Raw genomic sequence first — 144,179 nt, 5'->3', positions numbered from 1 at the left:
GAATTTTGCTGAGGTACGCTAGCTAGAAAGTCAGATCAATTTCTTGGGGGAACAACCCTTGGCATACTTGAATATAGTGCAAAAGGAAAAGAATGAAGCTGATGTGATTTCTTGAACCTAAATAGAACCTCGATAATATACTAACGAGACCCGTACTCAAAGTTAGAAATTCACGTTTGTGATGGATCATCTTGAATAAGAGAAAACGAATAAAAGGACCTTGACCCGAGGTGCTTGGAAGTTTAAATAACAAAAGTTATTTATGAACCCGACACACTTAAAACTTGAACAAATACCCAAACCTTGGTATAAGAAAGGTTGGTGTCGCCATACTCAAAAAAGGGATGAGAAGGGCAGTGATAAGACAAGCGAACACCACAAAACCATAGTTTAGATAAGTTCAAATAAGTTCAATGAAGAACCGAGAGATAAACTTTCACAATATGTTTTGTATAAAAAGTTGATTACCCTCTACAATGACATGAAAGAACTATTTATAGTCCTAGGCACACTAAAGGGCACATATGACGATTAATGGCATACATGTATGTGTTGTTAAAGTATGCCCAAAGACCAATCATGAGATGATAGTAATAACATACTTGTTTTACCTTGTTTATTAATATAAGGCATTTTCATTATTATTTTAGTTTCTTTTATATGTATATAAATAAACTATTTTATAATAATGTCCTGAGAATAATATGATTATTCTTAAAAGGTCCTTAGTCGAGTATTGTTGTGGGCTTGGACAATAATAATGCATTAAAACTAACATGTAGTTGATTGATGACAAAGTGTTGTCATTGACATAGGGATATCAAAATCAATACATGAGTATATGTTAGAGAACGACATATTGGATTGACCCACTATGAGTATGTTTCTTAGATTATTATATAATAGTCACAACATAATGATAACTAGTATATGATCCTTAGACATAAGATCATCATTGTCCCAACATAGTGAGTCATATATTTTGATATAGTCAAACATCTACTGTAACACCCCTAGCCCGTATCCGACGCTAGGATGGGGTTCGTGGTGCTACCTGACTTAAACTGAACTAACTAAACAAAATTGGGTCGTGAAATCTCAAATAATTTAAAACTTTTCTTTTCACAAACAATCTGCCCCTAACATGGGCTTACAAGCCCAAAATGTTCATCCGGGGTGGTTCAGAACCTAATCGAGTACTCATGAAAAACTTAGAAAAGTTTCATGCAACAAAGCTCCATACGCCCGTGTAGGTATAGAGTACACGATCGTGTGCTAGGGACATGCCCATGTCCCGAACCCGTGTCTGCAAACCTGGGCATTCTGCCAAAACCACACGGCCCAAGCACACACCCGTGCCCTATAACCGTGTCATTCACACGGCCAAAACACATGGCCGTGTCTCTTGCCCATGTACTACTAGCATGCATATTGACTTTATGACACGGCATGGACACACGCCCGTGTAGCCTACCTGTGTGCTAAAATGACTTTAAAAAAATTTAAGTTCAGGGGACGCACGGCCATAACACACGCCCATGGGTGTGAACCGTGTGTCACACAAGGCCTAGACACATGCCCGTGTGTCTTACCCATGTGGACAAACTAGGCTATTTCCCAAGCCCTTTTGTCACCCATTTTACACAACCTACACAAGATCATTTCAATATATAAATCTCATCGCAATGGACACTAATTCATCCATAGAAAGAACATTATACGCATTCATCAAAATGAATAATAGCCATTATTCCAGGCTTGATTACAAAATGAAGGGCCTTTGACTTAAGCCAAAATACATGAATCATTCTCTTAATACAACATCCTAGTCTAGCCCTATACATGCCAATTTCAAAAATATAAATCAAACTATACCAAGTATTGCGGTTGATAGTGTGATCGATATCTCTGACTTTAAGGGATCCTTAAGCTAGCTTGATAACGCTAAAAGAAGAGGGAAAGGAAAGAGGGTAAGCATAAAGCTTAGTAAGTTGCATATAAATAAATATACAACAACAATCTCACCATTAGTCATCATACTTATAGTTCAAATGTAAACATAATTTAACTTACTCATTATCATCTACTCGATTCACATTCTCTAATTTAAGCTCGTTACTCATGCTTACCATATAAATACCTATACCACTCACAACATGATTATTCTTTCTTTATCAAAATTGATCTATAACTCTCTTCATTGAAACTTTTGGAATACTACTAGATATTCTATGAACTATCAACATGGGATATATTGCGAATGCCATGTCCCAGACATGGTCTTACACAGGCTCTCATATACGCGTGCTGATGCATGTCCCAGACATGTCTTACACTAGCACAACTCTTAGCCGATACGTGTCCCAGACACGTCTTACACTGGCTATCTCGGTCGAGGCTGATGCATGTCCCAGATATGTCTTACACTGGCACTCATCTCTGTGCTGATGCCATGTCCTAGACATGGTCTTACACTGGCTATCATAGTATGGCTGATGCATGTCCCAAACATGTCTTACACTAGCCCTCGTCTAGATACTGATGCCATGTCCCAGACATGGTCTTACACCGGCTCTCATAATGTGGCCGAGGCATGTCCCAGACATGTCTTACACTGGCGCACAAACCACCTAATGCCTTGGCATGAATACCCAGTTCGTATCCTAATGTTTCAACAGGATATTTCTATTATCTCAATTAATGCTAGACATTTTCAATTCATAACTTGACGACTCATACAATATCAATTCAATGGTGATATGAATACAAGTATTAACAATGCAGTTGTATCATTTACATACAACTTACCTCGGTTTACAAAAAAAGTACTTGGCTATTCGGTTTAGTAGGTTTGCCTGGCCTTCCCCCGATCTAGGTTCGGATTCAGTAAATCTTGATCTATAATAGCAATATACACTCATTTAGTCACTAATTACAATTAGGCAATTATAAATTCACATCTTTGGTAAAATGACCATTTTGCCCCTAGACTTTGACAAAATGACCATTTTGCCCCTATGCTCGAAAATCGATTTTCATCAAATTTATTTGTATCTTAGGCCTAACTGAACTATTTTTACTCTTATAGTAACTTCAAATTCTCACTATTTCACATGCTTACTAACTATTTTACAACTTATGCAAAATAGTCCCTTTAAGTATTTTCCATGAAAACTCCTTCACCAAAGTTGTTCATGACACAACTAGGAATCATGTTCTTCTATAAAAACTCAATAAACATCACAAATACATCAATGTAAAAACCCTAAACTCTTGACCATTTTGCAAGATATCACCCTCATTTGAAAGCTCATGCTTCAAGGGTCTCTCAAAAATGCAAAAATCATCAACAAAGGGTGTAGGGATCACTTACTTGTGTGGGCTTTTAGTTGCTGAAAATTTTCAGCCTTCAAAACTCCATTTTTGCTGATATTTTAGGTGGAGAAAAGAGATGGAGAAGAAAGAAATGATAGCTAGCTTTTAGGCATTATTTTATCACCAATTCATAACATCATCCACCTAATACTTTGACTATTTACTTAAAATCATTCACATGGCCGACCAACACTAATAAAAAGGGTGAAATTGCCATTTAAAAGCCCTAAATTTAAGTTATTTAGCTATTTAACTCATTTAGGTACTAAAATGTAACTTTTGCCTTTTATGCAATTTAGTCATTTTTCGAAATTGGGCTAGAAAACATTAAAATTAGCTCACCAAATTTTTCATGCACTAATAAAATCTTACTATAAACTCATAAAAATAATAAGATAATTTTTTTCTAACTTCATATTTGTGGTCCCGAGACCACTTTTCCAACTAGGCCCTAAATCGGGCTGATAGATCTACTGTAACAAGTTGTACTATAAAGATTGATGTTGGGTATGCTACAATCTATGTAGTGGGATATGACTGATCAAGATAGGATTTGTCCCTTCTACATAATGGGAGCAATATCTTAGGTCACTTAATGAAGTGAGACTAGAAAAGCATGGTCATGCTCAAATAAGTTAATATGAGATATTACACTTATTAATTCAGGTATCAAGAAACATGAGATTGGACTTTGCAAGTGTGACTATTCCATGACTTGTGTCCAATTGAGATATAAAGGATAAAAGGATATAATAAATGAAAATTTATCACAGAAAGGTTACGACTTCTTGTAACTTGGGTAGCAATGATGTATTCTTAGATGCCACTCATTGCTTGTAACGTTAGAAGTGTTCTAGTATTACTATCAATGTTACAAGAGCCTACAAGGTCACACCCTATGGTTGCAATGGACAGAATCTAAACACAATTGGTATTAAATTTAACTGTCACGAGAATTATATTAATTATTGAATTAATTTAATTTGAGTTAAATAATAAACACAATGTATGTTCAAATTCGATGTACAAGAATAGAGAACATAGTTAAAATAAATGTATGAATTTGATTCATATAAAATAAAGTATTATCATAATTAATTTTGGTCAAACATAAAATATATATAGAAATTAATATATTTTATAGGATATTACACTGTAATATTTTCATATATATTCTAGCATCAAAAAGAGGATTCCATTTTTTAGGGGATATTAAATAAAAGTAATCATAGAAAAACCCTAGGGTGTAGAAGAGTGTTAACCAACATTAACCACAAAAAGAAAAAGAATCTAGGTTTAGTAGCCACATTTTCTTTTTACAAAAACTCTCTGAAACATTCAGTGAGATTTTTTGTTCGTACGTTCGCAATAGGGTGAACTGTGTAGAAGCCAGGATGATTCTATTATGGCTTTGGATCGACAACATGCAAAATGGATTAAAATAGCAGTGGTTCCTTCCTATTTTTCAAAGTATGAAAGGTATATTTTTCAAACCTTTTCTTCCTGATTAGTTCCTCGTGCATGGATTCCTGGTTTGGATCACTAGAATATTTTTTCCAATGCGCCACGGGTCGTCCCGTTGATCTAACATGTGTGTCGAATAATGTATAAGGAAATACATGAATGGTTGAGTCCAAATTATTACCAAATGGTCACATTCATCATCCTTGGACATTCATGAAATCTTGGGTGCTTGAAGAGACAATTTGTCCCCCTTTTGAAGTGCACGAATGGGCAGATTTATTCCTCTTGAGTAGATACATTAATGATCACATTTAATGCTACCACTTATAATGTAAAATTCCTCCCCTTGTCGTACATGCATGTATAGGTGAATTGTATGGTTCATTAATCTTGTAATTATGGCCCTTGCATGTGGATGAAAGTTAGAATGAATATCCAAATGCATCTCCCTTGTTGGCATGAATAATGGAAATTCATTATGTTACATTTATGGTGCTTCATTCCCCTTGGACATGCATGCATTTGTAGGATCTTTGAATGTTGATAGTGCATGAATCAGGTGGAATGTGAAGGGAACCATGGTACTTGAATGGCCAGCCTAATATACTTAAAAATAGTATAAATAGAATGCCATAAGCTCATTTTCAAGACAAACAATGACAACTAAAAACACCTACTCAAGTGACACATAAGATAATGATAAGACATTCTAAAATAAGTAGACATGTAGACACAACTTAAGACATAGACATTCAAAATGAAATTCACACTCTAAAACAAGACATACAAAAGATAAACATTGAGACCAACAATGAAAAAGAGAACTATACTCCAAATATCTCATAACTTCACAGATGAATTCTTAGATAAAAGAAATTAAATGCGCAAGCTGTGGAAATAAAACAAGTTAAAATGCACAAATGGGCTTCAAACGTCCACATGCAAGATGTTGCATGGACTTGAACATTTTCATCTTGCATTTAGGCTCCTCAAGCTTGGCATAATCTCGAGACCTTCTAGACAAATCACATGATGTGACCAGAATCACGTCAGAAGCCCTAGAATAACAGAAGGTGAGATCCAACCATATTCTACATGCCCAAGTTGCTTTGGGGCCTTTTGATGAGAGCCAAGTGAACTTCAGCTGCATGTAACAGCTCACTAATGTCTATTTAGGCTTCAATGTGATGAATCATTCTGGTGCTGAGTTGGAAGAATTCCAAAAAAAAGTGGAAGGAATCTGACAACCTCTTCTTCCTTTCAAAACCCGAGCCAACCACTCCGGCTCCGATAAAGGAAGCCAATGATGAAAGGGAGGAAAATGTAAAGGAGTCTATTGATCCACCAGCTAGGGAAAATGCTTAATTATTTTTTATTAGTACTTTTCTTCTCTTTAATAAAATTTTCTTATATTTAGATTTAGTCTTTATTTTCACTGCACCTTTCTTTCAATTGTTCCCAGCATGTTTACTGCTACAAAATAATTGTCCGCCAATCATGTAATTAATCACACATCACAATATGACATCCTTATTTGAAATCTAAGGGACTAAACCAAGCCTAATACATCTTGCATATAGGGACTACTCTTCGATTTTTTATGTCCAGAGGATCGACTAAATCGAAGCTTTGACACCACTAAACTTGTTACACCTTATACCCGACCCGATCACCAGGTGCGGGTACCAAGTGCCACAATTAACCTGAATATCTTAAAGAAATTTCTACCATAGCTTACGTACTGATTTGGATAATACTAAATTATACATCTATCACGATTATTAAATTTTAACTCAGTAGCAAGAGTAACAAATTTCAACTTTAAAGCCGGATTGAATGTTATACCATACGATACTAAATTCTTACAATCATTCCTCCTAATTAACCATGAATAAATATTTACATATTGTAACTCAATACTCTACTACAATTACACTTAGTTAATCCCTGAGGCATGGCCTTTGAAGGTGCCCTTCTATATGCTTGAATAGCTACCCCACCTTTAACGTGAACCTAGTGGTATCTGGCTTTAGCCTCCATGTGACCTTTAAATCAAACATTGTCCTTGCATATAAGGCAATACCATCATAAGTTTAGATGAACTTAGTGAGATTTTGTACAGCAGAAATCAAGATCTTCAAATTTTGGGTAAACAAAAATGATAGTACATAATGAAAACTTCCTAGTTGTCTTAGGAGATTCCATAAGTCTATCTGGTGTTGTCGACACCCATACTTTATCTATAAGAACTGTTGGCAGATACATAGATTGGGTTAGTCGTAGGTGTACTTCCCCCAAATGTTACTTTTTTTTGGGACTTGACCTTATCCATCCTTAGTCCAGACTTCTCTTGTACCCTTCTTGATACCCATGACTTACCACTAATACCCATATCTGTAGACACGTATTGGGGACTACTATTGGCAGCTTAGTCAAGATTTCGCCACATCTGTGAATCATTACCTTAATCCTTATTCCCCAATATGTACCTAAAAGCTTTTTGTAAAGGATAATTATGCCCAACTCCATTTTCGTGCCATGATTAGTGTAAGTGGACAATTATGGCCATCCATTATATGTTTAAACATGTTTATAATAAAAGGTATTTTGGTAAATTAGAAATTAAGTTATAATTTAATAAAACAAGACCAAATTCATTTCATTCATCTTTGTTATCAATCGAAAATAGAAAAGAAAATAAGGGCTTGAAGCTTTCATGGTTTTAGCACACTCTTAGCTTGATTAAGGTACGATTTTAGCTCGATTTTTTATGATTTCTTATGTTTTTATGATCGTTGCTTTGTATTTTAGCTAGCCCGTACCTTAGATTTTGAAACTGTTAAAGATTTAACATATTGCCATTATTGAATACTTGAGTAATTTGATGGTTGATGTTGGATTTTGATTAATTGTTAATAGTTAAACTAGTTTTGTAAAGTGATTTTTGACAAAAAAGTCAAAAAGGGATTAATTTGTAAAAATGTAAAATTAGGTGGTTAAAAGTGTGAAATAATGAAAGATATGGGCTGCTAGGAGTGCTTATAAAATTCGGCTAGACATGGGTTGGTACTAAATTACATGAATTTGCAATTTTATGTGATAAGGATTAAATTGTAAATAATGTAAAAGTATAAGGGCAAATGTGTAAATTTTCCAAAATATGAATTATGGACTAAATTGAATAGGTTGAATGCTGAATGTATTGAATTTGATAATATATAGATCAAGATAAGCCAAGATCGAGTTTAGATTGGGGAAAAAGGAAGATTGACGAATAGTCGATAATTTTTATCCGAGCGATACGAGGTAAGTTCATATAATTAGAATCAAACTTTTAAATACTTGTATTTATTTGAAATGTATGTATATAATTGAGAAATTGATATAACTGGATCATGAGTCCTAATTGATATAGACTTATGGTTACCAAGCCCTGTTTGAACCATATGAATTCGTAGGATACGAGTGGCATGTCACTAAGGTTACCGTTTTGGTCAAGCTCCTGCATTTGTTGTGGACTCACCACAGCTTGTATGAGCTTACTGATATACCAGCTCGTAAGAGCTTACTGTTCTCAACTCGTATGAGATTACTGATTCAGCTTGTCAAAGCTTACTGTTTCAGCTCAATAGAGCTTATTGTCCACCAGCTCAGGAGGAGCTTACTGATCATGGCTCAAAAGAGCGAAAATGATAATGAATCGACGGAATACTTATGTATATTACCCGAGTATCCTTTGAAGTTCTAATGGGTTCAACAGGCATAAATACTGTTTATATTGATGAATACTATTATTGAGTCAATTATTGTTTATATGATTGAGAGTGAAATATTGAATATGATGTCCATGATATATGAATTTGGTATGATAAATATATATTGAGATAATGGATGATTTCATGTATTTATATGACTAACCTATTGATGAATACTTGTGTTAGGCATTTGGAAATTGTAATGAGTTTACCTTATTTATTTATCTTGACTTGGTACAAATCGTAAGTTTAATTCTGAATTATACGAGCTTGCTAAGCTATAAAGCTTAGTCTATTTCTATTTCTATGTTTTATAGAGGTTCGTTAGTTTTCTCATTTCGAAGAAGTCAGAGTTTCACATCACACTATCCAATTGTCATTGGTACTTTTGAACTTATGGATAATTGTAAATATGGCATGTATAGGCTAGTTTTAAAGATGAGAAATATGGTTACTTGAGATTATGATTTTGGTATATTTTGTGTAAAGGTTAAGCCATGTGATTTGGCTAATCTTGATAGTATGTTTTAGTATGTTTTGTCAAATGTTTGATGGAATGGAAAATATGCAAATGTGTCGCATTCTTTGAAAGATATATGAATGGAAGATGTATGATATTAGTTAAGCATTTGAATGGTAGGAAGAAATGGCATTATACGTGTATGAATTGTTATGGAATGGCTATCTATTGAGTTGTAAAAAAGTTATCATTTATGCTTGTGTATGCTGGTGAAAATAGGGTGGCAAAATGGCTTTGTAAATAGCCTATTTTTGTCCACACGGGCAGGGACACGGGCATGTGTCTCAACTGTCTGTGACACATGGTCTGGTTACACGGCCATGTGTCCCCTGGTGTTTAAACAGAATTGAAGTCAGTATGCTCCACATGGCCTCACACACGGGTGTGTGACTGGTCGTGTGATACAAATCAGTATACCCCCTAAATGGCACACGACCTAGCATACGGGCGTGTGACTTGGCTGTGTTGATAAGTCAGTATACTACAGTTTTCACACGACCTGACACACGGGCGTGTCTTTGGCCGTGTGATACAAGTCAGTATGTATGCCCTGTTTCCACGTGGTCTATGACACGGGCGTGTCTACTAGCTATGTGAGGCACACGGTCTATTCACACGGGCATGTGACCCTTGAAATGTAAAAATTTTTCTAAGTTTCCAAAATTTTCATATGTTATCGGTTTAGTCTCGAACCACTTCTAAAGCAAGCTTAAGGCCTCGTAGGCCTTGATTAGGGACAATATGATTGTATTGAATGATATTTGTGTATGAATGTATGATATTTGGATATTAAATGATTTGTATTGATCTGTAATACCTCGTAACCCTACTCTGGTGACGGATACGAGTTAGGGGTGTTACAAGAAGTGTCTAATTGCTATGAAATTTTAAATTGAAGGTCCTTAAATGGTAATTAGACCATTATACTTTACGTTGGACAAAAATGAACATGGTTAGATAAAATTTCAAAGTTTTAAGTGAAGGGCATTTTGGTTATTTGGTAAATAAAGACAAAAATAACTAATAAAAAGATATCATCTTTTCTAATTTCATCCCTCATGGTCGAATGTCTCTAAAGAAACCATAGCTAGGGTTTGCCAAGCTCTCAAGCTTGATTGTAAGTCCGTCTTTGTCCCGTTTTTTATGATTTTTATGTTTTTTTGAATTTTGTAGCTTGATTTAGCTATTTCAAGGACTAATTCGAAAGAAAATCAAAGTCTAAAATTTTACCCATGTAGAATATTTGTGTATTTTGATTTCTAATGGTAGAAAAAGTATGTTTGATGTTAGATAAACAGAATTTACCAAGTGATTTTTGATGAAAATGTCAAATAGGGACTTATTTGTAAAAATGGTAAAATGTGTGTAAAAATATGAATAAATGAAAATTGTGGGCTGTTATAAGTACTATTAATATTTAGCTAGGCTTGGGTAATGAAGAAATCGAATGAAAATCATTTTACGAGCCTAGGGAATAAAATGTAAAAAGTTGAAAAGTTAGGGGAAAAATGTAATTTTTGCCATAAGGTGTTTTTGGGATTAAATTGAATAATGTGATAATTGAATAACTTAAATTTGATATTATATATCAAGAAAGATGAGGTTTTGACCTAGACCGGGAAAAGAACAAAGTGATGGACTAAATCGAACAATTAACCATTTTGTACTGAGGTAAGTTCGTATGTTAAAAATAAGCTTTAGAATAATTGTATTTAAATGCTTTAATATTGCATGAATTGTATGTTTGATTTTGTGAATGAGTATAATCCTACGAACGAGTTCAATGACAAATCGTCAAGCAGAAATCACGTCTGAATCTTAAGAATAGGATAGGATACAAGTGAGATGTCACTAGGGTCATTATGTGATATATGATTATGTGATTCAGGTGCTGGTCTTGTGCTTCTTACCGGTGGCTTAGTATACCAGCATATGTTGCGTATACTTGACAGCTTGTGTGAGCAGCACCGTGTAGCTACGTCTTGACTGATAGCTTGTGTTAGCAGGCTCATCGATAGCTCGAGAGTGAGCGATTATGTGATATGAGACTTAGGCTTTGGCTATATATGTCGCACTTAGTGTGCAAAATTTCCCGAGTATCTGACATTATTATTCCGAGTGGTTCACAGGTATGTCAAAGATGAGAATATGTGTAAATTCATTTCGAGATGGCTTAGGTATGTACATAAAGCTCATGCTTATTAGAAGTGTGAAATGATGAATATGAGGTAAGTTTTGTGATGGAATAGATTATGATCATGAAAATATGGTAGGTTTACATTTAATTATGTTATATTATTTGAATGTTATGTGCATGGTAAGGTTGCTTATTTCTTGCATACAAGCTTACTAAGCTATATAGCTTACTCTGTTTATTTTCTATGTTATAGTGTCGCCAAGCTAGCTCGGATCAGAGATCGTCGGAGATTCGCCTCACATTATCAAAACTGTTATTTTGGGTATTTGATGATCTTAGCAATTTGAAAGTATGGCATGTATAGGGACTTGGTCATTTTGTTATATGTGTCATTTGATTTGGCCAAATGTATTGGCTTATATTTGTTTAAGTTGATTTGGTATTTAGCCATGTAATTGGCTCATTTTGGCTAAAATGGTTGTAAGCCCATTTATATATATATGTGCCAATGTCTTTAGTGTTATGATCATGGTATGCTTAATGAATGTGAAATGTTTGGAAATGTGATTTATGGCATGAATGTGTAATGTTGGAAATGTGACCTATTGATGAGATGGTGAATTTGTGTAAAATTAGGTAACTTGAAAGTAGTTAAATGAAGCCTAATGAATGTGAAATTGGCATGATTGAGTTAGGGAGAAATGAATGTTATGAGCATGATTCATGTTGATATTACTTTGGCATTTGTTGGTCATAATTGTGTATGTTTTTGGTTGCCTAAATATATTGTGTTTTGTGCCATTGAATTGGTGTAAGTGTTTGTGCAAATAAGGGTGGCAAATGGTTTGGTAAATAGCCTTTATTTTGTCCACATTGGTAGACACACGGGCGTGTGTCGAGGCCGTATGTGACACACGGTCTGCCCCATGGGCGTGTGTTCTGGCCGTGTGTCCCCTGCACCTTAATTTTGTAACACCTTGATTTTGGAACTAGAAGTAATGGGCCTTGAGTTTGGGATCAGTTAGAAGGCCGCTTGAATAAAAGAAAGGTGTTTAAATATTTTATAATTGTTAAATTATTTAGGAAGGGTTGGTAGTGTGGAAAAAGTCCTGGGTTCGATCCAGGGCTTTAGCAAAATTTTTCATTTTCTTCTAAAGAACCCTGAGTATTATGTGGAAGGCTTCTTAATAAGGCTTGGTAAAATCTAGCACAATAGAGCATGTGGCCTAGTGGCAAAAGGCGTGGGTGGAAAGTAGGAGGTCTAGGGTTCAAGTCCTGGCCTTGGCAAAATTTTTTTATTGCGCATAAGATTAGTAGGGAAGCTAGCGTTTAGGCTTTATAAGTATGTTAGGTGGGAATTTGACACAAAGATGCGCTTGGCCCAGTGGCATGGTGGCGTTAGGAGTAAGGAGAGGTGTTGGGTTCAAGTCGCAACATGAGCAAAAGTTGTGGGTTTTTTTTAGACAACTTGGAGGTCGGCAGAAAGAGTTTATAATTAATTGGGGAGGAGAAATGACACAAAAGAGCTTGTGGCTTGGTGGCAAGGGACGTATAGCACAACCAAGAGATCAGGGGTTTGAATCTGAATGGTAGCAAATATTTTTAGGATAACCAGGTTGCAAGTTAATAGGCCTTAAAAATAGTTAGGGATGGAATATGGCACAAGAGCGCCTGTGGTGCAGTGGTGTGAAGCATGCTATGGTTATGAGAGGGAGTAGGTTCGAATCCCTGGCCTGGCAAAGTTTAAATTTTTATTCTTTAAGAAAACTGAGGCTTAGGCATATAAGCCTTATAATTAATTGTGACCAAATGGTAGCCTAAGAAAGGATGCGGTGCAGTGGCCAGCAGCGTGTGGGGAGGTAAAGTAACCTTGAGGTCTGGCGTTTGAGTAGAGGCATGTGCAAAGGGAGAATTTAATTTTGCTACTCAAGTGCTGTACAGTGGAAGCAATTTGAATGCAATTGAAATTGGAATTTTTGGCTAAAATCAAGGGGATTAGGATGAGGACTAAGTGTAGATATGATGGTGATAAAATTGGAGAATTTGAAGGGAAATTATCTTGACGAGTTTAAGTCAATCGAGGAGTGTAGGTGTATTTTTATTTATTTATTTATTTTTAGTATAAATATATGTGTCGTATGGGCGAGTAAGGGCATTTGTTGTTTTTGTGTGCTTCATTCGCATATCACCTCATCTTTTCTTTAAGCCAAACTCTTGATCTTTTCTTCCCTATTTTAATCGAATCAACCTCTTCCCTCTTCAACTTAGCTGACTGTTTCTTTTCATTTAAAAGCCGATTCATACACTTTGGGGGTTTGATTTCTTGTTGGCAAGCAATCTCGCAATCGGCAAGTGAATTAGATCTTCTTCGACTTTTGTTAAATATTTCTAAGTTCTTTCGTTTCTATACTCTTAAAAGTCGATTCTTCTTTATTCTTTCCAAAACTTTCGTTAACCTACGATTTCTCCATTTATTTCTCTTTTTCCCTCTCATTTAAAAGTGTGATCGCTGATGGAAAAATGGGGTTCTAGCAAAGAGGTTAGGATAGAGGCTCCCAAGTTTAAGCGACGTAAGGTGTCAGCCGTTACAGACCTTTCGCCTGGATGCAAAAGGGGGACTACGTCAGATTTTGAGTTACATAGGTAGATTGCAGTCGATCAATCTAGTCAAGGCAAGTATATATGGTTCTTCGGTAAGTAGTGGATTTATTTTGAATTAATGGAATGTGACTAATGGAATATAACGTTGAATATAGGTTCGGGCGATTATGAATACTTAGTACTCCAGGTGATAAGGTGTGTACTTCTACCCTATGATAACTTGATATAAAGCCGAAGGTGTGTACACACACTGCACACACAAGTAGATCGGCAGAAGCCAAAATGTCGAAAAGTCGAAATGCTGAAAAGCTGAAAGTTTGACTACGGTAGTCTTACGAGTGTGTGAACACTCGTGAGATGAAAACTGATAGGTTGTCTGAGGCCCCATGAGCAATTCCATGGGCTTGGGCTGTGAATTGGCCAACCAGGCCAAAATAGGCTTAATGGGCCTGATAGGCTGTTGGGCCCATAATAGCCAAAAATTGATAATTGATGCTATGTGATGAAAAATCGTATGTGAGCATGACTATAATGTGATTTGGGCCTGATAGGCCATATAAATATGATTTGGGCCTAATGGGTCATATAAATGTGATTGGGCCTAATGGGCCATAACAAGTATGTGAACTTGACTGGGCTTTGTAAGGGGTTTTGGGCCTGGTATATGATGACTACATAAAACTTAATTAATTGCGACCGTGGACTAGTCATAAGGTTAAGGTGTGGCAATGGTTATATGCATGTTTAGGTTGGATCTAGCGAGACCTTGGTACTTAAGCAGTCTTAATGACTCACCTCTTCTTCTCTTGAATCCTACTTGGTGCATAGTATTCGTTCATCTTAGCTCACGAGATTTGTTAACGGGCCAAGGTAAGTGAAAACCGTAATAAAAGGAAAAATTACCAAAATGCCCCTAAGGGCAAAAATGACCGAAATACCCCTAGGTGTTGAATGTAAGTTTTATGGATGTGACATGCATACATATGATATTCTGCTTAGGTTGCATATGGGTTGGCAATTATGGAACGAAGGAAGTATATGAGGATAGCGTGGTTGCTTGACAATCGAGGATCCACCGACGGCTTTTAAACCCAATGTGTAAATAAAGGTAGTTCCGCAACCGAGCTACTATGGATGTGTATCGATTGGGTGGGTCGATATTTATATCCCCACATGATGTGTCGAGGGACAGAGCTGGTGTATAGTCGATGGATTACTTGGATGGGATTGCACTGCATTGCATTTCATGTATGATATTGTTGTGATATTATTGCGATGTGGGCTTCGGCCCAACCGAGGCTAATTTGGGCTAAGGCCTAAAGACCACTGTTATTGAATTGGGCTCTAGCCCAAAATAACTAATGATTGCTTTTTACTCGTTGAGGGTTGTACACACTGAGTTTTCGAAACTCACCCCCCTCTTTCTAAACTTTTAAGGTGATCCCAAGTAGGCGGTTCGACAGATGGAGGGACTCGGAGGTGGCCAACTAGCATAAAAAGTTTAGACTTAGTCTTTATGTAATTTTTAATATATTGACTTTAAATTATTTCTATTTGATTTGGGTTGTAACAAGGTCTTTCCTCTGGCAAATATTTCAAATTAGGATTATTATCATTTTTTTATGCTTTATAATTATTAGAAGTAGAACGTGGTTTCCTAAACCATTACTGTTTTTAAATACTACGTTTCCGCAACTCCATTTTTAAATGACGAGTTTTCATAAAATCATATGTTCTAAATAAAGCTTCCGCAACTGAAAAGAGATTTTACAAATTAATTAAGGTTTTTTCATTTTAAGGAAGTGTTTCCAATGAAAACAAGGTTTTCGCTAAAACACTTCAATATGACGTGCCAGATTCGGCCATAACGTCTGGGTCGGGTTTGGGTTGTTACAAATTTTGAGAAACAGAATGCTTAGAATTGAGCACACAGCAAAGACACGGGCATGTGTCTCAGCCGTGTGGACGGCACAGCTTCGAACACGGGCGTGTGCCCTGGCTGTGTGAAGTCTGAACTTATTTTGTGAAAATTAATTTTCCACAGGCCTAGCACACAGGCGTGTAACTTGGCCGTGTGATCTCAATTTGTTCATACGTTACAAGTCAGAGAGTTACATGGGTCGGGACATAAGCATGTGTGACCACACGGCCAGCCTACACGAGCGTGTCCCATATCCACACGGGCGTGTGACCCCTGTATAATGGAAGATATTCTATGTTGAATAAAAATTTCTAAAGTTCTTAGTTTAGTCCCGAACCACTTCCAAAGCACGTTTTAAGCCTCGTAGGCTTGTATTAGGGACCTTATGATCATTTGAAAATAGTGTTAATTTGGACGCAAATTTATGACTCGGGATTGTATGATTGCTTGTGATGTGAATCAGGTAATGCATCGTACCCCGTTTCAGCGTCGAATACGAGTAAAGGGTGTTACAAATTTGGCCAAATGTATTGGCTTATATTTGTTTAAGGTAATTTGGTATTTAGCCAAGTAATTGGCTTATTTTGGCTAAAATGGTTGTAAGCCTATTTATAAAAGTATTTGTGTCAATGCCTTTTGTTTATGTGTTTTGTAATAGTTCAATGTGTTTTGTAATAGTTCACTATATACTTATCTACAACTATATAGCTTTGTTGTTAAATGATTGAGTTTGGTTCATTGGTATGCTAGAAGATCTATATGATGAATGCATATTAATGGTAGTCATATTGAAGCTTGAAGAATGTGAGTTTGGTATGATTTGGTTTAGTAAAATATAATGTTGTAATTATGTTAGGTATTGAAATGACATGTTTTAGCCTTGATTGTGGATGTTTTGGTTGTCTAAGTATGCTATGAATTATGCCATTTGTTTTTGTGTATGTGTGTACAATGAGAGTGGCAAATTGGCTTGGTAGATAGCCTTTATTTTTGTCTACACGGGTAGACACACGGGTGTGTGTCTAGACCGTGTGTGATACAAACCTGCCCCATGGGCATGTGTTTCGGCCATGTGTACCCTGCACCTTAATTTTGAGAAATAGAATGCTCAAAATTGAGCACACGGGCGTGTGTCTCAACCGTGTGAGGGACACGGCCCCGGACATGGGGCGTATGTCCTGGCCGTGTGAAGTCTGCACCTATTTTATGAAAATTAATTAATCACATAGCCTAGCACACGGGTGTGTGGCTTGGCCGTGTGACTTCAATTTGTTCATGTATTGCAAAACAGAAAGTTACACACAAGTTAGGGACATAGGCGTGTGTGACCACACAACTTGCCCACACGGGCGTGTTCCAAACCACACGGGCGTGTGACCCCTGTACATGACAAAAATTTCCTATGTTCTCGGTTTATTTTTGAACCACTTCCAAAGCATGATTTGGGTCTCGTAGGCTCGTATTAGGGACTTTATGACTAAAAGCAAATGGTTTTAAATTTGGTTGAAATTAATGACTCAAAATTGTATAATTGTTTGTGATGTATGTCCGGTAATGCCTCGTAACCCTGTTTTAGCATCTAATACGAGTGAGAGGTGTTACATTTAATGGTATCAGAGCTACGGTTTAGTCGATTCTCAGACTAATGTAGCATGTGTGAGAGTCTAGCTATACATGCCATATATATAATTGGTGATAGTGTGATGACTCCTGACAATTTAAATTGTATTTTCATATAGTAAATGGATCCCGACCGAGATGTAGCTGATGATGTTGAAAGTGATGCGCCGACTCCCGCCCAAGGGACAGGGCCATCTGAAAGTAGACCAGTAATAGTTAGTCAGGGAGGAGAGGTGACCGCGTGATTCGTAACAAGTAATAAATATTTATAATGAAGATCAAACCTAGACTAACTATTATCATGACAAAAAGGCAAGCGTACTTATCGAACAGTAGTATAGTAATAGCAAGACCGGGATATTGTACCCAAGGGAACCAAAAGTACTAGTAATAACTATCTTTTTATTATCTAGCCTAAGAATAAAAGGGTTTGTTTATTAAACTAATTATCTGAACTTAATTAACTAATTTAATTAAAGCGAAGAGAAAAAGACTTGAAGAGAAGCAATTAATATAGACGACACCCAAGGAGGAATCTACCTAGATTTCACTTGTTATCTGACTCTGAATCGGACGATTTATTCACTTAACTTGTTCCGTAGAGATCTCGAAGTTTAGTTATTATCCATATTCAAGACTAATAACATCTAATTCCTCGATTGAATAACTAAGACTCTTCTCCAATTAACACTCTAGGGTTATATTAACTAGATCTATGTATCCCCTTATTAGGTTTCACCCTAATCTGGCAAAATCTCGTAACCCTATTTCTAGGCGTTCAATCAACTTCGCTTAATTATGTCAAATCTACTCTTAGGCAGGGTCTATTCCTCCTCTGTATAAGCACATCAAATTATGAATTAATACCCGACATATTAACTCAAGCATTAAGAACACATAATTAAGAACAAATCAAGTATTTATCATACAATTCAGATAATAATAACAAGATCCATCATAAGTTTTATCTCCCTTAGGTATCTAAGGGGTTTAATTCATAATAAAATAAGAGTACATCTCAAAAGTATGAAAACAGCAAAACATGAAGAAAACTCTAAAACCCCTGAAGGAATTCTGAGAGAGATCTTCAGTATTGGAGTAGCTCCGGCTTTTGAGATGGATCGTCTGGCTTCCTTCAAGTAATTCCCAGCGTGTGGCTCTGTGTTCTAGAAAAGTTCTGGAGAACGAGCCCTCTTTCTAGGTCATACTTAGGGTGTTTATATAGGCTTTTGATTGGCTTTCTTCCCCCCTAAGTATCCTTTTTCCGTGTAAAATACAACTCCTTGAAAAAGGGACACGCTTGTGTGCCACAACCGTGTGACGTGGTTGCCAGGCCATGTGAGTCGTGTAAACTTTGGTCGACACCCTCCAAAGGCACGGGCGTGTGAGCTGCCCGTGTGGCAAGGCTTAGGCTGTGTGGTCTTCTCAATTTGGTCCGTTTTGTCCCATTTTTAGTTCATTTTTGGCTCATTTTGACTCTTGGTGCTCTCCTGGGCACAAAACATGAAATAATTGGATTAAGAGCACCAAAATCCACAAATCTAGTAGTAAACATCCATAAATTTTCTAAGTATTTGGGGTAAAAACATGTATCATTTGGCTTTTATCAAGAGGCTAGGGAAGCCTTCTTCCAAAGGATGAATGGGTGGTTTGCCAATTTTGTTTGAACAAATCTGGCTGCTCAACATCCTCCGCCCCAACCTAAGCCCCAATTGGTTCTTGTAGCTCCTCAAAGTATGGAATTGTTAAGACTAAACAAGCCTCCAGTTGATAAGATTAGAAAACAAGGGGATGAAGAATTTAGAGCTAATGTTGACGATAATCTCGAGAGAGCGGAGTTTTGGCTTGAGAACTCTATCAGGGTATTTGATGAGCTTTCTTGCACACTGAATGAGTGCTTGAAATGTGTTGTATCACTTCTGAGGGACTCGACATATCAGTGGTGGAATACTCTTGTATCAGTGGTGCTGAGAGAAAGAGTTACCTGGGAATTCTTTCAGGATGAGTTCAGAAAAACATATATCAGTTAACGGTTTATTGATTAGAAATGTAAAAAGTTTTTAGAGCTGAAACAAGGTTGTATGTCTGTGACTGAATATGAGCGACGTTAGGTTCAGTAAGTATGCTCAAGAATGTGTTTCCACTGAGGCTATCATGTGTAAAAGATTCGAAGATGGGTTGAATGAGGATATCAAACTGTTAGTTAGGATTTTAGAGTTGAAAGAATTTGTTGTGCTAGTCGACCAAGCATGTAAGACCCCTCACCCGGGCACGATGCCGACACCGGGCACGATGCATTACCATTCAAAAATCACATATATACGTACAAGTCAGATTATACGAGCCCGTTAAAACTTAAAACTTTTTCAAACTTTGTCTAAAACTTCTTATCATGGGCCTACAAGGCCCAAAACACCTTTTAGAAGCCACTTGGGACCAACTCGGGTCCCTTAACCAGCACTAGGAAAATGACCTTTGAAATAGGGCACACACCCATGTGGACGGGCAAAACGCCCATATGGAACTTGAACATGGTCGTGCTGATGGCCCGTGTGGCAGACACAGCCTAAGCACCTAGGGACACGCCCGTGTCCTATACCCGTGTAGATTTATTTTTCAATTTGAACCTAGCACACGCCCGTGTCCCTCACACGGCCTTGACATGCCCATGTCTCAGCCCGTGTTCAAAAACCTTAACATTTTTTCTGATGTCAGCACTCCTTAAGGGTCACACGGCCAAGGCACATGCCGGTGTGCTAGGCCATGCCCTTCACACGGCGAGACACACGGTCGTGTCTCTACTCGTGTGTTTACTACCATGCATACTGACTTGCAATTTTTATGTGCAGAGGACACACGGCCGGACAACACGCCCGTGGGGTTGGCCGTGTGTGACACACGCCCGTGTGTTTACCCGTGTAGACAATATGAGGCTATCTACCAAGCCTTTTGCCACCCTGAAACACAATCTAATGCCAACCAACATATCAAAATCTAACTTAATATGATTTCTCAACCAACCAACCATAGCTAATGCTTATATACATTTCATATACTCAAACATGCCAACAATTTCACATTCATGAAAGACTATCTTGCATTCATATAATAACTTTCAATATTAACCATTTTTCATGGCCTTATATAAAATGAATCAGATGCTAAAGTAAGCCATCACATTTGGCCAGTTACCAATGACACAAAACTTAAAAGTCTAAGTTCCTATACATGCCATATTCAAAATAAAAAATCTAATTATACAGAGTGCTTCAGCTGATAGTGTGATCAATGCCTCCGACGTCTGTTGCTCCTCGAGCTAGTTAGGTGGCACTATAAGAAAATGGAAAAAAGAAGGAGTAAGCATAAAGCTTAGTAAGTTGCATGCAATTAAATATAATTCGAATAGGTACCTGTACCACTAACAACATGGTTATACTTTTCTCGTTTAAATTAAACTAAAATTCTCACCGTTGAACCATTTGGAGTGCTATCGGATATTCATTAAGCCTCAAACATAGGGCATGATGCCGATGCCATGTCCCAGACATGGTCTTACACTGGCTCACACGTCAAGTCAATGCCATGTCCCAGAAATGATATTACAATGACTCTCACATATTCATGCAGATGCCATGTCTCGGACTTGGTCTCACACTGACACATCTTGTAGCCGATGCAAGTCCTAGACATGTCTTACACTGGCTTACATCTCGAGGTCGATGCATGTCCCATACATGTCTTACACTAGATCTTGTCTCAATGCAGATGCCATGTCCCAGACATGGTCTTTCACTGGCTCTCATAATGTGGCCGATGCATATCCCAGACATGTCTTACACTAGCGCACAAATGACCTAAATGTCATGGCATGAATATCTGATTTATTCCTAAGGTTCACCCAGGAGTTCTATTATCTCAATTATCATAACATATTTTCATTACCACAATTAAGCAATTTATGCTATAAAATTTCATGCACAATTGATAACAATGTAATTGCATTATTTACACACAACTTACCTCGAATTACAAAATGTAGACGACTAGTTCGGCATAGTCCACTTGCTTTGCTTTTCCCGGTCTAGGCCCAGATTTTGTAATTCTTGATCTATAATGATAAAATTCACAAATTTAATCATTTTATTAATCTAGGTACTCAACAATTTAAAAATTAGGCAAAATGACCATTTTGCTCCTAGACTTTTACAAAATGACCATTTTACCCCTAGGTACAAAAATCTATTTTTATCGAATTTCGTCATATCTTAAGCCTAGTTGAACCCTTTTTACTCTTATAGCAACTGAAAATTTCCATTATTTCTCACATATATCATATAATTTTCAACTTATGCAAAATGGTCCCTAGTTAGGGTTTCCATGAAAACTACTTCACCAAAGTTGTTTCTTACACAACCATAACTCATATTCTTCCATAAAATTTTAGTTAACAACACATATGCTTTCATGGAAAAACCCTAGACTCTCAACCATTTTGCAAAATAGTCCCCTTATTAGAAAGCTTATGTTACAAGGGGTCCAAAAATACAAAAATCATCAAGAATAACCTTTTAAATGACTTACTTGCAAGAGATACCAATGGCTGATATTTTGAACTCTCTAAATCCCCTTTTTGATGCTGAAAATTAGTGAAGAAGAAGAAATAAAAAGACGAAGCCTTTTGTTTTATTTTAATATTCTTACTAGTCAAAATAGGTCACCAAAACCTCACCTAATTTTGACTTCCTTGTCTCACGGCCAGCCAAGCACTTTTCTAGGGTCTATTTGCCCTTTAAAGACCACCAATTTATGATACATGGTAATTTAACACCCTTATCTATCAAATTAAGACTTTTGCACTTTATGCAATTTAGTCCTTTTTTGCAATTAGCTCTCAAACGCTAAAATTTCTTCACCAAATTTTATATGCACTAATATAAACATGCTATAACACCAAAATAATAATAAAATACTTTCTCTAACTTTAGATTGGTGGTATCAAAACCACTATTTTGATTAAGCCCAAAATCGGGTTGTTACAATTCTCCCCCCTTAGGGATTTTTGTCCCCGAAAATCTTACCGATGAATAAGTTTGGGTATTGGTCTCTCATAGTCTCCTTAGGTTCCCAGGTGGCTCCCTCGACTCCATGTCAATGGCACAAAACTTTCACGAGTGCTATACTTTTATTCCTCAGTTGTTTGACCTCCCGAGCCAAAATTTTAACTGGCTCCTCACCATAAGTCATATCCGACTGAATCTCAACCTCAGTTGGCGTGATCACATGCGAAGGATCTGACCTATATCGACGTTACATGGACACATGAAACACGTCGTGAATCTTTTCCAACTCTGAGGGCAAAGCCAATCTGTAGGAAACAGGCCTTGCTCTCTCGGTAATCTCATAAGGTCCTATGAAATGAAGACTCAACTTGCCTTTTCATCGAATCTGAGGACCTTCCTCCATGGAGATACCTTCAAAAACACCTTATCATCAACTTGAAACTCGATCTCCTTTGGTTTCAAATCCACGTAAGATTTCTGTCTTTCCGAAGCGGCCTTTAAACACTCACGGACTACTCTTGTTTTCTCTTCAATCTCTTTATCTAAGTCAACCCCGTGTATCTGATTCTCTCTCAGCTCGTTCCAATACAAGGGTTTTCGACACTTATGCCCATACAAAGCCTCATAAGGTGCCATTTTCAAACTCGACTGATAACTATTGTTGTAAGCAAATTCAACCAGCGGTAAATATTTTTCCCAACTTCCTTGAAACTTGAGAACACAACACCGCAACAGATCTTCTACAATCTGAATTACTCTCTCCAACTATCCGTCGGTTTGCAGGTGGAAAGCTATGCTAAAGTTCAACTTTGTTCCCAAAGCCTCTTGTAATTTCTTCCAAAACCTCGAGGTAAACCTAAGGTCTATCTGAAATAATCGACAAGGGCACTCTATGAAGTCTCACAATTTTGGAAATGTACAAGTTGGCTTAGCTTATCGAGTGAGAAGTCTGTATGTATCGGGATAAAGTGAGCCAACTTCATCAGTCAATCAACCACAATCCACACAGTATCTTTCTTCCTCGGGGTTACCGATAAACCCGTCACAAAGTCCATAGTAATCTGATCCCACTTCCACTTCCAGACCATGATAGGCTAAAGTAAACCTGAAGGTACTTGGTGTTCAGCTTTCACTTGTTGACAAATTAGACACTTAGAAACGAACCCTGAAATGTCTCTTTTCATTCCCGACCACCAGTACATTTTCTTCAAGTCATTGTATATTTTTACACTACCCGGGTGATACAAACAACCACTATGTGCCTCTCTTAAAATCTTCTGAATGAGCTCATTATCCTTAGGCACACAAATTCTATCTCGGTATATCATACAACCATCATTACCAATTCAAAATTCTGATTCATTTCCCGCCTCACACTGAGCCATCTTAGCTAGCAAGTCTTTATCACCTTTCTGAGCCTCACAAATATCTTAAAGGAACGTAGGTCTAGCCCTGATCTCATTGAGAATCGAGCCATCATCAATTCAGTTAACTGAGTATTCATAGCCCTCAAGGCAAACAATGATTTCCTACTTAAAGCATCGGTGACTACATTCACCTTCCCCGGGTGGTAGTCAATCACTAATTTGTAATCCTTTATCAACTCTAGCCACCTTCGTTGCCGTAGATTCAACTCCTTCTAAATCATCAAATACTTGAGACTTTTATGGTCGGTGAACACTCAACATCTCTTGCCATACAAATGGTATCTCCAAATTTTCAATGAGAATACGATGGCAGCCAACTCTAAATCGTGTGTCAGGTAATTCTTCTCGTGTGGCTTTAGTTATCTTGAGGCATAGGCTATTACCTTGCCTTCTTGCATGAGCACACACCCTAACCTATTCAAGGATGCATCACTATACACCATAAACTCTTTTCCTAGTTTCGGTTGCACTAAGACTGGGGCCTCTGTCAACAAAACCTTTAGTTTCTCGAAACTCTATTGGCACTTATCATTCCATTCGAACTTGACCTCTTTTTGTAACAGTCTAGTCATTGAAGTAGCTATCGTCGAGAATCCTTTAACAAATCATCTGTAGTACCCAGCTAAGCCCAGAAAGCTTCGAACCTCTGTCACATTCCTTGGCAGTTTCCACTCAATAATAGTCGAGATCTTACTCGGGTCAACTCTGATCTATCACCCGACACAATATGTCCTAAGAATTTGCCCTCTCGTAGCCAAAATTCGCTCTTACTAAACTTGGAGTATAATTGCTTATCTCTCAAGGTTTGTAGAACCTTCTCAAATGCTCCGCGTGCTCGCTCTCATCACGCGAATAAATCAATATGTCGTTGATAAAAATGACGACGAACTTATCCAAATATGGTCTAAAAATACGGTTCATTAAGTCCATAAATACCGCAGGAGCATTCGTTAAACCAAAAGGCATGACGAGGAACTCATAATGGTTGTACCTCATCCGAAAAGCATTTTTTGGTACGTCTTGCTCCTTAACCCTTACCTAGTAGTAGCCAGACCTTAAGTCAATCTTAGAAAACACAATGGCTCCCTTCAACTGATCGAACAAATCATCGATCCTTGGCAAGGGATACTTGTTGTTCATAGTCACCTTGTTGAGTTGTCTGTAGTCTATAAATAACCTCATTGACCCGTCCTTCTTCTTCATAAAAAGTACTGGAGCACCCTATAGTGAATAGCTCAGTCTTGCAAAACCTTTATCTGTTAACTCTTGTAATTGAGTCTTCAATTCCTTTAACTTCATTGGAGCCATTCTATACAGAGCAATCGAGATAGGTGCCGTACCAGGGACTAACTGAATACCAAACTCAACTTCTCTGATTGGAGGCAACCCGAGAAACTCTTCTAGAAATACATCCGGGTACTCGCATACCACAGGAACTGTCTCAATTTTCACTTCAAACTCTTTGGTGTTCAACAAAAATGCTAGGTAGGACTCATACCCTTTTCTCAAATATTTCTCGGTAGTCAAAGACAAGATTAGTACTGATGAGTTATCTAGTTCACCTAATTCAACCCGAATAATATCCCCATTCTCACATTTCATTTCAATGAACTTGCTACCATAATTCACAATCACATTATGAGCAGTCAACCAATCTATGCTAAGAATTAGATCAAATTCATCAAACGGTAGTAGCATAGGTTAGCCAGAAAACAATAACCTCTAATCATTAAAGGACAATCTCTACATACTTTATCAACTATCACATGTCTTCCTAATGGGTTTGACAATTTAATCACAAATTTGGTAGACTCAATAGAAATATTCATACTGAGTACTAATTTCATGCAAACATAAGAATGGGTAGACCCCGGATCAATTATAGCAACAATAAAAGTATCGTGAAGAGAAAAAGTACCAGTAATCACATCGGTGAAGATGCCTCTTCGCAAGCACGAATGGAATAAGTCCTTGCAGGCACTCAGCCCTCGGACCTCACAGCTGAATCTCTAGGAGCACCTCTACTACTAGTCCCACTACCTGGGTTCTTCTGTGGTCTACCCTTCGAAGGAGCACTATTCGCCCTCATATCTTGCTTTTTCTCTTTGTCATCAAATTCAAGACAGTTTTGGATGAAGTGGTCTAGTGATCCAAATTTGAAGCAACTCCTCTCATTCCCTCGACACTCACTGAAATGTCGCCTACCACATTGTGGACACTCTGGCCTATTTGGCCGAGCACTACCAACACTCGCGATAGAAGTGGTTTGGGATTTGGATGTCACGTGCTGCTTATTCTTGCTCTTATTTGAGAACCCCACTGAAGTATTCGATCAGGTAGTGAACTCCCTCGATCTCTTGGATGAGGTTTGATGTGATTTCCCCATCTATCTTTTCTTTGAGTCTTAGGACTCAATATCAACTTTCCTCTTCTCTTTGGCCAATTCCTCGGCTTTACATGCTCTCTCCATGAGCACTACGAATTCCGTCAATTTTAAGATTCCAACTAATAATCGGATGTCTTCTTTCAATCCATCCTCAAATCTCTTGCACATGATGGCTTCGATAGATACACACTCCCTAGCGTACTTACTAATCCTCACAAACTCACACTCATACTCTATTACAGTCATTCGGCCTTGCTTCAATTCTAGAAATTCCTTCCTCTTCTGGTCTATAAATCTCTGGCTAATGTACTTCTTCTGGAACTCTTCCTGGAAGAATTCCCAAGTTATCCTCTCTCTCGATACAACGAACACGAGAGTATTCCACCATTGGTAGGTCGAGTCTCATAGGAGTGACACTGCACACTTCACGCATTCTTCAGACATACACAATAGCTCTTCAAATACCCTAATGGTATTTTCCAACCAAAACTCTGCTCTCTCTGGGTCGTCATCAGTATTAGCCCGAAATTCTCCAGCCCCTTGCTTTCGAATCTTGCCTACAGGAGGTTTCTCTCTCCTAGCTATATCTACTTCTTGAGGAGCTACAGGGGCATATTGAAGAATCAGAGGAGGTGGGGGAGGTGGAGTGTTTGGATTTGCACGAACAAACTTCGTATACCAAGCATCCATCATACGGAGGTAGGCTTCACTAGCCCCTCCACCCTAGCCCATTGTCACGGGCTCGCTTTCGACAGGCGCGGTCCCTTCAGCAGGAGCCGGCGCATTACTCTCCATATCAACCGCCGTAGCTACGTCAAGATCCATTTACTTTATGAAAACATAATTTGTAACCGTCAGGAGTCATCACACTATCATACACAACTATGGCATGTATAGCTAGACTCGTACTCACGCTATGTTAGTCCTAGAACTGACTAAACCATAGCTCTGATACCACTAAATGTAACACCCCTGACCCGAGTTCGACGTCGACATCGAATACAAGGCATTATCGTTCACAAATCACATATATACATACAAGTCGAATTATACGAGCCCGTTAAAACTTAAAACTTTTTCAAACTTTGTCTAAAACTTTTTATCATGGGCCTACAAGGCCCAAAACACCTCTTGGAAGCCACTCAGGACAACGCGGGTCCTCTAACCAACATTGGGAAAATGACCTTTGAAACAGGGCACACGCCCGTGTGGAACTTGAACATGGTCGTGCTGATGGCCCGTGTGGCATACACAGTCTAAGCACCTAAGGACACGCCCGTGTCTTATACCCGTGTAGATTTATCTCTCAATTCGAACCTATAGGGGATTTCACACGGCCTGGCACACGCCCGTGTCCCTCACACGGCCTCGACACGCCCGTGTCTCAGCCCGTGTTTGAAAACCTTGACATTTTGTTTTTGACGTCAGCAATCCTTAAGGGTCACACGGCCAAGGCACACATCCGTGTGCTAGGCCATGTCCTTCACACGACTGAGACACATGGCCGTGTCTCCGCCCGTGTGTTTACTACCATGCATACTGACTAGCAATTTTTACGTGCAGGGGACACACGGCCGGATAACATGCCCATGGGGCTAGCTGTGTGTCACACACGTCCTAGACACATGCCCATGTGTCTACCCGTGTGGACAATATGAGGCTATCTACCAAGCCTTTTGCCACCCTGAAACACAATCTAATACCAACCAACATATCAAAATCTAACTTAATATGATTTCTCAACCAAACAACCATAGCTAATGCTTATATACATTTCATATACTCAAACATGCCAGCAATTTCACATTCATGAAAGATTATCTTGCATTCATATAATAACTTTCACTATTAGCAATTTTTCATGGCCTTATACAAAATGAATCAAACGCTAAAGTAAGCCTTCACATTTGGCCAGTTAACAATGACACAAAACTCAAAAGTCTAAGTTCCTATACATGCTATATTCTAAATAATAAATCTCATTATGCCGAGTGCTTTAGCTGATAGTGTGATCGATGCCTCCGATGTCTATTGATCCTCAAGCTAGTTAGGCAGCACTATAAGAAAATGGAAAAGAGAAAGAGTAAGCATAAATCTTAGTAAGTTGCATGCAATTAAATATAACAACAACTTTACCACTTGTCAACATGCTCATAATACAAAAGTAGGCATAAGCACAACTTACTCATCACTATCCAATATAATTCACATAGCATATATCAAGCTCACATATTGTAACACCCCTAATCCGTAACCGTTGTCGGAATAGATTAAGAGGCATTACCGAACTTATAACTCAGTTTAAAACAATCATATATCAAATACCATCTCATTTCAATAATATAAGTCATTCATACTCAATATGAATTTAAAACGAGCATACAAAGTCTAAATCATGCATTCGGGACCAAATTGATAACATATGAAAGTTTCAAAACTTAGAAAAATTTTCAACTTTTCAAAGGTCACACGCCCGTGTGAACAGGCCGTGTGCCTAACACGCATTGACACGCCCGTGTGTCTAAGCCGTAGTGAAACAGAGCATACATACTGACTTGTCCACACGGTCTTAAGACACGTCCATGTGCTAGGCCGTGTGAAAATTAGGGAGGCTAATGACTTGGCCACACGGCCGACCACACACCTGTGTGCCAGCCCATGTGACACACACAACCAATATACATGCCCGTGTGTCTAGGCCGTGTCAAAACTGGAGGGTATACTGACTTTAATTCGTTGGGTACCCCAGAGGACACACGATCGTGTAACGTGACCTTGTGTCACAAAAGGCTGAGACACACACCCGTTCTCTGCCTGTGTGGACAAAAATAGGCTATTTGAATAGCCAACTTGCCACCCCAATTGGGTCAAACCTACAAGCACCAAACTAAGTATATTTGCACAACATTTATAACTAATTCATAACCAAAACATAAGCCATACATTCCCAACTCATTTCATCAACCAAATCATGACAAATCTAAACTAAAATTATACCAAAACATATGTTTCAATACATCATTCAATCTCATACTCAAATCTTACCAAAACTTATCAACATTGACCATTTCTTTTGGTCATTCAAGACATACCATATAATTCATAATGCCTCACATATCATATAATATTTCCAACCATAAGTCTAAACACAAGCAAGCCATATCACACGGCTAAATATATACATCACAAAACATAATCCAAACACTAGCATATACATGCCATACTACAATATATACATTTCAAAAGTACCAAAACAAGGTTCGATAGTGTGGTGACAATCCTCGATGATCCTCGAGCTCACAGTAGCTTCGATATCTATAAAATAATGAAAACATACACAAAGTAAGCTTTCAAAACCTTAGTAAGCTTGTACTAAATATAACCAATATTTTATATAATACAAAACATCATCATCTAATAGACACTTAGTAGTTCTCAAATCATTTATCAATTCTATTCCATCACAAATTAATATGTTCATACCAACTTATCAAACTTTATACACACAGTATCATCTACCACATAGATTTCATACATACCTGAACTTTCCCGCATTTATTTATTTTCACTCTTACCTCCCATTCGAATACATTAACTCTTTCCGAAGTCTTTTCACGCTTTAAGAATTCGCACACTTAGTGCTTTAATGATTAGCCGAAGCTAAAATGATCCCGCACACTTAGTGCCGTCTCAAATAGCTGAAGCTACCTCAGTATCGCATACTTAGTGCCTCATATAGCCAAAGCTATTCCATTTCGCACACTTAGTGCAATTTATAACCGCAACTATTTCAAATCACACACTTAGTGTCGAATACCTTCGATTTATCCAATTACACAAACCATAATAAAACATATATATAATTCATGCATCTTCAAAGCATTAAAAGATGACTATAATATCATTTATTCCGTAGAACTTACCTCGTATTCGAAATTGTCGAGTTGAATCTTAACTCAATTATCTTCGACTTTTCTCGGCCTAAATCCGAATTCCTCTTTTCTTGATCTATAAGTATTCAAAATTAACCCTTTTATTCACCAACTCATTCAATTCAATCCACAAACATATATTTAGGGAATTTTGCAAACTAGCCCTCACATTTTCACATTTGGACACTTTAGTCCTTAATTCACAAAATCATAAAATACATATAATTTGCATATACTCATGCTTGGCCGAATTCTCCTAGTACTCATACTAGTCCACACATTTCATTTATTTCACATTTTAGTCCTTCAATTTACAAATTTCACAATTTAGCCCATTTTACTCAAAATCACGAAAAATTCAAAGACAAAATATATCAATCCAACATATATCTTTTATTTCTCAACAAATAACATCTCAAAACTCACAATTTCATCAATGGAACAATTCAAAATCATAATCAAATTTAGAAATTGAGGCATGGGATTAGTAAAACACAAAGCAGCTATCATAAAAACATAGAAATTATCAAAAACCAAACAAAATCCAAACCTGAATTAAGGAAATTAATGGTCGAATGAAATGAAGCTTAAAACCATTTCTTCTCTTCTATTTTATATAGAAAAAGATGAATAAAATGGCCACATTTTGATTTGTTTTGAGTAATATTAACATATTAATTAATTTCCCATTTTACCCTTATTTTATAACATAATTAAACCATTACCAAATGTCCATTTATGTCCATTAATCTTGTCAATGGGCTAATAACCACATAAGGGCCCTTGCTTTATAAAGCCATTACAAAGAGATACCTTTACAATATAGGAAGCTACTTTTGCATTTTATGCGATTAGGTCCTTTTTATCTAATTGAGCACACAAACAAATAAAATTTCATACGAAACTTTCACACATGCGAATTCACATACCATAAGCATGGAAAAATAATATTTAAAATATTTTTCTAACTCAGATTTGTGGTCTCGAAACCACCTTTTCGACTAGAGTCTAAATCGAACTGTTACACATATCATACATTTCGAATAGGTACCTGTACCACTCACAACATGGTTATACTTTTCTAGTTTAACTTAAATTGAAATTCTCACCGTTGAACCATTCGGAGTGCTATCAAATATTCATTAAGCCTCAAACATAGGGTATGATGCCGATCCCATGTCCCAGACATAGTCTTACACTGGCTCACATGTCAAGTCGATTCCATGTCCCAGACATGGTCTTACACTGGCTCTCACATATTCGTCCCGATGCCATGTCCCAGACATGGTCTCACACTGACACATCTTGTAGCCGATGCATGTTCTAGACATGTCTTACACTGGCTTACATCTCGAGGCCGATGCATGTCCCATACATGTCTTACACTGGCTCTCGTCTCAATGCCGATGCCATGTCCCAAACATGGTCTTACACTGGCTCTCATAATATGGCTGATGCATGTCCCAGACATGTCTTACACTAGCGCACAAATAACCCAAATGTCATGGCATGAATATCCGATTTGTTCCTAAGGTTCGCCTGGGAGTTCTATTATCTCAATTATCATCACGTATTTTCATTACCATAATTAAGCAATTTATGCTATAAAATTTCATGCACAATCGATAACAATGTAGTTGCATTATTTACACATAACTTACCTCGAATTACAAAATGTAGACGACTAGTTCGGCTTAGTCCACTTACTTTACTTTTCCCCGGTCTAAGCCCGGATTTGTAATTCTTGATCTATAATGATAAAAATTCACAAATTTAATCATTTTATTAATCAAGGTACTCAAAAATTTAAAAATTAGGAAAAATGACTATTTTGCCCCTAGAATTTTAAAAATGACCATTTTACCCTTAGGTCTGAAAATCGATATTTATCGAATTTCATCATATCTTAAGCCTAGTCACCCTGTTTACTCTTATTAAAACCTAAAATTTCCATTATTTCTCACATATATCATCTAATTTTCAACTTATGCAAAATGGTCCCTAGTTAGGGTTTCCACGAAAACTACTTTACAAAAGTTGTTTATTACACAACCATAACTCATATTCTTCCATAAAATTTTAGTTAAAAACACATATGCTTTCATGGAAAAACCCTAGACTCTCAATCATTTTGCAAAATAGTCCCCTTATTAGAAAGCTTATGTTATAAGGGGTCCAAAAATACAAAAATAATCAAGAATAACCTTTTAAATGACTTACTTGCAAAAGATACTAATGGATGCTATTTTGAAATATCTAAACCCCATTTTTGATGCTGAAAATCAGTGAAGAAGAAGAAATAAAAAGATGAAGCCTTTTGTTTTATTTTAATATTATTACTAGTCAAAATAGGTCACCAAAACCTCACCTAATTTTGACTTCCTTGTCTCATGGACATCCAAGCACTATTCTAGGGTATATTTTCCCTTTAAATACCCCCAATTTATGATACATGGCAATTTAACACCCTTAGCTATCAAATTAAGACTTCTGTACATTATGCGATTTAGTCCTTTTTCGCAATTAGGCTTCCAAACGCTAAAATTTCTTCACCAAATTTTTCATGAACTAACATAAACATGCTATAAATCCAAAATAATAATATAATACTTTCTCTGACTTCAAATTAGTGGTCTCAAAACCACAATTCTGACTAAGCCCAAAATCAGGCTGTTATAGAGCTTGCAAAGCTGAAGAGTTGAGCAAAGAAAAGAGAAAAGCTGAGTTTGAGACTAGAGATTCAAGAAAAAGACCGCTAAATAAGTCATTTCAATCTTGGTCAAAGAAATTGAGGATTTGTATACTCATTTGAATGTTTTAGCTGGGTATCCCAATAGAGATCTTTGGAAGCCATATTTGGGTTCTATGGCCCAAACTACGTCAATAGCGAGCGTTGGTAATGCTAGGTCTAATAGGCCTGAATGTCAACACTGTGGTAGACGACATCCCAGTGAATGCAGAATGAATAACTGGGCTTGCTTTAAATGTGGCTCCCTAAATCACTTTATTCAAGATTTCCTTGAGATGGCTGAGAAAGATAATTTTTAAAATACAAGACTGAGCAACACTGCCACTAGAGGGAGGCCACCGAGAAATACAAAAAATAGGAACAGTAGAAAAGGTGTAACTAAAGATTTAACTGCGAGATCAGAGGTTAGAGCACCTTCTAGAACCTACGCTATTAAGAATTTTCCTGTTGAGTCTACTAAATATGTGATTAGAGTGTCGAACCCCTTAGGAAAATATGTTTTAGTGGTTTGCAAGAGTTGTCCTTTAATGATTCGGGGTCACTATTTTCGAGCTGACTTAATGCTTGTACAGTTTGATGAGTTCAATGTAATTCTTGGAATGGATTGGTTAACTCTACATGATGTCGTAGTGATTTGTAGACGAAAGATTATTGAATTGAAATGTCAAGATAATGAAATTCTTCGGATTGAATCGGATGAGTCGGGTGAGTTGCTTATTGTGATTTCGTCGATGTCGGCTTAGAGGTATGTAAGAAAAGGGTGTGAAGCTTATTTTATGTATGTACTAAATAAGAAAGTGTCTGAATTGAAGATTGAATCTATGTCAGTAGTTTGTGAATACCTGGATTGTTTCCAGAAGAGTTGATTGGGTTGCCACCGATCAGAGAAGTCGAGTTTGCTATTGATTTAGTACCGGGGACTTCACCGATATTGATAGCTTCGTATAGAATGGCTCTAACCGAACTAAAAGAATTGAAATCTTAGTTGCAAGAGTTGACAGACAAGGGTTTTGCGAGACCAAGTTTTTCACCTTGGGGTGCACTAGTGTTATTCGTTAAGAAGAAAGACGAATCCATGAGACTTTGTATTGATTATAGTCAGCTTAACAAGGTTACGATAAAGAATGAGTATCCCTTACTGAGAATTGATGATTTGTTTGATCAGTTGAAAGGGGCAACAATGTTCTCGAAGATAAACTTGAGATCAGGCTATTACCAGTCGAGAGTTAAAGATTCAAATGTGCTAAAGACCGCATTCAGAACAAGGTACGGGCATTATGAATTCCTTGTTATGCCGTTTGGATTAACAAATGCTCCTGCAGTTTTTATAGACTTGATGAATAGAATCTTCCGACCATATTTAGATAAGTTTGTGGTTGTATTTATTGATGACATCCTGATTTATTCTCGAGATGAGTCTGAGCATGCTGAACATTTAAGAATTGTATTGTAGACCTTGAGAAATAAGAAATTGTTTGCTAAATTTAGCAAAAGTGAGTTTTGGCTCCATTAAGTTGGATTTTTGGGACACATTATTTTAGCGGAAGGTATAAGATTTCGGTATTTTTTGATTGGAACCACCGAGAAATTTATCCGAAGTTAGAAGCTTTTTGGGTTTGGTTGGTTATTATCGACGTTTTGTTAAGGGATTTTTTATGACTGCTGTAACATCCCGATTTTGGGCCTAGTCTGAACAGTGGTTTCAGGACCACAAATCCAATGAGAAAAATTTTATTTTTATCATATTTTTATGGTCTACAATTTCACAGAATGATTTTGTGAAAATTTCTTTCAAAAATTTTGACGTTTGGGGCACTCAATTTGGTCAAAAGGACTAAATTATAAAAAGTGAAAAAGTTGAGTTCCACATGTTAGAAGCGTCCAATTGTTATGATTTTTTAAATTGGAGGTCTTTAAATTGTAATTAGACCATTGGTTAATTGTTGGACAAAAATAGACATGAAATGGGTGTAATAAAATATTTTTAAGTTAGGGGCATTTTGGTAATCTAATTATTAAAAGAATTAAAAAGGGGAAATAAGCCAAAATTGGCTATCATCTTCTCCATCCAGCGAAACTAGCATGGAAACCATGGCTAGGGTTTGGTTCAAGCTTCCAAGCTCATTTGTAAGTGATCTCAAGCCCCGTTTTTAATGTTCTTTACATTTTTAAAGTCCCGGTAACATGATCTACTAATTTCTACCATTATTTTGAGCTAGGGTTTATGTTTAAAAATTTACCCATGAGTGACATGCTTGTATTTTGATGTCTAATGGTAAAAAATAAGTGTTGGGTGTTAAATAAACAACTTTTACTAAGCGACTTTCGACGAAAACGTCCAAAAGAACCGTTTTGTAAAAGTTGTAAAAATGGTATAAAAGGGTGTTATGATGAAAATTGTAGTTTTCTATAGTTATGAAAATGGTTCGGCTAGGCCTATAGATTGGGAAAATTGAATAAAAATCACTTTATGAGCTTAAGGGAAAAAGTGTAATTTTGATAAAATTTAGGGGCAAAAATGTAATTTTCTCAAAATATGATTTTGGGCCAATATGAATAATGTGAGTCCTAAACAGGCTATATTTTAAATGATAGATCAAAGAAATTGAGATTCAGGCTTAAATCGGGAAAATACAAGTTTTGGACTAAAATGTTAATTTTGTCGTTTCCGTATTCGAGGTAAGTTCGCGTGATTTAATAAGTATATTATTCATGTTATTATTGTTATACATGAAATATATCTTGCTATGATTGTATTGAATTTGACGTTAAAGGACATTTGATGGAAATTGACATTTTAAATGAAATGAATAAGTTTGTATGAAAACTAGGTGATATGTTATTTTTATTGTATGGAATAATGCCTAAATAAACATGAAAATGTGTTGAATTGAATGTAAATTGCATCATCATTTATGCATATTGATATACTTGATGAAAAGAGAAAATTTCTGATTGAATAAAAAGGGATATTCGATGGATAAATCACTGTTTACATGACATGAGATCTTGCATTTGTTGCAGAAAAGGATTTAGCCCAGATGGGTAATCCGTTAATCTCAATATAGAAAGGATCTAGCCCGAACGAGTGCTCCTTAAGTGATCGAGCCTCCCGAAGAATATGGGTGCATTAAGGATTTAGCCTGGACGAGTAATCCGATTAAGGACTGAATTTAGCCTAGACTGGTGATTCAGATCCGAGCTTATGAGAGTGTATGTCATTGTAAAGGATTTAGCCTGGATTGGTAATCCCGACAACACTCTGTGAGTTATGATACGGGGGATTTAGCCTGGACTGTTAATCCCGTCGTAATGAGTGAGGTTCGCGAGAGTGAGTACTTGAAATGATCACTTGCATGACTTGACAATAAATGTGATATCCATCAAGATTTCGAGTAATTCAACGGGAATTAATATGAGAAATGGAATGGAAATACTTGAAATGATAAACTCATCTATGCTTAAATGATACTAGTATGATGTATATGATTGTCATGTTTGGATGAGTGGTTGTGCTAAGAGATAGCATAGGTACGTACTCAAAACCAATGAGCATGTGTTTTCCATGTGAAACGAAATGGACTTGTGATAAGAGTGCAAATGAATGAGTGATATTTATGAGAATAATTTCTATGACAAATTTGTGATGGTTATCATTATGTTGCACTAAGATAGATTAGTACAATAGCAGCGGTCTGACTTTGCAAATCCAACAAAAATAGTGGAAATTGAGTTAGAGGCTTAGTAAAATTTGAAATTAAAGCTTATCGAACCTAGTTTCAGATAGAGGAAACGATGTAAGCAAAGGAATCTCATATGATGAGATATTCAATTTTTTTTGAAATAGGGTTAGAGTGATCTCGGACTTCCATATCTTAACTTTGGAAAATCATTAAGAATTGTAAAAAAATGATTATGGGTTATAATTTATATGCTTAAAATCCTTAATGAGTCTATTTTCAAGATAAATAAAAGGAAGTGCCATCCAAGTCTCGTACTATGAGATAATTAATTCATAGTGAAGAGAGGTCGGAACTACCAGATAGAAAAATAGGGGTAACTTTAAGGAATAAACTGTACTTATTGGCCAGACCAAAAATTCTAAAAATTTTATGGTAAGAAGATATATGAGTCTAGTTTCATGGAAAATTAATGTTTCTCAATTCAGAGTCCCATAGCTCAGGATACGAATAATTTAGTGACCGTGACTAAGGAAAATAGCTTGACTGGACTTTGAATAAATAGAAAGAAATTAAAAATAGCATGTTATCACATAGCTTATTATTTTTCATGTGAGCTTACTAAGCGTAAAGCTTACTCCCTCATTTCCATTTCCTTAGTGTTTTCAGTCAGCTTGGGGTTAGAGATCGTCGGAGGCAGCATCACACTATCGAGACATCATCTTTGGAATATTAATATATATATGCTAGGGATTCCAAGTGAGTGGCATTTATAGGGACTTAGTTTTATGATAGATGTTGTTATGAGTAGCCAAAAGTATTGGCTTATAATGATTATGGCTTGTAAGCCTATTTATCCATGTTAAGTCCTAATGTTTATGATGTGGATATGCTTGTTGAAAGCGCATGTTGTTGTATAACATGTGTGTATGGTGAATGCTTTATGTCCAATCGAACCGGTCATTGCTATGAGAAAATGCATGATATAGAAGAAAAAAAAAGATGATGATGTTGATTGAACTTGAATGCTCAAGGTCTAATGACACAAATGATAAGTGAATAATTCTAGACTATTAGTAAATGTGGTGCAATAGTAAGATTAATGGTCATGGATGTTTGCATCTAGACTTAATATTGCACGAGTATGCGAAATATGTGAATAATGACATGTTAATGTTAAGAATATATCATTATGAAGGAGGTTAAATCATTAAAATAAAGTCATGATATGTGTCCTTAATATATTAATGAATTGTGAAAATTAAGGGTAACACAAAGGCTTGGAAAATAACCTAAGTGTTAGTTACACAAGCAGAGACACGGCCATGTGTTTCAGCCGTGTGGAGGGCACGGCATAGCACACGGGCGTGTGGCTTGGCCGTGTGGTTAATTTTATGTGATGACATCATAGTCAGAGAGTTACAAGGCCTGAGGACATGGGCGTGTTGAAGACACACGGGCTTGTGGCTCCGCTTCATGGAAAAAAAATTCATAAATTTTCCCAAACTTTCTAAAGTTCCCGGTTTAGTCCCTAATTACTTTCATAGCACGTTTAAGGCCTTGTAGGCCCAAATAAGGGACTTTAAGATAGAAATTGAAAATTTTTAAATTTGAACAAAATTTTATAGCTTAGATTGCTTGATTGTTTGCGTTTAAGGCCGGTAACGCCTCGTATCCTATCTCAGCGTTGGACACAGGTAGGGGGTGTTACAACTGCTACATCTATGACCAGATTGTTACAAAAAGATGTGAAATTTGAGTGGTCTAGAAATGTCAATAGAGTTTTGAACAGTTGAAAGTGTTGTTGACTGTGGCACCAATGTTGGTGCAACCTAAGTCGGTAAAAGGGTTTGTGATTTTTAGCGGTGTGTCATTGAATGGTTTAGGTTGTGTGTTGATGCAAAAAGGTAAAGTGATAGCTTATGCCTTGAGGCAGTTGAAACTGCACGAAAAGAACTATCGGACGCACGACTTGGAACTAGCCGCTATTGTGTTTACTTTAAAAATTTGGAGACACCATTTATTCGGTGAGAAGTGTCATATATTTAGCGATCACAAGGGTTTAAGGTATTTAATGACTTAGAAAGATTTGAATTTACAACAGAAATGGCTCAAACTATTGAAAGATTATGATTTAGTGATTAACTATCACCTGGGGAAAGCGAATGTCATTACAGATGCTTTAAGTAGAAAGTCTTTGTTTGCTTTGAGGGCGATGAATACATGGTTAACCTTATCTGATGATGGATTAATTTTGGCCGAGTTGAAAGCTAGACCGGTAGTTCTTCAGCAAATTTGCGAAGCTTAGAAAGGTGATAATGATTTGTAAGCTAAAAGATTTCAATACAAATCGAATAGTGATTCAGAATATCATATTGGATCTGGTGATTGTTTGAGGTTTCAAGGTAGGATTTGTGTACCGAGAGATATTGAATAGATTCAAAAAATTCTTTATGAGGCACATCATGGTTGTCTATCTATTCATTCTGGGAGTACAAAGATGTATAACGATTTGAAGAAATTGTATTGGTGGGCAGGCATGAAACGAGACATTTCAGAGTTTGAAGAGATGCTTGATTTATCAACAAGTGTGTCTCAGCCGTGTGAGTCACATGGCCTGGCCACATAGTCGTGTGACCCCTGCAATTTGAAAATTTTCATCTTTTCCCTTAAATTTTTATATGTTTTCGATTTAGTCCCAATTTGTTTCTAATGAGTTTTTAAGGCCTCGAGGGCTCGTATAAGGGACAATATGTATGTTATTGATGGAATTTTCTATGATTGATGTTGTGAAGTAAATTATTTATATTTTTGATAGTTTTGGAAATGTAAACGTCGGTAATGCTCTGTAACCCAATTCCGATGATGGATACGGGTTAGGGGTATTACAAATTAAGTGCTCTCAACTTAGTACATAAAGCTATACAAGTCTCTTAATTATATAGAGTTTTTGAGACTTGCTAACATAATGAAGATCTATATCAATCCCATTAAACAACAACTAAACTAGTTGAATACAATACAATATAAACAAGGACTATAGGTAACGAAGTTTTCAATGTTCTAATTCATTCCAACTTTCTTAGTCCAAGGGAAATTAGACTTGATCCAATCCAATCTTATTCCTTAAACATGTTTCCTAAAGTGATATAATCTTTGTTGATGGGCTAGATACAATTCACAATATTATTATAGCCCAAAAATCCAGTTCGATAAATTACCAATTACCTAAATATGGAAATAGTCCATGTAACACCCCTAACCTGTATCCGTCGCCGGAACAGGGTTTTAGAGCATTACCGAACATTCAAAAACATTTACAAATAACTTATGTAAATTACTATTCATTTACCGAGATCATACATAACGTCCCTTGATTAGGCCCTCGAGGCCCAATACGAGCATTAGAATCGATTCAGGACTTAATCGAGAACTTTAAGAATTTTTCGCGACTTTTCAAAATTTTTCCAGGGTGCAGGGCTCATAAGCTTGTGTGGTCCAAGGGACATGCAAGTTTGACCCTGGGACGCGCCCGTGCTAGAGGCCGTGTTTGACCACATGTAACTCTCTGACTTGCACACACGGTCGTGCCACATGCCCGTGTGCTAGGCCGTGTGGTTAATTAATTCAATTCAATTCAAAATTAGGCTCGTATAAGGGCCGTGTCTCTGCCTGTATGCTCAATTCTGAGCATTCTATTTCTCAAAATTAAGGTGTAAGGGACACATGGCCTAACCACATGCCCATGTTATCAGGCCGTGTGTCGCACACAGTCTAGACACAAGCTCATGTGTCTGTAACAGCCCTTACCCATATTGAATACCGAAATAGGGTACGACCATTACCGGACTTAAACTCAAACAAAAATTCAAAACTGAGACATGAATTTCCACTCAAATTTAAAACTTTTCAAAAACATTCATATCGTCCTTTAAATGAGCCTATGAGGCCAAAAATAGGGGTTTGAGACTAAACCGAGAACTTTAGAAAACTTCCCAACACTTAGAAAATTTTTCATCAAAACAGGACTCACATGCCTGTGTGGCTTGGGACACGCTCATGTGGATAGGCCGTGTGGTCACACACGCTCGTGTCCCTAACCCGTATAACTCTCTGTTTATGAGGTCATCAACAAATGAAAGTCACACGCCCGTGTGCTTAGGCCGTGTGGGCGATTTAATTTTCATAATTTTTCATAAAATAGGTGTAGACTTCACACGCCCTGGGCACACGCCCATGTCCCTAGGCTGTGTCCTTCATACAGCTGAGACACACAGCCGTGTCTCTACCCGTGTGGCCAATTCGAAGCTAAAAATTCAAGATGCAGGGGACACACGGCCGGATCACACACCCGTAGGGCAAGCCGTGTGTCATACACGGTCTAGACACACGCCCGTGTGTCTACCCATGTGGAGAAAACTAATGCTATTTACCAAGCCATTTTGCCACCCTTACTTGCACCAACCTACACAACAACAAGCAACACCAATCCAAGCATAATCATACAACTAATTCAACCACAACAAATCATCCACACATCAATTACAAGCTATTTTCTATCACATGCAGTATCTCATACCTATCATCTCAAACCATGCAAAATCCACATCCATGATACTTAACCAATATCAGCCAATTTCAATGGCCATTTACAAAATGAATCATCAAACACATTTGGCCAAATTGAATATGACACATAACAAAATGACCAAGTCCCTATACATGCCATAACTCAAAATAAAGTAATCATAAGTACCCAAAATGAAAATTTGATAGTGTGAATGGATCTCCGACCGTCTTCGATCCCTGAGTTCGCTTGGCGACACTATAAGACAAAGGAAAAAGAAAAAGGGGTAAGCTATAAAGCTTAGTAAATTCCTATGCAAATAATTGGCATCATAGACACATTTTAACATATTCTTAACATGAAGTAAATTAACATAGGTATCATTGTAAATCTCATAATCAAACTTGCCATAAATGATATTAAAACCTTAACATCGTAACTTACTCAATCGAACCTTACCATGAGTTCATCACATATCGAGCTCATTAAGCATGAGTTTTGCGTACATACCTATACCACATACCATAATCTTTCATAACTTTAACATGGCCCTTAACTTACCCGTTGAACCACTTGGAATACTAAAGGATACTCGGGAAACCTCACACACATAGTACCATACCAATGCCATATCCCAGATATGGTCTTACATGGCATCTTGTATCAATTCCAATAGCCCAGCTATGGCCTACACGCAATCTCATATCGATGTCATATCCCAGATATGGTCTTATACATAATCTCAGCTAACCCTAATGTCATGACATTTGTATCCTAACTATTCCTAAGGTTCAACCGGGATATTTCTCACTTGTCATCCATTGTCGATTTTCATCCCAAGAGTCAAACATAAATTCATACAATATTATAGTACTTAAAACATAAATAAATAATGCATTATTTACATACGAACTTACCTCGATACAAAAATAGGAGAAAAGGATTTAATCGTCAAACACTTTATTCTTTCCCCTATCAAGGTCCAAACTTCATTTTTCTTGATCTATAATAGAAAATTTAACTTATTTAATATTCACATTACTCAAATCAGTCCAAACATCATATTATGGCAAAATTACCTTTTTGCCCCTAAAGTTTCACATTTTTATAAATTAGTCCTTAGGCTCGTAAAATGAAATGTATTCAATTTCTTTGTTACCCAAGCCTAGCCAAACCATATACATGCTCATATCAGCCCTCATTTTTCATCAAATTAGATTTTTACTACCCATTTTACATCTTTTTACAAATAAGTCCTTTTTAGGTATATTCATGAAAAATCACTTAGTAAAAGTTGTTTATTACACATAAAACTTTCATTTTATACCATTAAACATCAAAATACATGCATGTCACACATGGGTAAAATTTTAAACATGAGCCCTACTTCAAAATAATGGTAGAAATAGGTAAATTGAGTTACGAGGACTTCAAAAATGTAAATAACATTAAAAACGGGGCTAAGATGCACTTACTATCAAGCTTGAAAGTTGAAGAAACCCTTGCTATGGAGCCCTTATGAAATTCAGCCAAGGTAGAAGAAAGGTGGACAAAATTTTGGCTTTATTTTCCCTTTTTATTCTTTTATTTACCAAATAACCAAAATGCCCTTTTTGCCAAACTTTAAAATTTTATCTCACCATATCCATTTTTGTCCACTAACTTAACAAATGCTCTAATTATCATATAAGGCCCTCTAATTTTAAATTTCATAGCAATTGGACACCTTTAACATGTAGAATTCAACTTTTGTACTTTTTACGATTTAATCTTTTTGACTAAATTGAGTGCCCAAACGTCAAAATTTTTGAACGAAATTTTCACGAAATTATTCTGTGAAACTGTAGACCATAAAAATATAATAAATTTTTTTTTACTACATCGGATTCATGGTCTCGAAACCACTAGTTTGACTAGCCCCAAAATCGGGTTGTTACAGTGTCTACCCGTGTGGACAAAACGAAGCCATTTCTAGCATCCTTTCTCACCCAAAATTTCACCCAAGACCTGCACTTGAAACACACATCCAATACCAACCAATCCAAACATTCAAAATAGACAATTTCATCATTCAAAATAGACAATTCCATCATTCATCATGGCATACTATTACATACATATGTGTTTGTAAACTTACCTTGGTTTAACTTAGGCAATAATAACATTTGATCACATGTTCTTAACATAACACATGAGTAAATATATATCATAATAATCTAATTAGCCATACCAAAATGAACCATTACTAGCCATTCTAATGGCTAGGTTACAAAATAACAATTCAAGTTACTATTGGCCAAGTTGTCCTATACATGCCATTATACCAAGATGATTTTTGCTAATTATACCCAAAATGACTAGTTGATGGTGTGACAATGCTCCAATGATCTCCAACCCTCGTGAGCTTCCAAGCACTATAAAAAAAAGGAAAAATAAACGGAGTAAGTATTTCATGCTTAGTAAGTTCGTATAACGGAAACTAAACTTATCAATCCTGTTTATTAAATCTAAGCATACAATGTCATGTTTCCATCCATTTGGCTAAATTGCCTAATCACATGCATTCAATCAAACATGTTAGTCCCCAAAATCTTCATATCGATCAAGTAACATAGATGAGCTCTTCATACAAATTTCCTTTAAGACATCATTCATTTCATTCCATAATTCTCTTACCATGTCTAGAGTTATATGTCCATTGAATCATTGAAATTCCGATGGATGCTCAAGTAGCACACTCAAGGTGTACAATTTAATAATCCGTCAATTCTTATTCAATGGTACCTTTTAAGGCACTTAATCAAGGAACACACTCTCGAGCCACATATCGAATAACAGGATTACCAGTCCAGGCTAAATCCTTTATATAACGTAAGCTTAGTGGAGCTCGATTAAGATAACAAGTCCAGGCTAAACCCTAATCATAACGTATGCTCATAAGGTATTATATCTAGATTACTCGTTCGGGCTAAATCCTTTCTTTAACAAGGTCAATGGGATTACTCGTCCTAGCTAAATCCCATCCACAGCAAATGTAGGACCTTATTAGTTTCGAGAAAACACATATAATCATTGGAATTCAATAATCAATCGAGGCTTAACCCTTTATCACCATTTCAAGCATTATATCAAAATTTCCATTATAGTATACAAGTAAAGCACATCAATATAAATCACATTACATACAAACACAACATTCAATTAGCATAATTACATGCTCGATTAAGTTACACGAACTTACCTCAACACTTGTTCTCATTAGAAATCTACTAATCCTGAACCTTTTCTTTTCCTCGATCTAACCTCAAATTAGTGTTTTCTGGATTTATATAAATGAATTTAACCATAAATTACGTCTTAGGAAAAATTACCATTTTGCCCCTAACTTTTCTATAAATTTCGATTTTGTCCTTTGGAAAATGAAACTTGTGCAAATTACTCCCTATTCCAAGCCTAACCAAAGCCCCATTACAAATTTTCCTGCACATGTATTCATAAAATTTCATAATTTTTCATCAAATTTTATAACTTTTCATTTTAGTCCCTAAATCATGTTTTCATCAATAATCACTTTGTAAAAGTTGTTTATCTATCAAAAATATTTCATTTTCTAGCATGAATTTCTAATTTCCAGCATATACATCCATGACCCATTTTCATACCTTGATAACTTTTCAAATTAATCCCTCAAATAGAGAGATTAAGCTATCTTGGTTTCAAAAATACCAAAGTTACTAAAAACGTGACAAGAGAACTTACCCAATTAAGCCTTGAAAGTTTCCCCTCTCTCTCCTAGGGTTTCCATAGAATTTTAGGTTGAAGATGATAATAATAAGATGATATTTTCTTTTATCATCTTTTAATTAATTTAATTATTTCAAATTCCAATTTAGTCCTTGACCTTTTCTAATTTTTCCATGGATGAGTCACGAAGAATCTACATACTTTTTTAATGGTCTAATTACCATATAAGGACCTCTAGATTTGAATTCCATAGCTATTTAATCCTTATAGCTACTAGAATTCAACTTTCGCATTTTATGCAATTTAGTCCTTCTCGTAATTAAGCATTAAATCGATAAAATTCTCGTATCAAAATTTTCATACGACATATCTACCATATTACGGGCCATATAATAAAATAAAAATAAATTATATTTTTGGGTCAGATTTGTAGTCCCGTAACCACTATTCTAATTTCAATGAAAAATGGGTTGTTACAGTCTAACCTACCATAGTACTTCAGGAAGTGAGCTCTTCCCCAAACATATCTCAATTATTTCTTATTTTTTAACAATTACAGTAATCACATCAAAACATGCTAATAAAAAAAAAACTATATTGTGTTAGAATTATAAAGTAGGTGACCACCTATGATGCAACCATAGCACTAACAACTAATTATGTAAACTTAATAATTCAACAACTAATTATGTAAACTTTCTTATCTTTTTCATGCCAGAAGTATGTTCTTATATAAGACTCCTAAAGATAAATATTGAACAAATAGTACATTTTATATTACAGTTTATCATATGAATACATGAATCTCAGTCAAATAATCCATAGTGATCAAGAAAAGTGGCACGTATTTCAACATTTTTTTTCCTATTTTTTGATGATGATAAACTAATTTTTAAATAAGAATAGAATGAATAGAGTAGGAAAAAATTGAGAGCTAATGCATTATTTTTCTGAATATTTCACTGGTGATGGGTAGACCTGTTATAAGTTGGGTTATTTAATTCGACCTGAAGGTTCGCTCGAAAATGAGAGTATTAAGATAAAAAAGTAAAACCTGTTTAAAAAATGGGCCTGACCTCAGGTAAGGTATTTTTTGTCTGGGTCCGACACGAATTAACAAAAGGATAAAAAAAATCTGTTATTTGTTTTTGTTGTTTTAATGTTATTTTTTTGTTCTTTTCTCCTTATTTTGCTACCATTTCACTATTATATTGCTACTATTTTGTTGTTATTATTTAGATATTGTATAACATTTATTTTATTGTTAATTTTGTTATTATTTTAGAGGCATTTGCTTGTTACGTTGCATTTATGTTAGTGTTATTTAAGTATACATATTTTTAAAATTTATTTTCAATTTATTGAAAAATATTTATTTTAATATTTTTAGTATTTTTGATGTATTATATATATTTAAAAATAATATAAAAATTTACTATATGGTCGGGTCGAACTCGAGTTTTAGTATTTTTATCCAGACCGAGCTTAGGTAAAATTTTAGACCCATTATTCGGGCTAGACCAGGCCGGGCTCAGACCTAAGATTTTGGTTGAGTCCGACCCATAAACACCTCAAGTGATGGATCAAATTTAGTTGTAGGGAAGGCTCGACATCGCTATTGGCAACCAAAAATGTTTGTTAGTAAAACCATGTAGTTTCAATTGGGTTGAATCATTATCTGCGATTAGGGGTTCACGTTCGATTGAATTAATTGAGTTGACGAGTCCTATTTTATCATTTTAACGCGATTTAAATTTTTTTCAACTCGAGTTGAGTGAAATGAAATTCAAGTCAAGCCAAATCGAGTGAAATTTTTTGAATTAAATTAACAAATTAAACATGTCAAATTAAAATATTGTTATAGTATAACTAATTCGTGTTAGAGCACAAACTATGTATATTTGAAAACCTTTTAAAGTAAAATAAGAAAAAAGTAATATACTTTAGTATTGATAAACTTGAATTATTAATTAATTTATTTAGTTTCAAAATTATTATTTTAGAATATTTTTAAAATTTTAACATTTTTAAATATTCTTTAGAATTTTAATTTTTTATTTTTATTAAGAAACTAATTTAATCATTTTTAAAATTGAGGAGATTAAATAAGTATTTATTGGAATTATTAAAATTATAAAATTTAAATAGAAACTATCTCAAAACTCCAATTAATTATAAGAATTATGTAAAAAAAATTTGATTAATTCCCAAATTTTTAATTTTGATTAGAATTTTTACTTGCCCTTATGCGACGGATTAAAATACGAAATAAGGTACTTGGGCTCTGGGTTTTTTTGCCATGGCGATGGAAGTAAATCCGACGAGCAAACAAACAATAATCGATAATGAAACACAGAGAGAGAAAGTAGAAGAACAACTATGGAGCTGGGGAGCAGGAACGGATGGACAGCTGGGCACCCTCAGGCTCCAAGACGAGCACCTCCCTCAACTCCTTAATGTCCCTTCACTATCTTCCGCTTCATCCGTCTCTATGCTCGCATGTGGCGGCGCTCACGTTGTTGGCTTGACCTCTGGTACCGTCCTTAGAACTTTCTACTTTGCTTTATTTTTCTTCTATGTCCTTTGTCGATTTCCCAGGCAATAAATTATGTTGTTTGACGCAAAACTTTGTTTAATGAACTTTGTAGGTGGGAAAGTACTAACATGGGGAAGGGGAAACTCAGGTCAGTTAGGCCATGGAGACATGGATTGCTTGCTATCTCCAAAGATTGTAATGTCTTTGGAGAGTTACTGCATCACTCAAGTTTCAGCTGGATGGAGCCATTCTGGATTTGTTTCAGGTTCCTTCCATATATATATATATATATATATATATATATATATATATCTTACCTCTATATGAAACCGTTATACTGAAAGTAAGCCGATTTTAGATATTTCGGTATGCAAATAAGCTATCTTATAGTTACCATATGTAATTAAATTGATGAGGTTGCTTAGTTTTTCCATTTTAATTTGTGCATTTCTTTTTGGTACAAAGCCAAGTCAGAAATTGGGGAGAGGATTACATCAACAGGGTTTGAACCTTGGTAATTGAGGTGTCAGCAAGAGGCCTTGACCATTGCTCCCTTATGCTATTGACTGTGCACTTAGTTCTGAACCTTCTAATTCTGATTAAGCTTATTGGAGATTAAGAATTTCATACGGCCTCATTAATGTTGTTGAGCATACTACTGAACTAATTTTCTAATTACTTATCAGATGAAGGGTGTGTTTTTACTTGTGGAGATGGATCATTTGGCCAGCTCGGGCATGGTGATTACAGGTCACATTGCTCTCCTGCTAAAGTATCATTTTTTGTTAATAAGCATGTTGAACAGATAGCTTGTGGCATGCGCCATTCACTTGTCCTACTGAAAGGTAAACGTGACAATGATTTGTTGTAGTGTTAGTAGTCCTGAAAGCAACATGAAGGATTTAATTTTCCATATAATTTACTTGTGTTTGCCTTAATTTTTTGCACATGTGTTTTCGATTCTATCTTTTTTATCATTTATGTATGTTCACCACTTCAGTTAAGCTGATGAAAACTCCATGGGTTGAGCTAAGTGATGAAAGATGAACAGTGAAGCTATATTTTTTTCGCAACCTTTTTGCAAATGATGATTTAATTTTTTGAATTTACATTTTTCCAAATGATGATTAATAATGATGCTTTGTTGTATGCTTTCTGTGACCCTTGGGGTGAATTACAATTTGCGAGCTAAACATTGAATAAGGAATCTCACATGAGTAAAGCATAGTGTTTCTATCTTGGATGCTTGGTGAATATGAAAGAAGACTAGATGAGTACCCTTTGAAGGTTTAGCTTAGTGATTCATATTTACTTAAATCATCAATAACCAAGTTTTGTCTCTGCAGATGGTTCAGGAAATCTACTTTATGGATTTGGATCTGGAAAGCGTGGTCAATTGGGTATTTCAATAGATAGAATCAAGTCTGTCAATGCTCCTGAGATTATCCGTGGATTTGATGATGTTCAAATCATTACCATCACTGCAAATGCAGACCACAGTGCAGCATTATCTGGTGAGTACTCCAAATTAGCTGAATATTTGTGGCATAAAACATTTTGGATCATAAGTATAACCCCTTTAGGTGAAAAAGTAAAATTTAGCTCCAATCACAAGCCTGCTAATTTTAATTTAAACTTCCGAGTAATTCATAGTTGTGTTTTGTCTGTTGCACCAGCTGATGGAGAATTGTACACTTGGGGAAGAGGGTTTGGTGCAACATCTGATTTTCTTAGTCCTCAACAATCACCTTCATCATTGAAGTTCTCTAAAGTTGCACTTGGTTGGAATCATGCTCTAGTATTATCTGGTATGCATACACACTTGTTACTTGTAGTTTATTTTTTACTTGATCTATTTGCCAGTAACTGAATATTAACTTTTCCCACCCAGGCCCCTGCCAAGAGAAAAGGAAAATTCCTAGGCGAATTTTCAGCTTTTCTAGAATTCTACCTGGCAAGATATTGTAAACCGCATGTTTATGACATCGTTTTCGTTTTGTGCAGATAATGGAGAAGTTTTTATGCTTGGTGGTAGTCATCATGGAATGCTAAGCAATCCTGAGATAACAACTCTCTCAAAGCATTTATCAGGTGATCCTTAAGGAAAACTAAGACTAGAACTTTGATTTCGTCATAAAAAATAAATAAATAAGCAAGAACTTCAATATGCTTTAGTGCAATAGTAGTTTTAGGATTGATGCTTACATATATACATTAGAGGTGTTTGGTTTCTTAACTATCATGATTGGAAGGGAATTGCGGGGAAAGAAAAACATGAACATCAGATATTTATATATGTATATGTACATATACCAACCATTATGCGATTGTTTATGTTTTGGCTGATATAGATGGAGCTGTTTTGGAGAGAGTCCCAGGTCTTGACGGGATAAAAGTTGTGGACATTGCAGCTGGAGCTGAGCACTCTGCTATTGTAACAGGCAAAGTCACATGAATCTTTCACTGGTTTGTGCCTGATCATAATGTTTACTGATTTTTCTTTCCAATTGGCAGAGGAAGGAGTGATTAAGATATGGGGTTGGGGTGAACATGGGCAGCTTGGTCTTGGGAGTTCAAGGGACGAAAGCAGCCCTAAAACAGTCAGTTTAGGTGTTGAAGTTGAACGCAAAAATGGTACAGTCAGAGTTTACTGTGGGAGTGGATATACGTATGCCATTAGTACATTTTGTTCTTAATGATACATTCTGGTTAACCTCAAAGAGACATTATGCCTTGGCTATGTAAATCAACGGGAGCAAACTTTTCTGGAAGCAGTCCGAGGAAAAGTTTAGAGCTGTTTCATCACTCCTGACGGTGTTTTTTCTTCTAAAAAAAGTAAATTGTGTTCAGTTACTCAATATAATGGTTAACCGTACCTACTGATATGTATTGTATCCAATTCGGTACCTTCCTGTTTTGATTTGTATCAATTATCTTGATCTTGTACCAGTTGAGGTTGGCACCATCTTGTGTTGATGCTTACAAAATTTTATTTTTTGGTTTTTTTTAAAATAGCTATTTAATATAAAAGGTTTATACCACATGAAAAAATTTTGTAAAGAATATATTAAAATTAAGTGACGCTTTTATTAAAATGGTAAAGTTAAAAGTTTAAATTCGTTTATTAAATTTAAGTTTTATTATAGTATTATTTTTTATAAAACACGAAAAGATAAGTATTTTTGTATTATTTGTTCTTTTATAAAAATAAATGTATTTTTGTATTTTTGAATTGAGTTAGTATTCAGTTTATTTGTAATACTAATTCACTCAATAAATTATTATGTATATATGAATTTTTGTTCTCTTAGAAATTATTTCTATTTTTAAATTGTATTCAAAGTTATGTTTATTACCCCATACTTAAAAAAACTTTTGAATATTAAATATAATTTTATATTATATATATATATATATAAATATTCATATGTATTAAGTAAAGTGTATTTATGTGTAAAATATATTATTAAATTTTTATCAAAGATTTTTTAACTCCAAAGCTAACAGTTTGCTCTGAAGTATCACGATTTAATTTAGCAAGTCTAGGGTTTTATTCGATTGGTTTTTTTGTTTTTGTTTTTGTTTTTTTTGTTTTTTTTTTTTGTGATTGGAGGTTTTTTTGGCGCAGATAAGAGAAAAGTTTTTTAAGAGAAGGATATTTATGAAATTTGTAACACCCCAAACTCGGCCTAGACGTTACGGTTGAACTCGGCAATGTCACATGAGAGTGTTTTTGGAAAACCGTTTCAATACATAAAAACCGTTCCAATTATTATCTTTTACTTAGTTTGGAAAAACCGTTAATTTATTGATTGGCTAGGAAACATTTCTTAATACGCGGAAGCTTTAAAATCCAAACAACTCTTGGTATTGTTTTACTTACGAAAACCTTAGTTAATTTTAGAAAAACACGCTTAGCCGTTGCAGTTTATATTCCAAAATCACAGTTCAAAAATCTAAATTAAAATCGAAAGTCCCAGTCCAAAATTACATCAAAATTCCCCCAAAAATAATGAAAATAATGGATAAAGCAAAAGCAGTAAGTTTATAAACCAAAATGTAGGTGGTCGTGGTCACCATTGAGTCCCCCACTGCACCGATCCGCCTACTGTTGGGGATTACTTGAACAAATAAAACAAATAAAGGTGAGTTTTCGCAACTCAGTGTGTACATCCCCACAGTTTAGCATGCATACAGTCAAATAACAGAATACAGTCATAATTCGGGCTTGAACCCTTTTACAGAATTGTGTGGGCCTTGGCCCACTCGAAAACGGAATCAGATACAACTTAGGGCCTTAGCCCATATCAGATATAGCATGCATAACAGATCGGAATAACAGAAACAAGCCCACCAACCTTGCACACCAACTCCGTCCAACCTAACACACCATGTGGGGATAAAATCGACCCACCCATCCCTACACACCAAATATGGGGATAAAATCGACCCATCCAACCCTACACACCATAAAGTACCGTAATGCGGCACATGTCATGAATACGCAGCTTGGCTGCCAGATAACAGGCTTATGAAGCCTTCAGATACTACCTTTGCTTCATCAAACCCACCCTAATGTAATGCATCATAGAATATGGCATGCTATAATGTGGATAAATAGATCATACATTTATATTCAAAATAGTATAGATATACATGCTAATATGGTAACACATACATCACAATATCATATCATAGAACAGGGGTCTAAGTATTGCTTACCGACCCTTCGACAGGTCACAGTCGACTTGGGCGACCTGTGCAACCTTACAGAACATTTCAGAAAAATGGGCTCACATGCCCATGTGTCCTGCCCGTGTGGGCCACACGGCCCAAATTGGCCTTGGCCGTGTGGATAACATAGCTTGACCCAAATTTCCACACGCCCATGTGGCCCACACAGCCCAATTGGCCAAGCCCGTGTTTCGCACACGGCCTCGCCAGCCATCACACGGTAGTGTCCATCGTGTCCGTGTAGCGCGCGCACGGCCTAGTTCATCGACCACACCCCCGTGTACTTCTATACAGCCTACCACACGGGCGACCACACGCCCGTGTGGCTTCGACAGAGTCGTTTTCGGCTTTTGCCGATTCTCGTTTCCTAAGCAGTCGGGGTACACACCTGGTATCGTTTCGAAGCTAACGCAACCACGAGCACTCACGAACCTATTATTGAACAGTACGTCACTTAGTTAGTCACTTAAACTGAGTTACTAAGGACAGGAAAATCCCGAAAGTTAACGACGACCTTACCTCCTAACGAACAACGGCAGTTCTTCGCTGATTTAGAGCGTCGTTTTAATAGTTTACATAATCTTGTTTGTCTCCTAAACAAAAACAATCTCTTAACAACCCAACATTCATAAAAACGAAACAAAACGCACCCTTATACTTACCGAATTCGCGCCAAACGCAGAGATAAGTAATGATGATGGAAAAGGACCAAAAAATCAATAACAAAAAGAAGGAAAATGGCATCAAAAAGGGGAATTTCGGCTGGAGAAATAGAAAAAGAATGTGGAGAAGGGGAAATTTTGCAGAGGAAAATCGGCAGAGAGGGAAAGCAAAATATTTGGGTCACTCTCAAATCCCTTGTTTTGCTCCCGCTAAACCTCAACTATAGCAAATACTCAGAATCCCAAGCCAACTCAAACACTCCCACGACATTAGCAGTAAAAATACTACCTCCGTTCATACTCGAACCCAAAACCTCCCTCACACCAACACTCCATTTATCCACCAGACCAGCAGGCCCATTCTTGCATATTTTAATAAACAAATACTTATAAGCCTAACAACCAAAGACAAGGCCTTATTCAAATAAAAACCAAAATTTTCCCCAAGCTAAGGCTTGAACTCAAGACTTCTCAGACACTCCCAAAACACATAACCATTAAAGCAGATAGATATTTGTGTCATATTCTAACAGAATCAGAAATATAAATTTTGGGGCGTTACAAAATTTGTTAGAAAAATTGAACTTTGTAGGTTCGTGATTCTTACATAACCAGGAAATGTAGATTTTTCTAAAACATGGTAGAGGAGCTATCGATGTAGAAGGAGCTTGCAGAATTAAACTTTGAGGAAGAAGAGGATGAAGGTCTGCAATTTGTGACAGAGGCTAGACCACAAAGATCAATTTCTGAGATGTGTTTAGTTGGATGTTGCCTCACAACAAGCGTAGTCAACTTCCTTGCACTGAAAAACATGATGGCTAATTTGCGGCATTCATCGGGAGGAATCTAGATCTCTGACTTTGGTGAGAAATGCTATCTATTTCGTTTCTTTTATGATGTTGATGTGGAGGGGGTGATGAGCGGAATGCCATGGACTTTCAATAACCATATTCTTTTGCTCTATAGACTAAAAGTAGGTGATGATCTGAATTTAGTTTCGTTGGTTTATGCTAAATTTTTTTGTGTAAGTTCACGATCTTCCACCAGGTTTTTTCTTTGATTGTGTGGTGCAACAATTAAGAGATTTTGTTGGGAAATTCCTGGAACATGATACAAAACAACTTAATCAAGGTTTTAGAAATTTTATGCATATTCGGGTCGAGATAGATATTAGAAATCCTTTAAAGAGGAAGAAAAAGATTGTGATTTCTCAGTCAAACTTTGTTTATGTGAAATTTCGATATGAAAATCTGTCTTTTTTTTCTTCCATTGTGAATGTTTGGGGCATAGCAATAGGTTTTGTTGAAAGAGGATTAATCTAGGGCTAAGAGAAGTTGTGTAAAACCCCTTACCCATATCCGTCATCGAAATAGGGTACGAGGCATTACCGGAGTTACAAATTTATTTATCAGACATTTTATTTCATCTAGCATTCATATTTGGGACCAATAAAAATCAAACATATTGCCCCCTAAACATACTTATTTTCTTTGTATCAACGTATTCAAGATAATCGCATATTTACATGTCATGATAAATATCATTCTCTTACCGTTTCTTCATAAACATAAATTAGTTAACTCATTATATCAATATTTCATGTACCATCAACTCATATTTCTTTATATCACATAATTAGGTTTCACGAACTTATCTGGCTAAATTGCAAAAATACCAAGATTTAGGGGCACTTTGATAATTTTCTATTTTCCTCGATTTTTCAACCCATCTTGATCTAAATTAATAATTTCATTTAATTTATTAATTTAGACAATAAAATAATTCATTTCACTCAATTTGGTCATTTTTGATATTTTTACAAAATTACCCCTAAAGTTTTACTTTTATTCAATTTAGTCCTCAAGCCTAAAAGATGCAAATTAACCACTTTAATGTAACCCATGCTAACTAAATATTCATATATATATTTTCCTCCTCCTCTCCATTCCATATCCTTAATGAATATATAATTCCACTATTTTCTCATATGTTCATATCAAGTTGTCCACTTGAGTCATAGTCACTAAATTATTTATATCTTGAGCTAAAGAATTCTAAATTAAAAAAGCTTGATGTTTCTGAAACTAGAATAAAATATATTTCTACCATAAAAATTTAGAATTTATAATTTATCCAATAAGAACAGTAAAATCTTCAAACTTACCCCTATTATCTTTGTTTAATGACTTGACCTTTCCTTACTAAAAATTAATTATCTTTTAGTACAAAATTTGGATGATGTTTATGTTTATTTATATTTAAAATAGGCTCATTAAGGATTTAAAATATAAATTTAATCCCTAATTATTTTTCTCCTATTTTTTTATGATTTTCCAAATTCAAAACAGAGGAACCCAAAATTATTCTGACCTTGTCTCATAAAATTTATTATATCTCACAATTTAAAATTCCATTGCTTACAACGTTTATTGTATGAAAAACTAAACTCAATAAAATTTAATTTAATTTTTTATTTAACCTCTAATTCGATTTTCACAATTTTTGGTGATTTTTCAAAGTTTAACTACTGCTGCTATCCAGAACTGTTTTAGTGCAACATATTGATTACCAAGTTTATAACACCCTTATTTCCATTCCCTACAATATTTCCCATCATTTTCTCTTATTTCCCTTTACTAATATATCAAGAACATAGAACCTTATACAAGAAAACTCTACCTTAACATCATTTTCATGCTTTTGATATTACCTTAGATGAGAAACTCTACTTAAAATATATTGAAGTCTTAAAGTTCTTACCTTGTCCTATTGATTTCAATCTTTAACTTGATTTTTCTCTCATTCAGCTTCTATTTCTTGAATCCAACTTGATATTCAAACTCCCCTTAGTCTCCTTAACATTTTTCTCTATTGGCAGTTATGGAAATTCTTTTGATTTCTAGGTGAAAATGGTGAATTTTTGGTGGAAGGACTAAATTGTAAAAAAAGCAAAACTTTCTTTCTTCTCTTCTCTTCTAACGTAAAATGCTTGGAAAGATGATGGATGGTGTATGTATGTGTGTTTTTTTTTTTCTACACACACATGTATATACTAAATAAAATAATAAAATAATCATAAATATCTTATTAAAATATTAATAAAATAATATTTATCTAATTAATTTAAAATATCATCAACATAATCATTACATTCTAGAATTCTCTCTCTTACTAATTGACCATTTTTCCCTTCATAATCTTTTAAAATTCCATCATTGAGTCATAACTTAATTTGAAAAAATTATGATGAGTCCCTCATAATTCTTCACCCATTCAATTTGGTCCTAATTCATCCATTTTCCTTAGTTTCTAGATTATTTGCAATGCCCTAAAAATTTAAACATCTATATTTGTACATTGTTGCATATAATTTCATGTATGCTTCAATGGTTGGGTGTCTCGAGGAGTGTTGGAGAAGTTCTGAGTTTAAGCTGTGGCTTGAACAAAAATTTTGTTTTACTTGGTTGAACCTTGGCTCTGGGCTGTAAGCCTCTTAAATAAATATGACTAAAGTATGTCATAAAAGAACCTACTACTTTAGGGGTTAAGGACGTGTGGAGAGTGCTTAGAGAGCTGGGGTTCAAGGCTTGGTAATGCAAGAGAAACATTTTATTTTGCTGTTAACGCTGGGAAGGTGTTGAAATTTAATGCTTGTGTAGTGGGGGAAGTTGAGGCCGAATTCAAGGTAGGTGTTGGAGAAAATTTCGGCTGGTTGAGATATGGTTATGTGGGAGATAGTTGAGAGATCTTAGGAGCATTAAGGGGAGAAAAATTAGGAGTGTGAAGAAAGGGATAAAGGTGTGCCGAGTGGGGACTTTCATTGCTTACAATTTTCGGTTGAATTAGCATTGTTTTTCTTTCTTTCTTTTCTCTCTAGAGCTTTCGATTTTGTTAATTTCTCTTGGGGTATTCTCTTCTCTTCTTGTTTTTGGTGGAGGTTTTGGCAAATTGTGATTTTGTTCTCTTGTTCGAAAGCCGAGTGAAGGTTCTCGGGTACCTCTTAGATTGCGGTTTATCTTTTCTTGGCCGGTTACCATTGCCTTCATATCTCTCAAGCTCTTCAGTTTAGCCTAGTATGACCGATTCTATTCTTTCCTCTTCTTCCTCTCCTGTGTAGCTGAATACCATTCTTTCAATTACCCTATTTGTGCCTACTTTCCCTTTTTCTTCTTCTCTATTGATCTTGGTGTAAGTGCTGCTATTTAGATTTCCATGTGCATCCTCTCCTTTTTCTGCCGTGTTTATAGTCTTTATCTAACATCTTCTGTTCCGGTTGATTGTTGCTAGGAGGGTGATTGCGCTAGTTCTGCCTTTGTGTAGCGACAATCTCTTGGGATAGTGGACCGATTACTTCCCTTCCTTAGTCGGCTTTACTATTTTGGTAAGTGGTAGTTCGCTTGATTCTATTTATGTACGTATACTGTGTTAGTGATTAAAGTTCGGTTAGGATGCAAGAAATATCTAAAGGAGTTCTTATTCAGTTTTGTGAATCGATTTAAGGGTGGATCTCTATTGGTTCGAAAAAGGCAAGTACGGGTGAAAGTTTAGAGTGAAGTACAAGGAGTTGTTAACTTTATGGTCATTGGTTAATGGAGTGTTTTTGGATTGAATGTAGGTTTGGGCTTGTGGGCTACTCATACATCTTCGTCTAAGGTGTGTAATCACACTACTTCAATTGTAGAATGACAAAAGTCGGAGTACTGTACTATTGATGCCATACGGGCATGTGATCGCTCGTGTGCTCATCTAATCACGTAAGTGCGAGCATGTGAGAGTTGAGACCAGCACGAACGATTTCATAGCCTTAGGTCATTTTGGGCCTCGTTGGGCCGAAACGAGCCATGTAGGCCTCACGGGCTCTTGGGACCCACATGGATACGTGGAGTTTTCGGGGCCAGGTTGTGTAGCTCACACGACCAAGGTCATTATTAGGCTTAATGGGCCATACGGGCTTGTGGGCCCACATGGGCTGTGTTATGTGCCTTGGGCCCATTTCCACTATTGGCTTGTTAGGGTCGCATGGGTCGCCTAAGACGACTGTGGTCCTACTGGTGGGTCTGTAAGTACATTTAGACCCGTACTGATGAAATGACTATTATGCCCTAGAGATAAAATGACTGATATACCCTTATGCTATATTTAATTGTATTTGAGCATGACATTTTACATACACGTATATATTATGACATGACATGTTGCATGGAGGTGGGTTTGACATATGATATTGAAGGAAGTGTACTGAAAGGCTATAATCCTATTATTGGCAGCTCTGCTGCAAATACTATTAGTGCCGCAACCAGTACTATTTTTTGGAGTGTAGGGATGGGTGGGTCGATTTTATCCATACATGGAGTGTAGGGTTGGACGGAGTGGAGTGTAGAGGATGGATGGGTAGGATCTTTGTATGCATTTTGGATACTGTACTGAAATGGGCTAAGGCCCACACTGATATTGCGACTGATCTGGGCTTAGGCCCAAACCGATCAACATTGTATGTTTGACTGTTTGATAAATATGGATTACACACTGAGTTTTCATAAACTCACCCTTTCTGCCTATCTGTGCAGGTAATCCTTAGGCAGGTCGGTGCTGCGAGGGACTCAGAGGTGGCCACACCACTGTTTATTTTTTGTTTTGGATTTTTGGTAAAAGTAGTTTTATTTGGGTAAATTTTATTTAATAAGGCCGTTTTAAGTTTTAAGTTTTTATTTGGGATTTTATTTAAATTGACTTATATCTGTTAGCAGTAGGAAATGAGTTTTTTTCTAAAAGTAAATGATTTTCAGCTACCAAGCTACACAACTCGTTTTAAAAGCTTCTGCAATGAACAATGTTTTCAAAACGTAATAACGATTTAGTATGGGTAATGTTTTGATAATCAAACCTACAAATTAACAAATGAACAAATAAGTTAACTTCTCTTAAAGAACTCAAATGAGGTTTTAACACAAAATGATTTTTCCAGTAAAACTACGCTTTTCAAAACTCACTCTAATATGACATCACAAATTCAGCCATAACGTCTAGGCCGGATTTGGGGTGTTACATTTAATGGTATCAGAGTCAGGTTACAAAAATCAGCTGTGGGTTTAGGTTTTCTTTAAAATATTAAAACTTTAAAAAAGAACTGGTTCAATTGATTTGAAATCCTTGGAAATATTTTTCTGAAAAGTGTGGTACACCGAGTCTCTGACAATGTCTCTATAAGTCCTCTAAAACTACTACTTGAATTAGTTGAAAGATTGAGATTACTGTAGACAAAAAGGACTATACTGAAAGACTCTATTTAGGGTAACCTAAAACTGTAGTTAGATTGCTATCTACGAAAACAAAACTTGAATTACTGATAATATTCTCCATAAAATACCCTGTAATAAACACTGGAATTATAACTGATACATAAAACTGTTAATACAGATACAACGTCAATAGAGATGAGCACTAGAGGTACTCGTGAAAGAGGTATAAGAGGTCGCGACAGAGGCCGTAGAGGTGCTCAAGCTGGGTCTTCAGCATCGAGCCACATGCCTAACATTGGAACTAGAAAGGACCTGGCTTCCCCGAGATTGAGACTGGGTCTCACGATCGTGCAACTGGGGACGACGCACTATCCCAAGCTATGCTGCGAATTCATGAAAGGGTCCTTGGGCCCACATCGTACTTGTAATGGGGTCGATAAAATGAACGAATCAGTCTAATGGAAATTTGAGATTTTAGGGGTATCGCTGGAGTTGCTCCTAATGTGGCTGAATATTGGATATAGGCCACAGAGATGATCATGGATGACCTCGACTATACCCCAGAGCAGAAACTAAAAGGTGCAGTGTCGTTGTTGAGAGATGAAGCCTAACAGTGGTGGCTTACTGTGAAAGAGGGTACTCAGCCCGATCGATTGACTTGGGGGTTTTTCAAGAATGCATTCCAAGGGAAATATATGGGCACTAGTCAAGTGGATGCCCGTAGGAGGGAGTTTTTGAATTTGACTCAAAGGGATAAGTCTGTGGCTGAATATGAGGCAGGATTTTTGCGTTTGAGCTACTAAGCGTGAGGCACTGTGGCAACTGAATATGAGCTCTGTATGTGTTTTGAGGACGATTTCATAAATGATCTACGAGTTTTGATAACTCCTCAGAGGGAGCGATATTTTGCTGTGTTAGTGGAAAAGGTGAAGAACGCCGATGATGTGAAATGCGCTGAGTGCCAGAATCGTGAGGCGAACAGGGGAAGGAAGAAGAGGGTTTGGGAGCCCTCAAGTTCAGCTTTGAGGCCTAAGAAAAAAGGTTAGAGTTGACTGGCCAGTCAGAGTTGGGCTCCTTATTGCTACTTTTAGGTTGCAGCCTTATACTGTTTGTGGGAAATGCCATCAAGGCGAGTGCTGGGTGCGGATCTATGGAGCACCGTATCAGGGATTATCCACAAAAGGCCAATCAGATGCAAGCTACTGGTATGGGTACTGCTCAGCCACAGAGTGGTTTTCAGCAGCCATCGAGAGGCCATGGTTAGGCCAAAGGTGGAAATGATTCGGCCTGTGGTCATGGAGCACCAGGCAGAGGTGCTGGACATACTGATGTGAGGCAGCTAGCATTGGTTTATGCTACATGTCGTCGAGAGGATAGAGATGTCCCAGATGTTATTACGGGTACTTTCTTTATTCATAATGTACCTTATACTGCATTGATTGATGTTGGATCTACGCACTCTTATTTAGCATACACCGTGTCTGAGACTTTGGGTATAATGGTTGAAAACACTACAAGTGAGGTTACCGTGTTGAGTTCATTAGGGCAGTCAGTGAGAGTGAACAAATTGTATAAGGATGTACCTTTGGAGGTTCGAGGAATGATCTTTTTAGCTGACTTAATGGAACTTTCTTTTGGGGAATTCGACATAATTTTGGGCATGGATTGGACTGATAAACAGCAGGAAAGTTTTGAGAAACTTAAGAAAGTTCTGACTGAGGCCCTTGTCTTAATAGCCAGAATCTAGGAAGGAATTCACTGTCTATAGCGATGCATCACATGTTGGCTTAGGTTGTGTGCTGATGCAAGAGGGTAAGGTAGTGGCGTATGCGTCCCGTTAGCTTAAGACGCATGAAGCGAACTACCTGACACATGACTTGGAGTTGGCTGTGGTGGTATTTGCACTGAAGATTTGGAGGCTTTACTTGTATGGTGAGAGGTGTGTCATTTACACGGATCACAAGAGCCTCAAGTATCTCCTCACTCAAAAAGAGCTAAACCTTTAGGCAGCGTAGGTGAATTGAGTTGCTTAAAGACTATGACTGTTCGATCAAATACCATATGGGTAAGGCTAATGTGGTAGCCGATGCACTGAGTCGTATGGCTGTGACTAATCTGAAAGTGATGTTCACTCGTCTCAACTTGTTCGATGATGGTAGTTTGTTGGCCGAACTTCAGGTTAAACCGACGTGGATTGATCAGATAAAGGGTAAACAATTGGAGGATGAGTCACTGGGTTCTCAATTCACATAGATAGAGAGTGGGGAAACTTCAGATTTTAGACTGAATAGTGAAGGGGTACTCTATTTCCAAGGCAGAATTTGTGTACCTAAGGATACTGAGTTGAGGCAGTCTATACTGCGTGAGGCATATAGTAGCCCTTATGCTATGCACCCATGTGGAAATAAAATGTACAGAGATCTTCGTGGGGTATATTGGAGGCCAAGGCTTAAGCGTGATGTGATCGACTTTGTGGGTAAATGTCTGATTTGCCAGCAGATTAAGGCTAAACACCAGTTACCTTCAGGGTTGCTTCAGCCAGTTAAGATTTTGATGTGGAAATGGGAAAGAGTAACCGTGGACTTCGTTAGTGGGTTACCCTTAACGCCTTCTAAAAAGGACACGGTATAGGTTATCGTGGATCGATTGACCAAGTCTGCTCATTTCATATCGGTTCGTACTGATTACTCACTACAGAAACTGGCTAAGCTATATGTGTCAGAAATAGTGCGACTGCATGGAGTACCGGTCTCTATAATATTTGACAGAGACCCTCGCTTCACATCTCGATTTTGGAAGAAGCTGTATGAGGCACTAGGTACTAGATTGGACTTCAGTACTGTGTTCCATCCTCAGACAAATGGTCAGTCAGAGAGGGTGATTCAAATACTGGAGGACATGTTAAGAAGTTGTGTAATAGATTTCCGAGGAAGTTGGAAGGACTACTTACCGCTGGTAGAGTTTGCGTATAATAATAACTTTTAGTCTAGCATACAGATGGCACCCTACGAGGCACTATATGGTCGTAGGTGTCGTACTCTATTGTGTTGGATTGAATTGGGTGAGCGATGTATTTTGGGCCTTGAATTGATTTTCGATACTGAGGAAAAGGTTAAGCTAATTCGGGATCGATTGAAGGCAGCATCAGATAGACAAAAATCATATGCGGATCTGAAGCATAAAGAGATTGAATATTTTGTGGGGGACTTAGTCTTTCTCAAGGTCTCGCCATGGAAGAAGGTACTGAGATTTAGTTGGAAGGGTAAGTTAAGCCATAGGTTCATTGGGCTATACCGTATACTGAAACGTGTGGGACCGATCACCTATCAACTTGAGTTACCTCCAGAGTGGGACCGAATTCATGATGTATTTCACGTCTCCATGCTGAGACGATATCGCTTTGATCCTGCGCACATTGTCTTGATTGAGGAGGTTGAGGTTAGGCTAGATCTGACATTTGAGGAAGAACCAGTGCAAATCAGATTGTGATGTGAAGGTTCTGATAAGGAAGTCGGTTCCACTGGTTAAGGTATTATGATGTAATCATAGTTTTGAAGAAGACACGTGGGAACCCGCGGAGGCGATACAGTAACAATTTCTTCATCTCTTCTAATCAGGTAAATTTCGAGGCCGAAATTTACTTTTAAGAGGGTAGAGTCGTAACGCCCCAAAAATTTAAACATCTATATTTATGTATTGTTTCGTATAATTTCATGTATGCTTCAGTGGTTGGGTGTCTCGAGGAGTGTTGGAGAAGTCCTAAGTTCAAGCTGTGGCTTGAACAAATTTTGTTTTACTTGGTTGAACCTTGGCTCTGGGCTATAAGCCTCTTAAATAAATATGACTAAAGTATGTCATAAAAGAACCTACAGCTTTATGGGTTAAGGACGTGTGGAGAGTGCTTGGAGAGCTGGGGTTCGAGGCTTGGTAACACAAGAGGAACATTTTATTTTGCTGTTAACATTAGAGAGGTGTTGTTGTTTGATTGAAATTGAATGCTTATGTAGTAGGGGAAGTTGAGGTCAAATTCAAGGTGGGTGTTGAAGAGAATTTTGGCTAGTTGGGGATATGGTTAGGTGGGAGATAGTTGAGTGATCTTAGGAGCATTAAGGGGAGAAAATTTAGGAGTGTGAAGAAAGGGATAGAGGTGTGTCGAGTGGGGACTTCATTCCTTACAATTTTCGGTTGAATTGGCATTGTTTTTCTTTCTCTTTTTTCTCTCTAAAGCTTTTGGCTTTGTTAATTTCTTTCGGAGTATTCTCTTCTCTTCTTTTTTTTGGTAGAGGTTTCGGCAAATTGTGATTTTGTTCTCTTGTTCGAAAGCCTAGTGAAGGTTCTCGGGTACCTCTTAGATTGCGGTTTATCTTTTCTTGGCCGGTTACCATTGCTTTCATATCTCTCAAGCTCTTTCCGTTTAGCCTAATATGACTGATTCTGTTCTTTCCTCTTCTTCCTCTCCTGTTTAGCCGAATACCATTCTTTCACTTACCCTCTTTGTGCCTACTTTCCCTTTTTGCTTCTTTTTTGTTGATCTTGGTGTAAGTGCTACTATTTAGATTTCTATGTGCATCCTCTCCTTTTTCTGCCGTGTTATAGTCGTTATCTAACATCTTCTGTTCTGGCTGATTGTTGCTAGGAGGGTGATTGCGCTAGTTCTGCCTTTGTGTAGCGGCAATCTCTTGAGATAGTGGACTTATTACTTCCCTCCCTTAGTCGGATTTACTGTTTTGGTAAGGGGTAGTTCACTTGATTCTATTTATGTGCATATACTGTGTTAGTGATTAAAGTTCGGTTGGGATGCAGGAAATCTCTAAAGGAGTTCTTATTCGATTTTGTGAATCGGTTTAGGGGTGGAATCTCCATTGGTTCGGCAAAGGCAAGTATGGGTGAAAGGTTAGAGTTAAGTACAAGGAGTTGTTAACTTTATGGTCATTGGTTAATGGAGTTTTTTTGGATTGAATGTAGGTTTGGGCTCGTAGGCTACTCATACATCTTCGTCTAAGGTGTGTAATCACGCTTCTTCAATTGTAGAATGACAAAACCCGGAGTGCTGTACCATTGATGCCACACGGGCGTGCAATCGCTCGTGTGGTCATCTAATAGCATAAGTGCGAGCATGTGAGCGTTGAGACGAACGATTTCGTGGCCTTAGGTCATTTCGGGCCTCGTTGGGCTAAAACGGCCCGTGTGGGCCTGGCGGCTCGTGGGCCCCACACGAATAGAAGTTTTCAAGGCAAGGCTGTGTAGCTCACACGGCCAAGGTCATTATTTGGCTTAATGGGCTACATAAGCTTATGGGTCTACATGGGCAGTGTTATGGGCCTTGGGCCCATTTCCACTATTAGACTGTTAGGGTTGCATGGGTTGCCTAAGACGAATATGGGCCTACTGGTGGGTTGGTAAGTACACTTAGACCCTGTACTGATGAAATGACTGTTATGCCTAGAGATAAAATGAGTGATATACCCTTATGCTATATTTAACTGTATTCGAGCATGACATTTTGCATACACGTATATATTATGACATGACATGTTGCATGGGGGTGGGTTTGACATATGATATTGGAGGAAGTGTACTGAAAGGCTATAAGCCTATTACTGCCAGCTCTGCTGCAAATACTGTTAGTGCCGCAACCAGTACTATTTTCTGGAGTGTAAGGATGGGTGGGTCTATTTTATCCCCACATGGAGTGTGGGGTTAGACGGAGTGGAGTGTAGAGGATAGATGGGTAGGATCTTTGTTTGCATTTTGGATACTATACTGAAATAGGCTAAGGCCTACATTGATACTATTACTGTATTGGGCTAAGGCCCACATTGTTATTGCGACTGATATGGGCTTAGGCCCAGAATGATCTACACGCCCATGTGGAGCATACTGACTAGGTTTCTAATTAAACACCAGGGGAAACACGGCCGTGTCACTTGATCATGTGTCACACACGGCTGAGACACACACCCGTATGGACAAAAATAGGCTATTTTCCAAGTCTTGCTCACCCAAATTTGCATTCACCTACACAAATCAAATGGCATTTATCATGGCATAAATATGCATTCAAACCACTCTCAACCAAGCGTAATTCATGCTAATTCCATACCAACAACCACAAGACACTCAAATATCACAATAAGCCATTCAATTCATACCAATTTCACATTCTCAAATCATCTAAATAGTAACTTTCTATTATGAACCATTTTGCCTAAAACCACAAGTATACCAATCTGAACTTTCAACTATTTGATACCTCAAAATATCAATCCACAACAAGCATTACATAGTCATTATCAACCACATAACAAAAGGACATTTGCATATATATATATATATATATATACACATCACAAAATACACCAAAATAAGCCAAATCACATGGCTATACACATAACCAAACATTCATCATTTACAAGCCAAATCAAATGGCTAAATCCATTACCAACATATATACCGTATAACCACACCTCCCATAGATGCCTTATAACCAAATACATAAGTTCAAAAATACCAAAATGATAGCTTAATGGTGTGATGAGATCTCCGACGACTCCCAAGTCTGAGCAAGCTTCGATAATCAATATAAACACACACAAAAAAAAAGTAAGCTATGAAGCTTAGTAAGTTCTTATAGTAATAAACTCGACTTACCATATATACACAATTTAAGCAATTAAACATATCATAATATAACTCATATTGATCCACAAACCTATCACATATTCATTCACAAGGTTAGATACAAAATTCACAAATTTCTTCAATTCAATGCTTGTATGTTTCATATACATACTTGTATCAACTCGTATCAATTTCATACTCATCCATATCCTTGATATACCCGTTGAACCATTCGAAATAATATCGGATACTCGAGAATCTCGCACCCTAAGTGCGAAATGCATAGTCGAAGCTATCTCAATCTCATATCATGCTCACTTTCGACCTATCAACGGGTCTGCTAACACAAGCTGACGAGAATCCGCAACATATGCCGAATAACTCAGCCACCGGTAGGACGTATAGACAAGCACCCAAACACATAACCCATAATGACATGTCATTAGTATCCTAATCTATTCCTAAGGTTCAATCGAGATTTCACATTGCCGAATCTTTGTCAAACATATCCGTAGGATCGTATTCACAATTAATTCAATAATAAACCATTTAGAAACACAATTATATTAATGCTTATTAACATACGAACTTACCTCGATTCACAAAAATGACGAAATGGATCTACTAGTCTAATACTTTGTTTTCCCCCCGAGCTAGATCTGAACTTCGTTTTTCTTGATCTATATAATATCAAATTTAACTTATTCAATTATCATTCTATTCAATTTAGCCCAAAAAATCACATTATGGAAAAATTACACTTTTTCCCCTAATACTTCAACTTCTTTACAATTTAGTCTTTAGTTCATAAAAATACAAATTCATGCAACTAAGTCCCTACCCTTGCTAGCTGAATTTCTATGATTATCACAGCAGCCCATGTTTTTCATTTATTTTACATTTCTACCACAAAATTTTCACATTTCTCAATTTAATCCATAATTGACAATTTTATCAAAAATCTCTTAACAAATATTGTTTATCTAACAACAACCATTTATTTTCTATCACCAAACATCAAAATACACACATATTCATAAATGGTAAAAACCTAAACCTTTAATAGTTTTGCAAATTAGTCCCAGGGCTAGCTAGATTAAGCTACAACAATTCCAAAAGCATAAAAATCATTAAAAATGGGACAAAAATCACTCACCAATTTAAGCTTTAAAGTAGCCTAACCCTAGCACATTCTCATGGCTTTTATTCTTTGAAATTTCGGTTAAAAGATTGATAATGGAAGATGATAGAAATTTTTGTTTTATTATAATTAACCTTTATTAATTAATTTACTTTTATAACCTTATAACATATTACAAATTTAAAGTAAACCAATCTCATAAATGTCCTGTAACAGCCCAATTTAGACCCTATTCAGAACGGTAGTTTGAGACCACGAATTCAAGTCAAATTTAAAAATTATTTTATATGTTTATTATGTGTGAATTTATATCTGTGAAATTTCCATAATTTAATTTTGTTGTTTGAGTATCCGAGTAAATAAAATGGCTTAATCGCGTAAAAGGAAAACTTGATAGTTTAATGTGTAAGGGGTTGAATTGTTGTTTTCTTTTTAAATGGTGGCATTTAAGTTTCAATTAGACCATAATAATAGGTTTTGGACGGTTGTAGAATACCATTATAAAGAATTCATATTATATAATAAAGGTTAAATATGTAATTAAATAATATGTTAAAATATGTTATAATAAAACATTAAAAATTAAAAGCCATAGTTCATATTCTTATTTTCACGACTGAAAAACATAAATAAAGAAAAGAAAAGAAAAGAAAGCTTTGGTATTCGGCATTATTGAAGCTTGATTCAAGATCAAGAACCAAAGAAATCGGATTTGAATCGGGGGAAAACTAAAGTTGTCGACTAGCCGTCTCGTTCCGATTTTCATCATCCAAGGTAAGTTTATAAGAAAATAGATATTGTTATTTTTAAATAAATATGAGTTCTATATGCCGAAATGAATTATTTGTCAATATATATATGTTAGCCGAATGTAAATAAGCTTGGGAGCTATGTTAACAAATTTGTTTTGACTAAGTTATGATGTTCGAAAGCCCCGTACGAACCATAAGATTTTGATATGTGGTTTTGTGTAAGACCACATCTGGGGCATTGGCATCAATATATGTATTTTTGTGTAAAACCACGTGCAACAGTCCGGTTTAGACCCTAGTCGGAATAGTATTTTTGAGACCACATATCTGAGTCAGAAAAATATTTAAATATTATTCTCCATGTTTATGATATGTGAATGAGCATGTGTGAAAGTCTCGTATGAAAATTTGAATGTTTGTATGCTTAATTTTAAAAAAGGACCTAATCACGTAAAATGTAAAAGTTGCATGCTGTTTGTTAAAAGTACTTATTTGATTTGGCTTTATGATTTTAAGGTCCTTATGAGGTTATTTGACCATTGAATGAATTAAATGACATAAAATGGCATTAGTTGGTGGAATTTTAATGAATTATAATAAGGTTAAATTGGTAAAAAGTATATTAATGTTATATTAGTTAAAACCAAAGTTAAAAATCATCTTATTTCTATCATCCTTGGCCTAAAATACAAGAAAAAGAAAAGAGAAAAGAATAGCTAAGGTTCAACATTTGCAAGCTTTGATTTAGGTGTGTTTTTTGTTTCAATTTTTGATAATTTCTACATTTTTGTAATCGTTGGTTCGAATACTATCAAGCCCATGTCTCAAATTCTGATTTTGTTGATTATTTTGAAATGTTCCATTGATGAAATTATGATCTTTGTGATGTTAGTTGTTGGAAAATAAAAGATATATGTTGGGTTGATATATTTTATCTTTGAATTTTTGGTGATTTTGAGTAAAATGGGCTAAATTGTGAAATTTGTAAATTGAAGGACTAAAATGTGAGATAAATGAAATGTGTGGACTAGTTTGACTATTAAGAGAATTCGGCCAAGCATGAGTATATGCAAATTATGTGTATTTTGTGATTTTGTGAATTAGGGACTAAAGTGTCAAAATGTGAAAATATGAGGGTTAAATTGTAAAATGCCCTAAATGTATGTTTGTGGATTGAATTGAATGACTTGGTGATTAAAAAGGTTAATTTTTAATATATATAGATCAAGAAAAGAGGAATTTAGATTTAGACTGAGGAAAGTCGAAGATAATCGAGTAGACGATTCAAATAAACAATTCCGAGTAAAAGGTAAGTTCGTACGTGATAAATGATGTTACTAGTATATTTTGATCTTTGATTATACATAAATTGTGTATATATTTTATTTGGATTGAATACGATGATAAATCAACTACATTTGGCACTAAGTGTGCGATTCAGAATAGCTTTGGCTATAAATAGCACTAAGTGTGCGAAATAGTATAGCTTTGGCTGTATGAGGCACTAAGTGTGCGATACAGAGATAGTTTCGGTTAATTTAGATGGCACTAAGTGTGCGAAATCGTTCTAGCTTCGGCTAAACCTTAAAGCACTAAGTGTGCGGATGCTTAAAGCATGAATAATCTTCAGAAAGTTTTAAAATATCTGGACGAGAGATGAGAATGAAAATGAATAAATACGGGAAAGTTTAGGTATGTACAATACCTATGTAGTAGATGATATTATGTATATGAAGTTCGTGGATTGGTATAAACATATGAATTTTGTTGGCATAGAATTGATAGATGAATTGAGAACTAATAAGTGTTTATGTGTTAGATACTTTATATTTTATAAGCTATTGATGATATTTAGTACGAGCTTACTAAGATTTTGTTTGCATTTTTTTATAGATATCAAAGCTACTGTGAGCGCAGGGATTGTCGAGGATTGTCACCACACTATCGAATCTCATTTTGGTACCTTTTGAAATTGTATATAGTAAAGTATGGCATGTATAGGCTAGAAGTACTTTGAATAGGATTTGTAATGTTTATATTTAGCCATGTGATATGGCTTGGTATGGTTGTGTTTATGTTTTTGATTTTGATATATGAAATATGATGCAAGATGATCTATTTGATGTGTTTATTAATGGCTAATAAAAATGGTAAGTTTGGCAAGTTTTGGTATGAGATTTGGTCATGAGTTTAAAGATTATGAAACCATATGTGTGATATGATTTGGTCTTATGTTTTGGCATAGTTGAGTTGAGGTTATAAGCACCTAAATGGTTGATAATGTTATGGCGTGAACGATGTATGGTTTGGTATAGAAATTGGCTGAAGTTGTTGTGTATATATGCTTGGTTTGGTGCTTGTAGGTTTGACCCAATTGGGTGGCAAGTTGGCTATTCAAATGGCCTATTTTTGTCCACACGTTCAAAGACACGGGCATATGTCTCAACCATGTGTGACACACGGTCACATTACACGGCCATGTGTCCCCTAGGGTACCCTACGAATTAAAGTCAGTATACCCTCCAGTTTTGACATGGCCTAGACACATGGGCGTGTCTATTGGTCATGTGTGTCACACGGGCTGGCACACGTGCATGTGGTCGGCCGTGTGGCCAAGTCAATAGCCTCCCTAATTTTCACACGGCCTAGCACACGGGCATGTCTTGAGGCCGTGTGGACAAGTCAGTATGTATGCTCTGTTTCACCACGGCTTAGACACACGGGCGTTTCTATTGCTGTGTGAGGCACACGGCCTGTTCACACTGGCATGCGACCCTTGAAAAGTTAAAACTTTTTCTAAGTTTTGAATATTTTGTATGTTATCAATTTGGTCTCGAATCCATGATTTAGACTTTGTATGCTCGTTTTAAATTCATATTGAATATGAATGACTTATATTATTGAAATGAGATGGTATTTGATGTATGATTGTTCTAAAGTGAGTTACAAGTTCGGTAATGACTCATAACCTATTCCTGTGATGGTTACGGTACACCATGCCTGGGATGTTTGCATCGATATATATGGTTAAGTGTAAGACCATGTCTGGGACATCGGCATCGTATTCGATTCGTATAAGACCCTATCTGGGACAATGGCATCGATATGAGATAGCATGTAAGACCACATCTGGGATGTTGGCATTGTTCGATATATGTGATTATCTGAATATCCTATTCGATCACTAATTGTTCAACGGGCAATGTAACACCCCGAATGTGACAGCCCAAAATTGACCCTAGTCGGAATGTGGTTTCGGGACCACAAAACCGAGGCATAAAAAAAATTTGAAATTTATTTTGATGCCTATAATATGTGTATGCTCATGTATGACATTTTTTGATGATTGATTTAGTGTTATAAAGGTGAATTTCACTAGAAAGGACTTAGTAGTGAACTTTGAAAGTACGATAGGGAAATGTGTGATGACTAATTAAAGCATGCATGCAAAACAATGGACTTGCATGTCAAATTCCCTTTTATAGGTGGTGGCGGCCATGACCAAGAATATGGGCTAAACATGTCATGAAACATGTTTTGTTGGGCATTAGGGAGAAATAATAAACAAATAAGCATGGGTAAGAAAAGAATGAAAAAAAATGTGTGTGTGAGTGTGGTATCTCCCCATTGCCGTGAGTTGTAAAGGAAGAAAGAAAAAATTTGTTCATCCTTTCTTTGAGCCAAAACTAAGGGGAAGAAGAGATTTTGCTTCATTTTATTTGTTTAGAAGAGATCTAGAAGGAGATTTGGCTAAACTTGCACCAAGATTAAGGTATGTATGAGGTTGTGTCATGAGATTCATGCATGTTTTAGTTGCCAACTTGATGTTCATGTTAGCCATGGTTCAAATCCTTGTTATGCCATGGAAGTGGTATTTGGTCAAAGTTGATATTGTGATAAAGCCATTGCATGCTAAGTGTGAAGCTTGATGATGATGCATGCAATGATGGATTGTCTACTCTTGAAATTTCTTTGTAGCCATCTTGAGTAAGACATTGAGTTTTCTTTTGTTTAACCATGATTGAAGTTGAAAGGGCATGATTGTGATGTATTCGGCCATGATGCATTCATGAGCATGGTTCATGCTTCTTGCATGTTAGTTAAAATTTGTGTTTTGGATGGCTAGGGACACCTTGAAATTGACCATGCACATATATGTATATATATGTTTGCACATGATGTTTTGGTTATGAAGTAAGTGATGAATATGTTTGTTTAAAGAAGAAAACGTTGAAGAATGCTTGTGAAATTGCAAGCACATTCGCCTAGTACACATATGATGTGGAAATCTTGGAATTTATTGTTGAATTGGTGCAAGTATGACTAAGTATATTCGGCCTTAGGTAGCCTATTGATGGCCTTAGCTTTTCCTTGATGCTTGAATGAATTGTATTGAATTGCTTGATGTAGTATAAAATGTGCATGACCATTGTGTATTCAAGCTAAAGGGTGGCCATATGACCATTTAAACTCCTTGTCATATTCGCCATAAGCTAGCATAATGAGGTTTTAATAAATTGAATTTGTTTGAATTAGCTCAAGAGCTTAGAGGGCCACAATTGGACAAGGGAAGGAAAAAGTGATCGAATAGCCGTAAAAGCCGCTCGACAACATCCGAGGTAAGTCCTCAAGAAGTGACCCTACTTGAATTATGTGAAATGAAATATGGATGTGTAATGATTATTGATTTATGTGTGTATGAGTATTTGAATGATACCGGGCTAAGTCCCAAGGCGATTATGCTAGTGATTACATTTGTGTTTGAGCCTTAGTAACTGAAAATGAAACATGAATGTCTAATGATTATTGATGTATGTGTGCATGAGCAATTGAATGATATCCGGCTAAGTCCCGACGACATTTATGCTGGAAATTATATCCGGTTAAGACCAAGGCAATTGTGCTAGTGGCTACATCCGGCTAAGACCGAAGGCATTCGTGCGAAGTCGTTCTATCCGGGCTAAGACACAAGGCATTCGTGCACGTGGTTATATCCGGTTGTATTCCAAAGAAGCTTGGGCTGGAGGTGAGTGTTGGTTGCTGTAATGAATTAAATTGGTACGCTCGAAAAGCCCAAAGAATAAGGTATGTTTATATGTGCATTGGAAAGTCGACATGTTTGAGCAATATTCGCCGATCGACTAACTAATTTCAGCTATTGAATTGGTTGATACCTTGTGAAAGTATATAATGATGAAGTGTGAAGTAAGAATGATTATGTGAATGTGTATTAATGAAATGATGCATTTGGCCATGTGAATGTATTGCTTTAATTAAAGCTGATTTTATTCCTTGAGACTTACTAAGCATAAAAATGCTTACCCGCTGCTTTGGCTCTCTGTTTTATAGATTGTGCTCGATAGCAATCGGATTCGGGATCATTAAAGTCGAAGTCATCCACACTATCAAAGCCTCCATTTTGGTATAAATTTTGGTTGAACTTTGAAATGGCATGTATAGGACTACCCTTGCTGGTTTAAATATGTTGTGATGTATATGTGTACGACCATGCGAAAATGGCTCGTAAAAGTGAAGTACTGAACTTAGACTATTTGCGGTTTGTATATATATATATATGGTGTCATGATGTGATTATGGATTGGAAATGGGAATGTTGGTCACATGATCAGCCATTGGTATGGTTAAAATGATCATATGTGAACCTATGTATGGCAAGACTAGTTGGTTCATGGAGACTACAAACTAGGTAAGACCTACCTTAAAACAGATGCTGCCAGCTACAGTGACGTGAATGTGAAAAATCACCAAAATTTGTAGGAATGGTATTAAATAGTGAATAAGCTATGTAAATGAACCTTGATGAGTCTATTTTCATATGGAAGAAACGAAACGGTCATAGGAGTTACATGTTAAGAGATATTAAAGCTATTGTGAGGCAGGGCCAGAACGGTTTCTGGGTCCCCTGTCGCAACTTTAAAAATTTACTATAAATTATCCAGAAAGAATTAGGAGTCGTGCCTTATATGTACAGATTCCATTTTGAGTCTAGTTTCATTAGAAACAACGGCACCAGTATTAAAGCCCTGTGCAGAGAGATATTCAAGTTGTAACGCGAAGGTCGAGCAGTCGATCCTCGTAACATGGGTGACTTTAACTAATAAACTGTACCAATTGGCCCGACCAAAATTCTAGAAATAAGTCCATGGATGGATATATGAGTCTAAATTCAGGAAAATTTATGAAACCAGTTTCCGAGTTTTGAAACTCGAGATATGATTTTTAAGGCGACGGTGACGCAGCTTTTCCAGCCTGTTGGAAATGTCAAATTAGTGGGCAAAATATGTGGACTTGGCTTGTTAACCCCTCGTGTCCGACACGGCAATGGTCTCGGGTTCGGGTGTTACACGAACCGAGACCGTCGCCGAGTCGGACACGAGGTGTTAATGACTTCAAACCACTTATTAGAAATTTCCTGACATAAGCTGCCAATCTGCATACGAGTCGCAATAAAAATCATATCTTGGGTTCTGAAACTTGAAATCCAGTTCCGTAAATTTTTCCCAAAACTAGACTCATATATGCATCCACAAATTTTTTTCTAGAATTTTTGGTTGGGCCAATTAGTACAGTTTATTAGTTAAACTCCCCCATATTACAGGGATTGACTACACTGACCTTTGCGCATTACGACTTGGATATCTCCCTGTACAGGGCTTCAATACTGATACCGTTTGTTTCTACAGAAACTAGACTCAAAGAGAAATCTATACATGTATGGCATGACTCCTAATTATCTCTGGTTAATTTAAAATGAATTTCCAAATTCGGAACAAGGAATCCAGAAACCGTTCTGGCCCTGTTTCACGAAAACCTAAATATCTCTTAACATTCAACTCATATGACAGTTTCGCTTCTTCCATATGAAAGTAGATTCATCAAGGTTCATATACATAATTTATTCACTATTTAATTCCATTCATACTATTTTTAGTGATTTTTCACATCCACGTAGCATCTGCCTTTAAGGTAGATTTTACCTATCTCATAGTTTCCATGATTCAATTAGCCCTTTTTGCATACATAGCGCAAGGCACAATCATGATTAACCATTCCAATGGCTAACCGTTTCCAAACATTTCCATACCTCTTAGTGATCAACATACAAAATGATTATAGTACTATGCTAAAAACGTATATAAGCCATTTTCGCATGGCTATTCAAAGTTTTACATACCAAAGTTCAAACAAAACATAGTAGCCTATACATGCCGAAATGTTCTCCTAGACCAACTAAGATGAAAATACCAAAAGTTGCTAGCCGGTGTGATGACTTTGACGACGGTCCCGAGCACACAAAATGGATCAAGAACCTAAATAAGCAACAAATAAGCACACCAAATGAGTACATAACTCAGTAAGTCATAGGCACTACTCTACCGTGCAACAATAATAATCATAAATGAAAAACACATAATAAAAAATCAATTTTTCCAACCATAACAAACTATGCTACAATTTCTTAAGTTTTTGGTTCGACCTCGTGCCAAATCCTTCAATCAAATCAAATGCCAAGTCAGCCCAATCGATTTAGATCCATTTCCTCAAGTTTGGAACAACGATACACTAGATAAATTTATGCATACACCGCACAACCTCAATTTCAATATTTAGTTAGTAGCTCAAGCACTTACCTTGTTCAAGCACAATTTATATCAACAACCGAATGTTGCACACATTGTGCTTATTATGTTCGCACACACAGTGCCATAGTAAATCGCACACATAGTGCCATAGTAAATCGCACACATAGTGCATTTGAGATTCCCTCATGCTTCAACCTCCCAATCGGCACACATAGTGCCACATAATTTTGCACACATAGTGCCCTATGTTGTTTCATCATGGTAAAGCAATTTACTTAACTCAAATTGTACATATGGTCATATAATAAGTAGGAGAACCACTCTGAAAAATATCTATCCAAGGTGTTCTCACAAAAAGTACTTAAGGACTTACCTTGTGTTGGGTATAACGGCTCAACCCGGCTACTCGATGTCCTTGGCTTTGCCCTTGCTTGATTCCCTTCTTTAACTTCTCGGGCTTAATAAATAAATTAACTAGTTTAATCATCTTGCTAAACATTTATAATTCAATTACACATGCATATGTATGTTTGCATATTCGGCAACCACTCTTACTAATTACCCATTTAGTTGATTATACACATAATTAAAGGTAACATCACGAATGGGCATACTTATGTATATATATATACATAACCGAATGTGCACCAAAAAAAAAGTTAATTCAACATCACCTACATACTTACTTTGATGGCCGAATGTATCTATACATGTACAATGTCATCTATAACATCATTTAACCCCTAAATTCATTTCATGCACACTTAATCGACTTTTTCCCAATCTAGCATAGCTTCACCTCTATTTGTAATATCATATAAATCTGCATGTGACTACATTCCTTAAGTTCAACATCTAAATGCCCATTATAGCCACTCTCATAATCTAAATCTAAAAATCGGCAACATCCCCTTTCAACTATGTTAGCCGAATACTCATTCTCTTTTTAGTCCTAAATTCGGCACCTCCAACAAAATGACCTAACAACTTCAACTTTCATGCTAACATAACAAACAACTTAACACATCCACATAACTAACATGTTAATAGCATCAAGGTATCAACTAAAATTTTTAAGCTTCTTTGTCAAATCCCAACTCTCCGACAACCCCAAATCCAACCATGGGATAGATAGAATTTAGACTCATCACCCAAAGGTTGTGTAAACTTCCAAAAATATCATTGAACATACCTTGATCTAAAGGACCACCTTGGCCGAATCTTGCTTCCTCTTCTTCCTCTAGTTACGACAATTGCAAAAGAAAGAAAACGTGAGCACTCCTTCTTCCCTCCTTATTAAGCATTCAAACTCCCTCATTTTCATGCCACAAGAAGTGAAAGAAAATGATGAACTTTTTTTTTCTTTCTTCTCTCCCTCAACTCACGGCAATGGGGGGGTACACTCACACCAATTTCCTTTTTTTTTTATTACTTTATTACCCATACTTCTTATTTTATTTTTTTCTACATACCCACTAACTAAACATGTTTGCAACATGTTTCCACTCATAGCATGGCTGGCCATCATGCTTAACTTTTGGGAAAATTGACAAGCAAACCCCTCATTTTCACATCATGCATTAATAGACCACTTTACATTTGCCTAGCACATTTCTAAATTTTCTCACATAAGTCCTATTTGATAAAATTCACTTACAATTAACAAAATTCAAACATGAAATTTTCACACATTCATATTCACATATTTTAGACAATAAATATCATATTCAAATAATTTGGCGACTCGGTTTAGCGGTCCTGAAACCGCTTTCCGACTAGGGTCACTTTAGGGCTGTCACAACTCTCCCCCACTTAAGAATTTTTCGTCCCCGAAAATCTTACCGGTAAATAGGTTTGGGTATCGTTCTTTCATAGAGTTCTCAGGTTCCCAAGTAGCTTCTTCCATTCCGTGTTTGAGCCATAACACTTTCACTAATGGAACCCTTTTGTTTCGCAACTCTTTCACTTCACGAGCTAGAATACGGGTTGGTTCTTCTTCATAACTCATATCGGTTTGAATTTCAATCTCGGAGGGGTTTATTACATGCGAAGGATCGGATCGGTAACGTCGAAGCATCGAAACATGGAAAACGTTGTGGATCCTTTCGAGTTCAGGGGGTAAAAGCAACCTATATGCTACTGGGCCAACTCGTTTGGAGATCTCATACGGCCCAATGAATCTCGGACTCAATTTGCCCTTACGGCCAAATCTGAGTATCTTTTTCCAAGGCGATACCTTAAGAAACACTTTGTCTCCCACCTGATACTCAATATCTCTTCGTTTTAAATCCGCGTACGACTTCTGACGATCTGATGCTGCTTTCAGACTCTTATGAATTATACTTACTTTGCTCAAAGATCTTTAATTAAATCCACTCAAAATTTTACTTTCACCGAGCTCGGTCCAAAACAATGGTGTACGGCATTTTCGACCATACAAAGCCTCGTAAGGCGCCATCTTAATGCTTGACTGAAAACTATTGTTGTAAGAGAATTCAATCAAGGGTAAATACCGTTCCCATGAACCACTAAACTCGAGGATGCAACATCTCAACATATCCTCAAGTATCTGAATTATCCGCTCGGATTGACCATCGATTTGGGGATGAAAAGCGGTGCTAAAATGCAGCTTGGTACCCAAAGCTTCTTGCAATTTCTTCCAAAATCGTGAGGTGAATCTCGGATCTCTGTCCGACACAATAGAAATCGGTACCCCGTGTAATCTCACAATCTGAGAAACATACAATTCAACTAGCTTATCCAATGAAAAATCTGTACGTACGGGGATAAAGTGAGCCGACTTAGTCAATCTATCAACGACGACCCAAATTGCATCTTTCTTACTTGCCGACACTGTCAACCCAGATACAAAATCCATCGTGACTCGTTCCTATTTCCATTCAGGTATCATGATTGGCTGAAGCAAACCCGTGGGCACTTGATGTTCCGCCTTTACTTGCTGACATACTAAGCACTTCGAAACAAAGTCGGAAATGTCTCGTTTCATACCATGCCACCAAAACTGGCGTCTTAGGTCGTTGTACATTTTCGTACTCCCCGGGTGAATTGACATTCGGCTACAATGAGCTTCGTTCAGAATCATAGAAATGAGTTCTGAATTTCTTGGGACACACAAACGATTTCTAAACCTCAAACATTCGTCATCATCAACTTGAAACTCTGATTCCATATTCGGAACACATTCAGCCCGTTTTGCAACCAATTCATCATCGACTTTCTGAGCTTCACGAATTTGATGAATCAACAATGGTTTGGCCTTTAATTCCGCCACTAGTACATTGTCGGATAGAACAGACAAGTGTACATTCATCGCTCGTAAGGCAAACAGTGATTTACGACTTAGGGCATCCGCAACCACATTAGACTTTCCCGGGTGATAGTCAATGACAAGCTCATAATCTTTTAACAACTCGAGCCAACGTCTTTGTCATAGATTCAAGTCTCTTTGAGTCATCAAATATTTGAGACTTTTGTGATCCGAATACACATGGCACTTCTCACCAAATAAGTAATGTCGCTATATTTTCGAGGCGAATACGATGGCAGCTAATTCGAGATCATGGGTCAGATAATTTTTCTCATGTGGCTTTAATTGTCTCGACGCATAGGCCACAACTCGACCTCCTTGCATCAATACGCAACCCAACCCAAGTAGGGATGCGTTACTATAATTGACAAACTCTTTGCCTGATTCGGGTTGCACTAAAACTAGAGCTTCAGTCAAATAAGTTTTCAGTTGATCGAAACTTTTCGACATTTTTCCGTCCATTCGAACTTAACATCTTTTGAAGTAGCCGTCATGGGTGTGGCTATCATCGAGAAACCTTTACAAATCGTCGGTAGTAACCGGCAAGTCCCAAAAGCTCGAACCTCAATAATATTTCTGAGGCTTCCAGTTAAGTATGGTCGAAATGTTGCTCGGGTCAACTCGAATACCCGATCTGAGATACCACATGACCCAAGAAGCTAACTCTCTTAACCGTAACTCACACTTATCGAACTTAGCATAAAGTCGCTTATCTCGTAAAATTTGCAACACTAATCTTAGATATTCAGCATGTTCGGTCTCATCTCTTGAATAGACCAAGATGTCATCAATGAACACAACTACGAACCGGTCCAAATCATCTCAAGATCCGATTCATCAAATCCATAAATACCGCAGGGCATTTGTAAGCCAAATGGCATCACTAAGAACTCGTAGTGGCCGTATCTCGCTCAAAGCGGTTTTGGGTACATCCGAATCTCGAACCAGAATCGGTAATACCCGATCTCAAATCTATCTTTGAAAACACTGAGGCTCCCTTTAGTTGATCAAACAAATCATCAATACGCGGTAACGGATATCTATTCTTTATCGTCGCTTTATTTAGCTGACGATAGTCAATGCACAACCTCATGGTTCCGTCCTTCTTTTTCACAAACAATACTGGCGCACCCCAAGGTGAGAAACTTGGTCGAGCAAAACCTCTATCCGTCAATTCTTGCAACTGAGCTTTCAACTCCTTTAACTCGGTTGGTGCCATACAATACGGAGCTATCGAAATCGGCGTAGTCCCAGGTACAAGCTCAATACCAAACTCTACCTCCCGAACAGGTGGTAAACCCGATAATTCTTCGGGAAAAACGTCCGGGTATTCACTAACCACCGGCACAGATTCGGGTTTCTTTTCTAACTCTTTATCACCAAGTACATATGCAAGGTACGCTTTGCACCCCTTTCTTACATATTTCTGAGCCAACATTGACGATATTACAGCTGGCAACCCCTTTAAGTCCGTAGGCTCAACTCAGATTATCTCGTTATTTGCGCACCTCAAATCAATGGTTTTTCTTTTGCAACTCACCACTGCGTCATATACGGTTAACCAGTCCATACCAAGAATAACATCGAATTCATCAAATGGTAAAAGCATCAAATCGGCCGGAAAACAGGATTCTCGGATCATTAGAGGGCATCTCTTACACACTTTGTCAACAAGCGCATATTGACCCAAGGATTTGACACTGAATTACGAACTCAAGAGACTCAATAGGCGTAGTCTTATGGATGCTAAAGTCTCACATACATAAGAATGAGTAGAGCTGTGGTCGATTAATGCAATTACATTAGTATCAAAAAGAGTGAAAGTACCAAAGTGATAACATCGGGGAGGATGCTTCCTCTCGTGCACGGATGGCATATGCCCTAGCAGAGTACGGTCTCAGATCGAACATCGATCGGTGGCCCCTCTCGACTACCACCCCTACCTCCCGAAATTCTCGGTGGTCTACCTCTAGCTGTCATTCCACTAGGTCTTGCACCTTGCATCCTATTCTTCTCATCAAGCTCCGTGCAATCTCTAATGAAGTGGTCCTTCGAACCGCATCCTTAACAGGCCCTGTTAGTAGACTTACCCCAACATTCACCTATGTGTCGTCTTCCACATTGGGGGCATTCAGGTTTCTCTTGGCGATTATTGCCCAAAATAGCTACCGAAGTAGCTCGGGAGTCCGTCGATGGTCGTGCTCTAATAGAAGCTCCCGCAGTCGTCCTCGATTTATTAGTGTCCTTCCTGAACTTCTTTACAGCCGAGAATGGAGCTTTACCCATCGATCTTTTACGATAGTCTCTAGCTTCAAATTTAGCCTTCTTCTTCTCCTTTCCAAGTTCTTCCGCCTTGCAGGCTCGTTCAACTAGTGTTACGAATTCTTTTATCTCCAAAATACCCACTAGTAGCTTTAAATCTTCATTCAATCCTTCTTCGAACCTTTTGCACATAGCAACCTCATCAGCCACACACTCCTGAGCATACCGACTAAGTCTTACGAACTCATGTTCATATTCAGATACTGTCATACGGCCTTGCTTGAGTTCCAAGAATTTCTTACGCTTTTGATCGATGAACCGTTGACTAATATATTTCTTTCGAAATTCTGTTTGAAAGAAATCCCAAGTAACTCGTTCGTTTGGGACTATGGAAATCAAAGTCCTCCACCAATAGTAAGCTGAGTCTCGCAACAAGGATATAGCACACTTTAGACATTTATCGGTGTGCATGATAGTTCATCAAACACCGAATGGTGTTATCAAGCCGTAACTCGGCCCTTTCGGCATCATCAAGAACTATGGCCTTGAACTCCTCAGCCCCGCGCTTCCTAATCAAGTCTACAGGTGGCTTACTCAGCCTCATAGGATCAGTAACTGATGGTATTACGGGCTCTTGGGGTGGATTATTCAAATTCGGGAATTGTTGGACAGCCGGATTGGTTCGGGCATATTGCGCGACCCACTCATTCATCATGGTAAAGAAGGCTTGTTTAGCCCCCTCACCTTGATTATTCGCAGATGACTGAGTTTCAACAGGCGGCGTCCCTTGTGCAGGAGCAGCCGCTACACTTTCAACGTCATCCGCCAAGGTTCTCTCTACACCGGGATCCATTTACTAATCAAAGCAAAAGTTTTAACCGTCAGAAGTCATCACACATTTAAACATTAACATTAAGGCATGTATAGCTAGACTCATACGTGCTATGGTAGTCCTAGAACCGATTAAACCATAGCTCTGATACCAATTAGATTGTAACACCCCGAACCCGAGACCGTCGCCGGAGTCGGACACGAGGTGTTAACAGACTTTAAACCACTTATTAGAAATTTCCCAGACAAGCTGCCAATCTGCATATGAGTCGCAATAAAAATCATATCTTGGGTTCTGAAACTCGAAATCCAGTTCCGTAAATTTTCCCTGAAACTAGACTCATATATGCATCTATAAATTTTTTTCTACAATTTTTGGTCAGGCCAATTAGTACAGTTTATTAGTTAAACTCCCCCATGTTACAGGGATCGACTACACTGACCTTTGCGCATTACGACTTGGATATCTCCCTGTACAGGGCTTTAATACTGATGCCGTTTGTTTCTACAGAAACTAGACTCAAAGATGAATCTATACATGTATGGAATGACTCCTAATTATCTCTGGTTAATTTACAATGAATTTCCAAAGTCGGAACAGGGAATCTAGAAACAGTTCTGGCCCTATTTCACGAAAACCTAAATATCTCTTAACATTCAACTCATATGACAGTTTCGCTTCTTCCATATGAAAGTAGATTCATCAAGGTTCATATACATAATTTATTCACTATTTAATTCCATTCATACTATTTTTAGTGATTTTTCACATCCACGTAGCATCTGCCTTTAAGGTAGATTTTACCTATCTCATAGTTTCCATGATTCAATTAGCCCTTTTTGCATACATAGCGCAAGGCACAATCATGATTAACCATTCCAATGGCTAACCGTTTCCAAACATTTCCATACCTCTTAGTGATCAACATACAAAATGATTATAGTACTATGCTAAAAACGTATATAAGCCATTTTCGCATGGCTATCCAAAGTTTTACATACCAAAGTTCAAACAAAACATAGTAGCCTATACATGCCGAAATGTTCTCCTAGACCAACTAAGATGAAAATACCAAAAGTTGCTAGCCGGTGTGATGACTTTGACGACGGTCCCGAGCACAAAAAATGGATCAAGAACCTAAATAAGCAACAAATAAGCACACCAAATGAGTACATAACTCAGTAAGTCATAGGCACTACTCTACCGTCCAACAATAATAATCATAAATGAAAAACACATAATAAAAAATCAATTTTTCCAACCATAACAAACTATGCTACAATTTCTTAAGTTTTTGGTTCGACCTCGTGCCAAATCCTTCAATCAAATCAAATGCCAAGTCAGCCCAATCGATTTAGATCCATTTCCTCAAGTTTGGAACAACGATGCACTAGATAAATTTATGCATACACCGCACAACCTCAATTTCAATATTTAGTTAGTAGCTCAAGCACTTACCTTGTTCAAGCACAATTTATATCAACAACCGAATGTTGCACACATTGTGCTTATTATGTTCGCACACACAGTGCCATAGTAAATCGCACACATAGTGCCATAGTAAATCGCACACATAGTGCATTTGAGATTCCCTCATGCTTCAACCTCCCAATCGGCACACATAGTGCCACATAATTTTGCACACATAGTGCCCTATGTTGTTTCATCATGGTAAAGCAATTTACTTAACTCAAATTGTACATATGGTCATATAATAAGTAGGAGAACCACTCTGAAAAATATCTATCCAAGGTGTTCTCACAAAAAGTGCTTAAGGACTTACCTTGTGTTGGGTATAACGGCTCCGACCCGGCTACTCGATGTCCTTGGCTTTGCCCTTGCTTGATTCCCCTTCTTTAACTTCTCGGGCTTAATAAATAAATTAACTAGTTTAATCATCTTGCTAAACATTTATAATTCAATTACACATGCATATGTATGTTTGCATATTCGGCAACCACTCTTACTAATTACCCATTTAGTTGATTATACACATAATTAAAGGTAACATCACGAATGGGCATACTTATGTATATATATATATATATACATAACCGAATGTGCACCAAAAAAAAAGTTGATTCAACATCACCTATATACTTACTTTGATGGCCGAATGTATCTATACATGTACAATGTCTTCTATAACATCATTTAACCCCTAAATTCATCTCATGCACACTTAATCGACTTTTTCCCAATCTAGCATAGCTTCACCTCTATTTGTAATATCATATAAATCTGCATGTGACTACATTCCTTAAGTTCAACATCTAAATGCCCATTATAGCCACTCTCATAATCTAAATCTAAAAATCGGCAACATCCCCTTTCAACTATGTTAGCCGAATACTCATTCTCTTTTTAGTCCTAAATTCGGCACCTCCAACAAAATGACCTAACAACTTCAACTTTCATGCTAACATAACAAGCAACTTAACACATCCACATAACTAACATGTTAATAGCATCAAGGTATCAACTAAAATTTTTAAGCTTCTTTGTCAAATCCCAACTCTCCGACAACCCCAAATCCAACCATGGGATAGATAGAATTTAGACTCATCACCCAAAGGTTGTGTAAACTTCCAAAAATATCATTGAACATACCTTGATCTAAAGGACCACCTTGGCCGAATCTTGCTTCCTCTTCTTCATCTAGTTACGACAATTGCAAAAGAAAGAAAACGTGAGCACTCCTTCTTCCCTCCTTATTAAGCATTCAAACTCCCTCATTTTCATGCCACAAGAAGTGAAAGAAAATGATGAACATTTTTTTTTTCTTTCTTCTCTCCCTCAACTCACGGCAATGGGGGGGGGTACACTCACACCATTCTCCTTTTTTTTTATTACTTTATTACCCATACTTCTTATTTTATTTTTTTCTACATACCCACTAACTAAACATGTTTGCAACATGTTTCCACTCATAGCATGGCTGGCCATCATGCTTAACTTTTGGGAAAATTGACATGCAAACCCCTCATTTTCACATCATGCATTAATAGACCACTTTACATTTGCCTAGCACATTTCTAAATTTTCTCACATAAGTCCTATTTGATAAAATTCACTTACAATTAACAAAATTCAAACATGAAATTTTCACACATTCATATTCACATATTTTAGACAATAAATATCATATTCAAATAATTTGGCAACTTGGTTTAGCGGTCCCGAAACCGCTTTTCGACTAGGGTCACTTTAGGGCTGTCACAGGCAATGATAAGTTGTGATCGAAGGTGTAAAATGAGCTAAAAATGATCAGGTATGAGTTAGTTAATTACGTATTTGAAAATAGGATAAGTTGGTTATTTGATTTGAAATACAAAGTATACAAGTTACTAAAGTAAATATATGAGTATTGTATAGTATATTCGGCCATATAATAATTTTATGTATATGATGTTATATTTTGATTCTTGAGCTTCTGATATGAGTGTAAGTATACTTGGTTATATAATGACATTTTGGCTTTGATGATATTTCATTAATATAATTATATAAGTATTTGACCAAGGTAACATTTATGTATGAAAGTATATGTTATATATGAAATTGTAAGTTTGAGACTAAATGTGATAATGATATTATAATTTGGTTTAGTTTTAAATGAGTTGATTATATCATTGAGTTGTTTATTTGCTTATGACTTACTAAGCTATGATAGCTTATTGTGTATGTATGTTTGTCTTTGTTTTAGAGATTTTGGAATCAAGTTACGACCTCATGGATCGTCAGTACAGTCTATCATGCTATCTACTGTTTCAGTACTTTTACAAGTTGAACTCGAACTTACGCCGTGTATAGGCTAGGTTATATTTTAAAATGCTGAATTTTGGTTTGTGCATGTATATAAAGCCATGCGAAAATGGCTAAGTATAATGTTTAAGTTTAAGTAAATTTCGGTCTTGATATATATATGTGAGGTGTTTGATATATATTTGTTAATGGTTGAGTAATATGTCTAATGAATGGTTTTAGTTGATCATGTCTAAAGGTAATGTGTATTTTATTGATATAAAATATGTGTATGAAATGCATGATATTATGGATGGTTGTATTCGGCAATTAAGATTGAAAATGGATTTATATGTGATATGCAGTACAAGTTTTGATAAGTTATGTGATGACTATGTTATATAGTGAATTTGGTTATTTGGTGTGTTTTAGTATTGACACAACATTTGATATACAATTTGACTTGTAAAATTTGCTTGGAATTGGTAAATGTCACATATGCATATTCGACTAATAGTAGATATATTAAATATGTATACATATAATATTTTGGAAATAATGAATTATGTGTATAAGTATTTTTGGCTTGTTGAATATGTGATACGGTATATGGTATAATTACATTTATAATGTATTGAAGATATTATAAATGACCGAATAACTATTTAACTTATTAGTTATGTGTATGTGTTTTAAGTTTGGTAATTTGGGATGCAAAATGAATGTACATATAGTTATTATTTGTGCTCAATAGAGTTTAAATTATAATGGTCTTGTGCCCATAGCTTTATGATGAATTTTATAACTAGGTATATGGTATGGCTTGATTATTGAATATACGGATTAGATGCTGTAAAATGTTTTATGCGGGTATAGTATTAGTGAAAAATAAAGTTGGCATGAAAAATAGCATATACAATTAGCATGTTTTAAATATTCAGGTTCTGTATTGAAAATTTACCGTATGAATAGTAATTTTGTTATAAGATAATAAAATGGACATATGTGCATTTAATAAGGTAGATTTTTACTTTGTGTATTAATGATTCAAGATTTGATAAATTGAAGTTAGAAATGTATATTTTTGAATATGGTTTGATAGACTGTGTGAATGTGTGAGAGTTTCATATTTTTTGGTAATACCTCGTAACCCTAATCTGGCGACGGATACGGGTTAGGGCTGTTACATGTCCACTAACACACTAATGGTCTAATTACCATTTAAGGACCTCCACTTTAAAGTTCTATAGCTATTAGACACCTTTAGCTATTAGAACCCAACTTTTACATTTTATGAGATTTAGTTCTTTTTATCAAATTGAGCATTCAATCGATAAAATTTCTTAATGAAATTTTCACACAATCATATTGTCATGTTGTAGACATTAAAATAATAATAAAATAAATATTTTCACCTCATATTTGTGGTTTTGAAACCACCATTCTGACTTGACTAAAAACGGGTTGTTACAACTCATCCCCTCTTAGGAAATTTTATCCCCAAAAAACTTACCAGAAAATAGGTTAGGGTACTATTTTCTCATAGCTTCCTCGGGTTCCCACGTAGCTCCTTCAACACCGTAATGTTGCCATAGAACCTTCAACACACTAATGGTCTAATTACCATTTAAGGACCTCCACTTGAAAGTTCTATAGCTATTAGACGCCTTTAGCTATTAGAACCCAACTTTTACATTTTACACGATTTCGTCCTTTTATCAAATTAAGCATTCAATCGATAAAATTTCTGAACGAAATTTTCACACAATCATACTATCATGTTGTAGATGTTAAAATAATAATAAAATAAATATTTTGACCTTAGATTTTTGGTTTTGAAACCACTGTTCTGACTTAACTAAAAACGTACTGTTACAACTTAGGTCAAACAATCATGTACAAGATCGAATTGTGCTTAGAGGGGAGGGTGGTTTAGGAGAGAAATAGGGAACAATTTGCTCAAATCAGATATCAGTTGTTACCGATAGGCAAGCCGATCAGACACAATGAAAACTTAAGTTGGAACATTCGTGGATTGGGGAGTCCATGGGGCACTAGAAGGCTTTAGTGCATGTTAAAGTTGTATAGTCCCCAAGTAGTCTTCTTTATAGAGACAAAACTTGAAAGTTATTGGATGGAAAAGGTTAGGCGATGATGCGTTTTTCACTTTGGCATTGATGTGCCCGCAATTGAACGTGTGGTAGGTTAAGTATTGGATGGAAGGAAGAGATATCAGTGAGTTTGAAAATTTTTTCTACTAATCATTTTGATGTTGACATTGAAGATAATGAAGTACGAGTGACATGGCGAATTGTTGGATTTTATAGGGCACTAGAGGCACGAGGGAGAAGTGAGACTTGGGACCTTTTAAAAAGGTTAGGTAGGGAGTAAGTCACACCATAGTTGGTCTATGGTGATTTAAATGGGATTTTATATTCGTTTAAAAATGAAGGAGGCTTTCCTAGAGATGGACACATGGAGGATTTTAGATTAGCTCTTAATGTGTGTTGACCTGAAGATGTGGGTTATGTTGGTAGGTGGTTCACGTGGGAAAGAGGGAACCTCCCTGAAACAAATATTAATGAATGCCTTGATAGAGGAGTGGCAAACACAAAATGGCTCAACTTATTCTCTGATTATATAGTTCAGCATTTGTCACATTATTTTTCAGACCATTGCCCTTTACTTTTCCAAACCAAGAAAGAAGGATTAAATAGAAGAAAGGGAGGGTTTAGATTTGAAGCTTGGTAGGCCATGAAGACATCTTATGAAAAGAAAGCGAAAAGGTTATGGGAGATGAGTAGGGGAGGGGTGATAGAGAAATTAGAATTAGTAGGGAAAGGTTTACAAAGATGGGAAATAGGAATAAATTTGAGAAAAGGGCTATCAATGAAGCTACTTACTCGAATTGAGGAACTTGACAGAATGGAAAGAATGAATAAAATTATGGAGGAACTTATTGATGCCAAAATTCATTTAAATCTTGAAATTGAAAAAGAAGAAAGGTATTGGGAACAACGAGCAAGAATGAATTGGTTAAAAGAATGAGATAATAATACTAAATTCTTCCATAATTTTGCATCTCAAAGAAGAAGAGTAAATAGGATCGAGGAACTTGAGAATGAGCTTGGCCAAATTATTACTAGAAAAAGAGAAATGATAGAGGTAGCGAAGAGATATTTTGAAGAGATTTTTTCATCAAGTGGAATCGGCAATCTTGAGCACATATTATCAAGAATTGAAGCTTGTATTTCAGATTGGATGAATCAAGGTTTAACAGAAAATTATACTAGGGAAGAATTTTTTTTGCACTTAAGAATATGTGGCCCACTAAAGCTTTTGAAGTGAGGGTTCCCATCATTTTTCTTCCAAAAGTATTGGCATATTGTTGGACAGGAGATTGGAGATTTTTGTCTTAATATTTTGAATAAGAAGGTTTGGTTGAAGAGATTAATATGACAAACATTTTCCTTATACCTAAGTGGAAAATCGAACCAACCTTAAGAATTTTCTACCAATTAGCTTATATATAGTAATTTACAAGATAATCTCAAAGGCAGTGCCAAGTCGATTCTAAAAAGTTTTAAATGCATATATTGATAAAGCCTAGAGTGCATTTGTGCCGAGAAGACTAATCATGGACAATATTTTGCTGCCATATGAATTAATGCACACCCTTAAAAAAAAGGTTAGAATGGGAGTCTTACTCTGAAACTTGACATGAGCAATGCGTATGATAGGGTGGAGTCGGAGTTTCCGGAAAAAAGTTATGTAGAAAATGGGCTTCACAAAACCACTAGTGTCTTTAATCATGTGATGTGTCACGATAGTAAATTATTTGGTATGCATGAATTGTAACACCCCGTACCCGAGTCCGTTACCGGAGTCGAATACAAGGTGCACACAGACTTAACTTAATTGTTTTCACAGTCCATAAAAAAAAATTTCCAGACAAGCTGGTTACTGCATTACTATTGCCTTAAAAATCATATCTGGAGTTTCAAAACTCGAAAATCAGTTTCGTAATTTTTCCCTGAAACTAGACTCATATGTCCATCTACATATTTTTTTTCTAGAATTTTTGGTCAAGCCAATTAGTACAGTTTATTAGTTAAAGTCTCCCATGTTACAGGGGTCGACTACACTGACCTTTGTGCGTTACAACTTGAATATCTCCCTGTGCAGGGCTTCAATACTGATTCCGTTTATTTCTATAGAAACTAGACTCAAAGAGGAATCTATACATATATGGTAAGACTCCTAATTATCTCTGGTTAATTTATAATGAATTTCAAAAGTCGGAACAGGGAATCCAGAAACCGTTCTGGCCCTGTTTCACGAATACTTAAATATCTCTAAATATACAGCTCATATGACAGTTTCGTTTCTTCCATATGAAAGTAGATTCATCAAGGCTCATTTACATAATTTATTCACTATTTAATTCCACTCCTGCTATTTTTAGTGATTTTTCACATCCACACCACTGCTGCTGTCAGCATCTATTACTAAAACAAACCATGCCTATTTCATGACTTTTCCTTAATTTAACTAATAATTCATCATGCATGTCCCAAATTATAACCATGATTTGTGTCCAAACATCACAAAACCAATTCCAACCGAACATTTACGCCATTTTCGCATGGCTAAAAGTTTACATACCAAATTTCAACAAAGCATAACAGCCTATACATGCCGAAATGTACTCCTAGACCAACTACGAAGAAAATACCAAAAGTTGTTAGCCGGTGTGATGACTTCGATGACGGTCCCGAATACACAAAAAGTCGAGTCCAAGAACCTAAAATAGGTGACAAGCAAACACCGAATGAGTATATAACTCAGCAAGTCATAAGCAATGCACTACCAACCATTAATAACATTATCGCAAGAGGAAACAAAATGGAACGAGGCTAATTACTCCATTCAAACCGAACTATACCATAGTTCCTTAAACCTTTCGATTCAATCTCATACCAAGTTACACATTCACATTCCATATACTAATCAATAGGATATTTGAAGCATTTTTATACACCATTTTGTTTTCGTTACCTTCATACATCTACATGGCTTTTCACTTATTCCACGATAATTCTTATGTACGTGACTTCAATTTAAATTGTCACATAGGTTCGAAACTTACCAAGCTCAACTCCAAATATAAACATAGCGCCTATTAGCCATGAACTCAAGGTACTTACCGATCCGCTGTCCGTGATCGACTCAATAATGTCGCACACTCAGTGTCAATAGTGATTCAAAAGCATATAGTGAGTCCGCACACTTAGTGCTATATAATCAACTCGCACACTTAGTGCTATATGATCAAACTTGCACACTTAGTGCTGTACAAATTTTAAACCCGCACACTTAGTGCCATTCTCATGATCACAAATGTTTATACCCGCACACTTAGTGCCGAAATCAACAACTCAATACATCTCACCTCTTTTCTTTTCATTCAATACTTTCATCACCACATACATACATGTATATAAATTTATCATTCCTTTCGGCATAATTACATAGACATTATGTCTATTTAAATCAATACAAAATATATGCTTAGTGACCTACCTTGTGTGGTGTAAAATAATTCCAAGTCGGCTACTTGATGACCTTCGATTTCCCTTGTTGGACGCCTCTCCTTAGGATCTTGAGCTTAAACAAATAAATTAACTCATTCAACCGCTTTGCTACACATATTGATATTCACAATTTAATGATTTTATGACATACGAACGGCATGGTAAAAATTTTATCTTGCTACCTCATGCTCTTAGCTATTCGGCTCATAACCATATGCTATAGCCCTACTATCAATAATCCAATCACACATGCATATATATATATATGGTCGAATGTACAAAGCATAGACTCATCATCACCTATGCTCTTAATTTGATGGCGAATATGCATACATGTATATACACTATTAATCAATCACTAACATTGCACTTCACCTTAATAGCTAGCTTAGCAAACCTCGATTTAACACATAGTTGTTCATAACACAACTTAAGCATACTCTATTCCATCAATTCCAAAACTTAATGTCTTACTCAAAATGCTAAAAAGAAAATCCAAGAGTCATCAATCCACCATCACATGTATCATTAACAAGCTTCATATTTAGCATGCAATGACATTAACACAAAATCTACCTTGGCGAATATCATCCCCATGATATAGCAAAGTTTTGAACCATGGACTAATTAGAACTCAAGCTAGCAACTAAAAACATGCATGAATCTCATGGCACAACCTCAAACATACCTTAATCTAGACACAAGTATGGCCAAACCTCCTCCTAATCCTCTTCCAAACCAAGCATGAAGCAAGAACCCTTCCTTCTTCCTTAGAATTTCAGCTCAAAGAAATGAAAAAAAGATGAACAACAAATTTTTTTCTTCTCTTTTCTTCAACTCACGGCAAAGGGGGGGGAACACTCACCATTCTCTTTTTTTTTGTTCCTTTCATTATTAAATTCCCATGCTCATTATTTTTTTCTTACATACACCATTGTCCCAACATGTTTTATGACATGTTTTACCCATAATCCTTGTCATGGCGGCCACTAGCTATTAGGGGGGAAATTTGACATGCAAGTCCCCCTTTGTTTACATGCACTATTAGGTCCTTATAGATTAGCCTATCACATTTCAAAAGTGTCACACAAGTCCTAATAATGAATTCACATGCAATCGACTAAATCGAAGCTTGAAATTTTCACACATTCATAAATACATATTCTAGACAATAAATATTACGTTCAAACATTTCGGTGACTCGGTTTAGCGGTCTCGAAACCACTTCCCGACTAGGGTCAAATTTTGGGCTGTCACAACTCTCCCCCCACTTAAGAAATTTTCGTCCCCGAAAATCTTACCGGTAAATAGGTTTGGGTATCGCTCTTTCATAGAGTTCTCGGGTTCCCAAGTAGCTTCTTCCATCCCGTGTTTGAGCCATAACACTTTTACTAATGGAACCCTTTTGTTTCGCAACTCCTTCACTTCACGAGCTAGGATACGAATCGGTTCTTCTTCATAACTCATATCGGCTTGAATTTCAACCTCTGATGGACTAATTACGTGACGGATCAGATCTATAACGTCAAGCATCGAAACATGGAAGACGTTGTGAATCTTTTCAAGTTCGGGGCAAAATCAAACGATACGCGATCGACCGACTCGTTCGGATATCTCATATGGCCCGATGAACCTCGGACTCAATTTGCCTTACTACCAAATCGAGTATCTTTTCCAAGGTGAAACTTTAAGAAACACTTTGTCTCCCACCGATACTCAATGTCTTTTCGTTTGAGATCCGCGTCGACTTTCGACGATCGGAGGCTATCTTGATTTTCACGGATTACCTTTACTTTCTGTTCAGCATCTTTAATCAAATCCACCCCGAAAATTTTGCTTTAGCCGAGCTCGGTCCAAAACAATGGTGTACGGCATTTACGCCCGTACAAGGCCTCGTAAGGCACCATCTTAATACTTGATTGAAAACTATTATTGTAAGTGAATTCAATCAAAGGTAAATACCGTTCCCATGAACCACTAAACTCGAGGATGCAACATCTCAACATATCCTCAAGTATCTGAATTATCCGCTCGGATTGACCATCGGTTTGGGGGTGAAAGGCGGTGCTGAAATGCAACTTGGTACCCAAAGCTTCTTGCAATTTCTTCCAAAATCGTGAGGTGAATCTTAGATCTCTATCCGACACGATAGAAATAGGTACCTCGTGTAATCTCACAATTTGAGAAACATACAATTCAACTAATTTATCCATTGAAAAATCCGTACGCACGGGGATAAAGTGAGCCGACTTAGTCAATCTATCAACAACGACCCAAATCGCATCTTTCTTACTTGCCGACACTGGCAACCCAGATACAAAATCCATCGTTACTCGATCCCATTTCCATTCGTATCATGATCGGTTGGAGTAGACCCGAGGCACTTGATGTTCGCCTTCACTTGCTGACATATTAAACACTTCGAAACAAAATCGAAAATGTCTCGTTTCATACCATACCACCAAAACTGACGTCTTAGGTCGTTGTACATTTTCGTACTCCCCAGGTGGACTGACATTCGGCTACAATGAGCTTCGTTCAGAATTATCGAAATAAGTTCTGAATTTCTTAGAATACACAAATGATTTCTGAACCTCAAACAATCGTCATCATCAACTTGAAATTCTGATTCCACATTCGGCACACATTCAGCCCGTCTTGCAACCAACTCATCGTCGACTTTTTGAGCTTCACGAATTTGATGAATCAATGATGGTTTGGCTTTAATTCGGCTACTAACACATTGTCGGGTAGAATAGACAAGTGTACATTCATCGCTCGTAAAGCAAATAGTGATTTCCGGCTTAAGGCGTCCGCAACCACATTAGCCTTTCCCGGGTGATAATCAATGACAAGCTCATAATCTTTTAACAACTCGAGCCAACGTCTTTGTCGCAGATTTAAGTCTCTTTGAGTCATCAAATATTTGAGACTTTTGTGATCCGAATACACATGGCACTTTTCACCAAATAAGTAATGTCGCCATATTTTCAAGGCGAATACGATGGCAGCTAATTCGAGATCATGGTGGCTTTAATTGTCTCGACGCATAGGCCACAACTCGACCTTCTTGCATCAATACGCAACCCAACCCAAGTAGGGAGGCGTCACTATAGATGACAAACTCTTTGCCCGATTCGGGCCGCACTAAAATTGAGCTTCCGTCAAATAAGTTTTCAGTGATCAAAACTTTTCGACATTTTTCCGTCCATTCGAACTTAACATCTTTTGAAGTAGCCGTCATGGGTGTGGCTATCATCGAGAAACCTTTCACAAATCGTCGGTAGTAACCGCAAGTCCCAAAAAGCTTGAACCTCGTAATATTTCTGAGGCTTCCAGCTAAGTATGGCTAAAATTTTGCTCTGTCGACTCGAATACCCGATGCCGATACCACATGACCCAAGAAGTTAACTCTCTTAACCGAACTCACACTTCTTGAACTTAGCATATAACCGCTTATCCCGTAAAATTTGCAACACTAGTCTTAGGTGTTCAAAGATGTTCGGTCTCATTTCTTGAATAGACCAAGATGTCATCAACGAACACAACTACGAACCGGTCCAAATCTTGTCTCAAGATCCGATTCATCAAATCCATAAATACCGCAGGGGCATTAATGAGCCCGAACGGCATCACTAAGAACTCGTAGTGACCGTACCTCATTCGAAAGCGTTTTGGGTACGCCCAAATCTCGAATCCAGAATCGATAATAACCCGATCTCAAATCTATCTTGAAAACACCGAGGCTCCTTTAGTTGATCAAACAAATCATCAATACGCTGTAACGGATATTTATTCTTTATCGTCATTTTGTTCAGCTGACGATAGTCAATACACAATCTCATAGTTCCGTCCTTCTTTTTCACAAACAATACTGGTGCACCCCAAGGTGAGAAACTTGGTCGAGCGAAACCTCTATCCGTCAATTCTTGCAACTGAGCTTTCAACTCCTTTAACTCGGTTGGTTCCATACGATACGGAGCTATCGAAATTGGCGTAGTCCCAGGTACAAGCTCAATACCAAACTCTATCTCCGAACAGTGGCAAACCCGTAATTCTTCGAAAAACGTCTGGTATTCGCTAACCGCCGCTACGATTCGGGTTTCTTTTCTAACTCTTTGTCACCAAGTACATACGCAAGGTACGCCGCACCCCTTTCTTACATATTTCGAGCCAACATTGACGATATTACGGTGGCAACCCTTTAAGTCCGTAGACTCAACTCGGATTATCTCGTTATTTATGTACCTCAAATCAATGGTTTTTCTTTTGCAACTCACCACTGCGTCATATACGGTCAACCAGTCCATACCAAGAATAACATCGAATTCATCAAATGGTAAAAGCATCAAATCGGGCGGAAACAGATTCTCGGATCATCGAGGGCATCTCTTACACACTTTGTCAACAAACGATATTGACCCAAGGGATTTGACACTCGATTACGAACTCAGAGACTCAATAGGCGAGTCTTCTTGGATGCTAAAGTCTCACATACATAAGAATGAGTAGAGCGTGGTCGATTAATGCAATTACATTAGTATCAAAAGAGTGAAAGTACCAGTGATAACATCGGGGAGGATGCTTCCTCTCATGCACGGATGGCATATGCCCTAGCAGAGTACGGTCTCGGATCGAACACCGTATCGGTGGCCCCTCTCGACTACCACCCCTACCTCCTGAAATTCTCGGTGGTCTACCTCTAGTGTCATTCCACTAGGTCTTGCACCTTGCATCCTATTCTTCTCTTCAAGCTCGTGCAATCTCTAATGAAGTGGTCCTTGAACCGCATCCGTAACAGCCCCGTTAGTAGACTTACCCCAACATTCACCTATGTGTCTTCTCCCACATTGGGGCATTCAGTTTCTCTTGACGGTTATTGCCCACACTAGCTACCAAGTAGCTCGAGTCCGTCGATGGTCGTGCTCTAATGGAAATTCCCGATCGTCCTCGATTTATTAGTGTCCTCCCGAACTTCTTTACACCGAGAACGGAGCTTTACCCGTCGATCTCTTACGATAGTCTTTAGCTTCAAATTCACCTTCTTCTTCTCCTTTCCAAGTTCTTCCGCTTGCAGTGCTCGTTCGACTAGTGCTACGAACTCCTTTATCTCCAAAATACCCACTAGTAGCTTTAAATCTTCATTCAATCCTTCTTCAAATCTTTTGCACATAGCAACCTCATCGGCCACACACTCCCGAGCATACCGATCGAGTCTTACGAACTCATGTTCATATTCGAGATCTTGTCATACGGCCTTGCTTGAGTTCCAAGAATTCCTTACGTTTTGATCGATGAACCATTGACTAATATACTTCTTTCAAATTCCATTTGAAAGAAATCCCAAGTAACTCGCTCGTTTGGGACTATGGAAATCAAGGTCCTCCACCAATAGTAGGTCGAGTCCCGCAACAAGGATATAGCACACTTTAGACATTAATCGGTGTGTATGATAGTTCATCAAACACCGAATGGTGTTATCAAGCGAACTCGGCCCTTCGGCATCATCAAGAACTATGGCCTGAACTCCTCAGCCCCGCGCTTCCTAATCAAGTCTCTGGTGGCTTACTCGGCCTCACAGGTCAAGAATCGATGGCATTACGGGCTCTTGGGGTGGATTATTCAAATTGGAATTGTTGGACAGCCGGATTGGTTCGGGCATATTATGCGACCCACTCATTCATCATGGTAAAGAAGGCTTGTTTAGCCCTCACCTTGATTATTCGCAGATGATCGAGGTTCAACAGCGGCGTCCCTTGTGCAGGAGCAGCCGCTACACTTTCAATGTCATCCGCCAAGGTTCTCTCTACACCGGATCCATTTACTAATCAAAACAAAAATTTTAACCGTCGAAGTCATCACACATTTAAACATTAACATTAAGGCATGTATAGCTAGACTCATACGTGCTATGGTAGTCCTAGAACCGACTAAACCATAGCTCGATACCAATAAATTGTAACACCCGTGCACTGAGTCCGTTATCGAGTCGAATACAAGGTGCACACAGACTTAATTGTTTTCACAGTCAATAAAAAAAAATTTCCAGACAAGCTGGTTACTGCATCACTATCGCCTTAAAAATCATATCTGGAGTTTCAAAACTCGAAAATCAGTTTCGTAATTTTTCCCTGAAACTAGACTCATATTTCCATCTACATATCTTTTTCTAGAATTTTTGGTCAAGCCAATTAGTACAGTTTATTAGTTAAAATCTCCCATGTTACAGGGGTCGACTACATTGACCTTTGTGCGTTACAACTTAAATATCTCCCTGTGCAGGGCTTCAATACTAATTCCATTTATTTCTATAGAAACTAGACTCAAAGAGGAATCTATATATATATGGTATGACTCCTAATTATCTCTGGTTAATTTATAATGAATTTCCAAAGTCGGAACAGGGAATCCAGAAACCGTTCTGGCCCTGTTTCACGAATACTTAAATATCTCTCAATATACAACTCATATGACCGTTTCGTTTCTTCCATATGAAAGTAGATTCATCAAGGCTCATTTACATAATTTATTCACTATTTAATTCCACTCCTGCTATTTTTAGTTATTTTTCACATCCACACCACTGCTGCTGTCAGCATCTATTACTAAAACAAACCATGCTTATTTCATGACTTTTCCTTAATTTAACTAATGATTCATCATGCATGTCCCAAATTATAACCATGATTTATGTCCAAACATCACAAAACCAATTCCAACCGAACATTTACGCCATTTTCGCATGGCTAAAAGTTTACATACCAAATTTCAACAAAGCATAACAGCCTATACATGCTTAAATGTACTCCTAGACCAACTACTTAATAAAATACCAAAAGTTGTTAGCGGTGTGATGACTTCGATGACGGTCCCGAATACGCAAAAAGTCGAGTCCAAGAACCTAAAATAGGTGACAAGCAAACACCGAATGAGTATATAACTCAGTAAGTCATAAGCAATGCACTACCAACCATTAATAACATTATCGCAAGAGGAAACAAAATGGAACGAGGCTAATTACTCCATTCAAACCGAACTATACCATAGTTCCTTAAACCTTTCGATTCAATCTCATACCAAGTTATGTGACAACCCGAATTAGGGCCTAATCGGAATAGTGGTTTCGTGACCACAAATCCGAGATAGAAATAATTGTTTTATAATTATTTTGGGGTTTATGATATGATTGCATGATTGTGTGAAAATTTCGTGATGAAATTCTATGCCTAAAGTGCTTAAATTGAAAGTAGGGACTAAATCGAATAAGTTGCAAAATTTGCATCCCGGAAGTTTTTAGTATGAAATTGTTTTGGAATATTAATTAGGAGGTCTTAAATAGCAATTTGACCAATTTTAAGTTCATGGACAAAATTAGGACATGGAAGGAATTTTTGAAAGTTTAGTAAGGAGGGGCATTTTGGTCATTTGGATATTAAATGAAATAAAATGGGAAAAATAACACAAAATTGATCATCATCCTCCTTAGTTGCTGCCGAATTCTCCCTCTCTCCATAGCTAGGGTTTCTTCAATTTTCAAGCTCCATAGTAAGTGATTTCAAGCCCCGTTTTTAATGTTCTTTACGTTTTTGGAATCCCGGAAGCTCGATTAAGCTTATGCTAGTAATAATTTAACCTAGGGTTCATATTGGGAAAAATACCCATAGGTGAAATTTGTGTATTTTATGTTTTATGATAGAATATGAGGTTTTAAATTATGTTAAATAACTTGTGCTACTCGGTTTTAAGTGAAAACGAGTAAAACGACATAATCAGAAAATACCTATTGTTCATAACTATATGATAGAGTGAGAATTTGATGTTGTTGTAGAAGAGAAAATGTTCAGCATATCATAAAACATAAGAATAAGGGCTGAAATTAAATTCCGAGCCTAGGGGCAAAATTGTAATTTTGTAAAGTTAGGGGCAAAATGTAATTTTTCCATGATGTGATTTTTGGATTGAAATAAATAGTATGAGTATTAAATGAGCTAAATGTGTTATTATAGATCAAGAAAGACGCGAATTGATCTCGAGCTGGGAAGGAAAAAGTTTTGGACTAAATTGCAAAATTTCCACATTTTGCACCAAGGTAAGTTTGTATGTAAATATTACAATAATTTCATGTACATTCTTATATTTCAGCCTATTATATAAATATACTAGCTGATGTTAAAATATAAATCGACTATTGGAAGAATGGAAATAAATATAGAGAGAGATCCGGTTGAACATTTGAGAGATCGAATGAAATAGAGGGAGTAGCTAGGTCACATGTATGATCTTGAGTGCACATCATGTGTACAAGAAAGCTACGAGACACCTCAGAGTAGCTAGGTCACATGTGTGATACGAGATGTATCCCATGTAGACAAGAGAGCTACGTGAAAGATAAATGTAGCTAGGTCGCATGCGTGATTCCAAGTGAAGGACACCATGTAGACAAGAGAGCTACGAGACAAATCGGCTAGGTCGCATGAGTGGTACTAAGTGTTCACCATGTGTACAAGAGAGCCGAACTAAATGAAGTATGATGGTGGGGATGTGTCTGAAACCATTAAATATCGAGGATTGATCCAATTGTTCAACGGGATGGTTTTGTGGTGATATTGTGGTTTGGACCTACACTTTTGGTGAATGAAATGTGGTGAAAATGATTTGTGGTATATACATATATAAGATAAAATGAGGTTAGCATAAAGAATGTGTGAAAGAGTGAAATTAGCATTAAAACTGTTTTTAGATGGTAGCAGTGACGTGATTTTGAAAAATTACCAAAAATAGGAGGAATATAATTAGAAGTTGAATGAGATGTGAAATTAAAGTTTAATGAGTCTACTTTCATGTAAAAGAAACAGAGCAAGCAAAGGAATTCTATATTTTGAGATATTTACAATTGTATGTGACTTGCTCAGGATGAATACGTGATCCCCTGTTCCAGCTTTGAAAAATCATTAAAAATTGTACAAAGCAAATTAAGAAATATAGTCTACATGCCTAAATTCCTTATTGACACTAGTTTTAAATGAAACAGACTTCAGGGTTTTTTAAATTGTGTACTGAGAGAAATTCAATTCGTAGTGAGCAGAGGTCAGATCAGTCGAGCTGTGTAACAGGGGAAACTTTAACTAATAAACTGTACTAATCGGATGAACCAAAAATTATAGAAAAAAATTATCAAAAAGCTTTATGAGTCTAGATTCAGGGAAATTTTACGGATTTGAATTTCGAGTTTTGTAACTCGACTTATGATTTATTTAGTGAATATGACGCAACAAAGACAGCTTAATCAAAGTGGAATAAATAGTGAAGTTAAAGTAGATATACTTGAATTGTTGTGTAAACATGTTAGATTCTTTAATTAGTATTTACATACTTACTTACTAAGCTATAAGCTTACTTTGTTTCTCTCTTTTGTCTTATAGTGTCCTCCGGCTTGCTCAGGAGTTAAGGATCGTGAAGATCTACCCGCACTATCATACTTTAGGGTATTTGAACTAAACGTTTTGAATTATGGCATGTATAGTAGGCTTAATTATTTTGTTACGTGTCATATTTGTCTAGGTTTAAAATATTAGTTACAGTACTCGACCAGCTACTTTGTACAAGCCATTAAAGTTGGCTAATATTGTTCAAGACATATGTTATACGATGCACTATCAAATTGGATGACATATTTATATCTCGGTTATGTTTAATGGTATGTGTTATGTTCTGGTAATACCTTGTATCCTGTTCCGGCGACGGTAACGGGTAAGGGGTGTTACATTTAGTGGTATCAGAGCTATTGTAACACTCCGAACCCGAGACCATCGCCGGTGTCGGACACGAGGGGTTAACAAGCCAAATCCACATATTTCACCCACCAATTTGACATTTCCAGACAGGCTGGAAATCTGCGTCACTGTCACCTTAAAAATCATATCTCGAGTTTCAAAACTCGGAAACTGATTCCGTAAATTTTCCCTGAATTTAGACTCATATATCCATCCATGGATTTATTTCTAGAATTTTTTGTCGGGCCAATTGGTACAGTTTATTAGTTAAATTCACCCATGTTACAGGGATCAACTGCTCTGACCTTCGCACGTTACAACTTGAATATCTCTCTGTACAGGGCTTTAATACTGGTGCCGTTTGTTTCTAATGAAACTAGACTCAAAATGGAATCTGTAAATATAAGGAATGACTCCTAATTCTTTCTGGATAATTTATAATAAATTTTTAAAGTTGCGACAGGGGACCCAGAAACCGTTCTGGCCCTATCTCACAATAGCTTTAATATCTCTTAACATGTAACTCCTATGACCGTTTCGTTTATTCCACATGAAAGTAGACTCATTAAGGTTCATTTAAATAATTTATTCACTATTTAATACCATTCCTACAAATTTTGGTGATTTTTAAAATCCATACCACTGCTGCTGCCAGCATCTGTTTTCAAAGTAACCATTACCTATTTCATGATTTCCACGATTCAAATGGCCCTTTTGCACACATAGCACAAAGTGTGATTATGATTAACCATTCCAATGGCTAATCCTTTCAAACAATTTCATACCCCATAATGATTATCATACAAACTATTATAGAATCATACTAAAAACGATATAAGCCATTTTCGCATGGCTATCCAAGCTTACACAAAACCGAAAGGTACATGACCTTCAACATTAGGGTAGTCCTATACATGCCATTTCAAAGTTCAACCAAAATTATACCAAAATGGAGGCTTTGATAGTGTAGATGACTTGACTTTAATGATCCCGAATCCTATTGCTACCGAGCAAAATCTATAAAACAGAGAGCCAAAGCAACGGAGTAAGCATTTTATGCTTAGTAAGTCTCAAGCAATAAAATCAGCTTTAACCAAAGCATTACATTCACATAGCCAAATGAATCATTTCATTAATACACATTCACATAATCATACTTACTTCACCATCCCAACTCTTATGTTCATACACAAATAACGGCTTCGTTAAGGCGATAACTCGTTCCATCATAGGAGCGAATATTCATACGCTCTTACTCCTAGCGCAAAGCACACACAACACATACCTTGTTATTGGGAAGTTTCACAAGTGCATTAGCTGAAAATTTTCCAGCAAGCTTATAATTTTCAAATCACATACCTTTGAGTTTAACCGGATATAGCTACTGTTCAAATGCCTTGGGACATAGCCCGGTTATGGTAACCCGCACAAAGGCCTTGGGACTTAACCCGGATTTCACAATTTGCACAAATGCCTTGGTCTTAGCCCGGATGTAGTCACTAGCACAATTGCCTTTGGTCTTAACCGGATGTAATTACCAGCATAAATGTCTTCGGACTTAGCCGGATATCATTCAATTGCTCATGCACACATATACATCAATAATCATTTCCCATTCATATTTCATTTTTCGTTACTAAGGCTCAAACACAAACATATCACTAGCATAATCGCCTTGAACTTAGCCCGGTATCATTCAAATACTCATACACACACAAATCAATAGTCATTACACATCAATTTTTCATTTCACATAATTGAGTAGGGTCATTTCTTGAGGACTTACCTCGGATGTTGTCGAACGGCTTTGACGGCTATTCGATCACTTTTCCTTCCCTTATCCAATTGTGGCCCTCTAAGCTCTTGAGCTAATTCAAACAAATTCAATTTATTAAAGTCTTGCTTCCTAGCCTTGGCGAATACACATATCATTGATTCAACATCACATAACTAAGCACTTTAGTCAATTTTCTTTAATTACGCACACATTCGGCCTTAGCTCACAACAAGGTAGCCGATTACCTAAGTCAAGAATAGGCATCATTAAGCTTGCCTCTAACCGAATGCATGCACAATAATTCCCCTCATGTGGCCGATTATGCTTAGTCATTCTTGCATAAAATCAAAAATAAATTGCAAGATTTTCACATCATATGTGTACTAGGCCGAATGTACATGCAAATTTCACAACATTCTTCAACAAACTTCTTCTTTAAACAACATATTCATCACTTTCTTCATAATCAAAATATCATGTGCAATCATATATACACATATAAGTGCAAGGTCAATTTCAAGGTGTCCATAGCCATCCAAAACACAAATTTTAACTAACATGCAAGAAGCATGAACCATGCTCATGAATGCATCATGGCCGAATACATCACAATCATGCCCCTTTCAACTTCAATCATGGTTAAACAAAAAAAAAACTCAATGTCTTACTTAAAATTGGTACAAAGAAGTTTCAAGAGTAATCAATCCATCATTGCATGCATCATTAGCAAGCTTCACATTTAGCATGCAATGGCTTTAACACAATAACAACTTTGGCCAAATGCCATTTCCATGGCATAACAAGGATTTGAACCATGGCTAACATGCACATCAAGTTAGCAACCAAAACATGCATGAAACTCCTAACACAACCTCATACATACCTTAATCTTGATGCAAATTTAGCCAAATCTCCTTCTAGATCTCTTCTAAACCAAGCATGAAGCAAAAATCCTATCTCCTCCCTTAGTATTTTCGGCCAAAAGGAAAGAACAAGGATGAACAATTTTTTCTTGTTTTTCTTTCACTTGCACGGCAATGGGGAAAGGATGAGCTATTTTTTTGATTTTTTGTTTCTCATCCAACATCATTAATTATTTTATCATTTAATTCATCATGCATTAACAAAACATGTTTCAACATGTTTTTTTGCCCATAAACCATGTCATGGTCGGCCACTAGCTTGTTTTGGGGAAATTTGACATGCAAGTCCATAGTTTTGCATGCATGCTTTAATTAGTCATCACACATTTCCCTATCGTACTTTCAAAGTTCACTACTAAGTCCCTTCTAGTGAAATTCACCTTTATAACACTAAATCAATCATCAAAAATGTCACACATGAGCACACACATATTATAGGCATCAAAATAAATTTTAAATTATTTTTATGCCTCGGTTTTGTGGTCTCGAAACCACATCCCGGCTAGGGTCAATTTTGGGCTGTCACAGCTATGGTTTAGTCGGTTTTCGGACTAATAAAGTGTGTGTAAAAGTCTAGCTATACATGCCATAAAAATATTGTGATAGTGTGGTGACTCTGATTATTCTAAACGTGTTTTGTTTTAATATAGTAATGGATCCTGAAGGAACATTGATCGATGATGTTGCTTAGTAATGCTGTGGCTCCCACAAGGGACCGCTACTGTGGAAAGTAGACACGAGACATTGAGACAAGGAGATGAGGCTCGGGATGCCTTTCTCCAAATCATGAACAATTGGTATCTGAATTTATTCGAGCAAATCCAAATGCTCAACCTCCTCCACCCCTCCTATACCTCGGACGATTCTGAGGTGCTCAAGGTATAGATTTGGTAAGAATGAACAAGCCTCCGGTTGACAAGATTCGAAAACAAGGGTCAAGAGTTTAGAGCAAAGGTCGATGATGATCCCGAGAAAGCGGAATTCGGCTTGAAAATTCTACCCGTGTATTTGATGAGCTCTCATGTACACCCGAGGAATGCTTAAAGTGTCTTGTATCACTTTTGAGGATTCGCTTACCACCGGTGGAAGACTTTGGTTGCGATGGTGCCAAAAGAAAAAGTTACTTGGGATTTCTTCCGGAAGAATTTAGAAAGAAATACATAAGTCACGATTTATTGATCAAAACGGAAGGAGTTCCTTGAATTGAAGCAGGGAAAATGTCTCATAGCAGTATGAACGCGAATTTGTAAGACTCAACAAGTATGCCCCAGAATGTGTGTCCACCAAGGCTATTATGTGTAGAAGATTTGAAGATGGGCTGAATGAGGATATTAAAGTGCTTGTAGGAATTTTGGAGTTGAAAGAATTTGTAGTATTGGTTGATCGAGCTCTTAAAGTCAAGAATTGAACAAAGAAAGAAGAAAAGCTGCTATTGAGGCTCGAGATGTCAGAAAAAGACAGATAAGCAAGCCATTTCAATCTCAACCAAAGAGGTCCAAAGAGACAAACCCTCGAATGACAGTTTCAATTAGGGATTCACACAGAGATCGTGGTAGAGCATATTCGGGTCTAAAGCTCAAGCTACTTGGTGGCAAGTGTGGGTAATGTGCGACCTAGAAAGCCGAGTGTCGAGAATGTGGCAAGCAACATTATGGTGAGTGTTGGGGACCAAAGCGAGCTTGTTTCAAAAGTGGTTCTCGTGAGCATTTTATTAGAGATTGTCCGGAGAAAGTTAAAGAAGAAAGATTTGAGTGCTAGATGAATACCACCGCTAGTAGAGGTAGACCACCGAGAAATACTGGAGGTGGGACTAGTAGTAAAGCGTGATGAAAGATTTAACAGTAAGATCGAAGCTAGAGCACTGCTAGAGCTTATGCTATACGTGCCGAGAAGATGCATCATCTCCGATGTCATTCTTGGTACATTTTCTCTATGATACTATTGTTATTGCATTGATTGATCCCGGGTCCACTCATTCCTATATTTGCATGAATTTAGTATCCAATAAAAAGTTGCTGTTGAATTTCTTGAGTTTACGATTAAAGTGTCGAACCCTTAGGCCAATATGTGCTAGTTGACAAGGTTTGCAAGAATTGCCCATTAATGATTCAAGGTCACCACTTTTTCGCCAACTTGATTGTTACCATTTGGTGAGTTTGACGTTATCTTGGGAATGGACCGTTAACGTTGTATGATGCTAAGGTAGATTGTAAACAAAAGACACTAGAGTTGAAATGTGAAAATGGAGAAATTCGTGGGTTGAAACAGATGAATCAAATAAATTGCCTATGGTGATTTCGCACATGTCTGCATGTAAATACATGAGAAAAGGGTGTGAAGCTTATCCGCTTATGTAATGAATATTGAGTTGCCTCAACTGAAATTTGAATCGCATCGATAGTCTGTGAGTTTCGGATGTATTTCGGAGGAATTGCCCAGGTTGCCTCCAACAGAGAGATAGATTTTGCCATTGATTTGTTGCTTGCATCTTGCACCGATCTCAATTGCTCCATATAGAATGGCTCATTGAATTAAAAGAATTGAAGGCTCGATTCGAGGAGTTAACAGACAAAGGATTTGTGAGACCGAGTTTCTCTCCCTGGGTGCTCTGTATTATTTGTAAAGAAGAAGGATGGTTCAATGAGACTTTGCATTGATTACCGCTACTTAATAAGGTGACTATAAAGAATAAGTACCCATTGCCAAGGATTGATGATTTATTCGATCGGTTAAAGGGGCCACAGTGTTTTCAAAGATTGATTTGAGGTCCGGTTACTACCAAATTGAGAGTTAAGGAGTCGATGTCTGAAAACCGCCTTTAGGACAAGGTATGGACATTATGAGTTTCTTGTGATGCCTTCGCTTAACAAATGCTCCAGCTATATTTATGGACAATGAATCGGATCTTAGGCCATATTTGGATAAGTTTGTAGTAGTGTTTATAGATGACATTTTAATTTATTCTCGAGATGAGTCCGAACATGCCGAACACTTGAGAACTATATTGCAGATCTTGAGAGAAAAGAAACTGTTTGCCAAGTTTAGTAAAAGTGAGTTCGGCTTCGTGAAGTCGGATTTTGGGACATATAGTCTCGGTGATGGTATTCGGTGGATCCAAGCAAGATTTCGCGATCGTTGATTGGAAACCGCCAAGAATGTATCCAAGGTTAGAAGCTTTTAGGCTTAGCCGGGTATTATAGACGTTTTGTTGAAGGATTTTCGATGATTGCCTCTCCTATGACTAAGTTGTTGCAAAAGAATGATAGTGAGTTGCGGATCAAGAGAACTCAATGCGAATCAGGTTACGACTCAGATTTTCGAGTTGGACCGGATGACTATTTGATGTTTCGAGACAGGATATGTGTGCCGAAAAACGATAAATTGATTCGTAAAATATTACATGAGGCGCACAATGGTCATTTATCGTTCATCCTGGTAGCACAAAATGTATAATGATTTAAAGAAGTCTGTATTGGTGGCGGTATGAAAAGGACATTTCGAATTTGTAACCAAGTGTTTGATCATCAACAAGTAAAAGTTGAACATCAAGTGCCTTGAGATTACTTCAACCGTAATGGTGCACGAGTGGAAATGGGACAAGATTACCATGGATTTTGTAACCGGTTTGCCTTTAACTCCTAAAAAGAAGGATCTTTGTTTGGGTAGTGGTTGATAGATTAACAAAGTCAGCCCACTTTATACCAAGACGTACCAATTACTCACTTGATAAATTAGCCGAATTATATATTGTTGAAATTGTGAAGTTGCACGAGTACTGTGTCTATAATATCGATAGAGATCCAAGATTTACCTCGAGATTTTGGAAAAAGTTACAAGAAGCTTTGGGTACAAAATTGAACTTTAGTACCGCATTTCATCCACAAACAGATGGTCAAACGGAAAGAGTAATTCGGTACTCAAGATATGCTTAGATGTTGTGTTTTAGAATTTGGAGGTAGTTGAGAGAAATATCTATCTTTGATTGAGTTTGCCTACAATAATGCTTATCAATCAAGTATACAAATGGCACCGTCTGAAGCCTTGTATGGTCGTAAGTGTCGGACTCCTTTATATTGGACCGAGCTTAGTGAGAAAGCAGATTCACGGAGTTGATCTAGTTAAAGAAACCAAGAGAAAATAAAAGTAATTGGGATTGCTTGAAAGTCGCTTCAGATCGACAAAAGTCATATGCGATTTAAAAAGAAAAGAGATTGAATTTCGGTGGGTGATAAAGTGTTCTTGAAGGTGTCACCATGGAAAAGATTCGAGATTTAGTCGAAAAGGTAAGTTGAGTCCACGTTTTATTGGGCGTCTGAGATTCTTGAGAGAATTGGACCCGATGGCATATCGGTTGGCCTTACCGCAGAGAGTTAGAAAGAATTCATAACGTGTTTCATGTATCAATGTTGCGACGTTATCATTCGATCCTTCACATGTGATTTCCCAATAGAAATTGAGATTCGATCGGATATGACCTATGAGGAGGAACCAATAAAGATTTTGGCTCGAGAAGTTAAACAGTTAAGAAATAAAAGTATAGCCTTAGTGAAAGTATTGTAGCACAGACATGGGATAGAAGAGGCTACGTGGGAACCCGAGGAAGCTATGAGGAAACAAGACCCAAACCTCTTTTCTGGTAAGATTTTCGGGACGAAAATCTCAAAAGGGGAGAATTGTGACAACCCGAATTAGGGCCTAATCGAATAGTGGTTTCGTGACCACAAATCCGAGATAGAAATAATTATTTTTAATTATTTTGGGGTTTATGATATGATTGCATGATTGTGTGAAAATTTCGTGATGAAATTCTATGCCTAAAGTGCTTAAATTGAAAGTAGGGACTAAATCGAATAAGTTGCAAAATTTGCATCCCGAAAGTTTTAGTATGAAATTGTTTTGGAATATTAATTAGGAGGTCTTAAATAGCAATTTGACCAATTTTAAGTTCATGGACAAAATTAGGACATGGAAGGAATTTTGAAAGTTTAGTAAGGAGGGCATTTTGGTCATTTGGATATTAAATGAAATAAAATGGGAAAAATAACACAAAATTGATCATCATCCTCCTTAGTTGCTGCCGAATTCTCCTCTCTCCATAGCTAGGGTTTCTTCAATTTTCAAGCTCCATAGTAAGTGATTTCAAGCCCGCTTTTAATGTTCTTTACGTTTTGGAATCCCGGAAGCTCGATTAAGCTTATGCTAGTAATAATTTAACCTAGGGTTCATATTGGGAAAAATACCCATAGGTGAAATTTGTGTATTTTGATGTTTTATGATAGAATATGAGGTTTTAAATTATGTTAAATAACTTGTGCTACTCGGTTTTAAGTGAAAACGAGTAAAACGGCATAATCGGTAAAAATACCTATTGTTCATAACTATATGATAGAGTGAGAATTTGATGTTGTTGTAGAAGAGAAAAATGTTCAGCATATCATAAAACATAAGAATAAGGGCTGAAATTAAATTCCCGAGCCTAGGGGCAAAATTGTAATTTTGTAAAGTTAGGGGGCCAAAATGTAATTTTTCCATGATGTGATTTTGGATTGAAATAAATAGTATGAGTATTAAAATGTGTTATTATAGATCAAGAAAGACGCGGAATTGATCTCGAACGGGGGAAGGAAAAAGTTTTGGACTAAATTGCAAAATTTCCACATTTTGCACCAAGGTAAGTTTGTATGTAAATATTACAATAATTTCATGTACATTCTTATATTTCAGCCTATTATATAAATATACTAGCTGATGTTAAAATATAAATCGACTATTGGAAGAATGGAAATAAATATAGAGAGAGATCCGGTTGAACATTTGAGAGATCGAATGAAATAGAGGGCGTAGCTAGGTCACATGTATGATCTTGAGTGCACATCATGTGTACAAGAAAGCTACGAGACACCTGTAGTAGCTAGGTCACATGTGTGATACGAGATGTATCCCATGTAGACAAGAGAGCTACGTGAAAGATAAATGTAGCTAGGTCGCATGCGTGATTCCAAGTGAAGGACACCATGTAGACAAGAGAGCTACGAGACAAATCTGCTAGGTCGCATGAGTGGTACTAAGTGTTCACCATGTGTACAAGAGAGCCGAACTAAATGAAGTATGATGGTGGGGATGTGTGCTGAAACCATTAAATATCGAGGATTGATCCGAATTGTTCAACGGGATGGTTTTGTGGTGATATTGTGGTTTGGACCTACACTTTTGGTGAATGAAATGTGGTGAAAATGATTTGTGGTATATACATATATAAGATAAAATGAGGTTAGCATAAAGAATGTGTGAAAGAGTGAAATTAGCATTAAAACTGTTTTTAGACGGTAGCAGTGACGTGATTTTGAAAAATCACCAAAAATAGGAGGAATATAATTAGAAGTTGAATGAGATGTGAAATTAAAGTTTAATGAGTCTACTTTCATGTAAAAGAAACAGAGCAAGCAAAGGAATTCTATATTTTGAGATATTTACAATTGTATGTGACTTGCTCAGGATGAATACGTGATCCCCTGTTCCAACTTTGAAAAATCATTAAAAATTGTACAAAGCAAATTAAGAAATATAGTCTACATGCCTAAATTCCTTATTGAGACTAGTTTTAAATGAAACAGACTTCAGGGTTGTTTAGATTGTGTACTGAGAGAAATTCAATTCGTAGTGAGCAGAGGTCAGATCAGTGGAGCTGTGTAACAGGGGAAACTTTAACTAATAAACTGTACTAATCGGATGAACCAAAAATTATAGAAAAAAATTATCAAAAAGCTTTATGAGTCTAGATTCATGGAAATTTTACGGATTTGAATTTCGAGTTTTGTAACTCGAGTTATGATTTATTTAGTGAATATGACGCAATAGAGACAGCTTAATCAAAGTGGAATGAATAGTGAAGTTAAAGTAGATATACTTGAATTGTTGTGTAAACATGTTAGATTCTTTAATTAGTATTTACATACTTACTTACTAAGCTATAAGCTTACTTTGTTTCTCTCTTTTGTCTTATAGTGTCCTCCGGCTTGCTCAGGAGTTAAGGATCGTGAAGATCTACCCGCACTATCATACTTTAGGGTATTTGAACTAAACGTTTTGAATTATGGCATGTATAGTAGGCTTAATTATTTTGTTACGTTTCATATTTGTCTAGGTTTAAAATATTAGTTACAGTACTCGACCAGCTACTTTGTACAAGCCATTAAAGTTGGCTAATATTGTTCAAGACATATGTTATACGATGCACTATCAAATTGGATGACATATTTATATCTCGGTTATGTTTAATGGTATGTGTTATGTTCTGGTAATACCTTGTATCCTGTTCCGGCGACGGTAATGGGTAAGGGGTGTTACAAGTTACACATTCACATTCCATATACTAATCAATAGGATATTTGAAGCATTTTTATACACCATTTTGTTTTCGTTACCTTCATACATCTACATGGCTTTTCACTTATTCCACGATAATTCTTATGTACGTGACTTCAATTTAAATTGTCACATAGGTTCGAAACTTACCAAGCTCAACTCCAAATATAAACATAGCGCCTATTAGCCATGAACTCAAGGTACTTACCGATCCGCTGTCCGTGATCGACTCAATAATGTCGCACACTCAGTGTCAATAGTGATTCAAAAGCATATAGTGAGTCCACACACTTAGTGCTATATAATCAACTCGCACACTTAGTGCTATATGATCAAACTCGCACACTTAGTGCTGTACAAATTTTAAACCCGCACACTTAGTGCCATTCTCATGATCACAAATGTTTATACCCGCACACTTAGTGCCGAAATCAACAACTCAATACATCTCACCTTTTTTCTTTTCATTCAATACTTTCATCACCACATACATACATGTATATAAATTTATCATTCCTTTCGGCATAATTACATAGACATTATGTCTATTTAAATCAATACAAAATATATGCTTAGTGACCTACCTTGTGTGGTGTAAAATAATTCCAAGTGGGCTACTCGATGACCTTCGATTTCCCCTTGTTGGACGCCTCTCCCTTAGGATCTTGAGCTTAAAAAAATAAATTAACTCATTCAATCGCTTTGCTACATATATTGATATTCACAATTTAATGAGTTTATGACATACGGAACGGCATGGTAAAAATTTTTATCTTGCTACCTCATGCTCTTAGCTATTCGGCTCATAACCATATGCTATAGCCCTACTATCAATAATCCAATCACACATGCATATATATATATATGGCGAATGTACAAAGCATAGACTCATCATCACCTATGCTCTTAATTTGATGGCGAATATGCATACATGTATATACACTATTAATCAATCACTAACATTGCACTTCACCTTAATAGCTAGCTTAGCAAACCTCGATTTAACACATAGTTGTTCATAACACAACTTAAGCATACTCTCCATTCCATCAATTCCAAAACTTAATGTCTTACTCAAAATGCTAAAAAGAAAATCCAAGAGTCATCAATCCACCATTACATGTATCATTAACAAGCTTCATATTTAGCATGCAATGACATTAACACAAAATCTACCTTGGCCGAATATCATCCCCATGATATAGCAAAGTTTTGAACCATGGACTAATTAGAACTCAAGCTAGCAACTAAGAACATGCATGAATCTTATGGCACAACCTCAAACATACCTTAATCTAGACACAAGTATGGCCAAACCTCCTCCTAATCCTCTTCCAAACCAAGCATGAAGCAAGAACCCCTTCCTTCTTCCTTAGAATTTCAGCTCAAAGAAATGAAAAAAAAAGATGAACAACAAAATTTTTTCTTCTCTTTTCTTCAACTCACGGCAAAGGGGGGGGGGAACTCTCACCATTCTCTTTTTTTTTTTTTGTTCCCTTTCATTATTAAATTCCCATGCTCATTATTTTATTTTTTTCTTACATACACCATTGTCCCAACATGTTTTATGACATGTTTTACCCATAATCCTTGTCATGGCGGCCACTAGCTATTAGGGGGAATTTGACATGCAAGTCCCCTTTTGTTTACATGCACTATTAGGTCCTTATAGATTAGCCTATCACATTTCAAAAGTGTCACACAAGTCCTAATAACTAAATTCACATGCAATCGACTAAATCGAAGCTTGAAATTTTCACACATTCATAAATACATATTCTAGACAATAAATATTACGTTCAAACATTTCGGTGACTCGGTTTAGCGGTCTCGAAACCACTTCCCGACTAGGGTCAAATTTTGGGCTGTCACATGAATAATGAGATGGGTGAATATTTCAAGCCAATGAGAGGGTTACGTCAAGGTGATATTTTAAGCCCCTACCTATTCTTAATTTGCAATGAAGAGCTTTCATCCTTAATGAGATTAGCATTGCGGGAAGGAACTATTAAAGAAGAAAAGGTTTGCCGAAAAGGACCAACTATTACACACCTACTATTTGCGGATGACTGCATTTTATTCAGGGATGCTACGGAAAGAGGAGCTAATAACCTTAAAACCGTATTACGAGAGTACGAAATATGTTCAAGTCAGTGTATAATTTTTGATAAGTCAATGGATTTTTTAAGTTTAAATGTTTCTAAATAGAGGAGGGAAGAAATTGCAAACATATTAGGTGTATGAACTTTAAGAAACCCAAATAAATATTTGGGTCTACCAAATATGGTATGAAGGGATAAAAAGAGAACTTTCCAACTTCTGAAGATTAGAATGATTTGTAAGGTCAAAGGGTGGACTACAAGGTTTTTGTCAATTGGAAGGAAGAAAGTGTTCATCAAATCTGTGTGATAGGCAATTCCTACCTATTCTATTGCATGGAATTAGAAAACATTATGTGTCGATTCTGGTGCCAAAAAAGGCACGATAAACGTGGAATTCATTATTATGAGTGGAAGAAGCTTGGTGATTGAAAAAGGGATGGTGGAATGGGTTTTGCATGCCTTTCTAAGTTCAATATGGCACTTTTAGCAAAACAAGGCTGGCATTGATTTGTTATCCAGATTCGTTATTAGTAAAATCTTTAAAAGGAAAGTACTATCCTCGTTCAGATTTTTTGCAAGCAAGATTGGGGAACTTACCATCCTTTACTTAGAAAAGTTTAAGGTCAACAAAGGGTTTTCTTGAGAAAAGGATGTGTTGAAGAGTGGGGTTAGGAATGATCGGGACATAAATTTACAAATCAATCAAAACCACTACAAACATATGTACCAAAAGCTATGGCTTGTGGAATTACCCTAAAAAAATCTTGGTATGGAAAACTCTTACTAATTTTCTACCTACTTAAACTAATCTGTACCACCATAGATTGATAAGCTTAGTAAACTATCCAAGATGCCTAAGGAGTGAGGAGACGATAGAGCATGTGTTCGGAGACTGTCTGTTTGCAAATGATGTTTGGGCTAGACTAGGAATCGGATGGTCCCTAGAGCAAAATCAACTATAGTATAAGGATTGGATTCAGAAGCTATTTGAAAAAGAGTCAAACCAAAAAATTAGGACAATAGTCTATGCAATATGGTCCTAGTAGACAGACAAGAATAAATTTATTCATGAAAGAAAAGTGCAAAAAAGTGCTAATCTGATTCATTTGATTATTGACTATTTGTGAAAGGTGGATGGGGTTAATAAGAGATTACCTATTAGCAAACTGGTGAATGAAAACTGGAGACTACCGAAGGACTTACCTATTAGCAAACTGGTGAATGAAAACTGGAGACTACCGAAGGACCCAAATGTAAAAATCAATTTTGATGCTGCATTTGATAAGCAACAAAAGTCATGCACATGAATTATGATCAGGAACTCTAATGGTCAAGTTTTAAAAACAAAATTTTATAATAACAGGTACATACCATCGGCGATTGCTACAGAGGCTCTCACTTGTGTTCAGGCGGTCAAGTTCAGGGCAGAGTTGAGTTTTTTTAAGAGTTGATGTCGAAAGAGACACGCTATTAGTTATTAAGAAGATATTAAGCGAGGATGATGAAAAATCTAAAATAAGATCTTACATTTTAGATTCTAAAAAATTAAAATGTAACTTTATTACTTGTAGATTTAAGCACGTAGGGAGACATATGAACAGAGTAGCACATATTTTGGCAAAAGAAGGACTAAGTGAAGAAGGGAATACTTATCTGGTGAATGGTTTCTTCAGATCTACAGCCCAGGCTGTCGAGGAGGATAAGCGAGGTGGAGGAACAAATATCTGACGGGCTTGAGATAGGAATTGTAACATCTTAATTTTGGGCTTAGTCGAAACTGTTGTTTTGGGACCACAAATTTGATGAGGAAAATTTCATTATTATTATATTTTTATGGTCTACGATTTCATGAAATAATTTCGTGAAAATTTCGTTCAAAAATTTCGACGTTTGAGTACTCAATTTAGTAAAAAAGACTAAATTGTAAAAAGTGCAAAAGTTGAGTTTTACATGTTAGAGGTGTCTAATTGTCATGAAATCTTACATGGGATGTCCTTATATGATAATTAAACCATTTTATAACTTGTTGGACAAAAATGGCCTTATTTGGGTAAATTTTGAAAGAATAGTAAAAAGGGCATTTTGGTCATTTAGGGGTAAAATGAATTAAAAGATAAATTTTAAACCCCAAATGTGTCCGTTTCTTCTTGCTACAGCAGAATGTACCAAGAGCAGCCATGGTTAGGGTTTGGCCAAGCTTCCAAGCTTAATAATCAAGGAAATCGAGATTTGGGCTTAAATCGAGAAAATACAAGGTTATGGACTAGAATGGTAAATTTTCATTTCTGGATCTGACGTAAATTTGTTCGTAAGTAATTTACCGATTCTTTTTATTTTATTATATTTTGTTATCATATGAAATGTGGCTGCCAATAGAATGATTATTTGTTGTAAATTGCAAATTGAAAAAGGACTATGAATAAATTGTAACATGTTGGAAAGTGAGGAATTTCCTGGTTGAGCCTTCAAAATAGAAACGATACGAATGATCTATTGTGAGGTCACGTGTGTAGTACTAAGTGTAGGCTACTACGTGTACCAGATAATTGGTCTCATGTGTAGTAATAAGTGCAGGCTACTATGCGTACCCGATAACTTCGATCACATGTGTAGTACTAAGTGCAGGCTACTACGTGTATCAAATGGTTAGGTCACGTACGTAGTACTAAGTGCAGGCTACTACGTGTACCGGATAATTGGTCGCATGTGTAGTACTAAGTGCAGGCTACTATGCGTACCAAATAACTTTGGCTACAAGTGTGAAAATATGTGTAGGCAACTGAGTATCAGTTATTATTCCGAAGAGTTCAATGGGAAAATCGATTAAGTAAAAATACATGTGAACATGATTATATGATGAATAAATGCAGGTATATGTTTAAGAAAATTTTGAGCAACATGCTTGATATTTGAGTGAACTTCGATAAGACAAAATGGATTAAGTGAAATTATGTAAGAGTGAATTTTAGTAGTAAAATAGTGTTGGATAGCATCAGTTTTGTGACTTTGAAAATTCACAAAACATTGTGTAAGTTGAATTAAATTTCAAATAAATAATGGAATTAAAGCTTAATGAGTCTATTTTCATATAAAAGAAACAAGGGGAGAAAAAGACTTGTATATTATTTGATATTCTAATTTTTATGAGATAGTGTCAAAATGAATTCGAGATCCGCTGTTTTGACTTGGAAAAATTTTTAAAAATTATATAAAAATAATTATGGGTAATAATTTATATGCTTAGAATATTTTATGAGTATAATTTTAATATAAACAAACGGGAATATTATCCGAGTCTGGTACTATGAGATAAATAAATTTTAGTGAAGAAAGGTCAAAGCTGTCAAACAGTGAAATAGGGGAGAATTTGAATAATAAACTGTACTTATTGGCTGGACCAAAAAATTCTGAAAATTTTATGATGGAAAGACATATGAGTCTAGTTTCTAGGAAAATTTACGGATCTTAATTTGGAGTTCCGTAACTCCAGATATAAATGATTTAGTGACTGTGACTCAAGAAAGCAGCTTAACCAGAACATTTGTAAATGTACAATTGGGTTAGTTTCACTATGGAAAGCATGTTAGTAAATTGCTTATTATTATTTCATGCGAGCTTACTAAGCATAAAGCTTACCCCCTCCTTTCCATTTCTTTTAGTGTTAGGTTAGCTCAGCGTTGGAGATCGTCGGATGCAGCATCACACTATCAAGCCAACAACTTGACAGTATAAACACATATGCTAGAATTATCAAGTGAGTGGCATGTATAGGGACCTAGTTTTATAACATGTGTTATTATAATTTGGCCAAATATATTGGTCTTTAGTGAGATAATGATTCTGACTTATAATCTACCTATTTATGTTATGTTTGATATTGGTGATGTGCATATGCTTGTTTGCCATGCATGGTTGGTAATATGTTATGTATTGTTGTGAATGTTTAAGTCCGTTAACGCCTCGAACTCTGTCCCAACGTTGGATACGGGTGAGGGATGTTACAAGAATGAGGAAGCAACATGGTTCTGTTATGAAATAGTTCAAAATGGAATGTTTTGAAATGAGTTCTTTGACTATTTGAGAATCAGAAAAGTAATTTGTGTGAAGGTATTCTTGATCAAAGTTGCTTAGCACCAGAACAACTAGTTAGCGAGTAAATTCACTCATGCTAGGGATGCCTGAACTAGAGGTGAATTGGTTTGTTGACGAGCTTTTTGGAACCTGGAATGGAGAAATGATGAGAGGAGAAAGTGGATTGTCAAAAAAAGAAAACTGGCTACGGGTAGGTTTTAGGGATTTTTTGTAGGATAATTGTTTGTTTAGGGATTGGGTTCTTTTTTGATGTTTTAGGACTGGACTTGTTTGTTTTTATGGGCTTCTATTTTAGTAATTTAGGGTTTTTTTTTGTATTCTTCCCTTTTGTTTGCTTTTAATAAAAGCCAATTTATTTCAAAAAAAAAATATGATAAGCCAAATGCCATACAATGTTAAATAAAAATAGCCCACTCTTGACAAAGGCAATAATAATGTATGGTCAGGGATTCACAAAGTGTTGGAATAATGGTATTAGTGGTTGTTGTTTTGCCGTAGCCCCGTTCGTCACCATCATTATCGAAAGAAATTATAATTGTGAAGAAAAACAATTGTGAATTTAAACCACAACAATAGTAGTAGATAGCGACTGCAATAATTGGTATAACGGTGAAATTTTCCATTATCAAAAGATTCAATTTTATGCTGGAACTAAGGTGAGTATTCAATCGGATTTGAGTAAACAAAAATTCAAGTTAGGCTAATTGACAAATCCTATTTTAACAACCGAACTCAAGTTGAAATTTTTTTGAATCGAGTCAAAAAATTTCTAGTCAAATCAAGTCAAATTAACGAATCCTATTATTTATACTCAATGCTGCGTTTATGTCGACCGATTATTTAACTAGTAGACAAAGTACAAGGTTATTTAATTACATAAACAATATAATGATTTCGCCTTTTAACTTAATGAGTAAACATTTATCAGAACGACATAGTTTTGTCTTTTAACTTAATGGTTTTGAGTTTTAACTTTAGAAAATGTAAACATTTATCAAAACGACACAGTTTTGCCTTTTCTTATTCGAATTTTTAGATAACTCAAATTGTGTAATTTATATTCGAGTTAAACCAAAAATTTTGATTTTTTATTTGAGTTGATCTGAATAACTCGAACTATTTAATTCAAAATTTGAATTTTCTATCAAGTTTTTTGAATCAGATTGAATTTTGTTCACTTCTAGCTAGAACAATAAACCAAACTGTTTAGAGAAGTTAAACTGAGGTGTTTTGGAAATGAGTATCAAGTTGGTTTTATAATTCATTAAGAGAGGATAATAATTAGTAATTAGTCTTAATTTAGTTAATATTAACAAAATTATAATTTAAGTAATGGACTATTTTGTAATGAAAGCAAAATTTGAGAGGCAAATGTCTTAAGGGTGAGGAATTTAATTGGAAAGAGGTGAGGTCTTAAAATGGTTATTAGCCTAAGGATACTGTAGAAAATAAACCATTTAATAAAAATCGATGCAAGGAACCATTACTCAACCCTTCATATTACAACTCAATTGCAAAACTAACCGATTAAAATTCTCTCGACATTCTTTTCATTCTACTCTCATTCATTGTTCAAATTCAATTCTTAATTTAAATCAAGCAATTTAAAAAGGTTAATCATGATTTTCAACTCATTTCCTTCATCTTTTCAAATTTCTATGCTTGGTTTTAACATTTTCATTTTTTTACCATGTTTCATGTCAACAACATAGGAGTCTTCGTCGTAATGGAAGAGTGTTTCAGAAATTAGAGTTCTTCATGTATGATGGTAGTGTTTACAATACAGAAATAGTCAAATGTGAAGATTAAGATCTGCTCACATATGGTAGTGTTATGCAAGATGTTAATTCCAAGCTCTTGAAAGTAGCTCTGGATGTTGAAATGGATTCTTCAAATCCAATAGTATGAGAATTTTGTAGACTTACCGCATGGGATAAAACTCATAAGATGTGAGTGGATCTAGAAAGAAAAAAAGGAGTGCAGAAGGAAAGATTGAAACCTATAAGATTACGTAACACCCCCAAAATTTTTATATTGAATTTCTTGAAATTCTAATTCTATTATGCAATGAATTAGGAAATAAATTTTTCCCAACTGAATTTTACATTAGAAATATTAAATTAAGGGTTGAGATTTTATTGTTGGGAACTTGTGGGTTTTATTTGTGCATGGATTTAATCAAAAGAGGGGAAAATATGAGAAAATTGAGTTTTAAGGACTAATTTGTGAAAGGGCTTAAGTTGGGAGTATTTAAGTGGTTAACATACCAAAAGATAGAAATTTATCATTCAGTAAGCTTTTGATTTGGGAAAAATCTGGGAAACTCCCCTCCCTTCACACCATACTTCGTATTAAGATAGAGAAAACATCAATTGAGAATTTATCCAAAATCTCCAATATTCCAAATTCTGAAAAGTTAGTAGAGTATGTATTGCCCTTAAAATCACTAAAATCACTATAACATATAAGTGGTGTTATATTGATAATAGGTCAAAGGTCGGGGATCGTTCTAGCCCCGTGAAAAATACACATAGTGGATTTCTTGTGACAGCCCAAAATTGACCCTAGTCGGGAAGTGGTTTCGGGACTGCTAAACCGAGTCACCGAAATGTTTGAACGTAATATTTATTGTCTAGAATATGTATTTATGAATGTGTGAAAATTTCAAGCTTCGATTTAGTCGATTGCATGTGAATTCAGTTATTAGGACTTGTATGACACTTTTGAAATGTGATAGGCTAATCTATAAGGACCTAATAGTGCATGTAATCAAAAGGGAGGACTTGCATGTCAAATTTCCCCCCCTAATTGGTAGTGGCCGGCCATGACAATGGATTATGGGCAAAAACATGTCATAAAACATGTTGGGACAATGGTGTATGTAAGAAAAAAATAAAATAATGAGCATGGGAATTGAATAATGAAAGGGAAGAAAAAAAAAAAAGGAGAATGGTGACTGTCCCCCCCCATTGCCGTGAGTTGAAGAAAAGAAAAGAAAAAATTTTTTTCATCCTTTTCATTCTCTCTTGACCGAAAATTCTAAGGAAGAAGAGGGAGTTCTTGCTTCATGTTTGGTTTGGAAGAGGATTAGGAAGAGGTTTGGCCATACTTGTATCAAGATTAAGGTATGTTTGATGTTGTGCCATGAGATTCATGCATGTTTTTGGTTGCTAACTTGATGTTCTTATTAGGCCATGGTTCAAATCCTTGCTATGTCATGGGGGTGGTATTCGGCCAAGGTGGATTTTGTGTTAATGCCATTGCATGTTAAATATGAAGCTTGCTGATGATACATGTGATGGTGGATTGATGGCTCTTGGACTTTCTTTTTAGCATTTTTGAGTGAGACATTAAGTTCTTTGTTTAACCATGACCAAAATTGAAACGGTATGGTGTTGTGATGTATTCGGCCATGATACATCCATAAGTATAATTTATGCTTATTGCATGGTAGGTAAGATTTGTGTTTTGGATTTATGTTCATGTTTAGTTATAATCAACTTTGAGATTCTGCTCTAGCATATATATATATATATATGTTTGCACATGATGTATTGGTATGACATATATACTATCTCAAGGTATATATTCTATATGATGATGTTTCGGTTATGAAGTAAATGATTGATGCGTATTGAGTTACAATATGGAATCGTTAGTTAGTAAAATGTATGCCGTTTATGTGTGGTATTAAGTGTATAATTGGCCTCAACATGGACATGCATATTCGCCACATGAGGGGATTGGTGTGCATGCATTCGGTTAGAGGCAAGCATATTGATGCCTATTCTTGGCTTGGAAAATTGACTAGGAGAGTACTAACTAATGTGTTGAATTTGATTCATGATTTCGTACATATGTGACTTTAAGGTCTAATGAAAATATGTGGGCTAAGTACCTTGAATTCCTCTTCGATACTCAAATGATTAAATCAATTTATTTGTTAAATTAAGCTCAAGAGCAAAGGGGAGCTAAATCCGATAAAGGGAAGGAAAAAGTGGTCGAATAGCCATCGGAATCATTCGACAACATCCGAGGTAAGTTCTTGAGTAATAGAGCTTAAATTATGATTTGATTAGATCATGTTTTAAGCAAATCGAAATCATGCTCTTTGTGTGTGGCTATTGAGCCGAAATTGTAAATATGATAAGTGTCTTGTGTTTGAGCTTTGGTAATGAGAATGTAATAAGAATGTGTATTGATTTGTTGATATATGTGCTTGGTTATTTGAATGGTATCCGAGCTAAGTCCCGAAGGCTTTTGTGCTAAGTGACTAAAACCGGGTTAAGTCCCGAAGGCATTTGTGCGAGTTACCAAAACCGGGTTAAGTCCCGAAGGCATTCGTGCGAGTTATTAAATCCGGGCTAATTCCCGAAGGCAATTGTGCGAATCACTATAACCGGGCTATGTCCCGAAGACAATCAAGCGAGTCGCTATATCCGGTTAAATTCCGAAGGTACGTGATTCGGGAATGAGCAATCTTGCTGTAAAAATTTCAGTTAATATGCTTGCAAAAGTTCCAGAAATGAGGTATGTTCGTATGTGCTTGAATTAGTTGAGCCCTTACAAGTAAGTATTCGCTCAGTTGATAAACGAGCTACCGGCCTTTGGCTAAGTTGATCTTTTGTGTATGAACATAAGGGTTGGTAATGTGAAGTAAGTATGATATTGAGAATGTGTGCATATGAAATTATCCGTTTAGCTATATGAATGCTATGCTTTTGTTGTCTGGAATCCTTGCTCAAAACTTACTAAGCATAAATTGCTTACTCGTTTCTTTGTTCTCTGTTTTATAGATTTTGCTCGTTAGCTATCGGATTCGGGATCATCGAAGTCGAAGTCATCCACACTATCAAAGCCCTTTTGGTACTCTTTTAGTTGAACTCTGGATATGGCATGTATAGGACTACCCTTTGTTGTTTTTCAAGTACTTTTTGTGATGTATGTGTGTACGGCCATGCGAAAATGGCTCGTAGAAGTGGAGTATGGTATTAGACCATTTGTGTTTATGTATATCTGTATGGTTTCATGATGTAACTATGGACTGGAATGGAAGTGTTGGGCAAATGATCAGCCATTGGAATGGCTAAATATGATTATATGTGGACCTATGTATGACAAAACTCTAGTTGGTCCATGGAAACCACGAAATAGGTAAAGTTTACCTTGAAAACAGATGCTGACAGCAGCAGTGGTGTGGATTTGAAAAATCACTAAAATTTGTAGGAATGGAATTAAATGGGGAATAAATTATGTAAATGAACCTTGAAGAATTTACTTTCATATGGAAGAAACGAAATGGTCATATGAGTTACATGTTAAGAGATATTAAAGTTCTCGTGAAACAGGGCCAGAACGGTTTTTGGATCCCCTATTCCGACTTTGGAAATTCACTATAAATTAACCAGAGATAATTAGGAGTCATGCCATATATGTATAGATTTCTCTTTGAGTCTAGTTTCTACAGAAACAAACGGTATCAGTATTGAAGCCCTGTACAGGGAGATATCCAAGTCGTGATGCGCAAATGTCAGTGTAGTCGATCCCTGTAACAGGGGAGACTTTAACTAATAAACTGTACTAATTGGCCCAACCAAAAATTCTATAAAAAAATATGTAGATGAACATATGAGTCTAGTTTCAGGGAAAAATTACAAAACTGATTTCCGAGCTTTGAAACTCAAGATATGATTTTTAAGGTGACAGTGATGCAGTAACCAGCTTGTCTGGAAATTTTTAAATGGACTGTGAAAATAATTAAGTTAAGTCTGTGTGCACCTTGTGTTTGACTCCGGTAACGGACTCGGGTACGGGGTGTTACAATTCTTGAGTAAATGAAATATGATATATCAGTGATAGTAGAAAAGGGTATCGAATATCGGAGAAAATTGAAACAAATGCGATATTGTGAGCTATTAATCTGAGGTATAGACTAAATTGTAAAAGTGTGAAAGTAGTATGGTCAAATTATAAATATTCAAAAGTTAAGATGTTAAATTAAAAATTGGAAAAGTTGAGGTATCAAATTTGGAAATTTTCCAAAAATGTGAATGACACAATTGTAAATATTAAAAAATATAATGGGCAAAATGATCATTTTGCAAGTGAGATAATTTATGGTAAAATTATTAACATGCCATTGGACATGTGAATTAAATTTTAAATTTTAGCCATTAAATTTGCTTGGTGATGAAGGATTTGATTCGAGCCAATGGATTAAAAATAATTAGTTTCATTATTTTTAATTTATAGAGTTGTTGACAATATAATGGGCATTGGATCTTGTTGGAAAATGAAATGAAATATAATTCCTTAGATTGAAATTATGATGTTGGATATTTTTATTATTTATTATTAAATAATTATCAAGGAAATGTGAATAAAATCTTCATATTTCCCATGCTTCCAATGTGTAAGAGAAAAAGAAGAAGAGAGAAACTTTCATTTTTCTTTCAATTCGGTCATTTTCCATCAAATTTAAAGTTTTAAATTCAAAGCCTTTAAGATTTCAATAGCAACTAAAGAGAAAAAAGTGAAGTTGAGACTTTAGTGAGCTTATATATCATCTTGGAATCAAGAGACTTGAAGTTGGAAGTGAGAGAAAGCTAAGAGAAATGTGAGAAATCTAAGTCACAAGGTAACAATTTAAGTGTTCTTTCATGGATTTTATGCTTAGTTGAAGTAAAAACATGGAAAAGTGATTTCTAGTAAAAAAATTTAGTAGATAAGGAATGTATTTGACAAATGTTAAAAAAGAAGAAAGTGAAGCAAAGCAAGTGATATTTAGCTAAAAATAGGTAAGTACTTGACCACCAGTGTACGCGTGCTAAAAAAACAAAAAGAATCAAAAGAATCGATGGCTTGTATTGCAAATGTACTAGTCAAATTGTAAGAAAATTGTGTTCCACACCAAAAGTGTTTTGAGGACTGAACCCAAAGGAGATTGTGCAATTTACGACAATGAACAAAAATAGCATGCGCGAGGAGGTCTATTGAGCTACTAAAGCAATTAGTTAGTACACAAATTATAAAAACTTTCAATCGACAGAAAACAATATTTGTAACACCTCTAACCCATATACGTCGCCGGAATAGCGTTACGAGACATTATCGGATAACACACCACATTTGCATACACTTAAGCATTCATAATTGAAATTCATTTAAAACATTCACAATGTCTCTTATAAGCCTCTATGAGACCTTAAAACATGTTTAGAAAGAGTTCGGTACTAAACCGATAACATTCACGAACTTTGGAAACTTAGAAAATTTTCAAAAAATATAAAGATCACACGCCCGTGTGCCTCACACTGCAACAAGACACGCCCGTGTCACAAGCCTTGTGAAAATAGGGCATACATACTGACTTGCACCACACGGCCAATGACATGCCCTTGTGCCATGGCTGTGGGAAAATTAGGGAGGTGACTGACTTGGGTCACACGGCCGACCACACGTCCATATGATGGTCTGTGTGCCACACACGGCTACCAGACAAGCCTGTGTGTCTAGGCCGTGTCAAAACTGTAGGGTATACTAATTTTAAATTGTAGGGTACCCCAGGGGACACATGTTGTAATGCCCCCGTACCCGAGACCATCTCCGGAGTTGAGCACGAGGTGTTAACGGACTTAATTCATTAATTAAACAGCTTAAACAATTTATTTTAGAATTTCTAGACAAGCTAACTAACTGTGTCACAGTCGCTAAAAAATACATATCTCGAGTTACGAAACTCGAAATAAAATTCCGTAAATTTTCCCTGAAAACAGACTCATATATCTACTTAATAAATTTTTTCTAGAATTTTTGGTTTGGAAAATTAGTACAGTTTATTAGTTAAAGTCTCCCCTATCTCAGGGTTCGGCTACTCTGACCCCTGTGTATTACAGATCAGATATATCCCTGTCCAGAGTTTCAATAACTATTCTGTTTGTTTCCAATAAAACTAGACTCAACAAGGATTTTATATATGTAAGGTAAAATTCCTAATTGTTTTTTTACAATTTATGGTGAATTTCTAAATTTAGAACAGGGGATTCAGAAATTGCTCTGACCCTGTTTAAGGAAAACATAAATATTTCATAAAATACAACTCTTTTACATATTTTGTTTCTTCCAAATGAAAATAGGTTCATTTAGCTTCAATTAAATATTTTATTCATCATCTAATTCTATCTATAATATTTTTAGTGATTTTTCAAACTCACGTCACTGCTGCTGTGTGATTCTATTTTATAGCCAATTTCACCATTTTATGGATTTCCATAGAATTAGTTAGCACATAAAGCATACATGTTATCAAATATAATCTCGATTAGCCACTCCAATAGTTAATCATTCTGAAACATTTCCATGCCATCCATGAGCTATATCGTAAGATTATATACACAAAAGGATTATAATGCTATACATGCCATATTCCCAAAATATGCAAGCCACCATACCGAGATGGTCTATTGATAGTGTGAGCGTGCCTCCGACCGTCCTGATCTCCAAACCGGCTTGTCAAAACTACAAGGAATGGAAGAGAGGGAGTAAGCATAAATGCTTAGTAAGTTCTCATTCAAATAACAAATAACTTAACAAAGCGATTATACCAACCAACATTAGCATAATATCACCAAAACATATATCACATTTCTATTCATCATTCATCGTCTTAATATATTATTGTTGTCGTATCAAGTCTCAACCCTAGGGTTAAGTACATACCTGTCCAAAGTGCCCATTCCACAACACTTACCAATACGTCACTTGCATCTTGAGTACTCTTCCATTTCACTAGAATATTACCCGTTGAACACATCGAAATATAACTCGGATACATGGAAAGTTTGCACATAAGTGCCACATATGTAGCCAAGATACCATGTAACTCGCCCATAAGCGAACTTGGACTCAACTCAACGAGTTCAGATGCCTAGTTACATTTCACGAACTTGGAATCAACTCAACGAGTTCGGATTTTCGCATCCATAAGTGAACTCGGACTCAACTCAATGAGTTCGGATGCCTAGTTACATCTCACGAACTCGGACTCAACTCAACGAGTTCGGATGTTCGCATCCATAAGTGAACTCGGACTCAACTCAACAAGTTCGGATGCCCAAATTCTGAATCTATTCCTAAAGTTCAACGGGACTTTCCACGTTCGTACTTCTTTACCATTCTCCTTGGAATACCAATGATGATACTTCGATAGTCTTTCACATTTTTCACATAATTCATAAAATTTTTGCATGTTGTCCAACAATGATGACAAAGAATAGAATTGCATAATAACAATCATAATATTGTATAAATAACATTAAATGATTTAAAATAACGGTTATATTTCAATATTTACATATGAACTTACCTCGATACAAAATGAGAATAGTCGAGCCTATTCCTCGTAAAATTTATTTTTCCCCTGATCTCGACTCGAATCTCTTTTCTCTTGATCTATAATACCAATTAATTTATTTAATACACACATTCATCAAAACAACCCCTAATACGAACTTTTGCAAAATTACCATTTTACCCCTAAACTTTCACATATTTACACTTTTTCCCCAAGGCTCGTAAATTAAACCTCATCCTATTTTCTTATGTTTTATGACATGCTGATCATTTTTCCCTTCTATAGCAACATCAAATTCACACTCTAACATATACTTATGAATATTAGGTATTTTTACCGATTATGTCATTTTACTCGTTTTTACGAAAAATCACTTAGTAAAAGTTGTTTAACACAAAATCAAACTTCATATTCTACCATAAAACATCAAAATTCATACATATCATCCATGGGTAAAATTTTAAATATAAACCCTAGCTCAAAATATTGGTAGAAATAGTTAAACCGAGCTACGAGGATTTCAAAAATGTAAAGAACATTAAAAACGGGCATAGAAATCACTTACAATCAAGGCTTAAAAGTGTTGAAACCCTAGCTATGGTGGAGAGAAAAATTTGGCAGCAACTTATGGAGAAGATGATCATTTTTGTGTTATTTTTCCCATTTTATTTCATTTAATATTCAAATGACCAAAATGCCTTTCCTTACTAAACTTTCAAAAATTCCATCCATGTCCAATTTTTGTCCATAAACTTAGAAATTGGTCAAATTTCTATTTAAGACCTCCTAATTAATATTTCAAAGCAATATCATACTAGAAACTTCTAGAATGAAAGTTTTGTAACTTATTCAATTTAGTCCCTAACTTCAAATTAAGCACTTTATGCATAGAATTTCTTCACGAAATTTTCACACAATCATGCAATCATATCATAGACCTCAAAATAATCATAAAATAATTATTTCTATCTCATATTTGTGGTTCCAAAACCACTATTCCGATTAGGCCCTAATTCGGGATATCACAACCCTTTAGGGATTTTCGTCCCCGAAAATCTTACCGGAAAAGTGGTCTTCATTTAGATTCCTCAATTTCATATTCAGTGTCGAAGAACTTTCACTCAGGCGGTGCCTCCAATATATCTCTGTAATTTCTCATATGTTCTGAAAGCCTACGGACTCATTTCTAAATTGTTCTTAAATTTTCAACCCTTTTCAGTTTCCCTTGTCATCTTGACATAAAACCCAGATCTCAATTTGGTTAATGGAGACTAGAATTCCAAGAAATCCAACAATCAAAGCGACTTGCACTCTTCCAAAATAATCATACAGATTTTCATCATCGATAAATCACAATCCAATAACATCTTAATCAAATTACAGTACACGTCATTACTCTCTGAATGAATAGGCAAATTTTCATTGTAAGCTTCATACAATTCTTTCTGTATAAGCCTTAGAATAATAATACCATGAATCAGATCCAATCTGAAATTCAACATCAGAAGTTGATCCTCACTGTACTCTTTTAGTTTACTACTCACTATCACATTTTCCTCTTTCTGCTACGGAAATAATTCTGATAGAGCCTCGAAAATAATCTTCTCATTCTCATCCTAATATCAATACTGGCAAAGATAATTCTGGTAGATCCTGATACTCGTCTTTAACCCCATCAACAACTCAAATTTTCTGTGACATCAAATGCTCCAAACTATCACATTACCTTATTTTCATGAAACACATCACCATTCATACAACAGTGCATTATTGAAAATTATGAAATCTTTACTCAATGCAGACTAGTCCAGTTCAGACGTTTTGGTTAGCAATATTCTCATCTGTCCAAACTTTGCTAACATGTAATAAACTTTTCAGCTTTTGTATGATGAAAACTTTATCATTCCTAGTAGCTTCAACTCATATCAAAATTTTCTAAGAGATATACACTTCTCGTTCAGACTATTTGCCTTTTACTCGTAAAGAAATGAAATTCTATTATCAGACTTGAAAAAAATGATCCTGACATAATTGTTATATGAAATCTTTCAAATAAATAATTCACACAGATTAAACACCCGAGCCAATCTAAACACCGTTGAATGACACTTCAAGTAATCCTTTCTTCTAGTTACTGAGCAATTCATCATGCAGCCCTTTACTATTCATTTCTTATGCTAATCAAAACCATCTCAATTGCATTAGCTCAAGTAACCAAAATATCTCAATTGAAGTCATTAATTATAATTGACTTACTTGAGAGAAGTACTCTACCATACCGATTGAAACTCGCACTTTTATCACTTATGCCTTTTCTGCTGTCAAATCCTTACACAAAAATTTGAGAAATTCCAACATTAAAATCACCACATTACCAAGATCAAATCAGAAGTATAGTCATGCTTGTCATGATTATCACTAACTGAAAACACACTTCTAACATAAGTCATAATTGACAAATTATGGAATAAAGATAACAAGAAAATCGAATAAAGAAATCCAAGATTGAGAAACCCAGAATAAAGAAACCCAAGATACGATACTATGTCAGAAAATCGAAAACCAAACTCATAGGAAAATATAGAAGATCTAGAAAATTCCTCAGAGAAAAGAAGTCTAGAAGAAAACATCATTTAATCCCACTGGAATCAAATATAACAAGAACAATGTATCTTCCCATACATATATATCAAATGGAGCATTAAGTAGAAGAAACAGTATCATAATATCATACATATCCTCTCATCAATTCTTATCAGATGAAATGTAATAAAATGCCCGAGGAAATACAATAATACAAATTATAAACCAGTCGGACTACCAATTCATCCATCTAACACCAGGATTAGAAAACATTCCCATATAACAAGAATTTCTTCAAAAGATCAACAGCTATAGAAATTTTTTTCTGAGAACGGATAAATACAAAGAACATCTCAGAAGAAACTGTTAAATCTATCCAGCCGTAACTGTCACACTCAGATATTACACATTTCAAATATCATTTCCCACAACTAGTTCTGCCATCACAAATTTCATGTTAGACCTTTCACTAAAGAAGACCAGTTCTGAATAAATTTTTGATTTACACTTTTCTCGACCTTGTACGTGAGTAATTCAATTTACAAAAGTAAATTCATTCTTTAACTGGGACAGTGCATAGCTCCAATAATCTTTATACCAACTTAATACTTTTCTAGCTCTAACTTTATTTACCAACTCATTCTCAGTCTCTAATCATGTTTATGATTATTCTATCACTAAACTCTTTGGTTTCTTAACCGGAAACTTATTCAGTACAAATATCATGAAATTCCATTATAAGCTCCACTTCGGTAAGGGGGAGGGGTTGTAGGGCCTCTGACTCGACTTTCTCATACATATACATATGACACAATTTCCATCATCATAACAATATCATCAAAATCATATCATTCATTCAGGCAATGCATCATTCATGTTGGTTTACACAAATTTTTTAGTTATCCCATTTAGACAAGTATACTTATGCATGCATCCTATGTTTTCTGGATAGCTTGACTTATCCATTCATTTACTCAAACAAATCATACTCATGACATCATATAAGGGCTAAACAAACATAGATATTTGCATCACAATCACAACTTTCATTTCGTGCATCATCATATACATATCATTACAATCATATAATTCCGTCCAAACAATTTAACATAGATAATTTTATTTCATTATAATCATTTATCTCATAAAAAATATCATTGACATTCATCAACATTCAACGTTCAATCAAGGCAATGACATTTTCATTCATATCATGATATTAGGAACCTTTACTCATACCTCTACGAATTTCTCGTTATCCCGTTCATCTTATCAAGTAAGCCAAGTGCATTACATCATATGAGCATTAAGCAAGTATGGATATTTATCACAACATGAACTTTCATCTCACATGTTATCACATATATATATATATCATAAACTTTTATTCATACTTTTCTGAATCGAGACTCATCATAATTGTAATTTTATTCAAACACCTTCGTATCACATTGAACATGGTCAGTGCAGCTTGGTTGGAGAGTACCTCTGTCTAAACAAGACGGTGCTCATACGCGTCGGGAGGCATCACACTATCACGGATCCGTTGCATGTATAGCTAGACTCTTACACATGCTAGGATAGTCCGAGAATCGACTAAACCATAGCTCTGATACCACTAAATGTAACGCCCCCGTACCCGATATGATCATCGGAGTCGAGCACGAGGTGTTAACGGACTGAATTCAATAATTAAACAGCTCAAATAATTTATTTTAGAATTTCTAGACAAGCTGACTAAGTGCGTCACAATCGCTAAACAATCCATATCTCAAGTTACGAAACTCAAAATACAATTCCATAAATTTTACCTAAAAATAGACTCAGATATATACTTACAAAATTTTTTCTAGAATTTTTGGTTGGGCCAATTAGTACAGTTTATTAGTTAAAGTCTCCCCTATTTTAGGGTTTGTCTACTCTGACCCCTGTGTATTACGGATCAGATATCTCCCTATCCAGAGTTTCAATGACTATGCCATTTGTTTCCCATAAAACTAGACTCAATAAGGATTTCATACAGGTAAGGTAAAACTCCTGATTGTTTTTTTACAATTTATGGTGAATTTTTATATTTAGAACAAGGGATTCAGAAATTGCTCTGACCCTATTTGAGAAAAACATTAATATTTCATAAAATACAACTCTTTTACATATTTTGTTTCTTCCACATGAAAATAGGTTCATTTATCTTCAATTCCATGTTTTATTCATCATCTAATTATATATATATATATAATATTTGTAGTGATTTTTCAAACTCATGTCACTGCTCTATGTGATTCTATTTTATAGCCAATTTCACCATTTTATGGATTTCCATAGATTAGTTAGCACATAAAGCATACATGTTATCAAATATAATCTCGATTAGCCACTCCAATAGCTAATCATTCTCAAACATTTCCATGCCATCCATGAGCTATATCATAAGATTATATACACAAAAGGATTATAATGCTATACATGCCATATTCCCAAAATATGCAAGCCACCATACCGAGATGGTTTGTTGATAGTGTGAGCTTGCCTCCGACCGTCCTGATCTCCAAATCGGCTTGTCAAAACTACAAGGAATGGAAGAGAGGGAGTAAGCATAAATGCTTAGTAAGTTCTCATGCAAATAACATATAACTTAACAAAGCGATTATACCAACCAACATTAGCATAATATCACCAAAACATGTATCACATTTCTATTCATCATTCATCGTCTTACTACATTATTGTTGTCGTATCAAGTCTCAACCCGAGGGTTAAGTACATACCTGTCCAAAGTGCCCATTCCCCAACACTTACCAATACGTCACTTGCATCTTGAGTATTCTTCCATTTCACTAGAATTTTACCCTTTGAACACATCGGAATATAACTCGGATACATGGAAAGTTTGCACATAAGTACCACATATGTAGCCAAGCTACCATGTAACTCGCCCATAAGCGAACTCGGACTCAACTCAACGAGCTCGGGCGTTCACATCTATAAGTGAAATCAGGCTCAACTCAACGAGTTCAGATGGCTAGTTACATTTCACGAACTCGGACTCAACTCAGCGAGTTCGGACGTTCACATCCATAAGTGAACTCGGACTCAACGAGTTCGGATGCCTAGTTACATCTCACGAACTCGGACTCAACTCAACGAGTTCAGACGTTCGCATCCATAAGTGAACTCGACTCAACTCAATGAGTTCGGATGCCCAAATATCCCAATTTATTCCTAAAGTTCAACGGGACTTTCCACGTTCGTACTTCTTTACCATTCTCTTTGGAATACCAATGATGATACTTCGGTAGTCTTTCACATTTTTCACATAATTCATAAAATTTTTGCATGTTGTCCAACAATGATGACAAAGCATAGAATTGCATGATAACAATCATAATATCGTATAAATAACAATGATTTAAAATAACGGTTATATTTCAATATTTACATATGAACTTACCTCGATACAAAATGAGAATAGTCGAGCCTATTCCTCGTAAAATTTATTTTTCCCCTGATCTCGACTCGAATCTCTTTTCTCTTGATCTATAATACCAATTAATTTATTTAATACACACATTCATCAAAACAACCCCTAATACGAACTTTTGCAAAATTACCATTTTACCCCTAAACTTTCACATATTTACACTTTTTCCCCAAGGCTTGTAAATTAAACCTCATCATATTTTATTATGTTTTATGGCATGCTGATCATTTTTCCCTATTATAGCAACATTAAATTCACACTCTAACATGTACTTATGAATATTAGGTATTTTTACCGATTATGTCATTTTACTCGTTTTTACAAAAAATCACTTAGCAAAAGTTGTTTAACACAATCTCAAACTTCATATTCTACCATAAAACATCAAAATTCATACATATCATCCATGGGTAAAATTTTAAATATAAACCCTAGCTCAAAATATTGGTAGAAATAGTTAAATCGAGCTATGAGGATTTTAAAAATATAAAGAACATTAAAAACGGGCATGGAAATCACTTACAATCAAGGCTTAAAAGTGTTGAAACCCTAGCTATTGTGGAGAGAAAAATTTGGCAGCAACTTATGGAGAAGATGATCATTTTTGTGTTATTTTTCCCATTTTATTTCATTTAATATTCAAATGACCAAAATGCCTTTCCTTACTAAACTTTCAAAAATTCCATCCATGTCCAATTTTTGTCCATAAACTTAGAAATTGGGCAAATTGCTATTTAAGACCTCCTAATTAATATTTCAAAGCAATTTCATACTACAAACCTCTAGAATGCAAGTTTTGTAACTTATTCAATTTAGTCCCTAACTTCAAATTAAGCACTTTATGCATAGAATTTCTTCACAAAATTTTCACACAATCATGCAGTCATATCATAGACCTCAAAATAATCATAAAATAATTATTTCTATCTCAGATTTGTGATCCTGAAACCACTATTCTGGTTAGGCCCTAATTCAGGATATCACACATGGCTGTGTAACATTACCGTGGGTCACACACGGCTAAGACACACGCCCGTGTCTCTGCCCGTGCGGACAAGAATAGGCCATTTGTATAGCCAATTTGCCTCACTAAACTTAGCCACACAAAGTAACCAAATTTGATACCATTTCATCACATATATAGACATTTAAAACATGCAATTTCATACTCATCTCATGACATCTATTCACAACCATTTCCACTGCTCAATTCCACAACCAAAACATACCATTTCACTATGCCACAAACATAAAACATGTATAATTACTAAATGCATTTATCCAACAACTTATTACCTATTTCATACTTCAACTTCCCATCAAAGCTTACTAATTTCATGTACTAATATCGTACTAATCCATTTATCTAAAACAACATTAAGTCAAACTCAAAATTATATCAAAACCTTACCAAATCATACCATGATGGCCATTCACAGAAGATCATATATATATCAAATATATCATTTTCCCATCACATAGTCTACACCAAAAACCACTTTCATAATCTCAATCATATTCGTGCCATATCACATGGCAAGAAATAAACATAACTCAAATCATAACATCACTAGCCTATACATGCCATACATTAATATTTACAACTTCAAAAGTACCAAAATATCGTTCGATAGTGTGATGACGATCCTTGACGATCCCTGAACTCACGGTAGCTTTGATAATATATAAAACAATGAAAAACATACACAAAGTAAGCTTTCTAAAGCTTAGTAAGCCATATACAAATAAACTTAACACATAAGATAAACTTAAACCAATTCAATCCTAGCAAGATCATACAAATCACAATTTTGTTTCATAAATTACTTTTAGTTCACTTGTTCATAGTTCACTTGCATATAATCACATTTCATTCTCTTATAATTCATATGTCGTCATTTATAACATACTCACCTTTCATTCTTGAATAACATGTACATTTCATACGTACCTGAATCAGATATTCATTCACATATTAATTCCTTCCTCGATAATGCCCGTTCAATCTTTCGAAATTGATAAGGATACTCAGATAGCTCGAAAACTCATACAATGCCAACGTCCCAGATGAGGTCTTACATGTAATCAAATATCGATACCACTGTCTCAAATAGGGCCTTACACGAAATCATATACGATGCCAATGTCCCAGACATGACCTTACATGCAAATTTCAAATCGATGCCAACGTCCTAGACGTGGTCTTACACGAAATCACATATCGAAATCCTATGTCATGACATATGTATCCTAACTATTCCTATGGGTCGCATAGGACTTTTGGACGCCATAATTCGATTGACGTTTTTCAATTTCATATATTCATCTTCCTTAGCCATTCATTACACTTTGATATCATAAAAGCATGAATATATCAATTCAAATATATTTATTTGCATATGAACTTACCTTGTACAGAAACGAGCGGATTGAAATGAGTATTCAATCACTTTCGACTGTCCTCGATCTAATTCCAATTTCTTTCGTTCTTGATCTATATGAATTCAAATTTAACTATTTAATCACACATTTCATTCAATTACATCCAAAAACACACAAATGAGCATTTTGCACTTTAGCCCCTAACATTTCACATTTCCACAATTTAGTCCCTATTTAAAACATACACAAAATACACAAAATTCATTAAGACCCATGCTTAGCCGAATTTCATAGGCAGCTCTAGTAGCCCAAAACTTTCTTTTATTTCACATTTTGACCCCTCAATTTGCTTTCTCATAGCATCCTCGGGCTCCAACGTAGCCTCTTCGACTCTGTGTCGATGCCATAACACTTTTACTAACGGAATTTTCTTATTTCTCAATTCTTTAACCTCGCGAGCCAAGATACAGATCGGTTCTTCTTCATAGGTCATATCGGATTGAATCTCTATCTCTAACAGAGAAATTACACGCGATGGATTAGATCGGTATCGTCGAAGCATCGATACATGAAACACATTATGAATATTTTCTAGCTTAGGTGGTAAAAATAATCTATGTACAACCGGCCCGATACGCTCAATAATCTCATATGGCCCAATAAATCTCAGACTCAATTTGTTTTTACGACCGAATCGGAGTATTTTCTTCCACGTTGAGACTTTCAAAAAGACTTTATCTCCAATTTGAAACTCAATATCTTTCCTTTTCAAATCTGCATACGATTTTTGATGATCTGACGCTGCTTTCAGACTATTGTAAATCACTTTTGCTTTCTGTTCAGTTTCTTTCATCAAATCAACCTCGTGTATCTTATTCTTGCTGAGCTCAATGCAATACAAAGGTGTTCGGAATTTACGACCATACAAAGCTTTGTAAGGTACCATTTTTATACTTGATTGAGAACTATTATTATACATAAATTCTATCAATAGCAAGTATCGTTCCCACATACCTTCGAACTCAAGAATGCAACATCTCAACATATCCTCGAGTATCTGAATAATCCGCTCGGATTGACCATCTGTTTGCGGATGAAAAGCAGTACTAAAATGTATCTTCGTGCCTAATACATCTTGCAGGTTCTTCCTAAACAGCAATGTGAATCTCAGAACTCTATTTGAAATAATAGAAATAGGTATTCCATGTAATCTCACAACCTCAGAGACATACAACTCAACAAGCTTATTGAGCGAATAATTCCTGTGTACCAGAATAAAATTGGCAGATTTTGTCAATCTATTAACCACTACCCAGACCGCATCGTTCTTACTCAGAGATAGAGGCAAACCTGATATAAAATCAATCGTAATTCTGTCCCATTCTCACTCGGGAATCATAATCGGCTGTAGTAACCCAAAAGGTACCTGATGCTCAGCTTTGACTTGTTGAAAAATTAAGCATTTCAAAACAAATTCATAGATATCTCGCTTCGTACCACCTAGCAGTAAAACTATTTCAGATCATTGTACATTTTTGTACTTCACAGGTGAATCGATAACTGAATATTGTGAGCTTCATTTAAAATCATTTGAATCAACTATGAAATTCTCAGAACACAAATTTGATCTCCCAACTTCAAACAACCCTTAGCATCAATTCAAAAGTTTGAATCAGTATTCAAATCACATTGAGCCCGTTTTGTTAACAATTCATTACCAACTTTCTGAGCTTCGCAAATTTGTTGCATAAATAACGGTCTAACTGTCAACTCTGCTACAATCTAGTCATCATCAGATAAAGCCAAAAGCGTATTCATTGTACGAAGAGCAAACAAAGATTTTCAACTTAAAGCATCAGTAACAACATTGGCATTTCCCGGATGGTAGTCAATCACTAGCTCATAATCTTTTAACAACTCCAACCATCTTCTTTGTCGTAGATTCAAATATTTCTAAGTCATCAAATATTTGAAGCTTTTGTGATCAGAATAAACGTGACATTTCTTACAAAATAAATAATGGCATCAAATCTTCAACACAAACACTTTAGCTACTAATTCTAAATCGTCAACCGGGTAATTCTTTTCATGTGGCTTTAATTGTCTCGAGGCATAAGCTATGACTTTGTCTTCTTACATCAAAACACAGCCCAGACCATTCAAAGATACATCACTATAAAAAATAAATTCTTTACCCGACTTTGGTTGAACTAGCATCCAAGCTTCTGTCAATAAAACTTTCAACTGATCAAAACTTTTCTGGCACTTTTTTGTCCACTCGAATTTAACGTTTTTCTAAAGTAGTCTCATCATCGAGGTTGCAATCATATAGAAACCCTTTAGGAACCGTCTGTAATAACTAGCGAGTCCCAGAAAACTTCAGACTTCTGATTCAGAGACTTCCAGTCTAGTATAGCCGAAATTTTGTTTGGATCAACCTGAATACCTGATGTTGATATGATATGTCTCAGAAAACTGACTTCTTGTAACCAAAACTCACATTTACTGAACTTTGCATACAACTGCTTATCACGCAAAGTCTATAGCACTATTCTTAGATGTTCAGCATGCTCGGATTCATCACGGGAATAAATCAAAATGTCATCTATAAACACAACTACAAATCGATCCAAATATCATCTCAAGATTCGATTCATTAAATCCATAAAGGAAGAAAGTGCATTTGTTAGTTCAAATGGCATAACTAAAAACTCAAAATGTCCGTACCTCGTTCAGAAAGAAGTTTTCTGCACATTGGCGTCTTTAACTCACAACTGATAGTAACCCAATCTCAAATCAATCTTTGAAAACACTGTAGCCCCTTTCAACTAATCAAATAGATCGTCAATACGTGGCAAAGAATATTTATTCTTTATGGTCACTTTATTGTGTTGTTGATAATTGATGCACATTTTTATAGTTCCGCCTTTCTTTTTCACAAACAAAACTGGTGCGCCCTAGGGAGAAAAACTCAGTCGTGCAAAACCTCTATCAGTCAATTCTTGCAATTGAGCTTTCAATTTTTTTTAATTCAGTCGGTGCCATTCTGTACAGAGCTATCGATATCGGAGTCATCCCCGGCACTAACTCAATACCAAACTCTACCTCTCAGATTGATGGCAAACCTAGTAATTCTTCAGGAAACACATTTGAAAACTAGCACACAACTGGTATTGATTCAATCTTCTATTCAGTCATAGGCAAAGTAAGATTCACAACTCTTTTTCACATATTTCTAAGCTAACATCAAAGATATCACTGCCGGTAAACCATTCAAATCATTAGACTCAATCCAAATAATCTCATCATTCTGGCATCGCAAATCAATAGTCTTTCATTTACAATTCACAACTACATCATATACCCTTAACCAATCCATATCTAGAATTATATCAAATTTGTCAAATGGCAACAACATCAGATGGGTCAGAAAGTAGGAATCCCTAATTATCAACGGACAATTCTTGCATACGTTATTATCCAAGACACATCTGCCTAAGGGGTTCGATACTCAAATCACAAATTCAGTAGACCCTATAAGCAAAGTCTTACTGGATAATAAAGTTTCACATACATAACAATGAGTCGATCCAGGATCTATCAATACAATTACACTAGTATCATAGAGAGTGAAAGTACCTTTAATAATATCTAGATATAAAGCCCCGTCAGGAGCGCGAATAACATAAGCTCTGGCAAGTGCGCGAGCCTCAGATCTAACAGTTGTGTCTTTGGTTCCCCTCTGGCTGCCACTCACATTACTAGTGTTTCTAGGTGGTCTACCTCGAGCTGGCATATTACTTGGTCTCGTATTCTGCACTACGTTTTGCTCAGCTAACTCAGAGCATTCAGGGATGAAGTGATCCATCGATCCACATTTAAAACCAGCCTAATCATTCAATATGCAATTACTGGGATGTCATTTACCGCAATGTCTACACTGAGGTTGGTTCAGTCGAATGTTACCAATAGTAGATACTGAAGTAGATTTCGAACTCACAGGTGGTTTGTCTCGATCACGTTTAGAATAATCCACAATAGCCTTTGAACGGCTAAAATCATCTTAAAAGTTCTTGGATGTCGAATGAAATGACTTACTTGATGATCCTTTTCGTGAATCTCTAGCTTCAGAATTAGCTTTTTTTTTCTCTTTCCCGAGTTCTTCAGCTTTGCATGCTCCTTCGACGAGTACCACAAACTCTTTGATTTCCAGAATCCCGACTAACAGCTTGATGTCTTCATTCAAACCATCTTCAAAACTTTTACACATTATAGCTTTAGTCAAAACACATTCTCGTGCATATTGACTTAATCTTACAAATTCTTGTTCATATTCCGTGACAGACATACGGCCCTGTTTCAGCTCAAGAAACTCTTTGCGCTTCTAATCTATGAATCTTTGACTGATGTACTTCTTTCTAAACTCAGTTTGAAAGAACTCCCAAGTGACTTGTTCTTTCGGAACCACAAATATTAATGTTTTTCACCAATGATATGCTGTATCACTCATAAGTCAAACAACACACTTAAGACATTCAACAAGAGTACATGACATTTCATCAAACACTCATATTGTATCTTCAAGCCTGAACTTTACTCTATCAACATCATCAACAGTAGTGGCACGAAACTCTTCAACCCGATATTTTCTAATTTTATCAACTGGATGTTTACTCCATCAGATTGGATCTATTGCTTGCGGCACAACTGGGACTTGTTAATAAACAAGTGGGGGTGGAGGTTGTGAAGTAGCTAGATTAGTTCTAATATACTGAGTAAGCCACTCATTCATCATATGGAAGAAGGCTTGCTTAGCCTCTCCCTCGTGGCTACTCGTAATCGGCCTAGAATCAACCGGCGCTGCCCCTTGAGCAAGAACGTGCGTATTACTTTCCACATCATCAGCTATGGCTCGATCAGGATCCATTCAGTATATGATAAACACACTTTAACTGTAAAGAATCATCACACTATTGCATTGTAGATATATAAGGCATGTATAGCTAAATTCTTACGCACAACGTTAGTCCTAGATTCGACTAAACCATAGCTCTGATACTAATAAAATGTAATACCCCTAACCCATATTCGTTGTCAGAATAGGGTTACAAGGCATTACAAGATAACACACCTCATTTACATACACTTAAGCATTCATAATCGAAATTCATTTAAAACATTCAAAATATCCTTTATAAGGCTCTACGAGACCTTAAAACATGTTTAGAAAGGGTCTGGGACTCAACCGATAACATTCACAAACTTTTGGAAACTTAGAAAATTTTCAAAAAAATATACAGAACACACGCCTATGTGAACAGCCCGTCTGCCTCACATTGAAACCAGACACGCCTGAGTCACAAGTCGTGTGAAAACAGGGCATATATAGTAACTTGCACCACACAGCCTAGGACACGCCCGTATGCCATGGCCGTGGGAAAATTAAAGAGGTTACTGACTTGGGTCACATGGCCGACCACATGCCCATATGCTAGCCCGTGTGCCACACACCGCTACCCTACACGCTCGCATGTCTAGGCCGTGTCAAAACTGTAGGGTATACTGACTTTAGATTGTACGGTACCCTAGGGGACACATGGACATATAACATGATCGTGTGTCTCACACGGCTGAGACACTTGCTTGTGTCTCTGCCCGTGTAGACAAAAATAAGCCATTTGTAAAAAGAATTTGCCACCCTAAACTTAGCCACACAAAGTAACCAAATTTGATACCATTTCATCACATATATAGACATTTAAAACATGCAATTTCATACTCATCTCATGACATCTATTCACAACCATTTCCACTGCTCAATTCCACAACCAAAACATACCATTTCACTATGCCAAAAACATAGAACATGTATAATTACTAAATGCATTTATCCAACAACTTATTACCTATTTCATACTTCAACTTCCCATCAAAGCTTACTAATTTCATGTACTAACATCGTACTAATCCATTTATCTAAAACAACATTAAGTCAAACTCAAAATTATATCAAAACCTTACCAAATCATACCATGATGGCCATTCACACAAGATCATTTATATATCAAATATATCATTTTCCCATCACATAGTCTACACCAAAAACCACTTTCATAATCTCAATCATATTCGTGCCATATCACATGGCAAGAAATAAACATAACACAAATCATAACATCACTAGCCTATACATGCTATACATTAATATTTACAACTTCAAAAGTACCAAAATATCGTTCGATAGTGTGATGAAGATCCTTGATGATCCCCAAACTCATGGTAGCTTCGATAATCTATAAAATAATCAAAAACACACACAAAGTAAGCTTTTTAAAGCTTAGTAAGCTATATACAAATAAACTTAACACATAAGATAAACTTAAACCAATTCAATCCTAGCAAGATCATACAAATCACAATTTCATTTCATAAAATTACATTTAGTTCACTTGTTCATAGTTAACTTGCATATAATCACATTTCATTCTCTTATAATTCATATGTCGTCATTTATAACATACTCAACTTTCATTCTTGAATAACATGTATCATACGTGCCTGAAACAGATTTTCATTGACATATTAATTTCTTTCTCAATAATGCCCGTTGAACCGTTCGGAATTGATAAGGATACTCGAATAGCTCAAAAATGCATACAATGCAAATGTCCTAGACGAGGTCTTACGTGTAATCAAATATCGATGCCATTATCCCAGACAGGGTCTTACATGAAATCATATATGATGCCAATGTCCCAGACATGGTCTTACACATAAATCTCAAATTGATACCAACGTCCCAAATGTGGTCTTACATGAAATCACATATGAAAATCCTATGTGATGACTTATGTATCCTAACTATTCCTATGGTTCGTACGGGACTTTCGGACGCTATAATTCGATCAATGTTTTCTCAATTTCATATATTCATCTTCCTTAGTGATTCATTACATTTTGATATCATAAAAGTATGAATAAATCAATTCAAATACATTTATTTGCATATGAACTTACCTCGTACAGAAACGAGCGGATTGAAACGACTATTCGATCACTTTCGAATTTCCTCGATCTACTTCCAATTTCTTTCGCTCTTGATCTAAATGAATTCAAATTTAACTATTTAATCACACATTTCATTCAATTACATCCAAAAACACACAAATGAGCATTTTCCCCTTTAGCCCCTAACATTTCACATTTTCACAATTTAGTCCTTATTTCAAAAATACACAAAATTTACAAAATTCATTAAGACCCATGCTTAGCCGAATTTCATAGAGACCTCTAGTAGCCCAAAACTTTCATTTATTTAACATTTTGACCCCTCAATTTGTAAATTTAACAATTTAATCCTTAATACACATTTTTACTCTAAATCACTTTACAAAACATATATACCAAGCGCCAAGCTTTCATAATTCATTATCAAACATCATAAAACACATGAATTCATCAATGGCATCTTTTAAAATCATCAACACTTTCAGAAATTAGGGTATGAGCTAGCTAGAACTCAAAGCAACAATAACAAAAACATAGAAATCATCAAAAACCTAGTCAAAACCGCACATTAATCAAGCTTCTAAGTTGTTGAACCCTAAAACACCATGAAAATTTATTTTGTCCTTAATATTCGACCAAGATGAAGAAAATAAAGATGGTTTGGCTTTTGTTTTATTTATCTTATATTTAATTACTAAATTACAAAATTAACCTTAATAAATTAACTTATAAACTTTATATTACATGTCCATAAATGTCCATTATAACAATTAATGGTCTAATATCAATAAAAGGACTTCTGATTATAAAATCCATAGCAATTTAGCACTTTAACTTATAGAATGTAACTTTTACATTTTACGCGATTTAGTCCTTTAGTCAAATTAACCATTTAAACAATAAATTATCATATGAAATTTTCACATATATAATCACATACTATAAACACTAAAAATAATATTAAAATAATTTTATGACCTCAGATTTAGGGTCCCGAAACCACTTTTTCAACTAGGGGATAAACCGAGCTGTTACAACTCTTCCCCCTTTGGGATTTTCGTCCCCGAAAATCTTACAAGTGAATAGGTTCGGATATTGCTTTCTCATAGCATCCTTGGGCTCCTACGTAGCCTCTTCAACTCCATGCCGATGCCATAACACTTTTACTAATAAAATTTTCTTATTTCTCAATTCTTTAACCTCGCGGGCTAACATACGGATCGGTTCTTCATCATAGGTCATATCAGATTGAATCTTTATCTCTAATGGAGAAATTACATCTGAGGGATCAATCGGTATCGTCGAAGCATCGATACATGAAACACATTATGAATCTTTTCTAGCTCAGGTGGTAATAATAATCTATATGTAATCGGCCCGATATGCTCAATAATCTCATACAACCCAATAAATCTCGGACTCAATTTGCCTTTATGATCGAGTTAGAGTATTTTCTTCCAGGTGAGACTTCTAAAAACACTTTGTGTCCAATTTGAAACTCAATATCTTTCCTTTTCAAATCTGTATACGATTTTTGACGATCTAACGTTGCTTTCAGTCTATCGCGAATCACTTTTACTTTCTATTTAGTTTCTTTGATCAAATCAACCCTGTGTATCTTATTCTCAATGAGCTCAGTCCAATACAAAGGTGTTCGGCATTTGCGACTGTACAAAGCTTTGTAAGGTGCCATTTTTATACTTGATTGAGAACTATTATTATACGCAAATTCTATCAATGGCAAGTATCATTCCCATGTACCTTCGAACTCAAGAATACAACATCTCAACATATCCTTGAGTATTTGAAAAATATACTTGGATTGACCATCTGTTTGCGGATGAAAAGCAGTACTAAAAAGTAGCTTCGTACCTAATGCTTCTCGCCGCTTCTTCCAAAATCGCGATGTGAATTTCGGATCTTTATTTAAAACAATAGAAATAGGTATTCCGTGTAATCTCACAACCTCGGAGATATACAACATAGCAAGCTTATCGAGTGAATAATCTATGCGTACCGGAATGAAATGGGTAGATTTAGTCAGTCTATAAACCACAACCCAGACCGCATCTTTCTTACTCAAAGACAGAGGCAAACTCGATACAAAATCCATCGTAATTTTATCCTATTTCCACTCGAGAATCATAATCGGCTGTAGTAACCCAGAAAGTACCTGATGCTCAGCTTTGACTTGTTGAGAAATTAAACATTTCAAAAAAAATTCAGAGATATCTCACTTCATACCAGGCCACCAGTAAAACTATTTCAGATCGTTGTACATTTTTGTACTTCTCGGGTGAACCGATAACTAACTACTACGAGCTTCATTTCAAATCATTTGAATCAACTTTGAA

The 144,179-nt window shown here is 36.1% G+C and overlaps 1 protein-coding gene across 1 annotated transcript; it reads left to right on the top strand.

The window, feature by feature from the left end:
* The first annotated feature begins 47,162 nt into the window (after positions 1–47,162).
* Positions 47,163–50,486, top strand: LOC108450466 (ultraviolet-B receptor UVR8). Its single transcript, XM_017748107.2, has 8 exons — positions 47,163–47,472; positions 47,587–47,739; positions 48,161–48,319; positions 48,821–48,988; positions 49,151–49,282; positions 49,479–49,565; positions 49,826–49,915; positions 49,989–50,486. Exons 1-8 carry the CDS (start codon positions 47,238–47,240, stop codon positions 50,168–50,170), a joined length of 1,206 nt encoding a protein of 401 aa, XP_017603596.1. The 5' UTR covers positions 47,163–47,237; the 3' UTR covers positions 50,171–50,486.
* Positions 50,487–144,179: the final 93,693 nt, after the last annotated feature.

This window comes from Gossypium arboreum, chromosome 5, assembly GCF_025698485.1.
Source record: "Gossypium arboreum isolate Shixiya-1 chromosome 5, ASM2569848v2, whole genome shotgun sequence".
Classification (NCBI taxonomy): domain Eukaryota; kingdom Viridiplantae; phylum Streptophyta; class Magnoliopsida; order Malvales; family Malvaceae; genus Gossypium; species Gossypium arboreum.
The sequence above is the reverse complement of the archived record's forward strand: the minus strand, read 5'-3'. Positions and strand labels throughout refer to the sequence as shown.

Excerpts from the sequence above, each read along its gene's own strand:
- LOC108450466 (XM_017748107.2), top strand. The coding sequence starts at position 47,238 with ATGGCGATGGAAGTAAATCCGACGAGCAAACAAACAATAATCGATAAT. Across the intron at positions 47,740-48,160 it reads CCATTCTGGATTTGTTTCAG|ATGAAGGGTGTGTTTTTACT; the intron begins GTTCCTTCCATA and ends ATTACTTATCAG. Across the intron at positions 49,283-49,478 it reads TCATGCTCTAGTATTATCTG|ATAATGGAGAAGTTTTTATG; the intron begins GTATGCATACAC and ends CGTTTTGTGCAG.